Source organism: Podarcis raffonei, chromosome 3, assembly GCF_027172205.1.
Source record: "Podarcis raffonei isolate rPodRaf1 chromosome 3, rPodRaf1.pri, whole genome shotgun sequence".
NCBI classification, from domain to species: Eukaryota; Metazoa; Chordata; class Lepidosauria; order Squamata; family Lacertidae; genus Podarcis; species Podarcis raffonei.
In genome coordinates this window covers 69504751-69605963 of record NC_070604.1, presented here as the reverse complement: position 1 = coordinate 69605963, position 101213 = coordinate 69504751, and the positions used below count along the sequence as shown (strand labels likewise).

The 101213-nt window shown below is 43.6% G+C and overlaps 1 protein-coding gene across 2 annotated transcripts; it reads left to right on the top strand.

Annotated features, from left to right (window-relative positions):
- The first annotated feature begins 39785 nt into the window (after positions 1 to 39785).
- CNKSR3 (CNKSR family member 3) lies at positions 39786 to 100837 on the top strand. Of its 2 annotated transcripts, none has more exons than XM_053382218.1 (13): positions 39786 to 40086; positions 67630 to 67793; positions 76498 to 76700; positions 78761 to 78848; positions 81551 to 81592; positions 83629 to 83748; positions 85367 to 85426; positions 90521 to 90589; positions 92417 to 92563; positions 94174 to 94298; positions 95378 to 95586; positions 96704 to 96793; positions 99001 to 100837. In XM_053382218.1, the coding sequence occupies exons 1-13, from the start codon at positions 40035 to 40037 to the stop codon at positions 99297 to 99299; spliced, it is 1668 nt and encodes a 555-aa protein (XP_053238193.1). In that variant the 5' UTR covers positions 39786 to 40034; the 3' UTR covers positions 99300 to 100837. The 2 variants fall into 2 exon arrangements, with proteins under 2 accessions (XP_053238193.1, XP_053238194.1); XM_053382219.1 differs by lacking the exon at positions 39786 to 40086 and adding an exon at positions 43248 to 43322.
- Positions 100838 to 101213: the final 376 nt, after the last annotated feature.

The following is a 101213-nucleotide window of genomic DNA, read 5'->3' as shown; positions in this document are numbered from 1 at the left end:
TCCCCACCCCACGAAAGGTGGACCGAGGGGCCAGACTCGACCGGGTGAGCAACCAGGACCAGCGCTCGCAATCTCCAGCGCGCACCCTGCCAGTTCGTAGGGGGAGATCGCCACGCTGTGCCTGAGCCGAGACACCCAGTCGGGGGAGAAAAGAGGACGGCCGAAGGAGGGGTCCGCAGCGGAACAGGTAACCCTAAGGGAAAGGGCGTGGTAGGAAGCCTGATCAGCTTCACCTGGCCGTGAGCAGTAGAGTGCCGCCAGGAAAGGGTCTGGCTGTGAGCAGTAGAGTGCCGCCAGAAAAGGGACAAAGGGAAAACTGGCTGTGAGCAGTAGAGTGCCGCCAGAAAAGGGACAAAGGGAAAACTGGCTGTGAGCAGTAGAGTGCCGCCAGAAAAGGGACAAAGGGAAAACTGGTTGTGAGCAGTAGAGTGCCGCCAGTAAGGAAAAGGGGAAAAGAAAAAGTGGCAATAAGGTCCCGCCCCGCCAGACAGGGACGGGAAAAGGGAAAAGGGGAAACAGAGGTGGCAGTAGAGTGCCGCCAGTAAGGTTGGGGAAAGGGGAAACAGAGGGAAAATTATTTTGGTGTGTTTTGTGTGTTGCATGTTGGAATTATATTGGGGTGTGTTTTGTATGTTGCATGTCAGATACTCCAGTGGCTGAATTGTCAAGTGTGGGCCGGGGCTTAGCGTCCCCTTGGCTGAGCGATTGCAGGGCTGTGCATTTCTTGGCAACGCGAGTTCGCCAAGTCACAGTCTGTAGTGTGTGAAGTGTGAAAGGATCTTAAGCCCGGTTAGGAGCGGAGTATCTGAAAAAAAAGAAAGGGGGGTCTGGGGCAAGCCAACGTAGTCCTCTGAAATGCTTTTTAACCAACTGGAAAGCAGCTACGAAGCATGATGATTGGGTTCAAATTGAGAAGAGAGAGGATGAGGACATTATGTGAGGTTGATTGGCCCACCCAAGGAACTAATTGGCCATCGGAGGGCAGTTTTAATTTGCAACTAATCAACCCACTATATCAAAATATCTTGGACGTCCACCCAGACCAGATCCCTTATATTTCTACCTGGAAAACCAATGTAGAAAAGAATCCACCGTGGCTGAAAGCCTGCCGAGGCGACGCCCCACAAAATACAATATGTGCAGTCTGACCGGCAGGGAAGTCAGAAAGGCCCCCGGTGATACCAGAACCGGAAGGAGAAGAGGGGGAAGTCATTAAACCGCCGCCACCCTATGCTCCACCAACTGCCCCTCTAGCGAATCCCCCAGGCCCAGGGCCCCAGGACCAGGGAGGAGCCAGCCCTCAGCCTGAACCCTCCAAGGTTGATGAATTAGAGAGCGAAGAGGAAGAGGATGATGAGGAGTTTATGAAGGGACTAATTGAGTTAGCAAAGAAAGGAAAAAATGTGGACACAGTATCAGACATTAAGATTGCAACAGTATATACAACCCTATGCGAAAGAAGTGGATGTTAGTTCCCATTTGTTGGCAGCAGCAGGATGTTCCCCAACACAAGGGAAGAAATGGATAGAAGCAGCAACCAGGGCGTCCCTCTATAAGTCCCATAAGGCACAGAAAAAGGGTGGGACTGCAATGATGCCTCTACGCAGAGTGTATGACCCACCAGGCCCCCCAGGACAGGGTGGGGAAGCACCACCACGCACTTATACAGTCCAACATGTGCCTTTTTCAAGTGCTGATGTGTGCAATTGGAGAAATCAGAACCCTACCTTTGAGGAGAACCCAGATGATATTGCCAACGCCCCATTATATTTTTTTTTTTTTATAAATTTTTTTTATTGCTTTTTTCCAGAATCTAAATCCATCATCAATAACACAACAAAAGCGGTTTTACAGAAAGAAAAAGAAATTAAACAAGAAAAAATTCATTTTTCGAAGTCTTTTTTTTTTTTTTCATCATCCACTGGACTTCCCCATCTCCTCCATCCCTGCATTCTTTATAATAAATATAAACAGCAAATTAATACCTTGTTTCCTGTGTTTTTGTATTTTCATCTAATTATTCACTCTGAAATTAAAACTTTTCTCGATCATTAACTTTGTTTCTATCAACTCCGAATTTCAATACTGAAGCATATTTACCTCAAACCTTAGCAAATTTTTAACATTCATATATCTTATAATGTTTTTGTAAATAGTCCTTAAATTTTTTCCAATCCTCTTCCGCAGCCTCTTCTCCCAGGTCTCGGATTCTGCCAGTCATTTCGGCTAGTTGCATATAGTCCATCAGTTGTGTGTGCCATTCTTCCAGTGTGGGTAGCTCCTGTGCCTTCCAGTATCTAGCTATGAGAATTCTTGCTGCAGTCGTTGCATATAGAAAGAAGGTTCTGTCTTTCTTAGGTATCCTCTGGCCCACAATGCCCAAGAGGAAGGCCTCTGGTTTCTTCTGAAAGGTATACTTAAATACCTTTTTCAACTCGTTATAAATCATTTCCCAGAAGGCCTTCACCCTCGGGCATGTCCACCAGAGGTGGTAAAAAGTTCCTTCAGCCTCCTTACATTTCCAACATTTATTATCAGACAAATGGTATATCTTTGCAAGTTTGACTGGGGTCATGTACCACCTGTACATCATTTTCATAATATTTTCCTTTAAGGCACTACATGCCGTAAATTTCATACCGGTGGTCCATAACCTTTCCCAGTCCTCAAACATAATGTTGTATCCAATATCTTGTGCCCATTTTATCATGGCTGATTTGACTGTCTCATCTTGAGTATTCCATTTAAGCAGCAAGTTGTACATTCTTGAAAGCACTTTCGTCTTAGGTTCAAGTAATTCTAGTTCTAATTTTGATTTTTCCACCTGGAAACCAATTTTTTTATCTTTTTTAAAGATCTCTAAAATTTGGGCATAGTGAAACCAGTCTCGCACCTTCCCTTTCAATTTTTCAAAGCTCTGCAACCTCCAAGTGTCACCCACTCTTTCTATTATTTCACAGTATTTTGCCCAGCCACCCCCCATATTAAGTATTTTTGTGGCTTTAGCCTCCATCGGTGATAACCACCTCGGAGTCTTGTTTTCAAATAAGTCCTTGTATTTAGTCCAGACAGAAAACAGAGATTTCCTTACAATATGGTTTTTAAACAACTTATGAGACTTTACCTTGTCGTACCACAAATATGCATGCCACCCAAAAGCATTGTTGAACCCTTCCAGATCTAGGACATCAGTGTTTTCTAGCAAAAACCAATCTTTCAGCCAGCAGAGGGATGCAGCTTCATAATACAACCTTAAGTCCGGCAGGGCAAAACCCCCTCTTTCCTTTGCATCTGTTAATATTTTAAATTTTATTCGGGGCTTTTTGCCCTGCCAGACAAACTTCATAATGTCCCTCTGCCACTTTCCAAAACATTCCACTCTGTCCACGATCTGTAGGGTCTGGAACAGAAACAGCATTTTTGGCAATACATTCATCTTTACTGCTACAATTCTTCCCAACAAGGAAAGTTTCAATCTTGACCAGATTTCTAGATCCTTTTTAATTTCAGACCAACATTTTTCATAATTATCTTTAAACAGATTCAAATTTTTCCCAGTCAAGTTGACCCCCAGGTATTTCACTTTATTAACAACGTTTAGTTCTGTTTCCTTCTGAAACCCATCTATTTCTAAAGGTGTCAAGTTTTTTGCCAAAACCTTAGTTTTTTGTTTGTTTAACTTGAATCCCGCCACCCGACCAAACTCAGAAATTAATTCCAATACTCTTTTTGTGCTGGACACCGGCTCCTGTAATGTCAAAACCAAGTCATCTGCAAAGGCCTTCAGTTTATATTGTTTTCCTCCGACCTGTATTCCTTCCACCTGCTGATCCTTCCTGATCAAATTTAGCAAAACCTCAAGGACAGAAATAAATAGCAAGGGTGATAGGGGGCACCCCTGTCGTGTTCCTTTTTCAATTTTAAACTCTTCTGTCACCACATTGTTTACTATCAATTTAGCCTTTTGTTCTGAATATATTGCATCTATGCCATTTTGGAACGCCCTTCCCACTCCCATCCCTTCCAAATTCTTCTTCATAAATTTCCAAGATATATTGTCAAAGGCCTTCTCCGCGTCTATAAATATCAAAACTGCTTTTGTATTCAAATTTGTCTGTAGAAGTTCCAGAACGTCAACAATGTTCCTAGTATTATCTGACAAATGCCTGCCAGGGAGAAAGCCTGCTTGGTCTTTATGAATAACTCCATTTAAGACTTTTTTCAATCTATTTGCCAAAATGTCAGCAAAAATCTTGTAATCCACGTTTAGGAGTGAGATGGGACGGTAGTTCTTAAGTTGAGTCTTTTCAGATTCCAATTTTGGTATCAAAGTGATGAATGCCTCTTTCCACGATTCTGGTGCCCCCTTCCCTTCCATAATTTGATTACATACCTCCATCAATGGCTGAGTCAGGTATTCCTTCAATATCTTATAGTATTTGGAGGTAAGTCCATCTGGGCCCGGGGATTTGCCTAGTTGCATGTTCTGAATGGCATTTTCGATTTCCTGTTGGGTTATTTTATAATTCAGGTCAGTTTGTTTGTCTTGTGTTAGTTTTTGTAGGCCATAGCTTTTTAAAAATTTATTTATTTCAGTCTCCACTTGGGGTCCTTGGGAAAACAATTTTTTAAAATATCTCTGGAAACACTTTCTAATTTCCTCTGGTTTCTGAATACATTCTCCTTCAACCTCTAGATTGGTAACAAAGTTCAGTTTTTGTCTCTTTTTCAGCTGCCATGATAGCAGCTTCCCACATTTATTTGCCGATTCAAATGATCTTTGTTTCATCTGTTTGATTTTCCATTCAACTTCTTGATTTATCAGTTTTGCATATTGTGCTTGATGGAATTTTATTTCTCTCAAAACTTCTTTTGATTTTGGATTTAGTCTCAACTTTTTCTCTCCGTCTTTTATCCTTTCCAAGATCTTGTCCTTTTTACCGTTCCAGAGTTTTTTCTTAATAGAATTCTGCTGTATCAGAAACCCTCTCATAACAGCTTTGCTTGCGTCCCAGATTGTTTTTTTTTCCACCGAAGTGTTCAAATTTAGTTCAAAGTAGTCTTTCATCGTCTTTTGGGCCTTCTTCACTATCTCCTGGTCTCTAAACAATGCATCATTCATTCTCCATCTGAAGGATCCAGCTGGTGTAAGTCTCAAGTCCATTTTCAAGGGGTTATGGTCGGAGCAAGTTTTAGGGCAGATCTCTACTTTTTTGGTCTTGGGTGCCAGTCCTCTAGATATCCAGATTTGGTCGATTCTTGTCCAGGATAGGTGGGCCTCAGAAAAGAATGTTCCCTCTCTACCTAGGGGGTTCTTTGTCCTCCAGATATCAATCAAGTCCATATTGTCTGTGAGTTCAAAAAAAGTCTTTGGTAGTCTGCCATCTTTAGTCACATTTTGATTTTGTGACTTATCCATGTGTGTGGAGACAACCCCATTCATATCTCCCATCAGAATGATGTTATTATAGTCCATATGGTCCAGCATTGTCTCATGCAGCTTCCCATAAAATTCAGATTTCCCCTCATTTGGTGCATAAATTCCAATTATCAAAAATTTTTCTCCTTGTGATTGTATTTCGATCGCCAAAATTCTTCCTTGTTCATCTTTGAACACAAATTTTGGTGCTAGGCTCTCCTTTGCATATATCACGACTCCCCTTTTCTTTTCTTTAGCTGATGAAATAAATTCTTGGCCTAGTCGCTTGTTTATTAGCACTCTTCTGTGGAGCCTAGTCACATGGGTTTCCTGGAGACAAATGACGTCTAGTTGTTCTTTCCTCAAAATGTGAAAAATCCTTTTCCTTTTTTCAGGGGAATTTGCCCCATGGATATTCCAACTAAAAAGCTGCAGAGACATCCTGGATCAGCTTGTTAGCCGATGGGGTTGTCTCCCTTCTCGTCTATGTCTGGAGGTGGATCTTTTGTACCAGGCGTGGGGGGTGGCCAGGTACCTGCTGTCCCTTTTCGAAGGTCCTCCCCGTGATCGTTTAGGAATTTTTCTTGCTCTTCTGCTGTTCTGATTCTCACCTTCTTCCCTTTCAAATTAAAAGATAATCCTTGGGGGAATTCCCACCTGTAAGGGATTGTGTTGTTTCTTAATAATCTTGCCAGATCCTTGTATGTAGTTCTTAAGTCCAACAATTGTTTTGGTATGTCTCTGAAGATTTCTGCTGTCTTTCCCTGTATCACCAATGGGTTTTTAAAATGTAGGCCAAGTATGTTGTCTTTTTCTTGCTTGTATCTCAATATGATCAAGCAATCCCTTGGTTTATCTTTCTTGGCCACTCTTCCCAATCTAAAAGCGGTGACGATTTTGAAGTCTTTCTCTTCTGCCAAACCCCAGAACTTGGATATTTCTGCAGTCAAAAAGCCAGCCAAATCTTCCTTTTCTAGTTCTGGAATATTTCTAATCCTAAGATTACTTTCCCGGTTTTTCAGCTCCGCCATAGACAGATAGGCCTGTTGTTCAGTGACCTGTCTACTCAGTGGTCTTACTTCCCCTCTTAATTCCTCAATCCTTTTTTTGTTTTGGTCTGCTTTCGTGTTTGCGTCCTCAGCTAATTTTCGGTTCTCTGATATAGTCTTTTCAAAATTTCCTATCGCCTGTGTGTTTTGAGCAACTTGGTCTGTCAACTTATTAATCGTTGCTGTAACCTGGTCAAATTTAGCCGCTTGTTCATCAGCTTTCTTATTTAATGCTGCCAGTTGATCCAATATTTCTTTAGAAATAGGGTCTAATCCTCCTGCAGCCATATCCTCCAAAACTGGCTGTTTAAATTGTCCTTCTTGCAGACCTGTCACAATTGGAACAGATGATCTACGTGGCTGCACAGGCAAAGTTGATTGCAATAGTTCAGTTTGTTTTGCTTTCTTGGCAGCCCTTGTTTTTCCTGCCACACTCATTCCACAACTGTCTAGGTTTCAAGGTCAAATTGTAAATCCCATGGGAAAAGCAATCATCCAGGCAAAAAGATTTCCAAAACAACCAGCAGTTCTCAGAGGTTTATATTTCCACAATCCAGCAGGGGGAGCTCCCCAAAAGTTTCCACCATTTAATTCCCAAATATGGTAAAATCCAAAATAAGGGGGGGAAACCCTCTAAATTCACTTTAAACTGCAGATGATAAAGGTTCTTTGCGAAGGTGTGAACAACAGTTCCTTTTTTGTAACTGCAAAGTAGCCCAATGTAACTTTATGTCTCTATACACAGTTGCCACAGTCTGATGTTACTTTGTATCCAGGCAGCCCGTGAGCTGGGGCTTATAACTTTATAATCCACAAAATATAGAGAGGTATAGCACAGTCTCACAATCAAATCCAAACTTGCAGGGTAAGTTCCAACTTCTTTTAAACTCCTTTCAACGCTTCCGCTTTAAAAAAAACTTTGCTCAGTACTTTAAACAGGGACGGAAGACTGACTTCCTTTTTAGCGTCTCCCGCTTTCAGCCGAAATTCACCAATTTGATGTCCAAATAAAGCCTCAAATTTCTTACTCACGAGTTTGTTGTTTCCAATCAAATGTTCAAAGAAGAAAGGTCAGCGCTCATCAGCAGCAGCCGCGCGGCTTCGCTTCCGCGGAAAGAGCGATGGATTCACAGCACCGCTACCCCCTCCACGTTCCGGAGCCCCTTACGGGGTCCCTTCTGCGTATCCGAGGTCGCTCCTGGTGCCCGCCGAATCCCACGGCCACGGGCTCACTCTACCCGTGGTTTTCCTAAACGGGTCGTCGCTGTGCCGCAGCGCACGACCCTTTTCCGCGGAGCCCCTCTTCAACAACTGAAGAGGACCGCCATTGCTGTTTCGCGCCGCCTCCGGAAGTCCGCCAACGCCCCATTATAAAGGCTGCCTTTGTAGCTCAGGCAGCGTCCGATATTCGCCAAAAAAAAAAAAAAAATCCAGAAGCCTGAGGGGTTCATTGACCATGGGCTGCAATGGATGTTGGAGTTAGCTCAAACCACTTACAATCAGAGAGATGAGGAAGCCCAGAGAAAAAAGGAGAAGTATCAAACAAAGAAGTTGATGGCATTACAGGCTACCACACCCGCCCCTCAGAAAGAGGAAGTGCCCGGGGAGGAGGGCGAAGCCGTCTCCGACGGAATCAGTGCGCCATCTGCCGACAGGAAGGGCACTGGAAGAGAGAATGCCCTATTCTATTATTAGGAAGAGATTTGTTGGTAAAGTTGCAAGCCCAAATTACTTTTAAGCCATCGGGAGAAGCCACATTGTCCACTATGTCACCTGGGGAACTGGTTGTGGAGGCACCCCTGAGAGAGTACTGGCACCTCATGATGGTAAAAGAAGAGGAGGGACCCATCCCCGCCAGTATTCTGGAACAAGTGAACCCCGCGGTATGGGCTGAAGGTAACCCCCCAGGAATGGCAAAGAATATCCCACCAATAATCGTGAAGCCCAAGCCATTTGTCAATCCTGTTGCAGTAAATAAGTATCCCATCCCACGAAGGGCGACTGAAGGAGTGTGGGTGCATCTAGAGCGACTGCTCCAACATAGGATCTTGAGGCAATGCCAATCACAGTGGAACACCCCTTTGTTACCAGTGAAGAAAGGAAGCAGGCTATTATCCTGATACCAGAGCCAAAGAACCGCAGGGAACTCCGTGGCTTTCTGGGGTCTGCAGGATTTTGTAGGATATGGATACCTAATTACAGCATCATTGCCAAGCCTCTACATGAGTCAACCAGAGGAACTGAGAGAGACCCCTTTGTTTGAAGCACAGAACAACAGCAAGCCTTCGTGGATTTGAAGAGGGCACTGCAGCAAGCCCCAGCGCTTGGCATCCCAAATCCTGAGAAACCCTTTACTCTATTCGTGGATGAGGACCAAGGGACGGCGAAAGGAGTTTTGTGCCAAAATTGGGAAGCTGGCAACAGCCAGTGGCATACCTATCTGAGCGCCTGACGCCTACAGAGCAAGGTTTACCGCCGTGTATGAGAACAGTTGTGGCAGTAGCCACCCTACTAAACAAAGCAGACAAATTCACCTTTGGCCAAGACACCATTTGTGTGACCCTGCATGCAGTCCCAGCTTTGCTTGACATGAAGGGTACCTATTTTCTCTCCCAGGCTAAAATGAGAAAATGTCAAATGTTATTGCTGCACCCGCGTTTGAAGTTCCAGGTTACCACCGCCCTCAACCCAGCTACCCTGTTGCCGGTAGGAGAAGGTGAGGAGCCAGCACACGATTGCATTGAGGTTATGGACAAAGTATATTCTAGCAGGCCTGACCTCAAAGATGAGGCAAACCCCCATTGGCCTTCATGGTTTGTGGATGGAAGCAGCTTTGTTAAGGCTGGACAGCGAAAAGCAGGCTATGCAGTGGTAGCCTTGGAAGACCAAGTGATCGAAGTGCAGCCACTCCCGCCTGGAACGTCGGCCCGGCTGGCATAAATAACAGCGCTCACCAGAGCCTTGTGCTTGGCAAAGGGACAAAGGATAAACATTTATACTGATTCCAAGTATGCATTTCTGACTTTACATGCCCATGGAGCCTTCTGGAAGGAAAGAGGTTTGCTTACCTCCAGAGGTAACCAGGTGCCTGTTATAGAAGATCATTCCCCGCTATGGGCTACCTAGGTCAATAGGATCTGACAATGGACCAGCCTTTGTCCACTCAGTTTTGCCATAACCCCCCATGCTAGTTAAAATGTGCAGTTTGATAATTATGTGCAGTCATTCTCCCGAGATTTTCTCTCTTTCTTAACAGGTGGACCCAGGCCCACTGCTGTTAAAGTTGCTGACCTCACCCCTTGGGTCCACCACACTTAAGTGAAGAAGGCTATTTTAGATTGGACAGTTACACCAAATCCTGATGATCCTCTGAAGCTAACCATCTCCAGAAGAGCGCCAGACAACTGCCCTGCTGGTGTCACTCCGGACGCTGACACTTCTATGCACGGCTGGACAAGTGGATGGGAGGGACGCCCGCGGGCAGCGTCCCCAACGTAGAGACTTTTTTTCCCCAGCAAATTCTGAGGCACCGCCAGGACTTTTGATATTGGGGCCAGAACTCTTTGATATAGTCACTCCGTGTGTCAGGCCTCTGCAAGGGTGGATATATATATATTCCTGTGAGTGTATGTTAATATATGTAGAGGGAGAAGCCCCTTTCGGATACAGTGTGTTGGGAAGAAATCATGAGAGTATTAAGCATCCACAAGGACAGGTGGGAAAATTGGTTAAGATAATAGGCTCCTCCTCAGAGAGGTGGGACACAACCTCCCAAGAAGCAAGGCAGCTGATAGAGCACGAGTATCAGTGGGCCCTTCAGCAATAAAATAGATATGTCCCAGATAATAATGTCAGCCACCATTGATCACATGGAAACAATGATAGCCAGGAACCCGCTGAAAACTACAGGAGGTGATCTATGGGGTTGGTTATATTCCTGGCTGCCTCATGGCAGTTGGCTCAGGCATATTGTGGTATTATTAGCAGGGCCGCTATTAATCCTTTTGCTTCTTTGCCTCTGTATACCCTGCTTGGTGCAATGCTTACAAGGTGTGATGCAAAAAAAAAAAAAAACATATCATGGCCCTTATTGCTCTTCCCCAGGATTATAAACCCGAGAGACCAGGACGAACCTAGGAGATAGGTTGTCCCAAAAGAAGAGGAGGGAGTGAAGGGAGAGGGAAGGTATTCCCTGTATTTTATATTTAAGTAAATTGCTCTGATAAATTGCTCTGATAAATTGCTTTGCTGAGTTTGGAAGAGGCCAACTTCCTCTTTCTGCCGGCTAGCAGGGAGAGAGAGCAGCGGCTTTGCTAAGAGGCCAACTTCCTCTTTCTGCCGGCTAGCAGGGAGGCCCATTTCCTTTTTTCTCTCAGCTAAGCAGAAACTGCAGTTGCTTTCTGCACATGCTCTCTGCTGCAGTAACGCAAGAGAGGAGCACACGAACAAGGGAAGGAGGTGGGCTTAGCTAGTCAGATAGCCATATGCCATATAAGGAAATAAGCTTAACCTTGCCAGCTGATTGGAGGGAATTGGGGAGATGGACATGCTCTCAGGTATAAAAATGCTTGTTTACTTGTATCGTTGTAGCCAGTCTTTGGAGAGGACTCCACTGGCTGCCTCTGCGCAGATCTCAATAAATCTCTTTTCTCTGACCAAGAAGTCTCTGGAATTGTTTTTCCCCTCTGGCCACGGGGTTGGCGGACCGCTGGACCTCCGGGTACTGCTAATCTAAGGCTTCAGGTTCAGTAGCACACAATGTAATTTCTGAATAAATGTGGTTGGGATGGTGCTGTTACTGTGTTGGTCCTCATCACAAGGACTGGATTCTGGTAGGCCACTATTCTTGCTATTTTCAGATGCAAGAGGTGTCTTGCCCAAGACAATACACACAGTTGGTGGCAGGGGTGGGTGTTGGCTGCAGGTGTGTGGTATTAACACCTTTCTTTGCTGGGGTGTACTGGCTGTTTTACTGGTTATTCATATGGTCGGCAAATCTGAAATCAGATTATTATTATTATTATTATTATTATTATTTCAATGCCTTCAACCAAACTTTTCCTTTACTTGCAAGAAAAACAACGCTTATCCACTGCACAGAATTATGATGTCAGCATTCCACTGCTTCCTATTTATTTCGCCTTTGGGGAATAGTAAGAGGTGGAAATGTTCATACCAGGACTATTAAGTGCTTAGAAAAGCATGCAAAATGGCCTCTCGTGGCATTGCTTGAAAAAAGGCGAAAAGAATACATGTTTAACTTGCATGAAATCTTTTCACCTTGCCAGGGAGGCTAAAGGTGTTATTTCTACAAATGAATTAACATGTGAGCACACATGCCTAGGTAATATATACACATTCTAAGTACAAAGGAAGCTAGGTAAGTGTGCACTGGATAGCAGCCAAGGTTTCTGCAATCTCTTTGTTTTGTTATTGTCAAATCTAGTTGAATAAAAGAAAACTGGCACAAAGGGGCATATTCATCATAATAATACAAGAATCAAACTAATACAGGGTTCTGGAAGAAGATCAACAAACTTCCTGGCTTGTGCTATTTCAGAATCTCATCTCATATGCACAGGGTGGTATTCAATTAAGTTTTACTCAGAGTAGAATCATTGAAATCAATGGACTAACCTGGGTCCATTAATTTTGATGGGCTACTCTGAGTAAAACTTAGCTGACCATCATCCACATTTTTTAAAGGAGTTCAAATGTATCTTCTCTTATTGCCGCCAAGGCCTCAAGATTACTAAACATCTGTATTTAGTTATAACAGGAACTATTTCAAACTTGACTTTTATTTATTAAATTATTCTTGCATCCAATGCTTTTTAAATTGCTTATTCTTTTTCTTTTTTGGAATGATTCCCCTTTGACATACATTCCTGGTAACAATTAAAAAAAAAACCCTACTTGACTGAATTTAGAGTTTGGTTGATGGATAAGGATTTGTTTTTCATTAACTGCACCAAATACAGCTTCAGGTCAAACTGGCTTGTTACAACAGTGGCAACAAAATAAAAATAGAATGGTAGCTGTCTAGAGTTCTTCTCCTGATAGGGCCACTAGGAAACTATTGCTCAATCAGGGGAAGGCCCATGGGTCAGTGGTAGAATATGTTCAGAAAATCATAGATTCAATTCTGGCTTCCCCACTTAGATACCCTCCCAATATTCTGGAGAATTGCTACCAATCAATAGAGACAAGCCTTCCTCAATCTGGTGCCTTCCATATGTTTTGGTCTCCAGTCAACCTCAACCAATATGGCCAAGGGTCAGGGATGATGGGAGTCCAGTAACATCCAGAGAGAACCAAGTTGATGAAAGCTGCCCGGTGTAGTTGATACTGGGCTAGTTGTAAGGTTGTTGTAAGCCACTGAGTTGTTGCTGTTTAGTCGTTTAGTCGTGTCCGACTCTTCGTGACCCCATGGACCAGAGCACGCCAGGCACTCCTGTCTTCCACTGCCTCCCGCAGCTTGGTCAAACTCATGTTCGTAGCTTCAAGAACACTGTCCAACCATCTCGTCCTCTGTCGTCCCCTTCGCCTTGTGCCCTTAATCTTTCCCAACATCAGGGTCTTTTCCAGGGAGTCTTCTCTTCTCATGAGGTGGCCAAAGCCACTGAGTACTTCGTTGTAAATAGATGATCCAGCTTGGAGAGACATCTGGATAAATGCACCATTCAAATCAGTATCATTGCCATGAACTGGTAGGTGTCATGAACTGACAGGATGATGGGGAGGAGGAAGAGGAACCTGGAAAGGGGTGTAGCAGGGTCTGGGACACACCGAGGCAAGCTGGGGATAGGGAAGGAGAGGTTGGTGTAGAATGTAGTCACAGGGTGACAGAGGATGGCAAGGGGATGGAGGTCATTGCACAAAAACCAGAGCAGCAGGACCCATCACCAGAACCAGAGTTGCCCCTGTACCCATGAACACGGCAGGCTCTGAGGCAGAGGGAGAAGTGGAAGGGACGCTCTAGGAGACTGAGGCACTCAGGGGCCCCAGTCCAGCTCACTAGCTTGCTTGCTAGCTCTGGGACGAGGTGTGTGATTCCTCAGCTGAAGTAGGCTAGGAACAGGTGAGGGTCACATGCCTCATCAAGCCCAGATGCGGCAGTCAGCATGCAAAGTATAAAAGGGAAGCAGAGCTGGGTCCTGTGTCTGCTCAACTTCCAAGCTGGTTGGAATGTGGTTTGGATGTTCCAGCATGCTCTTCAGGACTGCTGGGGGTGGGGTTGACCTCCAGGTGCCCTGACCCTTGGATTGGCTGCAAAAGCTGGAACCTGGTCTGTCTGGAACTTTGGACGTGTTCTCTTGCCAGATGGTATGCTACCGTCTGCTATGGAATCATGTACTCCAGTGGGGCTTGCTGAGGTTCAGGGAACTGGGTGGTGGGGGTAGGAACAGCACCATAGCTGTCCAGCTGTGCTTTTTAACCTCGTGAAGAAACCATCAGAAAAACTTGGGTAATTTCTGTGTTAGTCCAAAGAGAGCTCATTTACTTCTAATCCAGAAAGAGGTTTGCCTGCATCTTTCACTGTATGGTTTTAAGGTAGAAAATTAAGATTGTCATTTGAGAGGGGACTTGGGGATAACAGATCATTAACTTCCCCCATTTAATCCTGTTATTTTATTGCCAATTCTGCTGTGAGAGTTATTATTTATGCTAATTTTTATTGGTGTGTCTTGTTTCATTGCTTAGCTGCCCTGTGGATCCTGGTAAATGAAAAGGTGAGGCACCAGTCTTTTAAATACCTAAATAAATAACCTTCCTGGTCTGCTTCCACATGTAGATGTGACCACCTACACAGTTTAAATGAAATGTTGGACACGTGGAATGCTGCCCAGGTATGTTCTCCTTACACACCCAGAATCACATGAAATAGGGCATGAGTAATGCAATAACTAGCAATGATGTGAACCACATTGTTGTTGTTTTGTGGAATTCTGTGATCTTGTAATCTCCTTTTTCCTGCCAGGTACTATGTTTTTGACAACAAAATTAATTTATAATGCCTGGGCGGTGCTTGTGACTTGAATGAGGACTGAATAGCCTGATCTCTGCATATGGCACTATGTGTGTGCATGCACTTAACCGCATATTGAGTCAGGTCATGGGTCCATCTCGGTTTGCTTTGTATTTTCTATAGCCTCTCAGCAGCCTCAGTCACCATGGCCAATGGCCAGGGATGATGGCAGTTGTAGTCAAGCAACAAGTGCCACTAAAATATTAACCAGTAATATCTCCCCTAAAAATGATAAAACAAGTGCTGAGCGACACCAAATGGATATTCTAGTCCATAAAATTCCCCACTAAAGCAGGTGAGATTGGTATACTGCCCTTCATCTGTAGATCTCAGGATGGTTCACATTGTAGTGTTGGAATAGTGTTGGGAGTCACAGATAGCTTTGACTACCAACACTCTTCCAACTCTATTCAAATTGTAATATGAACCACCCTGAGATCTACAGATGGAGGGTGGTATACAAATTTAATAAATAATAATACAATTCTATTAGTCTTCCTCCATGGGCCTGTCATTTGCTCTCCTCCTTTACTTGATGTGCTAGACTGGAGATCTGTTGATCAGTTAGCTGCCAACAGGTCTATGAAAGGAGTGGGTGGAACCTGCCTCGTGCCTGAGTGGGAGACCTAAACTTTAAATTTCAAAGGGCCTTGCCCAAGTTGTGATACTGGAGTCCTAAGATGGTTGTAATACCAGTTTTCAAGATTCTCAGTGAGGGAGCCTAAGTCGTCTAATTATACTTTCCTAACATCCAGCCAATCCCAAGCAATACATATATTCAACACAAGTTAAAAAGAAGGTATTTTAGTGGGTAGCCTACCAGAAGAGAACTTGTATAAATGTGGGGCTTAGGTTGACGGATGTGGGAGTGAATAGGTCAATTTCCAGTGGTTAGTGACACCCTTGGCTTGTTTTACTTTATTCTAGCGCAGTGCACAAACATATATAGCTCAACCTTAACAGGCATAGCACGAAATTGTTTAAAATATTGAGTATCAGTACTGCAAATCTGGCATACATTATTTCCTTTATTTTGAATTACTGGGAGAAGACCTTTCTAAAACATTGTTTACAAAGCTGGCACACGTAGCAAGATTTTGCACAGTGTTTGTCCTTAGGATGCATCCAGTTTCTATTTACATAAATGTTTTCATGTGAACCTGAGTGTTTAAAGACTCGCTTTGGTAACAGATGACAATATGATTATGCTCTTGGATCTCTCTATGTCATCAACTGGCATGTGCCAGTTAAACAATTATCTAATTTTATAATGAGATGAAAATTGACAACAGCCCCATTGTTCAGAATGTTCTGTGATGATATCATTGGGTTTGGTGATCCCTTTACATTATTTGTATGGTTCCTTCTGCCTCTTTGTGTTATCCTTGTGGGAGGCCATAATTCAGTGGTAAAGCATCTTCAATCCCCAGTGGCTTCAGGTAGGGCTGGGAAAGACACCTGTGAGAAACTATCTTAATATTGTATTTTAACATTGTTGAACCTGCCCTGGGACCTTATGGTGAAGAGCGAGGAAGAAATTTAATTACAGTGGTACCTCAGGTTACATACGCTTCAGGTTACATACGCTTCACGTTACAGACTCCGCTAACCCAGAAATAGTGCTTCAGGTTAAGAACTTTGCTTCAGGATGAGAACAGAAATTGCACTCCAGCGGCGCGGCGGCAGCGGGAGGCCCCATTAGCTAAAGTGGTGCTTCAGGTTAAGAACAGTTTCAGGTTAAGAACGGACCTCCGGAACGAATTAAGTACTTAACCTGAGGTACCACTGTATTATAAACAACAACATAATGAACAGACATTGAATATTCTCTCCATAGATCTTATGGTCTTCTGTTTCCTCCTATTTCAGTGGCATTTCCAGCTGCCTACTTAAGACTACAGATGGTTCATTCCTCTCCAGCCTAATCACTCCCTGATATTTACTTTCTGTTCATAACCTCAATAGGCCAGGTAACGTGCATCATTTTGTGTAATTTCTTTGTCTCTCAAATTCAGGCAGGTAGTGATTTGTTTGCTTGTTCTCCTCCCCAGCCCCACCCCAGCCCTGTTTTGTATATTATTGCCATTTATAAATCATGGCATGTTTTCTTTAACTTCTTTGATCTATTTGTTAACTTCTTTGATCCACTTGTACATCAATGGACCTATTTTGATCCACTTGTGGTGGGTGGACTTTTGCCAGGTTCTTCCTTCCACCCCAATGCCAGCTCAGACCACGGAGACGTCAGTGCATCCTTTCCCACAAAGAAGAGGAGACAATCCATTATCACTGCAACAGCTGTCCAGCAAACCCCAGCGAAAATCCTCATTAGAGATGCATCTACACCAGAGGGTCCTGAAAAGAAATTCTTTCTTCTCAGCACAATAGCTCAACTATGTTGAGTCACTGTGGAGAAATCCAGCTGTTGCAAAGAATGCAAAGGATTTCTGGGGGGGGGGGGTCCCACGTAAATACAAACCCCCAGCATACAAAAAATGTTAATCCCTCCTGCTGCCACACCTGCCACCTCTCCATTCTGTCTCTATCACATGTTCATGTTGTTTTGACTATGACAGCCCTGACCCATTCAAGCAAGCAGCAACATATGAAAGGTCACTAATGGAGCAGCACTGGATCTCTGAACTGCAGAGCATCTGCCTTGCATGTAGAAGCTTCTAGGTTCCACAGCCAGGTCAGGCTGCGAATGTCTACTGCCTGTCATTGTGGACATTGCTGAGCTAGATGGAGCAACCAGAAGGCAACCTCCTATGTTCCTCATGTTACAGAGAATTATGCCTGGGTTTTTGAAATAAGATTTTTTAAATTGATTTTCCACATTTTTAACATCCTCAAAGTATCCATTTTTCATCTCTACTTATTAGGTTCTTTTGAACCTTTGAACTTCCCTCCACCCCTGCTTGGTTTCTTTCTTTATTCCATAATTAACTGCATCTTTTACATTTTCCAAATCATAAGTAGAATACAGTAGAATTTCACAGTACAATACAGTGGTACCTCGGGTTACATACGCTTCAGGTTACATACGCTTCACGTTACAGACTCCGCTAACCCAGAAATAGTGCTTCAGGTTAAGAACTTTGCTTCAGGATGAGAACAGAAATCGGGCTCCGGCAGCAGGAGGCCCCATTAGCTAAAGTGGTGCTTCAGGTTAAGAACAGCTTCAGGTTACGTAAGTACGGACCTCCGGAACGAATTAAGTACTTAACCCGAGGTACCACTGTACCAGTATCTTCACATTCCTGCCAGTGTCTTTAAATTTTTACAGTGAGCTTTTGAATAAAGTACAAATTTGTTCCAGTCCTTTTCAAATGCTTGATCTTCCTGGTTCGGAGTTTTCCCATCAATTTCGCCATCTCCGCATAGTCCGTCAGTTTCGCTTGCCACTCTTCTTTCGATGGCCTTCATCTTGCTTCCATTTCTGGGCTAGTAATACTCTTGCTGCTGTTGTTGCATACAAAAGTAGTCACTTGTCTTCTCTCTGTATCTCTTTACCTATAATACCTAATAAAAAAGCTTCTGGGTTTTTTAATAAATGTATTCTTAAACATTTTCTTTAACTCATTATAAATCATCTCCCAGAAGTCTTACTTTGTCACATAACCACCACATATGGTAGAGAATTATGCCTGTTAATTCTTTGACTGGGCAGTCTGCTATGTAATCTGAGAAGTGCACACCAGCATCCTCTGTCACATTGTGAGGGATCCCAGGATGCATCGCTCTGATCGTGTGTTGCTGTTACTTGGGTCACAAAATGTTTTGGGTCAGCCCTAGGTCTCTCTTCCAAGGGTACCTTGTCCGAGACGTTTTTATCATTGGAACTTTCTGGCTAATCCTATTGTTTCATGAACTACCTTCTGTTCTTAAAAGGGAAGTTGGATATTGGAGAAGACACTAAATTAAGGCAGTGATGGCCACCAACCTGGGTGGCTTTAAAAAAGGATTAGACTAGAACCTTCCAAAGTGTGTGTTGTGACACGTTAGTGCAGGGGTCCTCAAACTTTTTCAGCAGGGGGCCGGTCCACTGTCCCTCAGACCTTGTGGGGGGCCGTACTATATTTTGAAAAACAAAAAAACAAAAACTAATTCTTATACACACTGCACATATTGTATTTGCTGGCACCAATCAAAGCCTAGCCCCCTTCCACTCGGCTCTAGGCAGGGCGGGGAGAAGCCAGGAGGAGGGAGGGAGGAGGAAAGAAAGCTGCTGGCATCAATGAGAGGGAAGCAATGCTTCTGGCACCAATCAAAGTCCAGCCCCCTTCCTCCGCAGGCTGGGAAGAAGCCAGGAGGAAGGAGGGAGGAGGCGCTGCCGCCACTGCCGCCGCATGAGGGAGAGGGAGAAGGAAAGCACGTGTGTGCTGGTGCAGCCCGAACAATCAGATCCACACCGATTCCTGGACTAAATCCATGGGCCAGATTTAGAAGGCTATTGGGCCGGATCCAGCCCCAGGGCCTTAGTTTGCCGACCCATGCGTTAGTGTGTCGGCTGCAGTGTGTAGTTGTGTCGCATGAACGCTCCTGCTGGGGCTGCAAAGGGGTTAGTATAACCTCAGGTTTGCTACTAAAACTGAATTACTGTGTCACGAAATAATGCATATCTAAAAAGTGTGCTGCCAACATGGAAAGTTTGGAAAGCTCTGGATTAGACAAATGGAGGAGGGGGCTCTCAAGGGCTACTAGCCTTGAGGGTGATGCTCTGCCATCACAGCTGGAGGCAGTAATGCTTCTGAATGCCAGTTGCTGGAAACCACAGGAGAGGGAGAGGGCTCTTGTGCTCAAATCCTGCTTGTGAGTTTCCCACATACATCTGATTGGCCACTGTGAGAACAGGATGTTGGACTAGATGGGCCATTGGTCTGATCTAGCAGGCTATTCTTATGTACATTTGTTCTCAGACAGTGCTATCATACAGGTCATTTTTCTTTCTTGCATTGAGTATGAATCAAGCAAGGAAGCAGCTTTTGGTTGTTGAGTTTTATGCTTTATTTTATTTTTGTATGTTGACCCATCATTTTATTTTTTTATTGTGGGTAGGGACCTTAAAAGCTGGAAGCAGCCTGGACCTCTCTGAGAGGCTCTGTCTCCAGGTGAAAGAATGAGTTAACAGATGATGCAGAAAATGTTCTTAACTCTCTGGAGAACAACTGCTAATCAGAGTAGATCATACTGTGCTGGAAGAGCCAATAGACTAACCTGGTATAAATCAGATTCCTGTATTAATAGAGTATGTTCTATACTCCCAGTCTGAATCCATTTAAGTAGAACAGTGACATTTTTCTAGGGGTAAATATTAAATTACCTAGGAGGGTTCATTTTCTCTCTTATGGACACATATCTATAGCACATGGATTTTGAGGCACAATATTATTGTAATTATCTATAAGGGGTATAATCCTCAAAACGAATATCCTAGTTAGCGGCTGGGTAGATTAAAAGTGCCATCAGAACCCCTCATTGATCTTTACTGGTTCCCACTCTGCACCAACAGTTTCCATTGGGAATTCTCTCATTTCAACTGAGATACTGGTGTGCCAGGATAAATGATGTTCTGAAATACAAGCTGCCCTCTGTATCCTTTGATGAAGTAGGCACACACACCTAATGTTGCAAATCCATGCTTATATTATTTCCAGCTGCTTTAAAAACCCAACTGAGACTCCCAGACCATGATATTCTGATAAACATTGGATAAATGACTAGCCAGCAATGCTTCTGAATTTTTGTATCATATTAAACCTGTGAAAAATGAACCCTGTAAGATTTTATGTAATACATTCAGTCTCACTTTATAGCCTGGCATTCCTGCTTCCAAACCTGATCAGGAAGTCAGTCGTGGATTTTTGTGGGGATTTTATTTTATTTTATTTTATTTTATTGGCAGAGAGTGAGTGTTTTTCTCCTACCCCAAAAACAAAACTCTCATTGATATGATTTAACTTGACAGTAAAAATGGGACTGACCTGACCTATGGCACTGTGGTGGAATGGTCTAATGCTTTAATCCACTAAACCACCATGTCAGCTTAGCTATCTTTTTCCCCCAAAAACTGCTATGCACAGAGTTGTTCCCCCACCTAATTTCATGTGACAAGCCAGTAGATTTTAACCCTCTCTCAAGCCTCCCTCTCTTTGATGTGTTTGTGCTTATGTATGTCACATGATTTAGTGAAATTATGTTGGAGTTGCATGTGATGTACTTAATGAATGAATACCGCACTCATACTTTTAGGTAACATCATATCATGTGTCAAACAAGAAACTTAACCATTCAAATGAAGTATTTTTAACTGACCTGTTTATATATATTGGGTTGCATCCAATTCTAGCCTACTCAGAGTAAAACCATTCTCTATTATGGACAAGCTGGCTGCATCTAAAATAATGATTGTATCTTGATTTTTGTTCCAGATGTTGCCAGTTTGGACAGCAATAGCTCATCTGAACAAACAGCAGAAAAACTTAAGTTTATAATTCAATTGGACCGACCATGTATTAAAAAATCTTTATTATATCTCCACCCATTGTTGGGCGGTTGGGGCATTCTAAATGTAAGTGGCTGTTATGAAGCAAGCCAACTTAGCCATGTGGTGGAATAGCTGTTACCCAGAGATGAACATAAGAGAATCCAGTGGTCAACACCGGAGGATATAGAAATTGATGGTGTTCCTAAAGGGGTATTGGCATTAATGGAAAATAAGCTTCCATCACTGAGTTGGCTTGCTAACCCTGTTATTTAGGGGAAAAAATGAGCAAATGTTATAACCCCTGGAGGTCACCTATAATTCTGATACATCAGCATTCTTTATTTCAAAATATGTATGTAGTGAATGCAGCCTGATCCTTACATCAGAACTGTAGCAAAGCTGTATCAAACTCATGTTAAAAAGCTTACCTTTTTGGTAAGGTTCTTAAAAATCCTCACTTGGCAGCTTCAAATGAAGCTAACTTTATGGCAGTTCCTATCTCTCTGATGTTCTCCATTAACAGACAATTGTCTGCCTGATTCTATTATGCTGAAAAATTGCCAGAGGTTTTCAGAAGCATTGTTTAGTCCCTGTTTGATCCATTATACTTGACTATTTAAAGAGACGAGGAAGGCACCTGAATCAATCACATGCCATGATCAATGTTAATTGACATAGAACACCAAATAGCATTCAGACTTATTCTGCTTGCATCCAGGGACGTGGTAGAATATAATTAAACACCGAGCACAAGTTTTACACAGCAGAAAAAAAATTGGGCATGTGGGGAAAAAACTACATAGACCCAAAACACCTGCGCAGTTAAAGGTAAAGGTAAAGGTACCCCTGCCCGTACGGGCCAGTCTTGACAGACTCTGGGGTTGTGTGCCCATCTCACTCAAGAGGCCGGGGGCCAGCGCTGTCCGCAGACACTTCCGTGTCACGTGGCCAGCGTGACAAGCTGCATCTGGCGAGCCAGCGCAGCACACGGAACACCGTTTACCTTCCCGCTGGTAAGCGGTCCCTATTTATCTACTTGCACTTGGGGGTGCTTTCGAACTGCTAGGTTGGCAGGCGCTGGGACCGAGCAGCGGGAGCGCACCCCGCCGCAGGGATTCGAACCGCCGACCTTTCGATCGGCAAGCCCTAGGCGCTGAGGCTTTTACCCATAGTGCCACCCGCGTCCCTACCTGCGCAGTTAGAGGCCCTCATATCAGGAGAGCAGGCTCAAGTCTTGCAAGGAGAACCATGATGATAGGACAGAATTCTCCTGTAAGTGTGCCTGCAAATGCTGCAATGTGGAGTGCCTCCTCCCAGCCAGTTTTCCACCCCCCTCCCCTCCCCGAACAGTCAAGACTTCAGGCATTCAGAGTGATGGTGGCAACACCCCATGCCTTAGAAATCAGGTTGCGCTGAATTACTGAGCACTCACAAGGCATCTGCTTTAAGGTTGTGCTGAAATTCATATAAGAGCTTGGGTTATTGAAAAGGCAGAAGCAGCAGCTGGGAGGAGAAGCTGAACACTCCCAATGCTTGTGCTTTCCCTTGAAAACTGTCTCCCTCTTACCAGCTGTTTTTCTAATGTCAGGCATTAGTTTTGGTCTTTCAGGCCAACTGGGAGAAGGAGAGAAGAAGCCGTTTCAGAAGGAAAGCAGAGGTTGGAAGAGTTCAGCCCTTGCCTCCTGCCTGCTGGTGCTTTCAGTTGCCTCTACGTCTCCGTTATACCATATCAGCAGTAGCCTGGATTCTAATAGAAAGTAAAAAGGTAAAGGACCCCTGGACAGTGAAGTCCAGTCAAAGGCGACTATGAGGTTGTGGCGCTCATCTCTGCTTTCAGGCCGAGGGAGCCAGTGTTTGTCCATAGACAGTTTTCTGGGCCATGTAGCCAGCATTTTGTCAAACCCCCCCTTTGAAATGGCACCTGGGGCGGCCCGCCGCCCCCCGCCTCAGAACGCCCCTGCTACAAAGAGGTTAATGTGTATGCAGCCTGAGAATATCAAGGATTTGGGATGTTTCCCAGCCATTCCGACTTAGAGCTGGTTGTGTAACAAAAGAAGGCACACCATTGGCAACTGATGACAACCACTGGTAGGTGTCCCCCATATAGTGCATATGTCTGGATTAGTTCAGATAAGCTTGAAGATGTTAGGATGTTTACCCACAGTCCCTTGGGTTTTCTAGAAGCACTTGGGTTTTCAAAATCTGCTCTCACTGAAGTAGATGGCAAATTTCTTACCAAATGTGGATGGAAACAAACTTTCTAATTCACTCCTGGACTTTGTCTAGTTCCTTCTTCCTCCAGTTTTTTGTGTGTGACACTTTACTGAAGGGAAATAGACCATTTCTCCTTCCCCCCCACCTTGCCCACACACATAAGTGGGCAGTAATAACTGGGCAGTGCGGAAGGCAGGATGCCCCTAAATACGAGTTGCTGAGAACCACAAGTGAGGAGAGTGTTGCTGCACTCATGTCCTAGCCTATGAATATTCAAACCTGACATGCATATGTTTCTGGCAAGAAAACCCAAGGCACTGGGGGACTGTAAAGGTCTAGGTCAAGTATAGCACAGATTTACACCCTTGTAGCACAGTGAGCCTAGCCTTGAGCACACAAGGTCAGCAACACACTTGGTTGTCAATGTTAAAAAACCAATAACACTAGATCTCAGAAGCTATGCTATAAGGCAAGTGTGGGTAGACGTTAGGTTTGTAGGATCTTCCTCTTTTTTGGTAGAATTCTGAGATCCACCTACTGGAGCATGGTGCCAGAGACTTAAAAGTGAATAATTCTCAACCCAGGAACAGTCTTTCCACACAACAATCCACTCATCATCACCTCAAACATTATTTATTTCAACAGTACAATTTAGGGTGGTGAGTGAATAGGAAGGCAGCAGCAACCTTTATTTGTTGCTGCTGCTGTTAAATAACTGCAAGACAGAAATGCTTATTGATGTGCTTCAAATTACCCATGAGATTTAGCCATAGATCCAGTTCTGCATTCTGCCCACTCTTGCTATATGGCAAGTGTTTGTGGCTTGAAGCCATGAAGTTAATTGCATTCATGACTGGTAGACAAACTGAATAGACGGCTCCTAGATAGGAGTGCTTCACCCTGATCCCTAACAGGCACCCCAGTTCCCTTGATATAGAATTGCAGCACTTGCTTTTTTACAATTTAGCAATGTATATCTGATATGTATATTAAAATGCTTCTTCCTTTTTTGCACTGTTTTAAAGTTTTAAAATTAAGAAGTTGTCTTGGTTTTAAAGACATAAAATAGTAACTCTTTAAAGCAGACGTTCCCTTTAACTCAACGGTTAAATAATTTGCCCTGGTTCCCATTAAGGCAGCAGACAAATGCGGGAGGAGTCTGCAACTGAAAACAGCATAATTAAACACCATCTGGTAAAACTGCCTTCAGCTAAACTGCTGGTGAAGCTCTTATTTGTTTAATGCTTAAGCAGAGCATCACACCCACTGAAACCCAGCTGGCAAACATGTAAGCGGTTGTATATTTGAAGCTCCTGGCTAACCTTCTTACTTTGGTTTAATGCCACAGGCCACATACTTTTTGATCAGTTGAGCTAACCCTTGTCATACGGCACTTTGAATTACATTAGTATTAACATCCAAACTATAGTTGATATTAACAGGGCTTGGCCACTCAAGAGTAAGTCCCAGTAAGTTCAATGGGGCTCTCTCCCAGGTAAGTGAGTACTGTGTAGGGTTGTACAGTGGTACCTCGGGTTAAGAACTTAACTCGTTCCAGACATCCGTTCTTAACCTGAAATGGTTCTTAACCTGTGGCGAGCTTTTGCTAATGGGGCCGCCTGCTGCTGCTGCACCGCCGGCGTGCAATTTCCGTTCTTATCCTGGGGCAAAGTTCTTAACCTGGAGCAACCACTTCCTAGTTAGTGGAGTTTGTGACCCGAAGCGTCTGTAACCTGAAGCGTCTGTAACCGAGGTACCACTGTCCTCTAAATGCATGAATCAATCAACCAATGTGTTTGTCTAGGCTTTGTTTTTGTTTTTTTGTCATTTAAATAACAGCCATGGGGGCAGGTGGGAGTGGAGATGTGATTAGGATTGGCTAATCCTTTCATTGTGAAAGCCCATAGCAATTTTGTGAAATGGAAAGCATTAGCTCACCCTTACCCCATCACATAGTCCTGATCCCCCTGTGGTGCTTACTTAAATGAAACAAATCTAAACCTGCTAAATGTATTCACACATTTAACACTATGACTACAGGAGTGACAAAAGCTGAATATTGGGTGACCCAAGCATCAAAGATATGACATAACTTGATCCTCATAGGAAAGTTAGTGAAAAAAATTTTTTTTAAAGCAAGGCTTGGTGCACACTATACATTTAAAACACTCACTCACTTTTGGATCCTGGGAACTGTAGTTTATCCTTCATAGAGATACAATTCCCAGCACCCTTAAACTATAGTTACCTGCATCCTCTTGGGAGACTGTGAGTGTGTGCTTTAAATGTTTTGTGTGTACACAGCCAAGGTTGTATTTAAGAGGCAAGCCCGATGGCAATTCCAAAGCAAGGCATCATTCAGTGATCTGATGATTCTTAGCAAGCAATGATTGTTACAGAAATGGAAATATTTGATGATGACATGTCAGACCATCAACAGGGATGTAATCCATCTTTAATCTCCCTCTGCAACAAACAAATAATGCTACCCTCAAGATATATAGCGTTCTTCACCAAGCATATACTACGAAGGTAAAACAAATGAACACAAAACACACATTGAGCACAAGAAATTTAGAATTTCCTGAAAAGATTTTATAAAAGGATTTTCCAGTCCACTGGCCTTGAAAGAAAGAGGCAGTTGTGAAGCCTTTAGATATATTTTCCTCCTTTGGGGTTTTCTCTTCCTTAGAAATTGAACATAGCATTCACAATAGGTCCTTGAGCTTCCCCTACTTTTAAGAGGATAACAACATTTAGAGATATAGCAATCATGAAGGATATGATCATTCTTTCAATTCACAAGGCATTTCTCTTTAAGTACAAAGGATACCAACATTGTGGCCAGGAAAAGAATTAGCCAGAGCAAAGGCTGAATCTAACTAAAGTCAACACTAATAAGGCAACATTTTTATAGCGCTTTCAAGCTTTCAAAGTACTCCACGTGTCTTAGCTAGTTGTGAGATGTCAGTAAATCTATATAGGATTGTAGCCAACTAAGTTTTACTCAGAGTAGACTCGTTGAAATTAATAGGCCTAAGTCAGACATGCTCATTAATTTAAGTAGATCTGCTTTAACTAATGGAGACAAACCCTAGTCAGTGTATGTATATATGGTTTACACACACACAATGCTATATGCTATTCCATCAAGTGTAGGAGATGTTCTGTTGGTCACAAGTTTCTTTCCCATATGCTATGGCCAGGGGTAGGCAACCTAAGGCCTGTGGGCCGGATGCAGCTCAATCGCCTTCTCAATCCAGCCCATGGACAGTCCGGGAATCAGCGTGTTTTTACATGAGTAGAATGTGTCCTTTTATTTAAAATGTAACTCTGGGTTATTTGTGGGGCATAGGAATTTGTTCATTTTTTCTCTCTAAAATATAGTCTGGCCCACAACATGGTCTGAGGGACGGTAGACTGGCCCACAGCTGAAAAAGGTTGCTGACCCCTGTGCTATGCTATATAGCTGTTTCTTAAAGGATCAATTGAAGACTGACTTGCACAGAACGTTTCACTAGTCAGTCTCCAGAAATGGAATAGCTGTCATTTCCATCAATACAGATTCCACATTGATGAACACATTTCCTCTCCACTCACATTTTGGAAACCTTTTTAAAAACTTTTTTTTTTTTACCACCAAAGCAGACTGGCTCTCCTGGGTATCTGTAGGCTGTGTAGAGTGAAACGTAAATCAGCTATGACTAAGCAACTGTCTGACAAAACCTACGTAACTCTTGACTAAGAAATGTCATTGTGCAAGTGGAAACATACCATGATGGAAGCCAGCTGAAGGGTAACTCGCCCATATGAATTTGTGATCCCACTGTGGTTCACTCATTTCGCATCTATCCTTGGGTTCGCTATTAAAGGGGTAACATCCTTCTAGTACAGCAGCAAATGCTCCAACTGCAATTTCTTGGTCGAAACCCTAGACACTTGTTCTGATTGAGGAAAGGGGAGAGAGGCTGCAATGGGTCCCCACAGAACTATTGTTTGCTCACAAAGAAGCTTGAGGTTGTGGCTTTCACTGAAAAACATCCCACTATTTTGAAAAAGGCAGGAGCGCAAAGCAGCATCAACGTGAGGTTTGATAATAGGCTCCTCAATTAATTAATTGTTGTACTCTACTTTCATATTCTTATACTTATGAATTGCTGCTGCTGTGATGTTTATTGTAAATGAAAATAATTTTCATTATCTATCAGGTGCACAACTCTTCTGCCTTTCTTGATCTTTTTTCCTGACTTTTGAATTAGAATTTATTTTATTTTATTTTACTCTTGGCAAACCAGACACTGAGTATGGTAAATCTGGATGGGGGAATACACAGCAGGATTGAATGACCATTTCCGCCGGTTGCATGAACTGACACCTTTACATGGCTGTCTGGATTTTTGCAAAGGAGGACATCGGTTGTCAACAAATGTCTTCAGGTTAACTAAAGCCACAAAAAGGACATTTTTTAATGAGAACTGGTAAAACATATTAAAAGGGTAAAGCAATTATCTGATGTAATCCTTTTCAAAATCTGCCTGATCTTCCAAAAATAGATGTAGCGATTCCCTGTAGGACAAGTAATTTTCTTAGCAGAAGTCTGGCAACTTTCTCCTTTCAAAACCAGAAACTATATACTTGTAAACTTGCCTTCCCCAATGCCTTCAATGGAGGATGATTATATTTCCTTTCCAATTCTGAACAACTGTTTCATATTTGATAGTATAATTTAAAAGCTTGAGCAATGTAAAGGAGTCCACCAGTCTTGGCAAAAATCGGAAACTTCTGCAAGAACCAAGTGCGTGCCACGAGCTGTGCAATTTGCTCATGCAGAAACTGCTTTGCTGACCTCCCCTTCATTTAACAGACTCCACTGTGCTAGAAACACAAATATGGCTTCATAATGGGAGAGCCAATAGCAGGAATTAGAGCAACAACATCAACTGTGTTTTGTTTATGCTGGAGGCCATAAGGAGACAATACCGTTTGAAGTCTTTGGCTTTTTGCGATGTAATCCGTCACTAGCATGTATTATGATACTGCAGACCAGACAATACACTTTTATTCTTTCTTCCAGACCATTGACAGGCCCACTTGTTTTAATATTTAGTATTTCCTTTCAAGGATTGTGTCCCTTGGGGTTAAAAACGCAGTGGCAACAGGAGGGCAGGAGATCAAAGTTTGTGTTCAGGCTGCAGCAGTCTTCTTCCAGGGGAAAACATCTGCACGGAACATCAGAAGACATCAGAAGAGCCGCGCTGTATCAGAACAAAGGTTCATCCACTCCAGCATCTTCTCCTCACAGTGGCCAACCAGATGCCTATGGGAAGCCTGCAAACAGGACCTGAGTACAGCGGTACAAAAGATGGTGGAGGTTGAACATATAAACATCATGGCTCGTATCCTTCATGGATTTGTCTAATCCTCTTTTAAAGCCTTGTGTGAGTTGGTGGTCATCATCACATTTTAAAGGAGTAAATATGTGGTGCCGCCAACCCCACCTAGAAATATTATCATACTTTCATTCTAGAAAGGTATCCTAGTTGATGGTCCTGAAGGCCCACTGAAAGAGCCAGGAAAATCAACAGGGTTATGTTCCTGCACCTCCCAGTGTAGGCTGACCAAAGCAGTTTCAGTACTGAAGCCTGCATGAAATGAATCAAGCCAATCCATCTCATCCAGAAGTGCCTGGAGATATTTGCCGACAATGAGAGGCTGGTCAGTGGCCAAATTGATTAGACTGACTATAATGAACAATGACTGTTCGTTGTGGCTGCAGCTTTTGCAGTCCCAATTTGTGAAATAATTCTTTATTTGAACTCAGTCTGCAGCTTACAGTTTATAAATCCATTGTTAATTGTTTCAGTAGGGGTTGGCGTGAATTCTCAGCTTCCAGTACCATCTACTAGTAGTCAAATGTGTTTGTGAATGACTAGCTTAAAAATAAAGGATCGTGTACATATTACACACTGCATTTTGTGAAGTTGTGAAAGGCAAAAAGTGAATTATGAATATAAAATATTTAACCGCTCCCAAACATGTTCAAAGTATACAGCTAATGTGGTACCAGTCCTTAAGACTCGTTAGTCTGCCGTATGAATGTTTCCCCTTGTAAATTTATGAAATACTGTATACAGTTACTTGCAGTAATGTCCTTTGGCGTCCCCAAAGAATTTTTTTTGAAGCTTTATAAGGGTCTTTAACTTCAATTTGAGACTAAGTCAAAGGCTGACTGCAAAGGCATTTGCCAATCATGCACATAACAAAAAGCAGGATAGCTTAGAGGTGACAGACATCACTGGTGTAGTGGTTAGAGAGGTGGACTCATAATCTGGTGAACTGAGTTTGATTCCCCGCTCCTCCACATGCAGCTGCTGGGTGACCTTGGGCCAGTCACACTTCTCTGAAGTCTCTCAGCCTCACTCACCTCAGAGTGTTTGTTGTGGGGGAGGAAGGGAAAGGAGAATGTTAGCTGCTTTGAGACTCCTTCGGGTAGTGATAAAACGGGATATCAACTCCAAACTCCTCCTCCTCCTCCTGTTCCTTTAGCTACTTGATACTGTTTCTACTCTGTGTGCATTTGTACCAGGCCATATAGACAACTATCTGCTCTCCAGTGGCATCTGCTACTATTGGCGGCTGTTGGAACTATAGCACACAGTGGTCCTAAACCTGTGACCTAGTTATTACAAGCGGTTGTGATTTATTTAATCACACATTTATTTAATTGTATTTTGATCCAGCTTATCAGGCAGAAAATGTCTCGCAAATCAGTTTGCAGCCAAATTAACACACAATAATTATTAGTGCAGAACATGATCTAATGAGGGTTAAATTCTATTTGCGTCTAATGTCCTTCTAAGCTAATAGCTAACTGAGTTTGTCTGGTAGAACCTGGCTGCACAAGGCCTGCACAATTCTAGCAGAAACACAAAGTTTCTCTTTTGCAAATGTGGTCTGTCTACTTACTGCTTAGAGGCTTTTGATGTGGCTGGCAGGGAGGGAATTTTCTAATGAACTGCCAAGGTCCTCCAAAAAGCTTGCCAATCACACAAAAACCAGCTGAGTCATCTCTATTATTATTATTAATAATAATTATTATTTTAAAATTTTATACCACGCTATACCTGTAGATCTCAGGGCGGTTCACAACATAAAATCACAATATTAAAAATAGAAAATACATAATAGAGGTGTCGCTTATTTTTGCATAGGATTATTACTTATATAAGAATTATTTTATGCAAATCTGCCAGCATGTGTGGCCTCATCTAAATGCCATGTTAACCTTGTAATTGTAAGCTATTAGAACATACGAAAAGGGAGGGGGGAGAGAGAGAGCAGGGCCATCTTAAGCATATCTGGCGCCCTGGTGCAAAGATCCCTCTGGCACCCCCCCCCCGTTTCCCAGAGTTGGCGACCTTTTTTAGGGAGGACGGTGCTGCCGATGATGCGCCCAGCTTTGCGAGGCTGGAGGAGGTGGGCAGCGGCTGGAGGGCAGCTCCTCCAGCGGGAAAGAGGCAGAGGCTGGACGTGGAGGCTCCCGGCTCAGCTGGCCACTTCGTGCCGTGGTGGCCACGGCAGGTGGAGGCTCCGGATGCAGCGCTGCTTCAGTGCGGCATGGCGGAGGTGTGCGAGGGTGGCGAGCTGATGCCAGGAGGCGCCGCGTCCAGCCTCCGCCTCTTCCCTGGCGCCCTCCAGAATTTGGCGCCCTGCGCCACTAGCCTGTGAGAAAAAGAAAGAATTAAATAGTGGTATTTGCCTGAAATATACCTGGTGACAGAACAGACACAAGAGAAGAATGCAATAGCATAACATAGGCCTAAAATTAAATATCCTTATTTGCTTTCCTGGAAGAATAAGGAAAAGGAACTCAACTCGCCTGAGTTGAGATTTGCACTGATGTTATAGTAGTTAGATGTATAATCACGCAGTGTGGTGTTTCCTAAGCCTTTAAAGCTGAAGTATACCACCCTTTGTGGGGAAGGGCCATAGCTCAGTAGTAGAGCTCACAATTTGCACGCAAAATATCCCAGGTTAAAATCCTGGAATCTCTAGGTAGGATTGTGAAAAAGCCCTGAATGGAACTGTGGGGAGCTGCTGCCCATCAATGGAGACCAGGGTGGGGAACCTTTCTCAGTCTGAGGGACACATTGCCTCATGCACAGCTTTCTGGGAGATGCATGCTAGGAGTGGGCAGGGCCAGAGGCAAAAAGTTGGTGGAGCAACAGATGTGATTTCAGCTTTGGTAGAGTAGGCAACATTTCAGCTATGCAAAAATTAGAGGTTTTTACACACACACACACACACACACACACACACACACACACACACACAGTCTAGGCAAACAGGAACTCTGGTTGCAGCTCAAGGACACATTCCCACCAGGCAAGAACCCTGGAGGAGGGTGTGGGGCAGGCCCAGTGAGTTGTGTGGTTGGGAAGAGTCCCAAGGGACAAATGGAGGTACAGTGGTACCTGGGGTTAAGAACTTAATTCGTTCCAGAGGTCTGTTCTTAACCTGAAACTGTTCTCAGCCTGAGGTACCACTTTAGCTAATGGGGCCTTCCACTGCCGCTGTGCCACCGGAGCACGATTTCTGTTCTCATCCTGAAGCAAAGTTCTTAACCTGAGATACTATTTCTGGGTTAGCGGAGTCTGTAACCTGAAGCGTCTGTAGCCTGAAGCATCTGTAACCCGAGGTACCACTGTACTTGGAGGGCTGCTTTCATCTCCTGGGCCTGAGGTTCCCTGCCTGTGATGTAGATAATGAAGTTCAATGGACTAATGGTGTGGCTCAGGATAAGGCAGCTACCTGTGTTCCCTTCCACTTTCTTTGTCAGAGTGTAAAAGACTAAGAATTACTCACCCTCAGAAAAAACAACAACTTCTGTCTTCGCATGAGTCACTGCTGTACTGGACATGCTTTCCGAATGGAAGGGGTCAAACTCAAAGCAACGACACAGCCAGACAGAAAAGAATCTCTGAGAACAGATGACTCTGCAATAGGAGTTATTGAATGAACCAATTACACAGAGAATCATAGAATTGTAAAGTTGGAAGGAACCTCGGGGTCATCTAATCCAGCCTCCTGCAGTGCAGGAATCTCCACTAAAGCATCCGTGACAGGTGGCCATCCAACTTCTGCTTAAAAACTTCCAAGGAAGGAGAGTCCCTAAGGAGTCTGTTGCACTATCTAACTGCTCTTAGCATCAAAAAGTTCTTCCTAGTGTTTAGTCAGAATCTCCTTTCTTGTAACTTGAATCCATTGGTTCGGGTCCTACCCTCCAGAGCAGGAGAAAACAAACTTGCTCCATCCTTCGTGTGACAGCCCTTTAGATATTTGAAAATTGCTGTCATATTTCCTCTGTCAGCTCTTTCCCAAGCAAAACATACCCAGCTACTTCAACTGTTCCTCATAAGGCTTGATTTCCAGACCGTTGATCATCTTGGTTGCCCTCCTCTGTGCATGTTCCAGCTTGTCAAAATTCTTCTTAAATTGTGGCACCCAGAACTGGACATGGCATTCCAGAATACAGTGGTACTATTACTTCTATTGATTGGCACACTATATACTTCTGTTGATGCAGCCTAGAATAGCATTAGCTTTTTTTGCTGCTGCATCACACGGTTGACTTATGTTAGAGCAGAAAATGCAGCGGCAGCTTTGGCCTTCAGCAGGCAGCACAATTGCTAAGGATATTTAATCACTGTTGCTGAACGATCATAGGGTGAAATATTGACACCACCAGCTAGAACTCAGGAGGGGGGCCCCAGAGCAGCAGAAAAAGCACTGGAAGCTGGATGGAGGACGATACTGGGGTATGTTTGTTTAAACACTTCTCTCGTGTCTACATTATTTTATTCACTTTCCAGCTGTGCTTCCTTTACAGAATAAAGCGCAATTGGCTGGCTTTGCTATGGTTTGGTATCTTGAGCTCCTCAAAGGAAGGGCAGGAAATAAATGTAATAGCAAATAAATAAGCCTTGGCCCCATGCTCAGCTCAGAGGTTTTAATCTGGAAACCGAAATTGATTGATTGTGAATTGCTAACAACAGACATATTTTCAGAAGCAGCCTCTAAGTTTATTAATGTAACCATTTGCGTTGCTATTGCTAGCATCCCCCCCCTTTTTTTTACAAATAATTCAAGCATTTCAAACTGGACGAAAACTTAAGGAGTCACCTAATGCACATCCACAAGTACTGTACCATTTAACTGCCCCTATGATTTGAAGACTTTTTTCACCTGTAGCTAACTTAAAGCCCAGTTTGCAAAATACAGCACTGTGGTGCATACACTTCCTTTTTCAGAAGTGTTTTGTGAATGAGGACAGGAAGACCTTACGAAACAAATCCCAGAATATTGTAGATCCAAGCTGGAGTGGGGAAATGTTCTGTCATGTTTGCCAACGGCCTGGTCTTGTGAGTTTACATGTAGGCAGTAAAATATGTCAACCGAAGAGAGCCCTGAGATATTTGAAACTTATGCCAGGTTTTTTGTTTTAAAACTAGAGTAAGCAATAGATGGATATGATTTTGTTGAATAAAGCGGGCCATAGAGGATTTTTCACTCATATATCTCACCTGTAAGTACTTTTGCTGGTAAGTCCTTTTAAGAGAAATGTGTCTAACAAATGTGTGTTGATATAATCCAAATTGGGGCAGGGGCCTTTAACAGTCTCTGAGGCTAAATCCCTTTGACTCAAGGTGGTACTTGTTTCTGAGTAAATATACCTAGGGTTGCACTGTACATTTACTTTCAGAAGAGACTGAAATAGTGAAACACCAGGAGCGTCTCAAAATTTAAAATGCTACTTAATGCATGAGAAACTGGTAGAGATGAGACAAAATTCCTCCGTATAAAGTACTCCCTAAGATTATATATTGGAGGCAGAATGGCTTTGAATACCAGTTGCTGGAAAATGCAGGCAAGGTGAATGTTGTGGACTTCTCATGGGCATGAGGTTGGCCACTGTGAGATGCTGGACTAGATGGGCCATTGCCCTGATTCAGCAAGCTCTCTTTACGTTCTTATATAGGTCCTAGGTTATTTAGAGCTTTTAACATTAGAATAATGACATGAACACAGTACAGATGCTTCAATAAAGGGCTTGTATGTCTGTTGTAACCTAGTCCTGCCAAGAGATGGGCCACTGAATTCTCTGTAGCTTCCACATTTTCTTCAAGGCAGTATCCACTGTAGCTTTCACTCTAGAGTTATGTTCTTTTAACCTTATGGAAAGAGATGATCTTGCAAGCTACTCGCATTACGATGCATTTATTAATGCTTCAATACTCTGTATGAAGGGCACTTCACATTGGCTGCTGATTTCCTATGAAGTTTTAAAGCGGCCTTCCCAAATTAGCAAAAGAGAATTTCATTGATTTGAAGAATATCGTATTGTTTCTGGGACAAAACACTTGACCTTTAAACTTTTGTGCTTTTATCTTGTGCACTGCTTTGAAATCTTCAGATTAAGGGTGGTATATAAACTTAATAAAAAAATAAATTTGTTATTGTTCAGTGATTACCCCTTCCACAAAAGACCCCACCATGCTCGTAGCAACAGACACAGGATGACCTGAGAATTATCCCTTGTTGTTGTTTTTAAATATTTTTTATTAAGGATTTTCTTGTTTTACAGAAGTGTAGTCCCTCGTATTTTTTCTTCTTCTTCCATGTAACATTTTTACAAATCCGTTTCATTTGTTGAGGCATTAGGGGGAGAAGAAAAAAGAAAGAAAAAAGAAAGGGGGGTGGAGAGAGGGAAGATGGATGGGGGTGGGGTCGGGTGGCGGTGTTTCTATTATGTTTAATGTATGTAGAGTTTGGTGTCAGCGTTGCTTGTGTTGTTCACTTGTGTTCCTTTGGTGGTGAGAGAGGTTGGGGTTGGCCTAGGGTGTGATTGTTTGCTTGTGATTGGCTGTGGTGATCTTTGTTTTCGTGTGTGAGTGAGGTGTGTGTGTGTTTTGGATCAGGTTAGCCATATTGATTTGTATGCTGTTGGTGGATTATTGTCATTGTCCTGTTGGGCTGTGTATGTGATAAAGGGGAGCCATACCGGGGTGAAGGCGTCTTCTTCTGTTTGTCCCCGTGTCAGTTTCAGTTTATTAGTTAATTTTTCTAGTAGGGCTGTTTCCCATACTATTTGGTACCATTGGTCCATGCTTACTCCTGACAGGTCTCTCCAGTGTCTGGTTATGGTGTTTCTGGCTGCTGAGAGCAGGTGGGTTATGAGTTCTTTGTGGTGTAAATGGGCATTGTTGTCTTGGAAGATGTTTAGTAGGGCCAATTCTGGGGTGATGTCTATTACTTGCTTAGTTATTTTACATATTTCTTGTATGGCTGTTGTCCAGAATAGTTGAATTTTGGGACACTCCCACCACATGTGGAGGTATGTGCCTGTGGAGGTGCACCCTCTTCAGCATTTTGGTGAGGTTCCTGGGTGTATTAGCGCTAGTTTCCTTGGTGTTAGGTACCACCTGTAGGTGAGTTTCAGTGTGAGTTCTTTTCTTTTCGTTGATATGGATTTAAAGGGGGGTTTAGACCACATTCTGGTCCATTGAGTGGGGTTAATCTCATAGCCTATGTCATTCTCCCATTGTTTTTTGATTGCGTCTAGGGGATTTGCAGGGTTTTGGAGTAGTATTTTGTATATTGTGGATACCGTCCCTTTACCGTTTCCCTTTGTTGTTAGGAGGAGGTTTTCGAAGGTTGTCAGGGGCCTAGTTGCTGCTGATTTTACTGTTGGGTTGTTTAGAATTATCCCTTGTTAGCAAAGGAAATTTATGGGAAGTGGGTGGCTAGATGCAGCATGCGTGGATCTATACTGAAATAAGCCTCCTGACGCACAAATGGGTGTTGACGGCAGTTTTATCAAAATTAACATTTCAAACTAGCAAACAGATCAAAGAAAACAGATGTCACAACTTATAAATAGATGATAATGCCATACACAAACCAGGAAGGTGTGCGGGGGTGGGACAGCCAGGCAGCGACGCGGACTTATAAAAAATATTGGGGGGGCCCGGGAAAGCTCATGAATAATAAATAAGCTCATGAATATGCAAATAAAGTGGCGCCGCCTCCTCGTGAGCGAATAGGGGAGAGCGTGCTGCGCCTATTAATCAGCTCCAAAGGAAATTGGGTGGAGCTTTTGCTCGGGAGGGAGGGCAGGAGGCATGCAGCCCGCCCCCCCTGTGCATTTTGGGCTGGGGGAGGGGCGGCGATGGCGCTCTGCTGGAGGGGCGCCGGAGATTATTGGGGGGGCGGAGCCCCCCCAAACGAATTTTTGAGGGGGCTCGGGCCCCCTCAAGCCCCATGGAGTCGGCGCCTATGCAGCCAGGCAAACAAAGTAGCACCTGCCTGAACAAAGAAATTTAATACAATGAAGCATGCTACCTGGTCTCTTGATTACATCAGATCTCGGTGGATGTTACGAACAAAAAGAAATTACCAGAACGTGAATACAGTGGGTGACGTGCGTTATCTCATTGGAATTTGCTGCCCTTAAGAGAACAAGGGAAATTCCCCAGAGAAGACAATAAAATATACAACATAAGTCTTTTATACGCAAGCTATTAGCCAATGAAATGAAAGAAAAAATACTAGTTTTATTCAACTGGTGCTCTTGCACAAGGGCTTCAAAAGGCATCCACTTATGGTGGAAAGTGATTTTTTTTTTTGCCACTTCCCACTCCTTTCTGCAGCTCCCAACACCCCCCAAAACTGACGGGTGCTGCTGCTGCAGGTGGAATCAGCAAATGCCTCTCTTCCTAGTAGCAGAACTGAGTTGATTCCTCCCTGCATCAGAGGGGATAGCTTGAGGATAGCTGATTATGTTCAGAGTATTGCTATTCTTTCACCGGAATGAGAAAATAAAACAAAAGAGGTCAACAGGAGATACATTACATTGTATATATAGTATACAATATATTGATCAACTAGGTAAAGGTAAAGGTAAAGGTACCCCTGCCCGTACGGGCCAGTCTTGACAGACTCTGGGGTTGTGCGCCCATCTCACTCAAGAGGCCGGGGGCCAGCATTGTCCGGAGACACTTCCGGGTCACGTGGCCAGCGTGACAAAGCTGCATCTGGCGAGCCAGCGCAGCACACGGAAACGCCGTTTACCTTCCCGCTTGTAAGCGGTCCCTATTTATCTACTTGCACCCGGGGGTGCTTTCGAACTGCTAGGTTGGCAGGCGCTGGGACCGAGCAACGGGAGCGCACCCCGCCGCGGGGATTCGAACCGCCGACCTTTCGATCGGCAAGCCCTAGGCGCTGAGGCTTTTACCCACAGCGCCAGCCGCGTCCCCTTATTGATCAACTACTGTACAGTAAATACTTAACTACTGTTATTTAGACCTAAACAAATGTCTGAATCAAACTTATCTTAAAAGCACAGAAGCAACAATTAGTAAAAAAACAATAAATTTTCTGAGGAGAGAACATGTCTCCTGTATTGCATGATGCTGTGAAAATGCTCTTTGGATATGCAAAATTGTCATCCCTAGTTTTTTTTAAAAAACATTTAAAACTTGCTGATAGACCTTGTTAACACTGTTTAATATCTGGGGTTTTTTCCCAAGCTGCTGGAATTGTGCTCCTTGACTAATTATAGGACTTAAACGAAACAAGCTAAAAATGCCTGAAATCAAGCAACTTTGCTACTGATTGCTGCTTTTGGTAACTTTATTTTTTGCTACCTTCTGCAGCTATATTATCTTGTGGCTTTGCTGCTTCTCTCAGTTTAATTTTTGTCTTGGCATTTTGTTTTGGCATCAGATATTTAATTGCCTTAAATTTGTATCTAACATATAAAAGCAATATATAATTTTAAAATAAAACAAAAAGTTATCACAGAGGTAGTACATTTGTGCCTGTGCTGCAGGACTTCAGACTACAGGGAGTTTTGCCCGACTGCATGGTCCTCCATACAATTTCCTGCATAGAAAACTATATGGGCCTGAGGCAGGTTCTAGCATAGCATTCTTGATATCATGTCACTTTTTTATAGGTAGGCGTGGTGGCACTCCTGATCAGGCCAGTTCCGCCTATAGTTTGACGTGGTACAGCCCGCCTTCCCTCCTTCAGTGAGAACTAGGCCCTAGTGTTTTAAAGTCCTAAGCTGTGTTTGCTGACCCCTAAAAGCAAGGTCTGCAAAACAAGTTTCTGCTTTGCAGGTTCCCATGCCTCTCCCCTCCAACACTGTCAAGCAAGAGACCAATACAGTAATCTTTTCTCCAGTAACAGCCCATTTTAATTGTGGTCTGATCATAATAGCGTGTGCAAAGGGCCGGATTTAGGTTTGATGAGGCCCTAAGCTATTTGAAGGTAATGGGGCCCTTTATATGTCCAGCTGTCCTTTGTCAACAACAAATTGTCACTGGTTTTTTTGTGTTGAATATGTGCTATACTGTATAGTAATTTATGGACCTAATAGGTCCATACACAACACAAAGCACTGTTGCTGTATGTTGGTTTTATTTTATTTTTTATCTTATATTTTGGAAATGTACACCCAGGATTTTTTCCCTTTAATTTTTGGGGGCCTCCAAGATAGTGGGGCCCTAAGCTATAGCTTGTTTAGCTTTACAGTTATACCTCGGGTTGAATGTGCTTCGGGTTGAGCGCATTCGAGTTGCGCTCCGCAGCAGCCCAGAAGTAACGGAGCGCGTTACTTCCAGGTTTCGCCGCTCGCGCATGCACAGACGCTCAAAATGATGTCACGTGCATGCGCGGAAGTGGCAAAATGCGACCCGCACACATGCGCCATAGCGGCTTACGTTGCGTACAGGATGCGAATGGGGCTCCGGAACGGATCCCATTTGCATCCCAAGGTACCACTGTATACGTAAATCCGGCACTGTTAAGAGAGAGAGAGAGTGTATGAGAAAGAGAGCGTGCGAGAGACTGGGAGAATGCCTGTTTGACACTACCCATACACCATTTATTTTTATTTCTCGGTCATCTATGCCATCCCTCTGTGGGGGGGAAAACACCTTTGTTATGAGCTTCTCCCCCTGGGGGTGGGGGGAAGACTTGCGGCCATCTACCTTGTGATCAGCCTCCAACTACCATCAGCCCCAGCCCGCATGATCAGTGGTCAGAGATGCTGGGAGTCGCAGTCCAGCAACATCCGGGGGGCTCCACCCAGGAGCCCCCACCATCAAAACCTACGTTTCTTCCTTTTGAAGTCGGCAGCTGTGATGTGCGCACTTGGCCACTTCTCCCAGCTCTATCGCAAAACAGCCCCGCCTGAGAGCAGCATTAAGCCTGCGTGGGCGAGGGCGGCGGGCCGGTCTGGGTTGGGCTGCTTCTTGCTGGAGTTTCGCTCCAGCTCCCACAGGATTGAAAAGAGGGCGGCGGGGCGGGGGAGGGCGAAGAAACAGGGGAGGAGAAAGAAAGCAGCACTTGGAGAACCCAAGCGGAGTTTGCAGAGCTCTTCTCCGTCTCCTGCAGGGGGCACAGCAGCGGCGGCGGCCCAGAAGCGCCTCGCCACCAGCGCGCCAGCCGAGCGCCGCCCGGGCCGCTTCCCCACTTGGGCGCTGCTCCGAGCACGTGGAGGTGGAGCCGGCGGCGCGCGCGCGAGAGAGGCTGGCCCGGGCCAAAGGGGGCGGAGCCGGGGCTGCCTGCTCCCGATGGGAGCCTGGAAAGGGGGAAGCCCGCGCGCTCAGGGGCAGCAGCGAGAGCGGAGCAGGCGGGAGCGGCGCTCGCTTTGCCTTGCTGGATTTGGGGATCTCCGGCTGGGCAGGGGGGAGGGGGCGGAGAGAGAGAGAGAGAAGCCAGGATTCTCCTCGCCAAGGGGGGGTTCAGAGCGCTGGATCGAGGAGGAGGATGGAGCCTGTGACCAAGTGGAGCCCTAAGCAAGTAGTGGAGTGGACGAAGGGTAAGGAACGGGGCTCCGGCTGCTCCTCCAGCCTGGATCTGCGGGAGAGGCACGCTGCTCTCTTTCACCCCCCTGCGCAGTGTTTGCTCTTCTTCGCTTCTCTTCCTCCTCCTCCTCCTCTCAAACTTTTCCTCTTAACTTGGGGGGTCCTGAATCCCTGCCCCCCTTCACCTCGTTCTCCCGCCTTCAAACTCCTCTCCTGCCCCCTTTATTTCAAGCTGCTTCCTCAGGAGGGATCATACCTGCAATTAGCTGCCGCTCTTAATCCGAAAAGTGCTTGGCGGGCTCTAGTTCCCCGGCTGTTAGCAACACACACACAAACACACACGGCTTTCAGGAGCCCAACGCAGCCACTCGCGTGTCAACAAACGAGCCTCTGCCGCGGCCCTGGGCATGTTTTTGCAGCCTGGCCTGGGAGAGGGCTCCGCATTCGGCGCCCCCCCCCCGCCGGACTTACACGGGGTGTGTTGCGTTCACACAAACACAGAGCAAGCTTCTTTAAGTATTCCCGGCGAGGCTGCTTGAAGAGCCAGGTTACCTCAGGAAAGAGGAACAGTGATAAATTCTGGTCTTTACAGAGGAAGACGCCCTTGTGACCGATTTGGGAATGTGTGAATCTCTGCTTGAACAGAAGCCGAGTTAAAGACGCTAAGGTTTTCTACGCACAATAATTGGTGTAAATAAATCGAGCCTCCAAATGCCCGGCACTCCACAGGTTGCCTTCTGAACAGATGGGCTCGTTAGTGGCTGGCTTTATTTATACAAGGCAGTGTATGGATTGCTATCGCTTAATATAGCAAGACTCTCTGCACACACACTTCCTTGGATGTACCGGTGAACAAACACGGATAGGGCTGTGCTACAGCAATCCAGCTCCACTTACTTTCTCGCGAGGGACTAGGGAGTGCAACCCAAGAGTCCATTATATAGTTGGCACCCTCTGAATGCCCAAACATTCCTAGCAGACGAAACCTTTTCAGTAATGTGAAGTCTGAGACTGTCTGCTTAGGTTATAGGGGGGTGCTACAAGTTGGCAGGAGGGCTTTTTTAAGGTCTCTCCTGCTTTCATGATAGGCTGCACACTTTACCCCCTTAAAATGCAACTAGGTCATTCTTTTTCTCAATTTGGGTCAAAGCTGGCTTGAGGAGAAACTCGTCAAAATGCAGTGTTAGATAAGAAACCATAAGATTGATACAGGATTAGGCTTGTGGCTACTACGTGCACACTGCTTCCCAAACCAATGGTGGGAATACACTGGATACACAACAAATGTGCACACAGCAGAAGTTTTTCTCTGCCAGCTTGGCTTCTGGTGTTTTGTTTCAGAGTGCTGAGTTACTTCCTATAAATTAGTTGGTGTGATGGTATGGCACTGGTCATTCAAAGTGGTTTCACCTTCCCTATTATACCTGCTCTTAAATATACTCGGTGCAAATTAGGTTCTCCCAACTCACTGGATTTCCCATTTTGGCAGTTTTAAATGGTGGATCTTCCCCTGTCCCCCACACCCCTGCCCAATATATATATTTATATGTAATAGGAGACTGCAGTTATGGGTTCCCAGAATCGCTGGCTGATTAATCTGGTCTAGAAGGGTGTGCAGGGTATTATTTGATCAATAAGTTTATTTCACTACCCAAATGCTATGTTAATTATTATCACACTACTCTTAACTTGAAGAAGAGTTGTTAGAATATGAAGACTTGTGTAAGAGGAAATGTAGGGATATGTGTGTGTGTGTGTGTGTTAATCTGTTTAGAGATCGCTTACTGAGAAGGGGCCATTCTCTGTTATTCTTTCCACTAGTTTCTCATGGTTTTATTTTCCTGTCTTGACTCAAGTGCCTGGATATCAGTGCAGCTAAAGCCTCATTCACAGAAAGATGTTTTTGATCCAGAGACCTTTTTACCTTGTGTGTGAAACTGAACTTTATTCCTTCGTTCTATCCTTTTTGCTAGAATACATGTTTCCTGCTTTTGCATCATCTAGTAAAGAAGGATGAGTGGGAGCTCCTAATAATTTATTTCAATTTACATTGACTTTCAAGCTATGAATAACAGATTGATTTGGTTTGGTTCTTCCTCTTTGAATAGCTAATTTGCTGCTGAAAACTTTTTTAAAAAAGATCTCTTAGAGAGTATATTTCTAAGATTTGCTAAGTATGGCAGTTGATGAAGATCTGATTACTACAGTCTCGCATTTGAATTGGTATTTTGTCCTTGGCTGAGATAATCCTTTGTTCAGGGAAGCAGCTACCTTTGCATGTTCAGTATCCTGATACTGATTGGATTGTATCCAGCTTGACATTTAAAAGTGGCGGCATTCAGATTAATTTCATGGACCCAATGAAAATGGTGTCCAGGTTGGAAATTATCCATTCAGCTCATTGGGAAGGGGTAACCAATGTGTTGCCCTCCAGATGTTATGGACTACAATTAAGACCAGCCCAAGCTAGCTTGGTAAATGGTTAGGGATTATGGGAGTTGTAGTGCAGCCACATCTGGAGGACACCATGTTGGCCACCTCTGTCTTATAGAGTACTGTTGCTGTGAAGACTGAAGCATAGTTGTACATGCTTTCTAATTTTTTGCAAAGTCAGAAGCCATTGTTTTGCAACTCAGAAGGCTGAATATGCAAGTTAACTGTAGGCATGAATTATCCAAATGTTACTGATCCATTAAGATTGTGAGAGCTATTATACAAGAGCTGCTGCGTTTGGTCCTGGCTGAAGTGGTGACTTATTTAAGCAGGGCAGCCCAAACTAGTTAAGATAGATGCCATCCTGGAGAGTTCATTAGTAGAAAGGACCCATGGAAGACTGCCTTTGAGAACTAGTGTGTTGTGTAGTGCCTGAAAATGGAACCATGACAGTTCCCAGTTTAAATCTCACAAATGTACAAGCCTGTTCTTTCAGATTTAGTGCTTCACCATTTATTTTAGCTGAGCTCCCCCTAATTAATCAAGGCCTGGCCTTGCCACAGTTAGTGGTTTTAACTTTCTGTTGGATGTGTGGTGCTTTGAGCAGGAGGGATTTGCTTCTTAGAGAATTCATTTTTTTCCTGTGCTCTCAGTGTGAAATTTGACCTCTCAGCTGAACATCAGAAGGTTCCCTAATGCTACCTCCTGCCTGATGAGTTTGTAATAAGGCAGTGGGCTGTAAAGAAGGAAACTCTTCATGGGCACGTGCTAATCTGTTTCATTGCTTTTGGACAGCACAGATGTCATTTAAAAGCATGTAAGTAGCTCAATAATCACTTTGGTGTTAAGTTTCATTTTTAATCCATAGCCAAGAAAAATTGCCTTTTTTGGCAGTGCTCTACTAGGCTGTTATTTCCAACCAAATTTCTACATTTTAATCATGTTATTTCTGCTCCCCTGGAGAGGGAGGGCAAGGAGGAAGAATATAATTTTTTAAAAAAGAGCTTGACAAAATCTTTCATTCTAGGCATTATTGCTCCTAGTCAAACAATAACTTGAAATAGTATTTGAGAGCTGAAAAGTCCCTACTTTGGCTTGTGGGGGGATGGGATGATATAACTTCTATTGATCATTGCTATTCTTTGTATGGTATGCTCTTCTGAAGAAATTCCTGCAGCGAAGCTCAAATAGGAGCTAGTAGTTATCAAATTTATTTGTTGTAACACTTCCTTTGTTCAGAAGACTGCATCTGTAGATAGTGAAAACCCAAGTCAGACATCAGAGGGTGGCATTTCATTGACACATAGAGTTAAAGGCAACCTCAAAGACCATCTAGTCCAGTCTGTTGCCAATGTAGGAGATGCACTCCTACTGCAGCATCCTTGATAAACAGCCAACTAGCCTCTGCTTGGGACGTGGGTGGCGCTGTGGTCTAAACCACTGAGCCTAGGGCTTGCCGATTGGAAGGTCGGTGGTTCGAATCCCTGCGAAGGAGTAAGCTCCTGTTGCTCGGTCCCAGCTCCTGCCCACCTAGCAGCTCGAAAGCACGCCAAAAAAGTGCAAGTAGATAAATAGGTACCACTCTGGCGGGAAGGTAAATGGCATTTCTGTGCGCTGCTCTGGTTTCGCCATATGACCTGGAAAACTGTCTGTAGACAAACGCCGGCTCCCTTCGCCAGTAAAGCGAGATGAGCGCTGCAACCCCAGAGTCGTTCGCAACTGGACTTAACTGTCAGGGGTTCTTTACCTTTACCTTTAAGGTAAAGGTACCCCTGCCCGTACGGGCCAGTCTTGACAGACTCTAGGGTTGTGCGCCCATCTCACTCAAGAGGCCGGGGGCCAGCGCTGTCCGAAGACACTTCTGGGTCACGTGGCCAGCGTGACATCGCTGCTCTGGCGAGCCAGAGCCGCACACGGAAACGCCGTTTACCTTCCCGCTAGTAAGCGGTCCCTATTTATCTACTTGCACCCGGGAGTGCTTTCAAACTGCTAGGTTGGCAGGCGCTGGGACCGAACAACGGGAGCACACCCCGCCGCGGGGATTCAAACCACCGACCTTTCGATCGGCAAGCCCTAGGCGCTGAGGCTTTTACCCACAGCGCCACCCGTGCCTTTGACATCCACCACCTTCTAAGGCAGCCTGTTCCGTTTGGTCTCATTCCAGGTCCCGATGAATGAAAGCAAAAGGAAAGCCTTTGAGGCCCACAGCTGTACCCAGGAATCCTATAATGCCTGTGATCAATGGTTCTGAAAGACAATGCAGGCACTGTTTAATAAGTTAAGGAGGATCCATATCCACCTATATTGTGCTACTAGTATTGCGCTAAGACAGAGGAGGGTGGGATAAATTGGCATATCCCCCACCCCCATTAAACCACTTGTACATTTATGCACAATCTGATAGGAATGAGAGCATGACAGGGAGGCATTTTCTGAATGTTCTCAGGCTCATTTCACACTTTTGAGGATATATATATATATATATATATATATATATATATATATATTTGTGGGGGCGTTTCTAGGTATGCAGTGGTATGCACATGCTGTTTAATTAACACTGTATGACAATCAAAATGTTTTAAGAATGTTGAACTAGGGGAGATGGTAGGGAGTGACTATATGTATCTTACTGTTTTGTGGAAAAACTAAAAGGCATATCTTTCCAAAGTTCATCTGCTTCCCCCCTTTCCCCCCAAGATGTGCCAAAATATGCTACCCTTTGAAACATGTTCTTTTAAAAAGTATTCCAACAAACATAGCCTCTAGTTGAATCACGAACATGAAAAAGGCACTGTTTACTTTCTAAACAAGCATACCTCCTCTTGGAAATTTTAATTTTTGCATTAGTTTATATTGGCTTGTTTTACTGAGGGTCTGCTCCAGAAAAATACCCTATGGGTGATACTAAAGTTAAGACTTACTGTGTGCAGACTGCAAGTTGCATTTTTGCATGCTCAGTATCTACTGTCAAGGTGCATGCTGATAATGAGCACTCTGTAATATAATTACTCTGTAATAAGGACCATCCTTTCGTTTTGTATTCACAATTGCTAATCTGGAGCATGTGTTGCTTTGGTGTCCATGTTTTTCAAAAGCTCGCCAAACTTTTCTGTGAACCCAGCTGCCTGATCTGCACCATGTGGGCCTAGCTGTATTTCTGGGTGAAGATGGTAATCTGTGTGCTTTTTTTCCACATTTAAAAAGCAAGGCACAATTAGCTGGCAGTCATCTTAAGACCATGGAAATTAAGGAGATCTTTTTGCTGACTGAAGGAAATTTTGTGCCTGAACTAAATGCACACTTAAGACTGGCAACCGCTTGAAAAATCTTTGGTGCAATTATATGGCCTTATCTACTGTACCATAAACCTCCTCCGTCCCCAAATGTTCATTTAAAAAGGTGTGTGCATGTTTTTAAAAATCCTTTAGCTGAATCCACTGCTTGCATAGTTGAAGCATTTTAAAAGATTATGTCTTATCTGTACTAAATGATTGCTGATGTGGTCATTATTGCCTTCTTGCTCTGTACGATATGCCCATCCAGACTGAAATGGGCCCCTGCAGGAGCAGAAAGAAAGGGGCTTCCTTTGGTCTTGAACTCACTGTTTTCTGAAGAGAGGTTGGAATAAGGGGTTAGGGACTGATATGGGTGCAAGGCTTTTCTCTGTGTGGCCTTCAAGCATCCATGAGGTCCAGCTAGCTGTGGCTGTAAGAGGAAGTCTTATCTTAGCTACACAATTTTTGTTGGCTTTAGAGCTCCTGTACCAGGGGAGAGCCCAACAACTTTCCAGATGTTGTTGGGCTATGATTTCCACGATCAGCACACAAAGAGAAGGCTGGAGCACAGGTAGATTCACCTGTTATAGCTCTTCCCCATTCTGATGTTGCCCATAATCCTGCTCCCTCCACTTGCTGCTTCTGGTTTGCTTAAGAGGGCAGGTGAGCAGGCAGCAACTGGAATGAGTAGAGCCAGGGGATTCTGGAGGTCAGCAGTGCTCTGGTGTGGGCCCCATGCAGTACCTAATGATGCTGAGCCGTGATCTTGGCCCAGGTTCCTAAGATATGCAATTCTGGCATTGGAACATTGAATGGGTGTCCTCTCCAGTGTGACATGGGGCTTCCGATGTTCTCTGCACAGCGTGGGGAAGTGCCAGAGTACATCCTTCTACCCCATGATGTCAATAGGGGGCCCTTGGAGTGCACACTTCTCAAGGTGTGAAGCTTTGAAGGAGATTCCTGCATTGCAGGGGCTTGGTCTAGATGACCCTCGGCCGGGATCCCCTCCAACTCTGCAGTTCCGTAATTCTGTGATTCTAAGTCTAGTGTTTTTAGTTGAGCTTTATCATCTGTCAGTGCACGTAAGGTGGATCTCTGTTTTGTTTCCTGACTTTTTATCATGAGAAAGTCTTTTATCATAGAATTGTAGAGTTGGAAGGACCATGGGAGCCGTCCAGTCCCATCCCCCACCCCCGCAATGTGTGTGATGTGAGAATAGCACTAGTAAAGGCTAAAATGTCAGTGAGGTTTACCTTGCAATGCATTTTGAACTGTCAGGGAGGTAACTCAAGACCCGTCTTGGATGCAGGGTAATCTGTCATCATCTTTCTTCTCTGTTCTGTTCCTTTATTTCATGAGCAGTCCTCTCTTTTGCTCTGGATGGTATATCTGGACCTTCTCTGCACCCCACCCCTGATTCTTTTTCTCCTCACAACAACCCTGTGAAGTAGCTTAGAAGAAGAAAGAATGACTGGTCTAAAGCAGGGGTTGGCAACCCAAGGCCCATGGGCCAGTAGCAGCCTGCAAGGCTCGTCTAACCGGCCCCTGGCGACCCCTGCTACCACCCGCTATTACTGGCACGGTGCGGCGCGGATGTGCACCGGAAATAGCATGTGTGCACGCGTGCGGGATGGAGAAGTGTGCACATGCTATTTCTGGCGCACATCCGGGTCGGAGGAGTGTTGGAAATAGCGTGCGCGCACGGGTGCTCCTCCGACCCTGACGGACGGAGCATGGACCGGCCCATCGACCAGTAAGCTTGCCAACCCCTGGTCTAGTGTGACCCAGTGCATCTCAGGGTTGAGTGGGGGATTTAAAGCTAGAGTCTGCCCAGTTCTTGTCTGACGCTTAAACCACTGCAGCCTGCTGGCTCTGTAAAGGGCCCTGGTTGGCTGGATTATGGAGAGCTAGTTCTGCACTTGTTGGCAGCTGCACATTTGGAGGTGGCACGACATGGGAAATTGCCAGAAGGCTGTGCATTCTGGAAGGCTGGTTAACGCGGATTTGGCAGGTGGCTCTGTCTGGTTCAGAGGGCGAGGGGTCCGAGGGAAAGAAGATTAATTTTTAGAGACCCGGTCCTTTCCCTTTTGCGAACATAAATGGGTGAGCAGGCGAGGTTCAGCCACCCGATTCTCAAATGTCATTTTGGAGGGATGCTTTGAATGACCTGGAGGGAGGGGCGCTGGATTTCAGTTCAGTAGTGTTTGTCATTGACAATGCAAACCATTCCACTTAGACAGAAGTTTACTGTTACAGTGTTGAAAATTTACTTTAAAAAAAACAAAAACAAACCTTGTTTCCTTTAAAAATATGCTGGTTTTTTTTAATTAAATGTTTTCTTAACTGTGAAAGGCCTGTCATGTGGTGCATATGGCTAATTGGTATTAATTCCCTCCCGTCCAATAATTGCGCTGTGGCTGTTTGCTTTGTCAAACTGCAAAACATATATGGGTCACAGAAAGAGAACTAAGTGCCACATGAGGCACAAGACTTGTTGTTGTTGTTGTTTTGTTAAAGCTTCTGCTCTTCTTAATGCTTACTTTAAGAGTACTTAAGTAGTGTTGCTAGGTACTAAACAATGTAAGTCCAACTGCGTGAGTGTCTTTACATTCCTACTTCCCCAGTGCTTTGTTTCCCTTCTTTAATACTGAAAGTGAGGCCTGTTTAATTCTGCTGCAGAAGAATTTCCTTTGTTTTGTGGAGGTTAAAAATATATTGAAAGGGCTTTTGCATAATAGGCCAGGAAATGCTTTTGAAGGGACTCTCTTTCAAGCTATCCATCGCAGTTCCCAATAGAGGCAACCACCCATGTTGTCAGATTTAATATTTTTAAATAATTGAAATAGAACAGCATTGAACTGAAGTCGCACCTCCCGGTTTTTCTTAGCTTCATTTTATATAGATGCTTCCCCACTATTAGGATGAAGTAGATGAATTCTTTTCAGTTGTAGAAGAGGAAGAACTGTTGGTATTTTAGTGTTAGTTCGGATTTTGCTTTTCACATCGCTGTGCTGAGATGCATAAGCATTCTTATTTAATCCCCACAACATTCCAATGTGGAAATGTACATAGCCTGTTCTGCTTGGTGCTGATTCCTTTTTCACCCTGAGTTTTAGTTCAATCCAAATGAGCTAAATTGCATGAGCAAGAGAGAGCAAGAGAGGTGAGGGCGGGAGTGAAATGGTTCAATAATACAAATGAACGCAAATAAGCAGAGTGGTTTTCGCATAATTCCTTAGGATGGTCTGTTCTGAGAGAGCATACACCCATGTGAAACTGAATATTTTAGTATTTGAGAGCAAAGACCCCCCCCCACTTGAAATAAACAGAACAAGCTGGATGGTCGCCTCCTAGGGGTTCCCCAGGTTGCTTCTACCTTAATAATGGTTCTATGAAATACCCAAGAGAGACTGAGGGATTAACTCTGAAAATTGCAAGGTTTGCATTGACAAAATTTGATGGGGTATCCTGGCATACAGATCTTTCCCAACATTCAGAATTTAGCATGACCTGGTAGTATATTGATAAAAAAGTACCCCAGTTCCACTACACCACAAGGTACAACAGGGTTAGATGAATTTAGAAATTGGGATAGAAACACTGGAATTATAACCAGGAAAACAAAAGTAATTAAGGCCACATCTGAATGCAGTGCTATATTTCCCATCACAGTTGTCCTCCTCCCAGCCTGCCAAAAAGGTGTGTGTATAACGTATAATATGTACAGTGGACGCTCGGGTTGCGAACATGATCCGTGTGGGAGGCACGTTTGCAACCCCAAGCGTTCGCAACGCGAGCGTCGTGATTTGGCATTTCTGTGCATGCACAACGTGATTTAGCTTAGAGGGCCAGCCTTGTATAGCTGCACCAGTAGACTTCAGATAGTTCTCTTCACTCTCCTCCATCTGAGGACTGGAACCTTCTGATGACTTCTGGAGCTCATGGATCTTGCTGTGGGTTTAATCTGCAAGCCCCAGTTTCCACAGGATAGTTGGATATGTGAGAGAGAAGGCCATAGCCATTCAGTCAACTTTTTAAAAAATCAGCTTCTAGGAAGCTAATGGATTGGCTTTAGGTACTAATGCTGTTGAGGCACTTCTCAGGATAGATCATTTACATGTAAAAGGACCATATGTATGTAGTGTGCAGACAGCTCAGCTCCATATGTAATTACTGCTTTTGCAGCTGCTGCCAAATAAATGTCACTGTGTCAGAGCCTTGCTATAGTTGGGAGTAGTTATTCTCTTCCCAGTTCTTCTGGGCTCTTTTTCTTTTGCTAGATTTGCTGCTGACTGCTTTTGTTTTCTACTGGTGTTCCTGCCTTTGAACTATTGAACAGTCAACCTTTCTCTTTGAACTGCTGAAGTTAAGCAATGCTTACTGGCTGCAGTCCACAAAACAGTTTATTCCAGAATAAACTCACTTGATCCTCAAAAACAGAAGGGCACTTTATAGATTCATAAGCACTGGGTGAGCTGTGCAGAGGACCCAGGTTTTCTCTTGAAACGTATTCTGTAGTATACAGTGGTACCTCAGGTCACAAACACCTCGGGTTACAAACACTTCGGGTTACAGGCACCACTAACCCAGAAGTAGTACCTCGGGTTAAGAACTTTACCTCAGGATGAGAACAGAAATCGCGCGGTGGTGGCAGCGAGAGGCCCCATTAGCTAAAGTGGTACCTCAGGTTAATAACGTTTGCAGGTTAAGAACGGACCTCCGGAACGAATTAAGTTTGTAACCTGAGGTACCACTGTATTCCTTATAGCTGAAGTGGCTATCCTAGATTGCACATGTTGCTGGACTACAGCTCCCATCATCCCTGCCCTTTGGCCATGCTGGCTGGGGCCTATGGAAATTGTGGACCACCAGTATCCATAGGTCCATATTGGCCACCCCCTATGGTACTCAGTTTCTACCCCCTTTATCCTCTCATAGGGTATTTCAGTTGAGTAACCTACAGCGTGGTTAAGTAATTATAGACTGTAACTTTTATGTCATAACTTTGTGCACTGCTGTGTAGGCAGGTAATTTTTCTTTCAGGCAAAAGTCTTTTTAACTGTAGTGTATGATCAGAAGTTGATGTAGGTTGGGTACTGGTGTGTGGCCAGCCTGTTGTTCAGGTACTGCAGTGTGGATCAACTTATCTGTCATGGAGAACAGCCACCTTTCGTGGAGAACAGATGTGGTCTTGGCGCAGAGCAATTTGAGCTTCTTAGCTACAGGAGAACCACTCCTTACGTGGCCGAGAGAGAATGCTAAGCAGTGGCAGCAATCACCACTCTGTGGCGTGGATGTGGCTTGGGATGTCTCTGTCCTTGTGCTAGCACACACCACTTTCCTGTGTCTCGTATCCATAGGATCAAAGTGCCCACTGTTAATATGGTGTGTTTTGAAGCTGTGGCGTTGGAAGATTAAGGACAGATAAAAGGAAAAGCAGTTCTTCATGGAGTGCATGGTTAAGCTATGGAACTTGCTCCTGCAAAATGCGGTGATGATCACCAACTTGGATGGCTTCGAAAGACAAATTCATGGAGGACAAGGCTATCAGTGGCTATGCTGTGCCTCCATGGTCAGAGGCAGTAACGCTTCTGAAATGCCTGCTGTTAGAAACCACAGAAGGGGAGAGGGCTCTTGTTCTTGGGTCCTGCTTGCGGGTTTCCCACAGGCATCTGACTGGCCACTGTGAGAGCAGGCCACTGGCTTGATCCAACAGGCTCTGCTTGTGTTTGTTTTAATGCTAGTTCTGACAAAGCCTTTATCTGTATTTGCGCTGGATTTCTATTGATATATATTCAAAGTAATAATAATAATAAAAATAATAATAAATTGCTACTAAGCAAGATGCACAAAGGGGGATCATTTGTAGCCATCAGCACAGACTGGAAATAGATGGCAGGTGACTGTTGTTGCACTGTGCTTCTTTCCTGAGTAGGGTTGTTCCTGTGAAGTTTGTGGCAGCACAGCAGGACAGATACGGACAACTGAATCTCATTGGCATAGGTACACTTCTAAGGGTCATCTGCGTCAGAGGCAATCTGCCAAATATTGTCCTGTTGCTAGTGATGGCTAGATGGGTTTTGTGCTTAATTGGAATCTCCCCTCTTCACACTCCCACTGTCCAAGGAGAACTTCTGATTAACCATGGAAACAGTCGACCCTGGCTGCCAGTGCATTGATCACAGGAAAACCAGATTATTATTTTTTGCCACTGAAACCAACCTTGAAACTTTATGTATTCTGTGTAAAACAAGTAGGCGGACTCTGATGCCGTAATTCTAGTATAACTCAAACTATTAGCCACCTCCGCCGGACTCAGTAACACTAACAGTTTAATAGATCTTAATAAACATTTAAATCAGTTGGCTGTGAATATTTGAAAGGGCATGGAATCCATTGGTATTTCAACACAATGCCCTTGTTTAAAGTCAGCTGCCATGTATTTGTGTCTATTTTATCTGCAAATGGAAAGCCATTGAAATCCTGTGTTAAGGTCTTTGCCAGAAAAGGAGAGTTCAGAGGAACTAGTTGAGACATGCCTGAGGAATGTGGAATGGAATCAAAACGTTTGTCACACAGTGGCAGTCAACTGGCAAGAGCCAGCAACGGTCTTAGGGAAAAGCCCGATTTTTGATATTAGGTTATCCTTATCAGAGATATTTAAAATGAAACATGTGAAATGCTTCCTTCAAATCACACGGCTAGACGTTCTAAGCCTGCTGCATAACGTGTGACCGGCTTTAGCTCATAAACCTAAAGTTCACTTTTCCTTTACTCCACAAGGAAGAAAAATATTAGAATTTTAGGAAAGCTGTCAGTAACAGCCTGTTGATCACTGTGCAATCCTTGTGAGAAATTACATTTTGTATTTTTACATCCCATCTGGAGCCATCAACTCTTTTTGCTGACACGCTCAAGGACCCCATCACAACAACGAATGGTAGTAGCTTTTTGAACAGTAAAAGGAAGCTGAAATGCTATGAAGTGTGAAACTTGACAGGTGTACATCTGAAGACATGCTGTTTAGCACATTGTTGCGTACTGCTGTTACTGAGCATGAGGTCACATCAATGCTGCACGATGAAAGCACCCTTGTTCCACTTTAACAGGCATGGCTCCCTGCCCCACAGACTCCTGGGAACTGTAGCTTGATAAGGCTGCCGACCTAACAGCATGAAAATTCTCCATACAAATGATAATGATTTAAGCATATGGTGTTGGGTGACCTGGGTGCCTGCAGTGTGCTAGGTTCCATGCAGAACACAGCAGTGATGCAAATTCTTCCTTGGCGACTAACAGCCTCCCTTAGATCAGCCAGGGAGTTGGCTTGGGGAGAGTTGGATCTTAGTAGAGGCCAGGTAGGGCAGGACTGGGACTGTTCATCAAAGGCATCACTGCAAAAGTAGGATTGGAGGAATTGAGGGAGCATGTTGACAAATAAAGGTCTTTTCATATATCCTCCACCCCCGTGAATACCTTTTGAGTTAACTGCAGATTACAGAGCCATATCACTTCTCCACGCCCTGCAATCCATGGATTTCTGCTGTACCATACGGAAGGAAGGAGTAGCTGGAGGGCGGTAGGCTTAGGATAATAAGACAGATGCTCTGTCTCCTGTGGGTCAGTGGGGAGGTGCTGTATTTCTGTGGGCTTAATCAAAACCAGCAAAAAAGCTGGGAGGGATGGGTTAGGGACTCCTGTTAGCACAAATTCGTTTAGTTCATTCTATTTTATAAATGCCAGTCACTCCTTTTCTAGAGAAGCTGGCAATCTCTAGATTCTCAGGCGTGGCTGTTTGGAAACCGAATTCAGATCTCTGAATGGAAAGAGCTGTTAAATAGGCCTTAGGGAGCACTTGACAAACTTTGAAGCATCTTACAAATTTTTAAAAAGCTTTGCAGGGGAAGTCGAAGAATGATTGACTTCCCTGGAAGACAGGCTCTGCACAATCCTTTGCGAAGGAGAGCAAGCAGGTTAACCACCTTGACCCTTCTGAGATCAGCAGCCTATGTTTTAAATAATAAAATCAGAATAGAAAAAGATGCTCCCTTAACCTCAGCACAGCTAACGACTTAAATAAAAACGGATTGCCCTTGTGCAGCTGGAGTGATAAGCGTTGGGGTGGGGGTCGGGGAAACAGCAGCTGGAAGTATTCAAGGATGATGTATCACACAGAAATGTGGTGGGAAGTCAGCCTTGCTTTAGTTCTTCAGCATGCTGTATTGCTTTTACTTTCTGACTGTTTGCTTTGTAAATTTACCTTCAAAACTAATCTGCCAGCTATACCTGTGGCAGGATAAGTGCGAAGACTGCAACATGACAGCCCAGTTCCTCCCCACCTCTTGCTATGTAAAGCTGAAGTGCATGATGGGTATAGTGTCTTGTCTCTCTTCCCCCTCCCAAGTTTGCAGAAGATCCTTATACAGTAGTGCTCTTTCCCCCCTCTTTCCCATTTTTTTTCTTTTTTAAATCAGTTGTTTCCAAAGTGATGCAAATCTTGTATTGCTAAGCTGCTTATCAACTTGGCATCTAAGCAGCCACAGTGGGAGCATTGTAGTGGGCTGGCTTTATTTCTCTGAAGGTTTTAGCCAGTTAGGAATTGTATTTGCACAAATCCTCAGTATAATTGGAGAAGAATTTTAACTCCCCGTAGACAAGTCACATGCCTAACATGCCAGGGCCTTTTATCCAGCGCTCATTCACAGAAGTATTCACTTCCCAGGTCCTGAACTTTCCTGAGAACCTCATGATTTATTGATAATTGAGCACGATAATTGAGCTTGTGCCACTGCAGTAAAGCTACAGTGAGAAACTAAGAGGGCATATTCTCAAATGCAAGAGCAAACCGGCGGGCTGGCTGGTTGTAAGGAATGAAAGTGCAGTTTAAGCAGTGCTACATATTTATGGTAGGTTGGGCGGATTAGATGGTGTTTTGGCTCCTTTTTAAAAAGCCAGATGTCTGTTTAAGTAATGTCTAGATCAGTGGGTGGTATTGCCCCCTGGGGAGCAGTAGGATTACCTGTGGGGGGTGCTAAGAGGTAAGCGAGCAGCACAGGGGCGCGGAGTGTGCCAGTGACTATTAGGCTTCAAAATGCTGGTGTCACTGAATCAAGTTCATCAGTTTTGTTGAGTTAATTAAATGAAATAGTTTCCATTGGATTTTCAATCAATGTTTCAATAAATTAATTGTACTGGGGCTGAGTTTATGGAACCAAGGGGGCAGTGGTCTAAGAAAGTTTGGGAACCCCTGGTCTGGATCAGTCTTCCTCAGCCTGGTGCCCTTCAGCACACCCACCAAGCCCTCTCAGCATGGCTAATGGTCAGGGCTGATGAGAGTTGTAAACATCCACTGGGCACCAGGTTGGTCTGGACTGTTGGGCTCTTCCGTGTGTCTCAGTGAAGCCTGACCTGGATCCAAACCCTCCTAGGCAAGAAATGATGGGTGGAAAAGGAAGAAACGTCCCCCAGCCATGAAATAGGCCTGAGTTTAGGGTGTTTGGTCATGGTTATGCTTTTGGTGGGTGGAGTCTTTGTCTTCTGCCATTTTGGAGAAGTGCGGTGTTCACTCTTTGGGGGGATTTATCTCTCGTTCTTTACTGTAAAACAGCTAGAAAGGCAGGTCACAGACAACAGATTACAAAAAAATCAATCCAACTCATCCAGGTACATCAGAATTGAATTAAAAATTAGTCTACATACGGTATTCCTCCATCTACTGCAACAACTTATCTTAAAAGTAACTGAACTTCAGAATGCCTGGTGCTGAAAGGTCGATGGTGCTGGCAGCAGACATCCGAGATGGTTTTAGGACCCACCCTATTCTTCAGATTACTGAATAATAATAATAATAATAATAATAATAATAATAATAATAATAATAATAATTTATTCCCCACCCATCTGGCTGGGTTTCCCCAGCCACTCTGGGCGGCTTCCAACAAAATATTAAACATTAAAAGCTTCCCTAAACAGGGCTGCCTTCATATGTCTTCTAAAAGTCTGGTAGTTGTTTTTCTCTTAGACATCTGGTGGGAGGGCATTCCACAGGGTGGGTGCCACTACTGAGAAGGCCCTCTGTCTGGTTCCCTGTAACTTGGCTTCTTGCAGCGAGGGTACCGCCAGAAGGCCCTCGGCACTGGACCTCAGTGTCCGGGCAGAACGATGGAGGTCGAGACGCTCCTTCAGGTATATTGGACCGAGGCTGTTTAGGGCTTTAAAGGTCAGCACCAACACTTTGAATTGTGCTCGGAAATGTACTGGGAATGAATGTAGGTCTTTCAAGACTGGTGTTATGTGGTCTCGGCAGCCGCTCCCAGTCACCAGTCTAGCTGCCACATTCTGGATTAGTTGTAGTTTCTGGGTCACCTTCAAAGGTAGCACCACATAGAGCTCATTGCAGTAGTCCAAGCGAGAGATAACCAGAGCATGCACCACTCTGACGAGACAGTCTGCAGACAGGTAGGGTCTCAGCCTGCGTACCAGATGGATCTGGTAAACAGCTGCCCTGGACACAGAATTGACCTGTGCCACCATGGACAGTTGCGAGTCCAAAATGACTCCTAGGCTGCGCACCTGGTCCTTCAGGGGCACAGTTACCCCATTCAGGGCCAGGGAGTCCACACCTGCCCGTGTCCTGTCCCCCCAAAACAGTACTTCTGTCTTGTCAGGATTCATCCTCAATCTCTAAGCCACCATCCATCCTCCAACCGCTTCCAGACACTCACACAGGACCTTCACCGCCTTCACTGGTTCTGATTTGAAAGAGAGGTAGAGCTGGGTATCATCCGCATACTGATGAACACCCAGCCCAAACCCCCTGATGATCTCTCCCAGCGGTTGCATGTAGATATTGAAAAGTGTGGGGGAGAGGACAGAACCCTGAGGCACCCCACAAGTGAGAGCCCAGGGGTCTGAACACTCATCCTCCACCACCTCTTTCTGAACATAGCCCAGGAGGAAGGAGCGGAACCACTGTATGACAGTGCCCCCAGCTCCCAGCCCCTCTAGACGGTCCAGGAGGATGTTACGGTCGATGGTATCAAATGCCACTGAGAGATCCAGCAGAACTAGGAAACAGCTCTCACCTTTGTCCCTAGCCCGCCGGAGATCATCAACCAGTGCGACCAAGGCAGTTTCAGTCCCATGATGAGGCCTGAATCCCGCTTGGAAGGGATCCAAATGGTCCGCTTCTTCCAGACATGCCTGGAATTGTTCAGCAACCACTCATTCAATCACCTTGCCCAAGAATGGAAGATTTGAGACTGAAATGAATGTAAGACAATTTATATTGTATTTTTACATTGTTGTGACTCACCTTGGCACCTTATGGTTCAGGGCAGGTAAGACGTCAAATGCTTTAGCTGAGATTCCTGCATTGCAGGGGGTTGGACTTGATGACCCTCAGAGTCCCTTCCAACTCTATGATTCTGTGATCATTATAACCTCTAGAGCAGAGTTTTCCACAGTTGGGGTGCCACCACTAAGGAATTCATTTTCGGAGACTTCCGGGTTAGCGCCATCAGCGAATGGCGGATTCCCTCCGAGTTCCGGTGGGAATCGGCTCCGCAGGATTTGGGTCTTCCCGCTGCGGCGACGCGGGGACCCTTAAAAATCACAGGCGGTGAAGCCTGTGAACCTGGTGACTCGGCGGGCACCATTTGCGCCTCCGACCTGCGAAGGAGCCTTTTTAAAGGCTTCGGAACGGAGGACGGGGTGAGCGGCGCGGTGCTGAGAGTCGACTGCTTCTTCTGCGGAGTGAAGCTGCATTGCCATGGCCGGAGAGCGCTGACTTCTTGTGAGTAATTGGACTTTAAAGCAACAACCCGTGAGTAGTACGGAAATTGGATTTGCAAAGAAAATTTTTTTTTGAATTAGGCACGATCGGGGAAGGCGCAAACAGGAAGTCCGTCTCCCCGTCTTGTAAATAATCTAAAGCAAGGACCTGCTAACTAAGGTCGAGAGAATCTTTTCTTTTTTATTGGGTAAAAGACATTAATTTCACGATTTGGCAGTATAAGAAATCTTACTGAAGGATAAGAGCTAATTTTGGGAGCTGAAGTGCCACCCCCCCGGACCCGGGAGTGATCCGCGAGAGAGCCTGTTGAAGAGGTATTGAAGAGTTTGACAGCTTTCAAATTAGCTGTCAAGACTGAAAAAGAGAACTTTGTTTCTGTTGTCTCTGCTGGTTATATTTGTTACAATTTGGTTATAATTTGTTGAAAACAAGGAAGAACTGATACAAACTAACTTGACTTTTGGATTTGAACTGGAAGGAATATTAAGTAACCAAAATCCCTCTAGAGGGGATTTGGGGACATTACAAGAATGGCTGAAGGAGGGAAAATACAAGCTAAATTGGACAGAGTTTTTGTTCTCTTGGGAAAGTTACAAGGCCAAATTGATGTTTTGGCTACAAATGTTGCAACTCTGGATTTAACAGTAAATAAACTCATTGAATTTGATAAGGACTTAACTCAGGAAGTCCATGCAGCTGGACATGAAGAGAAACTTCAGAGCTTTGAGAGTGTGGAGAAAGAGATATATGTTGTTCCTGAGGAAAAGGAAGGAGGAGCTGTAATGCTGCAGATGACAAAGGAGAGCCAGAGGCCTGACATGATGGCTGCAAAGGAAAATAAGAACTGGATGTCGAAAATCTGGTTTGAATTGGAGATTGAAGAATGGAGAGATCTCCTTATATGGAGGTCTGGCTGGAAGAAACATGGATCCCATTGGGCTAGAGCTTCTCCGAGATTTGGTGTTTAATATTAAGGACTATCAAAAAAACCGGCAGAGAGGAATTGAGAGAGAATTAAGAGCCTCGGACGTGAGATCTCCAGGCTGATAGTAGATTAAGACTGATGGACATTTGTTGGGGATTGAAACCGGGAAAGGGGGGGTGGAGTTTGGGGATCCAAAGGGTGCATAATTATAATCTGTTTTTGTTTTTATTCTGTTTTGTTATTTGTATGAAGATTGGGGAATTCATTTTCAGTCATCTAGGTAAGGAGATGGCCGTAAGTGCCTTCCTGGTCCATCACTCCTCATGGGCAGGACAGCTCAGGGAGAGATGCACCTTCAGCCCAAGCCATTTAGGGTTTTATTCGTGCTGTAGTGGAACCTGCCTTCCAATTTCTCAGAACTTTTTTTCACCTGTGAAAGGAGTTTCCATTTTTCTGTCTTGTTCTTGGGCTGCTGAGAATGTCCTTAAGCGTTAGGATGTGGGCTTGCGCTTCCCTGATCGTTCTGGTGTGTGTGTGTTTCTCTAAACTTATCCAGCACTCCGCAGTCTCCCCTGCTTCCTATGTTTCCTGCTTTGAAAATCCCCCATGGGAGAACATAGGAACAAGCACAGGAAGTTGCTTACTACCAAGTCAGAAAATTACTCCATCTAGCTCTGTATTGTCTACACTGACTGGCAGTGACTCTCCCGTGTTTTAGGTGATGGTCTCTCTCAACCCTACCTGGAGATGCCAGGGATTGAACTTGGGATCTTTTGCTTGCGAGGCAGATGCTCTGCTACTGAACAATGACCCTCCCCCAAGATAATGTCATGTCTTCCCCTGAGCTTTTAATTTAAACACAGGAAGCTGCGGAGGTCCTTCCTTTAACCTTTTTAAAAAACTTCGAAAGAATCTTCCCACCCTGGTTTCCTTAAAAGTAAAAAGACAACACTTTTGAAACAACATTAGCAAACAGTTACCTGGAGCGCAGTAAGCAGCCTCTCCACCTTCCTGTCCTTACTGGAAAGGCTAGCTAAGGACATCAAAGATATTTCAGAAGTGCAGAGGAGGCAACCCGATGGAAAGATGGTTTGTGAACTAGAAGAAGGGAACCCTTTGCAAGTGCAACCAAAACCCTGCCCACACCTACGCACACTAGAATTTATCCTGTTTTCTTTCCCATTCACTACTTTTCTGAGCTAATTGATGGAAAGTGATTGGGAAGGGTGGTGTGGAATGGAGGAGAGCACAGTACTAGGCTTTCTGTTTGTTTCTTTTTTAAATTATTTTTATTGGTTTTACATAACATATAATCATATTACATAACATAATATTTTCTTATTTTATCTCTCTGGCTCAACTGAGCCTAACGGCTTCCCTCCCTCCCGTCTGATGGTTTACAAAATTAAACTTTGCATCTTTACATTTCGCTTTGCTTCCTATCCTTGTTATATCATTACCTAAAATATTGTATTACTCAACCTGGATAGGTAGCAATTTCATCTTGCAAATCTTCAGATAACCCTGCTAATGATGTTAATTGCTTACAGAGCACTAGGCTTTCTGGACAGCAATGGGCTCGGCAGTGAACAGGTAGCCAGTGCTGACCTTTCCTCCAAGCACACCTTGGAACTGTGCCCCAAAGGGAGGCCTTCTTAAGGAGGGGGTGTACCTTGGGCAGTGCTATCCCCTCCCTCGACGATGCATTCACTACTCCCTGGACTCACCCTGTCCGTTTCCTCTGGTTAGTTTTTACAAGCCAGGATGGGCAGGGGTTCGGGTTGTAGGTGGAAGGCTGGACCCATGCAAGCATTTTGTCCACATCATCAGACAACTGACCCCAAATAGCCAGACATGAAAGTGCCTAAGTTATCACCATCTGCCCAGCATCAGCAGCAGAGTCCCGGTTGCCCTCGAAGTGCCTTGCAAGTTTGTCACAGCAGGCTTCCAAGTACTCACCCTTGTCGGAGGGTGATCATACCAAACCATTCACTATCTGGAAAAGCTCTCTAGAATGGCTACTTGAGGATGCAGCGGGTGGCAGCGAAGTAGCCTTTCTTCACCAGTGTATTGTGGGTTTTGTCTTGGGATGTATCCCTAATTAGGGTTTAAGTTGGCTTTGTTTAGTTGTAATTTTCTCACCCAAAAGCTAAGCTGTTCTGTGTAATTACACGTGATAATATCTTTTTTCCCAGGCAGGATGTTCGCAGACTAGTTGATGGCAGCTCGATTGCATGCCAGGTTGCACCTCTTTCATGACGGTTGCTGGCTATCTCAAAGCTTGTCGGCAGCATGCAAATGTGCTCTTGCTACACACTGTGCTCCGACATGCTTATGGGTGGCTTAGCAGTCACCATGGGGCTATGCATATGTGTGCATTTCTAATCTGGGAGCGCATATAAACAGGGAAGGACAAAATGATGCTGATGTGAGCAATGCTCCTTGTTGCAATCCTCCAAACAATGCCGCATGGCAGTAGGAGGGATCCCTGCCCATCCTTGGTGTTGCCTCATATTTTCCAAAAGCCACCATTGCAACATGGCTTCCTGTTTTCACTGTGGGAATAAACCTCAAAAGTCTTAATTATTAGAGAGTTCAACCCAAGCAGCCCTTGTGACTCACAAACAAGTCCCAGAACTACACAGATCCATAAACATCAGAGGAACAAAGGGTCTTAGTTGCAGGCTGCACATGAAGCTCTCAGAATTTGAGGTGTGACTGTACAATGTGAGGCAGGCAAGTTTTCCTGGGGCACAGGCCCTCATGCATGAGAAATATAAACAGCGCTGCTTCTAAAAATATAAAATAAACTTGGGCTCGACCAACTTTAAACTTAGGGCATTTGTTGACCGCAGAAAACAAGTATTATTTGCACTTGCTCAAGTGTATAAATAGAACTCTTCCTGGAAATGTGTTAACATGGTTTTCTTGGGTGGTAGGAGTGAAAGTTAAATTATTAGTGGGCTGCCAAGAAATAAATCCTGTGTTTTAAAAAAGCAATGACGCCATCCTTTTGGCTTTTACATGTACATTTTTTAGTTTGATCTGTTGTTACAACTGTATTCTAAAACATGCTTTGTAACTGCTTGTTTATTTTGCTTGAATTCCCCCCCGAAATGTAGTATTCTACAGCAGATTCTGAAGGAATTTGCTAAGTGTCATATATTTCCAGTGCTTTCAGCCATATTGGGCTGCACTCAATGCATGCTTACCTGTGGGAGTAAATCCCATGGAACTCAATAGAGCTTACATAGAATCATAGAACTGTAGCGTTGGGAGGGATCCTGAGGGTCATCTAGTCCAACCCCTTGCAATGCAGCAATCTCAACTAGATCATACATGGCAGATGGCCATCCAACCTCTGCTTAACAACCTCCAAGGAAGGTTTGACTGGATAGACATTAGTTATGGTAGCAACAAATACCAAACAATAAAGAGTATTATATAAAGGGCACCTTAAGACCAGCACATTTATTATGGCATAAGTTTTCATGGACTAGAGTCCACTTCACTATACCTGGGTTCCAACAGGAGCCAGTGTGTAGTGGTTAAGAGCGGTGGACTCGTAATCTGGTGAACTGGGTTCGTGTCTCTGCTCCTCCACATGCAGCTGCTGGGTGACCTTGGGCCAGTCACACTTCTTTGAAGTCTCTCAGCCCCACTCACCTCACAGAGTGTTTGTTGTAGGGGAGGAAGGGAAAGGAGAATGTTAGCCGCTTTGAGACTTCTTCAGGTAGTGATAAAGCAGGATATCAAATCCAAACTCTTCTTCCAGCAGAAGAGGATGTTGCATATGCTGGTTTATACGTTATGGGCTTTCAGGCAGGTACTCTGCTCATGTCCCCCATCATGTATATAGCATCTTTAAAGGAAGTGTGAAAAATGCAGGCTTCCAGTTTGGGTTCTAACAATTACAGACATCAGTTGCAGGGGCGGATCAAGGTTGCACGTCAGCCTTAAATAGATATTCCCTCTCAATAAAACCCACCAAGGTGGTTTTGTGGTGGCACGAGGTCTGCCTAGACTTGCCTCCATAGGGCAGGTGTTTCTTTAGCTCCATTTGATGCTGCATCCAATTGCTGAACGAAGCCAGCCTTTGTATCTGGTTTTTGTTGAAACTTGAAATGCCAGGTGTCTGGAGCAAATCCGTGAGCACACTTTTGTTTCCAGTTTGTTTGTTCAAGTCTGGTTAATAGCGCTGGCTAATGTGTGGAAAGATTACATTTCAGACAAATGCGGTGGGCTGGCGAAATGGGCCTGAAACACGTGCTGCTGATTTTGAACTCCTGAAAGCTCATCATATGAACTGAAGCTTGGAGGTGTTTATAGTTAGCATGTCGGGAGCCTGTTCCTGGTGCCCGGATGCTCCTACCCAACTAATTCTTGGTCCTACTCTGATGGCTGCGGGGCTTGTATTAAGCTTGAAATGGGACCAGCAACACAGTAACCTCCATTTCTCTATTATCTCTTCTGCGACAAGAATGGTTGGATGGGCACAGTCCTTTCTGGAAGGGTAAAGCGCACAGGGATATGTGCTTGAGATCCACTAGCCTTGCAGGGAGCATGCTGACTACAGTATTTATTGCTGCTGGGTGCTACAGGGAAAAGAAGCAGCTGCCGCCACTGTACTTTCACAGATCCTGTGCATAGAATCATAGCATTGTACAGTTGGAAGGGACCCTGGGGATCATCAAGTCCAACTGCCTGCAATGCAGGAATATGCAGCTGCCCCATATGGGGATGAAACTTGCAACCATGGCATCATCAGCACCACACTCTAACCAGCTGAGCTATCCAGCTGATTATAAGTAGGAACTCTCTTTGCTGTGGTTGACTGTATGTTGAAAATTGGATCTACCACATCTGTACCAATAGAATGTCACTGAACTCAGTAGGCAATCCTGGTGGGCATATACTTTAAATTGTTGCATTTGGGTGCAGTTGATGACACAGTTCAACATTCTTCAGCTCCATTGTGTGGCATTTTACAGTTGTATTTTTCTTTCTGTTGCTCTTCTTCATAACGTTATCACTGAACTGATGACAAAGTGGAGCTGAAATGACTTCTGTGATACCAAGGAAGAAAGAGGTAGCATGTAGGACTTTCTCTTGCCTGCTCTTGTGAGGCCTACTTGTTAAATAGCTGAGGTACTGCTTCATCCATCAAGGAGAGGGGCCGCCTCAGTGGTGGTGAGATCTTTCTAGAATGTTCACCCCAGTGAAACCCCACAGACTTTAACACGGAATGCTTCAGATGCCAATATTAAACTTTTTGAGAAGTCAGCTTTTGATTGGCTTTTGATTTGCTAGGTTTTTGTGAATTTATTGCAAAACTGTTTCTTTTTAAAATTCCAGTTCCATTTTCCGTTTTTAATTTGGTTGTTTTTTGTTCCATCGATTTCTAATTGTGTAGCTGTGCTTTATTGTTTTAGCATTTTGTGTTAGCTTTCATTTTTATTTTTAAAACAAACAATAAGACTTTGCTTACAATGTGTTTCACTTTTCTCCCTCACTGTCCTACAATCCATCTTCCACTTGCGTAAAAACGTTAGGAAAGACAGCTGATAACAATGGTTTAACGATTTCTGCAAAAAAAGAGGAACAGGAAAGAAGTATTATTTTGGGATCCATATCATTGTAAATAACCTTAGGATAGCTCAGTATGGATTAGCCTGAATCTTGCATAAGCAATTTTGCTTTGAAGATTTGACAAGCAGCATTGCAGACTTATCAGGATTGTATTCAGGATAGTGTAATTTTATTGCTGGCGCTCAGCCTTTTCACAGGACGAAAAATTGCAGGACTGGCTCTCATCTGACATAATTGCCTTGGATAACTTCTGGTGGACAGCCACAGTGCACACAGTTGTGCAACTTAGTCTTGTGTAGTTCGAGTTACTTGGGATTTATGTGGGTGGTTCCTGCACCACCACCACCCAAAATCAGCATTTAAGCCGCTCACAACTCAGGGGTGTTTCCAAGCCAATTTGTTATACTATCTAGAAAGCTCCTTTTCTACGAAGGTTCTGTTGTGACAGGCAAACCCTTTGGCAGGCCTTTGCATTGTAGCCCTTGCTGTTGTTCAAATCTGTAGTTGAAACTCAAATGGCAATGCAGCTTTCCATTGTTCTTTCCAGATTTTATTTACATGTACTCATACATTTTGAAAGTATAACTTAAAGGTCAGAATTTACAAGACATGCTCTGTCCAGAAGAAAGGAAACAATGCAGTGGCTCCAACCAAAGATAACATACGGAAACCCTAATCTAAAGTGATATCATTATCTCATTTTCTTCCCACTTTGTTCTTCTCAGGCAGTCTTCCCCAACCTGGTGCCCATGCTGGGTGGTGGGGGTTGAAGGGAGTTGCAGTCAAAAACATGTGGCGGGTACCAGATTGGAGAAGACTGTTCACATATAGTCATGCCTCATCTGAGAATGGGACACAAGCCTTCAAAGTTTCTTGGGCTCGTTTCAAACCAGATTGCCTCATCGTGTCAGTCCAAGTTGGATATCAGAGATGGATGTGTATGTTGCACCAGGATGCCTTTCAGCAGTTTGGAGATACAGTATTACCTCAGGTTACATACGCTTCAGGTTACAGACTCCGCTAACCCAGAAATAGTACCTCAGGTTAAGAACTTTGCTTCAGGATGAGAACAGAAATCATGCTCCGGCGGCGCGGCAGCAGCAGGAGGCCCCATTAGCTAAAGTGGTACCTCAGGTTAAGAACAGTTTCAGGTTAAGAACGGACCTCCGGAACGAATTAAGTACTTAACCCGAGGTACCACTGTATGTTAAGAGTTCACACAATACGGTGGGAGTGAGGGGGAAAACTGCAAGCAGGAGTAGCTAACCCAAAGCCTTGGAAGACAAGATCACTTGATGCATTTTTAGGTGCGCAAGTCGATTTCTTGCCCATTGGCCCCGATTCATTTAACTGGAGGGAATGTGCCTCAGAGCGCATAACTGGATTGGGGAATAATTGAGTTCCCCTAACTTAATATGACTGTGTATGTAAAGCAGTAATTATGAATGGTTTAAAACTGACGTTTTTCTCTCTCCACTCTTTTGATGTAGCTTTTATATGAAAAGTGATGGTTCTAATCCAGTTTAGTGACTTAAGTATAAGCCTGGAAGCAGTAGTATTCTGAGTTTAATTAATCTACAGCGCAAGGATGTAATCTTGTGGGTGGCTAGGAAAGTCGGCTTTTTTGGATGGAGGCTTGTAATTTTCCCTAACGCTGCCAAGAAATGGTTATGTTACTTGTTCATCAGGAACGTTAGCATTCTGTGGTGTCTTTGACAGAAACGGGGGAGCCGCAACTGACTTTTTACAACATGTAGTGTTTAAATTGGGGTTGCAAGTGGATGAAACTTGGCATGAGATATGACGTCTCCACACTCCCACCCATTTTCCACCCCCACCCTCAGTGTGAAGCATCTGCTTGGTGAAGTTGTAAAGGAAAAGATACCCCTAGTACTGAAAGTCTGCCATCTGCCTGGTAGTAATGCCTTCAGCATATTGCACAACTTGCCTAAGAATTTAAGTTGTTTCTGCTAAACTGATCTGTTGTGAGTTTCTTTGTTACGTGCCCCAGTTCTGATTATCTGATTGCTGTCCCGCAGAGGAATTTACCCAAACAAAGAAGCTTTTTCACATTTGACTAGCGGATTAATAACGCCTTGCATTGTTTCCCTTAGCATTTTGGTGTGTTCCTGATACAGTGATATCTCTTACAACCGCATGAGTAGATACTTAAGTTCTACTTGGAGCCAATAGCTGTGGCTTGGACCCAAGTTTGCGATTTCTTCTAAATAGGGCTCTGAATTTGTTATTCAGAATTGCCTCATTCATGTCGGAGACTGGAAATGGGCATGAATGGGGTGGGTGGGTAAATGCAGCTCAGTAGTAGAACACATGCTTTACATGCCAAAGGTCCAAAATGATCAGGTAGCAGCGGTTGGTAAAAGCATCTGACTGACTTCGACTCTCAGGATCTCAGGCAGACTAGTCAACGCTGGGGAAATAAGGCAGGCATGTCCAACTCTCTAGAGACTGTGATCTACTCCCAGGGGGAGCTTTTTTTAGGAAGGGTTCGCTCACCCAACAATACTCCACAGCCCTCCATCCTTCCTTCCCCCACTCTGTCCCCAATGCAGGGAAACTGAGACCATTTTAGAGATTCATCTAGGGCACTATATACTGGCTGCAGCTTTCCAGAGTTTCGGATACTGGCCTTTCCCAACACTGCTTGGAGATATTGAGGAAATGGAAGGGGTGCAAGTCTCTACAAAGTATTTCTGTTCACAAATCTGCAATAGGGAGTATACAACAACATAGGCTTTCTTTTAAAAAAGTAGATGATATCTTCTGATCTATGTTTCGGCACTAACAAGGTAACATTTTGAAAGTGTACACTGTTCTGGCAGTGATGAAGTGGTTAAACATGTATTGCTTGTGAGCTTTGTAAAATCAGGTGTTCATTTTTTGCAGTCTCCTTCAGCATTTGGTTATGCAGATTCCCCATGGCATCATAGCACTGCAGCACAGGACAAGCAGGAGGGTCACAGTACCTTTTGTCTGCAAAGTCCTGTTGTGATGCTGGAGAATGGCCTAGTGAGAAGTGAGCTGAGAGGTTGGAGGTGGATTGCAAGAGTGATTAAGTTGGAGGATGAAGAGAGGATTGCAGGATTATTTGTGGAGAGTTAGAGTTAGGCGTAATGCATGACTAAACCGCCTTTTTTTACCTTTTGGCGTAATGCGATGCACTGGATAGCACCTGCAGCGCTACCCTTTGCAGATTTACTCAGAAGCAAATCCCATTATGGTGAATGTGATTACTCTCATGTAAATGTGCAAGGGATTGCTACTAGTCAGAGCAGTGCTGTTGGGGTTGGGGAATAGAGGAAATGCTATTTCCTAAGCCCTACTGGGCTTGTGGCCAGGGCAAAAGAGCATTTATCATGATGGATGAAGAGGGCATGCGATCTGGGGCTGTATTTTTTCAGTATTTCAATTAACATTTCAATTAACATAACTAAGCTAGAGAATAGACGTGTTGGATATTTGGTAGGTTTTTAAAAATAAAAGCAATATAATTACAACACTTTTCTTTCTTATTTAGGGTTGGATGATTGCCTGCAGCAGTATGTCCAAAAATTTGAACGCGAGAAGATAAATGGTGGTCAGCTCTTACAGATTTCTCACCAGGATCTTGAAGAGTTGGGTATCACCCGGATTGGACACCAGGAGCTCGTTTTAGAGGCTGTGGATCTCCTCTGTGCACTGGTCAGTAAACATACGGTGTTGAAATCCTCTTGCGTTTTTCTCACTCTGGCTAATGGAATTATTTGTCAAAAGGGAGATAACTGCAGCTCCTGAGCTCTATAGCAGATTGTATCAAGAGTGAACCAGGTAAAGTTGAGTAAAACGGCAGACCAGTATCCTGGCCTCACATCTCTTTTAACAGTAGTCAAGTGAAGCTGATACAAAAAAATAAAAATAAAATACAGTTTGCAGTTATGCATAGGGCAGCTGTTTAAGTGGTGACACCAGTCTGAACTGGTACTGTTGATGTGAATATTTCAGACTAGGGGAGCCTTTGCAGTGGGTTCCTGGAGTGAATGCCTGAATATGATTTGAGACTCAATGAAGGTTAACATGTCGATGTTTAATTGAGACCGAACCAAAAAACCCCCCAAAGTTGTGAAAATTGAGCCAAGACCAAGAAGTTGAGAAAATGAGCCAAACAGGTTTGCCTGTCTTAAATGAAGTCAGCCACACCCTTCCCTGTAGATGAGGTTTGGCATCTCAGAGGTGCTCCTGGATCCTATGTTCCTGCCTTATTCTCCAGTGGCTGGGGCTGCTGGTCCTTAGACTGGTGAGCTGCTGTAGCATAGCTTCTCAGACAATATTTTTCACTGGTGCCCTTCTGTTTTTGTCTACAGCCAAGCTTCTTATGTGGACTTTATGAGGAGGAGCCTATGAATACTGTTGGAAGCTGCAGCTTGTGCAGAATGCTGTCACTCAGCCCTGTATAGGTGGGGTAGTGATGAATTGCAGAGAGCATGTAATCCCAATTTAAGCTCACCTGTGCTGCTTCCCTATATGCTTCTAGACTCAGGGAAATTGCTGGCGATGACTACTGGTTTATAGCCCTAAACTTTCTAGAGGCTTAAAGCAGGGATGACTTACCTTTCATGGTAAGAACCACAAGCCCCCTTGGCCCAACCTTCAAGAGCTGCATGCCATAGCTGAGTGCAGCCACCCCATATTCTCACTCACATACGCTGCCCACCTATGCACACAGCCCCTGTCCTTAGCTCATGTAAGCGGTTATTGACACAGAATGCTTTTCAGAAATATTTTAATAAACAAAAGCAAATGAGACCTACCGGAAATATTGGTTACGAGAAATAACAAGGGACAGTGTATGGCTTATAGGGGTATTTTCTGCGTCCTTTTAGGCCCATCTCTGCACTCCAAGCTTGCCTGTACACTTATAAACCCATCATTGTTGTCATGATGTATCTGCTGTATTTCTTTTATTTTTTAAAAATGCAAGTACAGTCATACCTTGGTTGCTGAATGCCTTGGAACTCATACGTTTCAGCTCCTGAATGATTGAAAACTGGAAGTGAGCGTTCCGGTTTTCGAACGATTTTCGGAAGCCGAACATCCGGCACGGCTTCCGATTGGCTGCATGATGCTCCTGCAGCCAATCAGAAGCCGCGCCTTGGTTTTTGAACGGCTTGGGAGTCAAACGGATTCCTGGAATGCATTCTGTTGGAGAACCAAGGTACGGCTCTAGAGCAATGGCTGTGATTGCTGATGCTCAGCAGAAAAATGATGGGGCCAATATGGCAATGTTCAACTCTCTGTTTTAAGATGACCTAGGCTGTGGGTGGCCAGACAATGGTCTGACAATGGGATAGATATAGAGAAGAGCAGGAGGGCTCCCATGGGCTTGAATAAGGATGCAGTTAGGCCTATGGCTGCTCCCTGCCTTTGGAGACTATAGGTACAGTACATACGGTATACTATAGGGGGAATCCATGGTTCTCTAGTTATCCTTCTCTGCTCCCTCTTTAATTCCTCTAGCGTTAGCGATATTGTGTTGGATACAGTTTATGACAGGGATACACTTGGGCTATGTGTTTGTTCAAATGCTGTGAACCGGTGCCAGAAGTATATAGAGTTTCATCCGTGAGAATGGTGGGAAAGAATTCTCTGTCACTCTTTTTGCCCTTACTCGGCTACATTCCGTTCATTATGTAACACTTCTATTTTTTCTTAAAATGGGCAGAGCTTTTTGACTCCTTGTATAAAATGAGCTCATGTTTCAGAAAGGGGGGTGGGAAGGGGGCAAAACAGAAATAATTTGCCCTTGGTAAACTAGGGGGAGGGGATGGAGAGATTAGGTGACTTGTAACAAATCAGCTGTGTTATGTTTGAAGCAACTGACCTAAATACCGCCTCCTCAATTATACAGTTGCAAGTATCATAAGCTTTTAAAAAGGGTGCTAAGGAAGGATACAGTGGTCCCTCTGGTTACGCACTTAATTTGTTCCGTTCTTAACCTGAAACCGTTCTTAACCTGAGGTACCACTTTAGCTAATGGGCCCTGCCGCACCGCCGCTACACGATTTCTGTTCTCATCCTGAGGTAAAGTTCTTAACTCGAGGCACTACTTCCAGGGTAGTGGAGTCTGTAACCTGAAGTGTTTGTAACCCGAGGTACCACTGTATTTTAACTAGGCAACCATCAGCGCAGTCCTCTGTGCTAAAGTTAGGGTTCTAGTGCCGTGTAAGCAGAACGCATCTGGTAAAATCGTGAGATCACTGGGCAACCTCTTGCTTAGAATAATGGATAAGGCAGCCACCTGAGGGCATTCTTCCTACTTTTTTTTTTACGGGATAAAATGAACAGAACTGGATGTCTGCCAGAACTCAAAGCTTTATTCTATCTTCTTCAATTTCCTCCTAATTTCCTTCATAAATGCAAGTTTTGACCTTGCTTAAGAAAGTTCTTTTGGCTCAGCGAAAATGACATCCTGCCCTATGTTGGAATCAGGGTGAAGGGGAGAATATGTTGTAATTTTGGAATTGCTAGAAAGTGGTAAGGCATGTTACATCTTCCAACCATTGTGCTTGACAAGCTGTGACCCGCAAGCTATGGTGTGAAGTTGGCTTGTTTTCACTAACCTTATTTTAAGGGGAAATGTGCATAATAACAGTGCATATATTAGCAAAAGCAACATGTAAGAAATCATTACACTGGAACGTGCTTGCAAAAATTTGTGTATTAGTCAAAACTGCATACAGAAATGTGTTTACCAGAAGAAAGTCGTACAAAAAGGGTGAAAAGCTTTCTTGAGGGTTAAGAAAAATAGCAAATTGCTGCAGAAATTTGGTGAAGTAAATTTAAGATTGGAAAAGCGAAACACATAGAGAACTGAAGTTGACAGATTCGCCCATTGCCCAGGGATGAGTAGCGTCAGGGCTGGCAGGGAGGCCACTTTGTGTGTGTGAGGGGAGAGAGCTGGATGTCAGGGTTGGCCCTCCACCCGAATCCAATTTTAAAGTGTCATTCCAGAAATTTAATTGCTGCTGGCAAGGAGAAGAGGAGGATTAGAGTTGAACTTGGTTAATCCCTATTTACCCATGAACTTGCTGGGTAGCCCTAGGCCAAATCAGTTTCACTCTATAGTTCCAGGGACTAATAGTAATATATTAGTGAGCAACAAACTTCTGTAAAGATGAATGCAGTAAAAATGCCTAGGTGCTGCTTCTGTCCTAAACTGCTCTGCAGGTAGTAAATAATTGGATTGTGTGAAGTAGTTTTTATTTTATTATAAATTTACCATTCCTGTGCCACATCTGATACATAGGGGGGCAATATTAGCTTTTCTTCTCGTGTTTCGACTCGTGTTGTGGGATGCATGGGTTACTGTGCGTGGCATTCTGTCTGTGTAAACTATAATAAGCCTTTAGGAAACCTTGTCAAAGGCAACTTGATCCGCAGCTACTCAGATTAATGATTAACAAGGCAGGAATGTTTGACCTTAGTGTGTTCCCAGGGATGTCTGCTGTTTCTCTGTGTATGATGAAAGGGTGTGTTGAGCTGAAAAGGGGCTTCTGATATGTTTTGTATAATTGCCTATGTAAATATTTTTCTAAAGAAAGTAATACAGGCCACACATTTCGCATTAAAAAAAATACTCTGAAAATATTTGTTTTTAACCTTATTTGCCATAGTTCCTTGGAAATTTGATTGCTAAACTTGTATAGGGTAGGTGGAGAAAGTGGTGGGTACTTTATAATGCTGATATTTTATGCTTAACCAACATGGGTGGTTTATCCACGGCTCACTTCCTATTTAACTTTCCATTTTGCACCATCTCAGGTTTCCTTATTTGTGAACTGAGGACAGTGTTCTCTGCTAGGTAGAGCTGTGAAAACAAATTTATTTATAGTTTTCTAAGATTGAGTGCCACTCTCTAAACCATTAACATGAAAGGGAATAACTCCCTGACTGTGGTGGTATTACAGGCATTTCTGTCTAGCATGTTCCTTCTGAGTTACTTGGATTTCTTTAATTATTAGTAAGGAAGTGGTCAAATAGCTTGTATGTGTGCTCTATGGTCACCATCGCTCACAACTGAACTGAAATTCAGCAAACTTTTTAGATGCACAATTCTTGAGCGGTCATGCTCATGGCAACTTCCATCTTATCCTATCTGCTGGGACATGCACAAGTCCCTCCCTCCCTCACACACTCTGCAGACATGCATACTGGATGGAATGCATGGGTGTTGCTCTGCTGATGGAAGGCATCTGTCAGCTGAATGGTGAAAGGGACAGTTTTTGGAAATTCCTTCTCTTTCCCCTTGAAGTATGTATTGGTGGCCTTTTCGAGTGGGTGGGAAGTATAATAATAATAACAACAGCAACAGCAACAACAACATAATGATAATAATAACAATTATTATTATTATTTTATTTTATTTTATTTATCCCCCGCCCATCTGGCTGGGTTTCCCCAGCCACTCTGGGCAGCTTACAGCATATATAAAACATAGTAAACTATCAAACATTTAAAAACATACCAGTACATGGCTGCCTTCAGATGTCTTCTAAAAGTTATGTAGTTCTTTATCTCCTTGACATCTGAAGGGAGGGTGTTCCACTACCGAGAAACCTCCACCCTTGGTTTTGTTGTTTGTTTGGTGGTTTTGCTTTGTTTTATAACGGGTAGGCAACCGAAGGCCCGGGGGCCAGATCTGGCCCAATTGCCTTCTCAGTCCGGCCCGCGGACAGTTCAGGAATCAGCGTGAGTAGAATGTGTGCTTTTATTTAAAATGCATCTCTGGGTTATTTGTGGGGCATAGGAATTCGTTCATTTCCCCCCCCCCCCAAAAAATAAAGTCTGACCCACCACATGGTCTGAGGGACGGTGGACCGGCTCATAGCTAAAAAAGGTTGCTGACCCCTGTTCTGTAAGTTGTTTGGAGTTGCTCTGGCAAGAAAATAACTAACAAATTTAATTAATTATATTAATAATTCCCCTGCAGGCAGCCCCTCATGCCCTGCAAAATCTGTTAAGGGGTGTTATCTAAGCCTCTGGAGCACATGTTGAGATGGGGGCTGTAGGGAGAAGGAGAAATTGCTGAATACTGCCTCACTCACAGTTCCACCGATGGACACCTTCCATCAGCTGAGAAACACATTGGATTCCACCCATTTTCAGCAGGGAACATGCTATATAAGATCTCTCATTTCTTTTTAGACATGTGTGCCATCTGCTTCTCATAACTGAGCTCAGGGCAAACCTGTTTCGCTTGCCCCTGATTTTCGGTAGAAGCCACTTGTGGGCAGCTTTCATTGGCCTGCCCTGATGTCTGTCATGATCTCTCCCCACCCCACCTTCTTGGAACATATTTTCATATGACTTCTGGCTTTCATAGGCTTCTGCTTCCCCTCCTCTAGTGTGGCAGAGAGTAGGAGTTTAGAATCTTTTGCTAATTTTTTTAATTTTTTTTTTATTACATGGCTTGTTGGATCATCAGGTTCTAATAAATTGTCATTAATGCTAACTATAGTTAGCTTAAAACAGGTGTGGGCCTTCATGTTTTGCTTGTGAGGACATTTTGGTCAAGCCACACCCACCTGCCATACACATGTGGGGCAGGTAAGGAAGGTTCAGGTGAAAGCAGGGTTGCAGCTGCCTACAAAGCCCTTTGCAGAGCACTCCGCAAGACCCAACAGTCAGCTGATTGTCACATGGTTTGATTGTAACATCAGGTGATTGACAGGAGAGTGGCCCTGCCCGCTTGCCAAAAATGGCACGTTGAGGTTGCAGGAGATAAAAATCCGTGCTGCTGACCAGCTCCAGTCCTGTTCCCCACCCCCAGCGTGCTACCAGGGTGGATTTGATGTAAATCAAATCGATTTAAATCACAATTTAAATCACTAGTCAGTAAGACTTGATTTAAATCATTTTTTTACAGGAAGACTCATTCTTACTGCTATAATCTTAATATTTACAACTAGATGAAGGTTTCATTTTTGGAATAATAAATTTTCAGTGTAGTTTTTACAGTTATATCAAAAATTACTGATTTGGTTATACTATTAGAAATCCAAAGACAGGTAATTATAAAATTATTGTTTATATTTGGACAACTTTTCTGCTGTACTTTATTGGAAGGAGAAAAATAATCATTTTAAACAATTTAAACAGTTTATTTAACAAAACAATAACATTTTAGCATATGTATCCATGTTTGTTAACTGATGTGGTTAAATGATTTTTTTTAAAAAAAACAAACCTTAGACTGAGTTTTAGTACACATGAAAAACTTAAAACAAATCTTTATTTCCTGATGAATAGCCTTTGGATTATAATGTAACTTAAATAGAAAACTGTCTTTAGAAACATTTTTCCTCCAAAAGCATTTTACAGTGGTACCTCTAGTTATGAACTTAATTCGTTCTGGAGGTCCATTCTTAACCTGAAACTGTTCTTAACTAGAGGCGTGCTTTCGCTAATGGGGCCTCTTGCTGCCGCTGCGCCACGGGCACACGATTTCTGTTCTCATCCTGGGGTAAAGTTCTAAACTCGAGGTAACTCTTCCAGGTTAGCAGAATTTGAAATCTGAAGCGTTTCTAACCTGAGGCGTTTGTAACTCGAGGCACCACTGTATTTTAAAAATCCAATTTAAATAAAAAAAATCCAATTTAAATAAAAACATCTGATTTTTAAATATTTCTTTTAAAAAAATATTTGATTTTTATCCTCCCTGTCCGCTATCCTGGTTTAAAACATGTAATCTTCTCACCAACTTCAAAGTGAGCTTGCTGAAACTAACCATAGTTAAGCATAACCACAGTTCCATGTTTGGATGACATGGCAAGCTGTGGTTAAGTAAGCGGAAACTGAAATTCCTCCTCCCAGTCACATGTGGAGAAGGGTAAAAACAAACGCCCAAGGCTTGCTGTGGCTCAGTCACATCACGCTGGGCTACAGTTTAGCATGACGATCAAATGCAGACATAAATTGGAATAATGGGTTGTTCCTCATTGCATAATTGCTTGCAGGAGTTAATCATGCAGTTACACCCTTATTTTATAATGACGCCTAATTATTTGAAATATAGACCCTGAGAATCAGCAACTCAGAAAACTCTTTGTTTCGTGCCATATGATTGTTGCAACTTGCTTGACCCAAACAGTGGCTCACTGTTGAGCGCTTTTACCCTTTCTTAGAGGGGGTGATGTTTAGAGGGGATTCCTTGCCCATTAGCAGCATTTGAGGGTTAATAGAAAAGAGTGCCTGTGTTGGCTTGTATATATAGCTGGAAGAACTTGGCCAGTAACCGGATTTAAAGCGTGTGGGAGGTAAAGCAGCATAATAACAAAAACAAATCTCTTGGTGTCCTCTAAAAGGGAATGGAAAAAAACTGATGGAGGACTCACATTGGAACAACTTGTCATGCTTGTTTATAAGTAATTTTGAAAGGTGGTTGGTTTACATTACTACTGTGTTTAAATGCTTGCTTTATTTATTAAACCTCTTAGTGCCTGAGAGCTGCCTTATGTAGAAAAAAAACCTTATCCTCAATTGCTGGCTGTGCACAGATGATAGAATTTTAGGGACTAGAATTGTAAGTTTATCATTTGCCTGTGTACATGTCTGCCTGTGGTCTTGGCTGCATCCAGCTTTGAAGTTTTCATAGCTCTTGAATTGCATCATAGGAAAACAGAAACCAGCCTCAAATTATGGTTAAAGCAGTTTTTTGAAATAGGGGTGTGTGGGAGGGGTGGCATTACACACAGAAGCCCCTAGCTTGTATACTGCCTCCTCCCTTTGCCCCCTACACCAGGGGTCGGCAACCTAAGTCCCATGGACCCCCGCCGCCCACTCGGTTGGCTCTCATGCGTCACGCTAAACTGGCACAGAGCAGAGCGGGTACTGCCTTCTGCGATGCTGGTTGGCTTCCCATTGGCTGTAGAAAGCTCCTGCAGCCAATAGGACGCTGCGCAAGCCTCCTCCACACCAGAAGGAGCACTGGAAATAGCGTTTGCACATGCGTGTGTGCGCGCACTCCGGCCCACTGTGGTGTCTGTGGGATGGTGAACTGGCCTAAGCCACAAAAACTTTGCTGACCCCTGCCCTACACTTTTGTGAATTTACCACTTACTCTCAACAAACCATACTTTACAATTTCAACTGAACCTGGGTAACTAGGGTTTGCAAATTCAGGATTGCAAACTAGGACCAAATTCGGCAAACTGTGTTTAAGGTTGCTGTTTGTTAATGTTTTGAAGAATATATACATATGTGCCCAAGAGATGGATGCTGGAAGAACACATGTGACACGTGACAACTACCAACACCTTTGTAGGGCGGCTTGCCTCATGCTTTCAAAAATACTTTGAAAAGACATGATTGCTGCTTAAATAAAGAAATAAAATTAAAATCTCTTCCACAGAATTATGGCCTCGAAACGGACAACATGAAGAACTTGCTTCTTAAGCTACGAGCTTCTTCCAACAATCTGCAAAACTACATTGGCAGCCGGAGGAAAAGTTCAAATTATGATGGAAATACCTCACGCAAGCCTCCTAATGAATTCCTTACCTCAGTGGTGGAGCTTATTGGTGCTGCTAAGGCTTTGCTGACGTGGCTGGACAGGTAGGATATCTTGTATGCTTTTAAACACAAACAATAAGAAGGTAATCCATATCTTAAGAATCTGTATTCCCTCCTCCAACCCCCCCAAAACATTCCCTCCCCCCCCCCTGCAAGGCAGACTTTAAAGGGAAGCTGGGACATAGACATTTCTCCTTGCTTGCCTTCCTGGGATTCTTTGTTTACAAGTAACATTTATCTTGCAGTATCTTAAGTGTGGAAGTAGCACTTTTCCAAGTGTCCTTCAGCATGACAGCACCTCCACTTTGGAACTCCCGTCTATTGATATTAGGCATGTGCCTTCGCTGTACTATTTTGGTGCCTGTTAAAAATGCTTTGTTTCAGCAAGTCTATACAGATATGTAAATACAACACTTATTTTAATATATAGTTTTATTTTATAATGCATATTTTTAAAGCTGCTGATTTTTATTTTATTTTTAGGCTAACTCGTTTTTAACATCTGATTTTATCAGCAATTTTAATGTATCTTCATATAAACTGTGTAGAGTTTTCGACGATTAAATGGTATATAAATCCTGTTAATTTTTTTTTAAAGTACAGTAAATAATATTGCAGCTCAAAGTGGTACTGTATTCCCATATGCTACTGCAAGGAAAGATTACACGGAAGTTTGCCACTTTGCATTGGGCCATTCTTGACCCAAATTCCCTTAAAACAACAATGAAATATAATCATTCCATGACTTACAGTGAAATCCTAGACATAGCTGTTCAGAAAAGAATCCCATTGAATTTAGTGGGGTTTCCTCGCAGGTAAGTGGTTTTGGATTGCAGCCTGAATTTTCTGTTTCTCCACTATGTGATAAAAGGGAATTTGGAGTCGCCCCAGAGAAGTGAAGGGCTGGGAGGCAGAAAGCATTCCTTTCATCTTCTGGCTAATACTGTTGATAAGTTAAGGTAGCTTTCATCAAGTTTGTGCCTGCAGTCTGTTTTGGACTGCAACTCCCATCAGCCTCATCGAGCACGACTGTACTGCCAGGGGCAGATACGAATTGTAGTCCAAAAACAGCTGGATCGCAGCAGGTTGGTGAAGGCTGATCTATGGAGACAGTTGCGGATATTTCCCCAGTTTGAGGCCCGAGATAAACACAAAAGTCTCTCACATCCTGCCAGCCCTCCAAAGAACCCTGATAGTGTGACAGGAAGAGACATCATGAGAGAGATTGTGGAAATGACAGGCTCTTGTTGAGAAGCTGGAATGGATTTTGTTTTAACCAGGGCTTGGAGCTCTTGACTGGCAGCTCTCTGCATTCTTTCTTCATCCACATTATATTGTAGTCTGCCCCCCCCCCCCGGCCGCCCTTCCCAATTTCATTGTTTCTAATACAGTATGTGCCTACAGTGGTACCTTGGGTTAAGTACTTAATTCATTCTGGAGGTCCGTTCTTAACCTGAAACTGTTCTTAACCTGAAGCACCACTTTAGCTAATGGGGCCTCCTGCTGCTGCCGCGCCGCCGGAGCAGGATTTCTGTTCTCATCCTGAAGCAAATTTCTTAACCCGAGGTACTATTTCTGGGTTAGCGGAGTCTGTAACCTGAAGTGTATGTAACCCGAGGTACCACTGTATTGTATTTGTTGTTTGGTGAACTGCTTAGAGACTGTCTTAGTATTATGTAGTATGTAAATATGTAATAACTTCATCGCAAATCTTTCTTTTGAATACTGTGGACCAGTTACTTGGTTTCAGGGCTACTATATGTTGTGGCCTGGTTTGCTTTCCCCTTTCTGTCCTTACACCACCACTTTTGGCAAAGCACAAGGTAAAAGTGGGACAAACCTCGACTTTCCCGTGATCAGAGGAACCGGGTGAGATGAGAACTCATTGCAAGCAGAGTTTTCGATATCTGGATTAGGGCATAAGTGTGGTCATTGTAAGCAGCCATAAAAAGAGTTAAGACCTAACTAAAAGGGTTTTCTTTTAAAACAAGAAGCACGGGAGTTTATAGCAGACCTGTTATTAAATATACTAAGCTTGTGGTAATGACCACTGTTGTGTGGCCTCTCTTTTTTCTTAAAGACACATTCTTTTCTTACCACAGGACGCCGTTTACAGGGATAGCTGACTTTTCTGTGACTAAGAACAAAATCATTCAGCTCTGCTTGGATCTTACTACCACTGTTCAGAAGGTCAGTTGATGCACTGTGTATATAACCCACCAACCAATCTCCATCTGACCTTGTTCCATCCACATTTTACAAAAAGGAGGGCAAAACGTTGAGTGTGTGGAAGTAACCGCAATACAATTTTACATGTAGCTTGGTAACAGAAACAAATTGGAGTCCTGGGGATTTTTAGAAATCATTAGAGGAAGCAGGTGTATGGAGACCGTTGCCAAGTTTTGTTGCTCTGGCCTCCCACAGTCGACACTGGGGGGAAAACCAAAACCCTCCCAGTGTTGTTTTTAGGAATTATTTACTTGGTAAGGCTATTAATTTAGCTTGTTGTAAAACTCCACACCTATAAGTCACCCAGTTACTCTGCAGCATTTTATTGCATGGGTATGTGGGCCACATTTTATGAAAATTTGGGCCATGTACAAGCAGGGGCGCGGGTGGCACTGTGGGTAAAACCTCAGCACCTAGGACTTGCCGATCATCAGGTCGACGGTTCGAATCCCTGCGGCGGGGTGCGCTCCCGTTGCTCGGTCCCAGCGCCTGCCAACCTAGCAGTTCGAAAGCACCCCCGGGTGCAAGTAGATAAATAGGGACCGCTTACTAGCGGGAAGGTAAATGGTGTTTCCGTGTGCTGCGCTGGCTCGCCAGATGCAGCTTGTCATGCTGGCCACGTGACCCGGAAGTGTCCTCGGACAGCGCTGGCCCCCGCCCTCTTAAGCGAGATGGGCGCGCAACCCCAGAGTCGGACACGACTGGCCCGTACGGGCAGGGGTACCTTTACCTTTACAAGCATTAATCTTCTCTAGATAATTTGTAATGCTTCCTTTATTTGAATCTTCTTTTTATCGACCAGTGTGGTATAAAGGCTGTCTTGTGATTAACCAGTTATCATTATGTGTAGCTATGTGTGTTTTCTGCAGTAGCCCCTTCAGTTATAAAACTTTATAGTGGATGAGGCACATCTCTGGTTCTATTTTAAATATACTTTAAATGCTCATTTCTTTACTGTGGCCTTTGGGGGTTGATTTAGGACATGGCGGATGTTGAGATGCATTTTAAATGGCCTATTTTGTCTTCCTCCAGTTTTATAATTTTAAAACACAATTAGATAATGTTAAGTTTTAAATATTTTACTGTTATATATTTATATGAATGTAAACTACTTTGAGAGGCAGTCTTCCCTGAAAAGTAGTAGCATTGTTGCCCAGAATTTAGCAACATGGATGTTCAAATGCCATGCCCTTTCCCATCTTGGATTGAATGCTAGATATTTAAAGTCTCCCCTAGATTTAAGCTAGGCTGTCCATCTTGAAATTTCTGCTTATGCACTTTTTCAAAAGTAGAGAAAACACTATAATCTTCTAAATGAGCTTCTTTTAGTTCAAAGTCTCCTTGTAGTTTTTGCTGAGTAAATAATACTTTGGCTTGAATTCTTTCAGTGGTGTATTTGGAGAGGGTTCTTTTATTTTTGTGTTAAAAGCATACACACACACATGACCAAAGGCTTTAAATGTGTGCGCACATTCTGTATCAAGAAGTGCAAATGGAGTTTCTCCGGTGCAATAGAGCTTTCCTGGCCACAGCTTCCAAACATTGCCCCCTCCCAAACTCGAAGACCTTTCAGAGCAGAGTGGGATTCAGTGTCGGAGTCTACTGTTAAAGGGGGGGAACCAGCATAAATCAGAGCTCCCTGCCCCCCTTGTGTGAGCAGAAATGCCTTCTGTTCATGAAAGGCACAATGCATGTTGTAAAGTGCATGTTGAAAGGGAAGACTTGTAGCTCAGTGGTGGAGCACACACTTCTTATGCCAGAGGTCCCAGGTTCAGTCCCTGCTGTCTCCAGGTAAAGTTAAAGGGACCCCTGACCATTAGGTCCAGTCGTGGCCGACTCTGGGGTTGCCGCGCTCATCTCGCTTTATTGGCCGAGGGAGCTGGCGTACAGCTTCCGGGTCATGTAGCCAGCATGACTAAGCCGCTTCTGGCGAACCAGAGCAGCGCACGGAAACGCCGTTTACCTTCCAGCTGGAGCGGTACCTATTTATCTATTTGCACTTTGATGTGCTTTCAAACTGCTAGGTTGGCAGGGACTGAGCAACGGGAGCTCACCCTGTCGCGGGGATTTGAACCACCGACCTTCTGATCGGCAAGTCCTAGGCTCTGTGGTTTAACCCACAGCGCCACCCGGGCTGGGCAAAACATCCACCTCCTCTCTGAAACTGTGGAGAGCTGCTGCCAGCCAGTGTTGACAATACTGAGCTAGATGACCTCTGTTTGACCCTCTTGTTTCTTTAACAAATCATTTTACCTTTTGTGAGTAAGGGCTGTGTGATAGAGAGGACCATGTGTGCCAGATGTGATATTGCTTATATTTCTTGCTAGCAGAATCAGATCATGGAAGGTGCAGATATATTGCCAGAATCACCTGTGAATTTTCTTGCAAATGTAAAATGGATTCCTTGGGTTCCACTGGGTTTTTCTTGTAGAAGTTGCATGCAGAATCTGCTTGCATGGAGGGAATCGTTGCTGCAAATGAGTAACTGTTTCTGCATGGAGAGCAAGCCTCTCTGGACCGTTGCCAAAGGCATCTAAATGTCAACTGTATTCCACACATCTTTGACTTACTGTACAAGTCAGCAGTGTCAAAAGTGTCAGTTTACTGCTGCATAAGGGTCTTCCGCTAATAGAATATTTGCTTTCTCTCTTTTTTTAAAAAAGGACTGTCCTGTGTCTGAAATGGAAGATAAAGTTCTCAGTGTAGTAAGTGCAAAAGTTTCTGTTTAAACTCTTTCTTTGAATGCCTTCCTGTTCAAAACTGCTCTTAAGAGACAATGCTGATTTGAAAAGAAGCTTTGTGTGTTAACGGAGCTCACGTACCTTGTGCTGTTTGCGCTGCGTTCTCTATCATCCGAGATGGAACTTCTGCCCCGTGTCTCGTGGGAAGAAGCGCAAGTTCCTTATTGGGTGATAGAGAAGAGTGGGAATCAGGAAGTGCAAGAGATCTGAAGTCATTTGTAGTGTGGCACTTGGAGCAAGTGGAATGAAGCCAATTGCTGCTGCTATGCTTCTAGGTATATAAATGAAACACAACACTTTTTATAATTTACTGCTGAATTACTAAAGTAACAAACTGTGGGCTTATTTTGTTTTGCTTGCCTAAGGAGTTGCCGGCCGATTCTTCAAACATTATTGCATAGGCATACATTAGCATTCTGACACATGAAAAAGTCTCGACACCCAAACATTCAAAAGCCCAGGAGCAGTAAAGCTGTCAGTGTGGCAGCAAATGTACCTTGTTCTTACAGAAGACCTGCACTGCTTATGGTTTCTAATTGCACTTGGTCTGAAAGGGAGTTTTCCCAAATATTTTTGCAGCAGTCTTGTGACTGGATGAGGGATGCATTGACATGCTTGTTATATTTTTGCAGTGGTTAATCATCTCTTCCTGCTTTTGGCATGAATCGGGCTGTGTTCTTTGATAAGGCCTTCCGCCTGCTGATAGATGCTTAGGAATTCACAATAGCTAAAAATAAACACACACACATTTCAATCGAACATAGAACAATTAAGAGTATTTTACCATCCACCACCCCCAATTTTTCCATATTCCCTTCCATGTATGCATTGCAGTGGTTACTACACTTTTTGTTTTTGCTTTTATTTATTTATTTAACTGTAAAAAATGGCATGTGTGTTATTCATTTTGTTAAATATTACGTATACTGAGTCAGATTGCTATCGCCATGCATCCCACCCATTTTTTTTGTCTGTCAGTGCCTTTTCTAAGGTCATGGGGCTCTTCTTTTTCACAACCTTGCTGGCTGCCATCCATTTAAAAATGAGATGCCCTAGCTCTTGCTTAGGGGTTTTGTGTATGCAAAGTGTTTGCTGCACTGCTAAACTTTACAGCAGCTCCTTCTCACTTTGCCTTCATTGTCCTCAGAATGTCAAGACACCATCCTGTATGTATTAGCTGTTTGGTGAATCTTTAACTTTTTATTGCTGTTTTACAATAAATTTTAATTTCCCCCGCCCAACAAAAAAACCCCAAACATACATCATTATTTTGAATTAAAGGCAGCTTACCTAACAGTGAAAAATGAATTAAAAATAAAATATTAAAAATTCCACCTGCATGGATCTAATTAACCGTACCCAAATAGAAAAGTCTTTAAATGCTTATTGGGGGGGGAGGGGAGAAATTCTTAATTAATGTGGATTTTTGTGAGATTCCAGGGGGAAAGGATGTTATTGTTGAGGGGAACCACAAAGAAAACGCACATTTGCATTCCCTTTTTTCTGATTTGGTGCATAAGTGATAAAACTGAGACGATGTTCTTGATCAGTGATGATGAAAGTCTTAGGATTTAAGAGTGGAGGGAGTCTCCAAGAATCTGAGCTATTTAGGGCTTTAAAGGTCATATACAATTGGACTCTGAACAAGGCGTCGGTGCATATGATGCTCTGACCCTCTTCCTTTAGGGAGTAGGCCATTGTGCTCTTCAGTATCCAAAGCTTCCCAACTGTAAACAAGAGCAGCCCTTTGTGGAGCTCATTAGTGGCCTTGCTTCAAGTTACAAAGGCCTGAATTATGGCTGCAGGATTTGAATATGTCACAAAGGACCAGCAGCTTTCTTACCAGATGTAGTTGATGAAAGGTAGTGCTGGCAGCTGCTGCAGCCTATAAATCTGGATGCAGTGACCCCTTTACTTGTGGGGAGGACAGAGGGGCTGCGTTTTGTTGTAAGGCAAAAAACAATTCCAAAAGTAATCCTGGTGCTCTTCCTTTGTTTTAGTCCAAGGTTCTAAATGGAATTTGCGATAAGACAATCCGATCTACAACTGATCCGTTGATGAGCCAGGGTGCGTGTCTTGAGGAGGTTCATTTAACTAACATCAAACCTGGGGAAGGCCTGGTAAGAATGTTTTCCTTCCTCAAATCCTGAATTGCTGCCCACAGCATTTTTTCAAGTGCATTTATAGTGGCCTAGTCCTTGAAGGCTAATGTGATGAAACTGGTGTGAGTTCCAGAGCTCCACTTGCACAGGAACTTCCAATCTTTTCTACAAAGAATAGGGGATCCTACCGTTCAGTATCCCTTTGTACCTAGAGGGGTGGAGAAGATCTTACAACAGAGAGCTCCATACTAGCATTGATACCTTTGTACGGAAGCCATTACTGCTGCTGTTGAGCTGTAACATTACTAAGAATACAAATGTCAAGATGTTGACAGAAGGAACAAGTTATTTAGTTTAATAATGTAAAAACTAGACAATAAAGACCTTTCCCTTTCAGTGGCAATAAGTTCGAGGTAAGCAGAGCTGTTTGAGTGGTGTATACCCTCCTCAGAAAGTGTTTTGCACCAAAAAATAGCTGAATTCTGCATGTATTGTGTGTTTATCAAGAAGGGTTGCTTACGTTGTATCCAGACAACAGGTTTTCAGGAGGCAATGTTGTATACCTTGGGTAATTACCATATTATGTTTTCATCTTGTCTGTCAGTTTGTCCCCCAGCCAATCAGGGTCTCTGAGTCAAACTGTTTTTGCCAATTTTTGTTTGTGTAGCTCATGGGGAAAAGCTGCAAATAGCTCCTGGCAACAAATGTGAATAATAATAATAATAATAATAATAATAATAATAATAATTTATTATTTGTACCCCGCCCATCTGGCTGGGTTTCCCCAGCCATTCTGGGCAGCTTCCATAGAAACCAAAAATACACTAAAATATCACAGATTAAAAATATATTTTGGTTTTGCTCTCATGGACACCTATTGGATAGTACACCTCCACAATGACTTGGAGCTGTGTGTGCACGTGTGATGATGGGGAAATATTTTATTTTAACTACACAAAAGGATGCATTCTTATCAGTCATCATGTCCCTGCCAACTCTACAATTCTATGATTCAATACCTTCACATGCAATTCTTTAAAGGACTGAAGGGGAAACCCAAAAGGAATCCTTGGTTCAGCCTTGCAAGACTTTTTCTTTATCCAGGTCACCCTAGGAGTAAAATTGTCTAGATCAGATCCTTCTTGTCAGTTTTGCTATTCTGTTGAGTTGCATGAGACTCAAGATAAGCAGTTCCCATTAGAAAAGAGGATTTGAATTGATGAACTTTTCCCTTATCTGCAGTGAGACACTCTCTCACTCCTTTTATACCAGGGGTGGCCGCTATGGTGCCCCCAGAGGACTTTCTTGGTGTCCACAGCACCCCGCCTCCTGTCCCACTGCTGAAATTAGACCTGAAAGCAGCATTCTATTGATATCAGTAAATAGTTTGTGGTGTCCGCTTGCTTGCAGTATGTGTTGGATGCCACTGACAAATTCTTCAGTGTGTCCGTGAGTCCAAAACGGTTGGTGACTGGGTTTACACAGTTAAACAGTGTTTCATTGGGACTGGTGCCAGAGTGGGATTATGGGAAAAGTTGCTCTTCATAAATTGTTGTCTCTATAGAGCCTCAATATAATTGTGGGTGCGTTATAATTACTGTTGTGCTAAATTTATCTTTTTAACTATCCATCTTAGGGAATGTATATAAAATCTACTTACGACGGATTGCATGTTGTTACTGGAACAACAGAAAACGTGAGTATTTTTTAATGTTTTCTTCCAAACAGAATTAATTAAAGCTATCTTAGATGAAGATGAGATCCAAGAAGCCAACTTGATTAAAAGCAGATTCCGAAGTCATATTTTTATTTATTTGGGTTTTGCAACATTATCATTAACTTATCATTGACTGGGGTAATTAAGTGTGTGCTTGTCTGATGGTGTCTGCCTGTCTAATATCAACCCCTTAGTTCAGTTTGCAGTATGCAAATAGAGAAGAGCGTTTCAAAATGCCGCTGGGGTTTGAAATAACTGGAATTACCAGAACTATTGTTGAGTAAAGCGCTTATAGTGTTTGGTCTAGTAAATGCTGGCTGAGCAAATATGTACTTCCATAATGTGCTCTGTCCTTTATAAAAGCAGCAGCAGGATGTTTAGACTAGTAATAGAATGTAAGATTCCATTTGCTTCCTGGGACAAACACATTTTTCAAGATAACAGAAACAGATCTTTTTAATTGCAAAACCTCTGAATGGTCAAAAGGGAAAGGCTGGTTGAATGATAACATTTCTGCTGAACTGAAAGACAGCGCTTGGCAGAGTTGAGAATGAAAATACAGATTTTGATGCTGATTGTAAAGCTTTAAAAACTTATACATGTGCAAGTGTTTAAATCTGTCAGAATATGTGATGACTTTGAGTTACAGTTTGAATAAAAGTTCCTGGATTGTGTGGCACATATATCTGAGAATTTTATAAGCATGCAGACTGTTACTGATTCCCTCCTTCCCTAAAGAAAACACAGCAGGTTAGCGGTCATAAACCTTTGGATCTCCTTTATCTCTCTTAGAGCTTGCTTGAAAAATCCTAGCTTCCTTTCTTGGGGACTGCATATCTCCATAGAGGAGCAAGTGATTTACAATTAGTAGAATGATTCCTTTCAGACGTGGAGACTAGACATTGCAGTTGCTGCTGCTTCTCATTCACTGTCCATCCAATAGTGTAGATAAAGGAGAGCCTGAGATGGTAGATATTAAAGCTCTTGAGTTGTTCAAGAGGAGCGAGACGTGTCCGATTCCAGTCAGGTGACAGGATTTCCCAGTTGTTTTTAACGGCTTGTGATTTCCTGCTTTTGGTGGGAATGATCTGACCCAAACAGAGCTTTCCAGTCATCTTGCAAACACTCATGATGCAAGCCTAGAGCGCTGTATTGTTTGTTTCGTTGAGAGCTTTTGCAAACAGATTTTCGTAATCCTGACAGATATTCCTTGGTATGCGCAGTGCACATTTTTGGACGTCTATGATTGCGTACTCGGAGAGACCGTCTGTCGGATTCTTTGCCAAATAGGTGTTTCCGTTCCAAGGGAAAAGGGAGTTGCCACTGGAGGTTCCCTGTCTTCCCAGGCATCTTGCCTCACTTTCCCAATAGCTTTCTTTTATGAAGATGCTGCTGCTGTAGTTTTTGCCCCCAGAATGCGTCAGATCAGATGGTGAAAGGTGAGGGAGTCTTTCCTAATGAGGCTTTTAGTTCTCATCCCAGGTAGCCCAAGGGGATTGTCCTGTCCTCCATTTCCCTTGATAAGGGAACAGAGGAAATGAGACATTTGTTTCAGTTGTATGAGTCACGCATCAGCTTAGTACCTTTTCCTTTCTCTATGAGTGGGATGTCAGGAGTATCACTGGATGTGAAGTGGTCATAATGGCATTGGAGACATTTAAAGCAACAGCTGCAGGAGAGTGCTGTCTCCTGGACAGAACAGAGTAAATATTTAGGTGCCAAACTGCTGCTTGCTGATAGTTAACAAGGCAGACAACAGGCTTAGTTAGGATATTTGTGATAAAAGTTTTTTTTATAACACCTCTATCTTTCAGTACACGTAACTGACCCTGCAGCATGTTCCCTACGATTAAGAGAAATCTAGTTAAATTTGCAAGCTTTTTATTAGATGAATAAAGAATATGCAAACTAAAATGCTTCATGTGTGATAGAGACAGGTTTTAAAACAAAAAGAACGTGGTGTTCAGGGGTATAGCAGCAGAAAAAACTAAAATTGTATGTCTTAGAATCTATTGTTCTTAAAGGTTTTTAAAGGGGTTTTTTTGGGGGGGGGTGTTCTGCTAAAACTCCCAGTTGGTTTAGTTCAGCCTTCCCCAGCCTTGTTCTCTCCAGATGTTGGACTGCAACTCCCATCATCCCCAAGCATAGGTGATGGTGACGGGGGCTGATGGGAGTTGGAGTCCAGCAAACAACTGGAGAGAGTGAGGTTGGGAAAGGCTCGCTTAGTGTTTTTGCTTTGTCAGGGCCTAAGTATACGGCATTGTTAGACCATGTGATATAACTGGGTTACTGTTATATAGAAAGTTGTGTGCACACGTAGCTCTAAAGCGTGATATGGAAGCTGTTCCCTTCCTCCATACTTCCCATTCTGAAATGACTTCATCCACTTCTCTGTCTCCCTTCCCCCTGGGGTGGCCCTGTGTTTCGGAGGTGACCCCCGTTGAGAGAAAAGTGCTAGGATTAAGCAGTTTCAGGTGGGAAAGCTCACGTAGGGGAAGCTTTCCCTGCCTGGTCCATGCTGTGCCTTAAATCTCTTCCTCAGATTTACAGGTTTTCAGCATGACTGTGTCATGTAGCTACCTAGCTGTGCCTCAACAAGTAATGAAAACACCCCCTTTTTTGCAACAGTTCTTCTCTCTCTCATTCTGTCAAAAGAATTTTGGTTTGTGACTCTTTTGCAACACAGACTGGGGCTCATTCCCATTGCTTGAATTTATGATTCAAGGACTCACAACAGAAATATGTAGGCTGCCTCCCTTAAAATCTGAGGTGACAAATGGGACCCACGACGACATGTTGCAGTTGGGAATGCTTCTGCTTAGGGCAGTGGTGTCCAAACTTTTTTCAAAGAGGGCCAGATTTGATGAAGTGAAGGGCCGTAGGGGCCGACCCAAGTTCTTGACCTTTTTTTAGGGTTGAAGTTGTTAAGGGTTTTTTAGGATTTCACCCCAGGAAATAAACTGCCACAGGGACCAGATTAAACCGACTGGCGGGCCGGATTAGGCCCCCAAAACGGACTTTGGACATGCCTGGCTTAGGGAGCCAGTCAGCCATGTCTCCCTTGAGGAGAGTTCATTTTCTTTTTCAAGTAAAGCTCAGTATTCCATGGCTGCTCGGTCACCCTTGGGCTACTCTTCTGAGTATCCCCTGCAAACCTCAGGGTTCTCCTGAACATGCTCATATCTATTCCTTGTTTCACAGTAGCCCCTTTTTGGCCAAATTGCTTTTGGCACTTGCCACCTGAGTTTGCAGTTAGAGGAAGTGATGCAGGGTAATACTAAGACTCTGTTGGATCTGTGAGAATAATTTAATCCAGAGATAGGGAATTTGTGATTGCTGGACTACATCTTCCCATCATCCCTGACCCTTGGATGTGGGTTGATGGGATTTGGAGTCCAGCAACATCTGGGACGCCTGAGGTTCTCTGACCCTGGTAAAATCCATGCAAGTTGTCACTTGATTGTAGCACCATCAACTGCTGACTGTGAACATGTGACTCATATTCCTTAGATACACAAGTGATGTGATTGCATCAGCCAGTAACTCCTTTAAAAACAACAACAACCCAAAACAGCATATTTTATTTTATTAAACATTCTGCTTAATAATGGAAGTTCTTAAGCAGTACATAAAAATTACAGATCTCAGAGTGTCTGAAGCTTTCTGTGTGGTTTGTGTGAAAGAAAAGGCTTTCTACTAAGTGTTCTATGTCTTGTTTGGTGGGTTGGGAGCTTGTAGCACTCTTAGAGGTTTATTCCATGTTTGGGTGTGTTTTTTGCTTTTGTCTTTATCTGCCCACCACCCTCTTTCTAGCAGTCAGAGTAGATTTGCCAGTTCCTGATGCAAAGAGACTTCATGGAGGGGCTATTGTTCAGTGGAAACACAGAAAGTCCCAGGTTCAATCCCTGGTATCTCTAGTTAAAAGGATGGGGAAGACCTTTCCTTGCAATCCTGGACCGCTCCTGGCAGTAAGAGTGGACCAGTGGGGTGGCACTGCCTGCAAGCTTCCTCCTCCTTGGTCTCGGTGTTGCTGCTTGCAGAACTCAGCAGGCTTATAGAACTCTGCCCTGCCAGTCCCAATGGTCCCCAGTCACCACTGGAATGGACAGTTCAGCTCTAGTTGGACAGACAGTCAAGGATAGTATAGCCAAAGAAGCTCCTTGTGTTCCTTTCCTGCCACTCCTGCGCCTTTAACACCTGTGTGTCAAGGATTAAGCTTTGCATTGCTCATCCTTGTGATGGTACAAAAACTGTTCCTGCTGAAGCTCTGCTTGACCTCTCGCATCAGGACAAGCCAGGTTAGCCAAAAGGAGCTTTTGCTTTTGGCAGCAGAAAATCACAGCAGAGTTTGTGGCCCTGTGAGACCTTAGGCAAACTTTTGTTTTGTTTGCTCAACATCTAAAATCTGATTAAGGGTTTATTGATTAAGATCACGGGGTGGTTTTCAACAGTTTCGGGCACTTGCTGCTGCTTTTGTTTTGTATAGAAAGGATATGCCAGTCCCAAACGTTCACTTGCACTATATAGAGGAGCCCTTGAAATAGAACCTAAGGCGTGGCTATGCAAATATAAAGGTGGGACTATGTAGATAGAAGCAGGCGCTATTCTCAGTTATTGGTGTGGTCACCACTGGCTGCTCCCAGTGATGATCTCCAATATAAGGAAATGGCTAGTTGTCCCTATAGGAGCGAATGGCAAAGAGCAGCATTATGATGCATTGTTGAGCTGATAGCAAAACCTGCCCTCCATCTGAAAATGCTGGGTGATCCTGTTCTCAGTGCCACACACTTAATGGTGTGAACCTACCACCACCTGGGTTCCATGTTCTCAGACAAGCCCTTCCTGCTCTCACACTTCACCTGCCATATTGACCAGCCTTTTGCTGGTTATTTAATTGATAGTTGTGATGTCTAGTGATGGAGATGGCAGCTGTAACTTGCATAGAAATCTCACAGGCATGTCTATCTGCTTGGCTTTTCTGTAAAGGTCATCCTTCGGTTTTTAATTTTTAAAAAAACAACAACTAAGGAGCTGTTTAGTAGTTTTCAGCGCTCCTCTTTTTGTCCTCTGCAGTCTCCAGCTGATAGGTCTCAGAAAATTCATGCAGGCGATGAAGTGATCCAGGTGAATCGCCAGACTGTGGTGAGTAAAGGGCATTTCTTGTTTCCCTTTATTTTTAGCCAAGCAATTTTCAGAGTCTGAGCAAGCTCACAAGACAGATTTTAATCTTCATTTACCAGTGACTGACCTTTTCAATTAAATACTTGGGGGGGGGGGTGTTAATGCTGGAATGGTGCTTTTCCCATTAAGGCAGTTTTCCCTAGAATAGCAAGTTCATGTTATAAATTCAGCTAGAACTTTTTATAAAAGGTTGGTCATAAAACATTTTGATTAAGGAAAGAATGAGCTTCCCATCAGTTTATTCCCTTAAGCTTGTTTAAAAAATAAAAATCCTGAGAAATGCAATTCCGTTTGAAAACATCGAGTACTGAGGCTATTTAAGAATGATTAGATGTTTTATAGGGCTCACCAAATGAAAAGTTTACTAAATGTGGGCCTGGAACATAACTATAGATTTCTGGAGGCAGGACCCACTTATAGTGGGTAGAACTCAGGTCAAGAAACAGTAGTAAGAAAGACTCTCCATCCTTCTTGTTGTATACCTTCTTCCACACAAAGCTTGCAATTTCCTTCATGGAAGCAGGTAGAGTCAGAAGAATCTGCTATCCCAACTCTTCTGGAAAATTCTGGGCTGAACAGTCAAGCAATACCAGCATCTAGAACTGTTTCTTTGTTTAGTCAGGGATATCCTGGGTTGGGTGAGCTGATGGCAGCCATTTCCTGTGAGTACCCTTTCTAGGCACATGCACAAAGTTGCGCCTTTGAGCAGGGCTAGAATGGGTGATGTAGGGAAAATGGCAGACTGCGCCTTTGCTGCCAGTTGAAAGTTTCCACTGCTCAGCAGTCACTGCTACTGATTTGGGGACCATGTGCTGTCTAACTTCCCCGTCCCTGCTTAAATGAGCCAACTCCCTATCATAGTTTTTGGCAGCTTGTTTATATGTGCCACATATTCCACAGATGTATTTATGCTCAAAACAACTCACAGAAAATAAACTGTTTAAATTGTAATACTTTATAAAAATCCACCCTAGTTTCACTAACAAGCAAACAATTAACGATTAATTTACAATATGTGAAAAGATGTAAGTGAGCAAAAAAGCTCACCGATGGGTCAGTTAACAATATCTAATGTAGCTCCAGGGCTGATAGTGTTAGTGCCTAGCCAACCCACACCCCATCTTTATACCAAATAGGCAAAAAACAAACAAACAAAAAACCCCTCAGAGTACTGGCAGGGCTGGCGGGTGCACCAAAGCAGGGGGAAGCATCCACTCCCCAATGACAACCCAAGTCTTTCTCTCTCCCTGTCCTTTGCCCAGCCATTTCATAATCTGCCTGTCTGTTTAAAATATTTAAATGTTTAAAAACAATTGCAGACAAGCAGACAAATTTTCAGCAAGACTGAGATGTCTCAAGACTAGGTGTCTCAGTATTGGTAGACATGTCAGGCAATTCCCTTCCCCCACCCCTATATCTTGTAATAAGCTTATTCTGCCATGTTTTGCCTGCAAAGTCATTTCTTAAAATATGTCATTTGGGTTTGGCTGGGGGTGTAGGGTTTACTTAGAGCAAGTGGTATTGTAATTTATACGTAGCTCTCTCATCTCAGAGGCTACAGGCTGGAAGACAGTGTTCACTGAAACTGCATTTTTATAGCACCTTTACCATGGCCTCCAAAAGCCTATCCTAACAGAGAAGTCTTATACAGCTTCTGGCCAAACCAAGACCTCATAATTCTGCGGTGAAAAGTGATTTCCATAATGATGTTATGGAAGGTAATTTGATCTACATGCCTCTGATGTAGGGCAGTAGACATTCTAAGTGTTTGTTTGATTTGTTTTGAAGGTGGGATGGCAGCTGAAGAACCTTGTGAGGAAGCTCCGTGAGAATCCTTCTGGCGTTACTCTATTAGTGAAGAAACGCCATACAGGCTCTTTTAATTTTACTCCTGCGCCACTCAAAAACCTAAGGTGGAAACCACCACTTGTTCAGGTAACAAGGTTTTAGTTTTGTCTTGCCTCTGAAAGGCTTCCCAGTGATTTCTTCCCTCATTTTGTGCATGATTTAAATAATTTTTTGTGCTTATTCTTGAAGATGCTCAGGCGTAAGAAACAGCCGGTTAGAATGTTCAAATCTTAGAGATTTTAGTGGGATGTGAAATGGGTTTAATTCTCTTGGGCCCAACCGACTTTGGTCTTTATTAGGTCATACCACCTATCTATTTGAGCTTGGAAAATGATACTAAGCCAATTCTTGCACTACAGTTCTGTTGTAATGCGCATATATAAATAGCCCTTGTGAAAGCACTGAAGCTCAAATTTCAACGTATTTTGCATTGTCTAATTTAACTAGTTTTGCAGCCAGGATAGAAAGGGTAGTTGATTACAAAGAATCTGTGAAATCTCATCTTCCATTAAATTACCTTAGCTTTCTAATATACCAAAAGAACAAGGCAGCTGGGGTTTGAAGAGAGGGGGAGAATGATTGTTTTTCTTTAATCCCTGAAAGATCCTGTTTATCAGGACAGATAACTTATAGCGAGGCCATTTGGGGCTGAGTTGCTTATAATCTTTTGGACTGATGAATTCTAGAAGTAAACAGTAAATTCTCGATGGGCTGGAAAACTAATGATGGCAGATTATGTTTTCTAAAAGAGCAGTTTTATCCAGTGTTCTTTTGTAGCCTAGCTGAGTTGTGTGATTTCCCCCCTTTTGTTTTCATGGTGCTGTTTGCATTTGCCAGTTGCCAACATCAGCAGAATTGGGATGTTGTGGCATCTCTGTGTGAGAGAGAAAGGGTGTGGAAAAGAAATGAGGATTAATAGCTTTAAGAAGATGATGATTTTGAGGCTGAGCAAGTAATGTTAAGGGAGTAGTTTGACACTTTCAGGAAGCTAATAATTGAATTGCTTATAGGAGCAGGTACAGTTCCCACCACTTCTGTGTACTATTTAAGCTGTTGCTCTGCAAGAACATGCTAAACAGGTGCTTGTGTAGCTGTTTCTTAGCTTTCCGAGTTGATGAACAGGTCTCTGCCATAGGTGTCCACTTTGCGTTGTTTCTCAACTCATCTCCTGTTGTGTTTTGTGCTGTTCTGTAACTGTTTTTATTAGAGTTTGTGCATTGCCTTTGAACGTATGTGGAAGGTTATTAAGAAAACGTGGCAGGAAAATTAAGAGAAGTTATCAACATATATTTAATATCTCACAAAAGCCTCAAGGGGCTCATTTTCTTCAGCAAGTCATTTCTATGGTTCCAGAGTATAGCAGTTCACTATTATTAATTTGGAAATGCAATAAACAAAACAACAAACTGCAGATTTTTGGTTGGATACAGGTTATTGGTTTCTTCCAAGGGTGCCTGGAGTTACACAGCCACGTTTACCGTAAATTGTTACTTGTAGCCTTATTTTCAGCAACTCTAGGCAGCTAAGGAAAATGAAGCACAATCAGTAAACATAAAACAAGAAGCAATGTGTCTGTTTCCAGTGGCTCAGGTGAGAGATGAAATGAAGAATGTTGTCACATTGTAGATGGAAAGGGCCAGTTGCACAGGGTACGTCTAATTTACTGAAGCAACTACCTGTTGTTTTTCTCACTGCAGACCAGCCCACCTGCAACTACTACCCAGTCACCTGAAAGCAGCATGGATGCTTCCCTGAAGAAAGAGAAACCAGCCATTCTGGACCTTTACATACCTCCACCGCCGTCTATTCCATATGCTCCTCGGTATGCCAATACTTACCTAATGCTTAACCCCAAAGCGCCTTTATTTTGGATTTATTGTTTATTGATGTAGAATATTTATAAACTGCTCACCATTCTAAAATATCATGGTGGGTTGTAAGAAAAAGAGGAGAGAGAGAGAGAGAGAGACAAAATGCAAAATTCACACCCATAAAAATACATTGAATCCATATCTAAAATGAACAGGAACAATATTCAGCAATGCTACTATGAAAATGCACGATTGAATAAAAAGTCTTAAGAAAAGGACCTAAAAGAACACATGGTTGGTGCCAACCTAATTACCATGGGGAGTGTATGTTGAAGTGTGAATGCTGTTGCCCTAAAAACTCTGCCCCGGGTACACATGAAACAAATTTCTAGGGTGTCTTAGGGCCATGCTGGATGACATAAGGATTCAAGCAGGCAGTCTGTTAGGCAAACAGGTTCTAGGTTGCTTAGGGCTTTATGCACCAGAGATGACTGTCAGGACAGATCCCTTAACAGGAGCATTGCACACTAGTAGCAGGTCGCTCCTCACTGCATGCTAGCCACAGCATTCTGCACCAACTGCAGCTTCTGGACCAGCCTTAAGGTCAGCCCCACACAGTGGGAGTAATCCATTATCTGGAAATTCTGGCTATTTTGCATGATGTATTCAGGTGCTGTTAATCCTGTGGAAGGAGCAATCTGAATTGCAGAGTGCTTAGGACTCACTCCAGATCACAGAAACCGTGTTCAACAACCTCTCTGGCGTCTATGATGGCACCATGCATTGCCCACATACCTTCAAGCATCCTGTCTAGGAGCTTGTTTTCAGAGAAGAACCAGCATTCTTAGCTGAATCATTGGCCTAGTACCACAGTTTATGCTTTTTCTGTGCTTGTGCAGAATTGTAGGACCCAACTCATGCACCCTTGATGATGTCTTCATTCCCTTTACTTTTTCTGCCTTTTTTTTTTGCCAAATCTTGAACAGCTATAAAGTCGCACTACTTCCAAACGGTAGTAAGGACCGTCCACGAGTGCAGAATCACAATACCTTATATTTTCATTGCTAATCAAGTTCCTATATCTTTGCAGGGATGAGAAGGGGAGTTTTGTTTATGCAGGAGGCAGCAAACCTAAACAACCCCTGCCTGGTTCCAAAGGTGCAGAATCTCCCAATTCCTTCCTGGATCAGGAATGCAGGAGGAGAAGGTTTACACTTACCGATTCCGACCCATTGCCTGGCTATTCCATGGAAGCAAATATTTTTCCTGCAAAGATGAGGGAAAAAACGCAATCCTATGGTGAGTAAATTGTTACATTTATCAGCTGAGGAGAAAAGCTGTGTGCATCAGGCATAGGTAAACTCGGCCCTCCAGATGTTTTGGAACTACAACTCCCATTATCCCTGACCACTGGTCCTGTTAGCTAGGGATGATGGGAGTTGTAGTCCGAAAACATCTGGAGGGATGAGTTTGCTTATGCCTGGTAATAGGGTGTTGGAGTGTGTATGTGACAAAGCCTCCAATGTAAAGCAAAGGCTTGAAAATTAGGTCCCCAAATCTGTCGCTAAGTACCAGCCACTGGGAGCAGATAGCAGGGAAAGACCATCACCTGTATCCCTGCTTGTTAAGGAGTGGACGCACTGCTACTTCTTTTAGGATGACAGGCAACAGCCAGGATGGTTCAAGATAGCCACACGTATCCTGTCCCATCACCAGGCCACATAAATTGAAAAAGGATCCCATAAGACACATCACTCTACTGCAGCTGTGGCATCCAAATTGCTATGGAGTTGAGTGACTTCATCCTCAAAGTGTTGGGCAAATCATTCATAGTTGGCTCCAGAGATCCAACTCCCATGTTTGGGTTGACAAGCCTCTGGACCACATGGAAAAGCTTCTTAGCTCCCTCCATTGCTACTCAATAGGTGTGTTTATGTGCCCTAGCAAGTGTCCAAGTCAGCTTCAGAACAAATTTTACACCACTTGCGATCTAGCCATCTCTGGATTTGTTTCATTACCTGCAGTTCCTTAGTAAACCAAGTTGCATTCTAAAGAAGAACCCCGGAAGCGATTGTGTTGATGGCCCTTCTCATATCACCATTCCACACAGAGCTGAGAGCCCTAGCAGAATTCTTGGCTCTGTCTGTTGGAAACTCCCCCAGAGCATTTGGGAACCTTCCATTAGTTTCTGGAGGCAGGCCATCTTAACTGGTCCCACATTCCTACAGGGCAGAGCAGCTGCTACAAGTCCAAGCTTATTAGACATCCTGTTGCTTGCTGGTATTGCATCTCAGTTAGCTTCTCCCTATTTTTAATAGATTGTGTAAACTCTTCGCATTGTGTTTGTCACTGAGGTCAGCTAATATGAAGTTAACTCAGCACTGTTTTCTTGAAACCCCTTCTGTGTTGCCTTTAGGAAAGCCTCGCCCGTTGTCTATGCCTGCAGATGGAAACTGGCTGGGAGGTGTAGAACCTTTCTCTAGGCCCCGAGCAATGGGGAGAAAAGGTAAGGAAATTGTGCTCTAGGACCACTGCTTTCTTAAATGCAATTGTCTGTACATTCACTACCCTGGCCTGTAGCGAAGGGTCCACTGTGCAGTTAAACCTTGCTAAATTCTGAACATCCTCTTGTCCATGACTAAAATCGGAAGTGGGGGATCCTAGCTGTTGAAATGCAAAACTTTGGTCCTTTTTATTCCTGTAAAGAGGTGGCCCACCTGGGTCCACAGTTTAGATGTTGTTTTTAACAAATCTCAATTGGGTCAATTTTATATTAGGATCATCTAGTATAAGTCTTCAGAGGCTTTTAATGCCACTGTACCCCTTGACAGTAGGGTGATACCTCTTTGTTAGGCTCTGAAGTTGGTTGGTTGCTCTGAAGTATATTATGGAAAACTCCTCTAAACCTTAGACTGGCACTGACAAATTGTCCTGGGCCAAGGATATTATTATCTGACTTTAAAGCACAGCACCAGAGTACTGGTTTTCTCTCCTGTTTTCTTCTGCTCCATTCCTCCACATTGTAAAATTGGCCAGGTGGTCTCTCTCTAAGACAATGCGAGCTACTGAGACCTGGTTTACTTTTGCCCATGAAATGAATAGAAAGAGATGATTGCCTGCAGCATAAGCTTGCCTTGCAGTGCAATTCAGCCTATATGCTGCTGCGCCACAATCCTCCTTACCTATCCTTAAAAGACGCGAGCTGATACCTGACTTGACAAAAATGTACACACACATTGTAAGAATGGGTGACACACAGAGCCTCTGAACGACTTCCGGATGGTGGATGTAGTGATTAGCCACTCATATATGTTGCTCAATGCACACTTTTGCAGACAGGTGAGGGACTTTCAAAAGTCATTACTGCTTTTGTTTGCCTTGTATTGCAACGTTTGAAACAAAGGTGAGTGTTATAGCCAGTGTGAAACAGTGATTCTGTTCTCTATTGCACAAAGGTCCTCCTTCATTTACACAGTACTGAGAGCCAAATTTGCTTCCCTTTCTATAAGTGCCAGTCACCATAAACTAAGCTATACTAGCGTAGAGAGAAAACCACTACATTGTTGAGGAGTGCAACATACAGGGATTTATTTCATGGAGAGAGAGGTTATTCCTCATACCCCTTAATGCTGTACCCCAAAGGACTAGCACTGGAGTCAGTTTACACCAAAAAATAATTTTAGCAGTGTTCTAGGGCTTTGAAGCAGGTGAGAGACAATCCATGTTACATACAATATGGTGTGCTGAAAGCAAAATGGCTCCAGATTTTAGGGATAGTGGCGATTTTGAGTGAAGAAGCGAGGAGAATGGGACCTTGGAAAGTTGTATGAGGAAACACCCACCTACCTATGAGCTATACTGGATTGAGCCAAGGGCCCATCTAGTCCAGCATCTCACAGTAGCCAACCAGATGCTTGTGGGAAGTCAGCAAGCAGGACCTAAGTGCAGCTACACACTCCGCTTGTGATCCCCAGCAACTGGTATTTAAAGGCGGAACATAGCTATTATGGCTAGCAACCATTGATAGCCTTACCCTCCCTGAATTTCTCTAATCCTCTTTGAAAGCCATCTGAGTTGGTAGCCTTTGATACTACTTGCTGTGTGAAGGAGCACTTTCTTTTGTCTCTTCTAAATCTTCCAACATTCATATTGATGTGACCTCCCTGAGTTCTAGTCATATGAGAGGGGGAGACGGGACAGGACAGGACTGCTCTCTATTCACCTTCTCCATGCCATGTATAATTTTCTATACCTCTGTCACATTCCCTCCTACCGTTTCTCTAAAAAGGCTAAAAGGCGTGTAACTTTCCCTCCAACAATTCTTGCCTAAACAGCTGCTGGGGGAGTTCCAGGGGAGAAGTTGTGGGTGAAGGATTAAACACCCAACTCTGCCCACTTCTCTGCTCCAAATTGCCCCTTCCCAAAGCTCTTATTTCCGTCAGGATTTTAATGCAAGTACTTGCACGTACCTTCACAATTTAGCCCTAAAGCAAAACGCAAATCCTCAACTTTGTACAGCAGTAAGTAAAATGGAGGTGAAGAGCAGAACACAAGTTTGAGTAATCTTAAAGAGGGGTGTTGGTGAGGGGAATCTGTGTGGGGCAGTTCACCAAAACTTCAGACTGGCTGGAGGTGTTGAAACGCTCTCTTCTGCATCTCCTTATGCTGGCTCTGCAAGGTTTGATAAATGTGTGTTTTCTTTGTTCGTTGCAGGTGAAAATGCCCTCTGCCGGTACTTCAGCAATGAGAGAATCCCGCCCATCATTGAAGAAAGTTCTCCACTTCAGCATCCGTTTTCCAGGCCTGTGGCGGAGAGGCAGCTAGTGAGGGGTGCAGACTACATCAGGGGGAGCAGGTGTTTTGTTAATGTGGATCTTCACAACAGTGCGACGATCCCTTTCCAGGAGGATGGAGCCAAGAAGCTCCCGGTGACCTCCTCCACGAAATCCTCCTCCACAGAGCGCTCCCTGCTGGTCAGCTGGATTACGAGACTCAAGTTATTGACTCACTGAGTTAACTGGCTGCGTTATGACTTTCTAGGGTATTTGATATTAAGTGCCTTTTCTTCCCCTCCACCTTCACATGGTTTTGCAGTACCCACAGTGTTACTGAGCAGTTTTGCATTTTATTTTATTTTCTCCCCCTGGGGAAGCTTGCCCTTTCCCCAATGTTTCTGTTTCGAGATTCACTGGAGTTGGAGAGAGGGGGTCTGTTTAAGGGGGAGCAGGAGGAGAGACGAGGAGAGAGAGCGCAAGATGTAGCATTTTTCTACCTGCCCAAGGGTGGAGGGGGAATTCAGTCCTCTGGAGAAAAACCGATCAGGCTCGAGTGATTCAGAGGTCACTGCTGACCTGAAATCCGCATGACCCACGCAGAAGCAATCTCTGCATCGTAATGAGGCCTGGTGGCACTTCATTTGCTACAAGACTCTGATGCTGTGCAACCTACTGGATCTGCAGACTATGTAGCACTCAGCAAAAAATGGATTCCTACGCTGCAATCCTGACCAAGAAGGAAGAAAAGGGGAGGTTTTCCCCTCCCCCCTCCCTCGTCCCTTTTAAGCAACGTGGTTGCACTGCAAGTGACTGGAGACGACTCAACTGTTGTCAGGAATAAAATGCAGTTTCTTCCTTTGTTCTGATTAGTTACAAACGTGAGGCTATTTTGGTTGAAGTTATTAAAATCTTAGTACAGTTAAACTGTTCTTCCCTGAATTGCTGCAATACTCATCCAATTAGGACATGGATTGCTACAACATGCCAAGGAAATGCATCTCAAGTGACAATGGTAAAAATGAATATATCTTATTGCTTTTTTATGATTAAGACTGAATAGCTGTTAACCAAAGTATTCTTCTGAAAGCAATCCCTGCAAGCTTCTGGAGCATCAACTGTGGTTCAAGGTTGAACTGGTTTTTATATTATTTGGGCTTTAAAGGCTGACTTGTGATGAGTTACATTTTTGTAAGGCAGTTTGCTCTTTCAAAGCGTTGGGGAAGAAACTGTTTGCCGTCATTAAATTAGTAGCATTGGGTGAGAGTTGGGGTGGTCTGTGGAAGGGAGGACTTGCCAGAAGTGTTTGGATGCAAATAATTTGTTGTTTTCAAAGCAAGTGTAGGAAAGAGGTTTTTTTTGTTAGAGATCCACAAAGAACATCTTGTTTAAAATAATTTAAAAGTATTTAAATTACGCTTTCTTTCTTTTCTTTTTCTTAAAAAAAAACACTTAACCTTTTATGCAGCTTTTACATTTCTCTCTGACATCACTGGGTACTAATTAGCCAAGGCCAAAAAAAGGTCACACCCCATTAAATTAGTTATTTGAATGGTCTGAAAACAGCACCATCTACACTGATGAAAGGAATTCATCACATTTTACACTGCTGTCTAACATGATAAATGTGATCTCGGCAAGCTTTCTTGAGCAGTTTATAACAAGCATGGGGAGACAGATGTTAAATTAACTGTCTAGGAAACTGTCACAACTATACTAGGTTGAATGGATTTGCACAAATTTTTACCATTAAAAGAATGCATATGGTTATAACTAAATTCGATCCTGTTTTTCGCAAACAAGCTAAAACAATGACATAACTTGAGTTACCTTTCAAGCTGAACTGGCTATTGGTACCAGCCTAGCAAACTTCACCAAAGCTAGTGCAGCTGTTCTGCATCTTGATGATGTTTTCTCATAGTATTCAAAACTTTGTGGTTTCAGTTAAAAAGAAGCAGTCAAACAAACAAACAAACCCAAATGTAATTGAAATTGCAGTTCACTTTTTCTTTTAAGTTCCAGGCAAGTATGATGTAGAAAGTGAGGTGTATTATATGAAGTTCAAATATAAGCTAAATATCTCCCTCAGATAATGAAAAAGGAAGATGTAACTAAGAAAATGGTTTCTCTCTCGAGCCTGAAATTTCTCGTCCA

What these genes read in the sequence shown, in the direction of transcription:
- CNKSR3 (XM_053382218.1), top strand. Translation starts at nt 40,035, where the DNA reads ATGGAGCCTGTGACCAAGTGGAGCCCTAAGCAAGTAGTGGAGTGGACG. An exon ending in TCAAACCTGGGGAAGGCCTG is followed by an intron (nt 83,749 to 85,366) that starts GTAAGAATGTTT and finishes TATCCATCTTAG; the next exon opens with GGAATGTATATAAAATCTAC. An exon ending in GGAAACCACCACTTGTTCAG is followed by an intron (nt 92,564 to 94,173) that starts GTAACAAGGTTT and finishes TTCTCACTGCAG; the next exon opens with ACCAGCCCACCTGCAACTAC.